Source organism: Onychomys torridus, chromosome 13 (genome assembly GCF_903995425.1).
Source record: "Onychomys torridus chromosome 13, mOncTor1.1, whole genome shotgun sequence".
Taxonomy (NCBI): domain Eukaryota; kingdom Metazoa; phylum Chordata; class Mammalia; order Rodentia; family Cricetidae; genus Onychomys; species Onychomys torridus.
The window spans coordinates 61,976,424-62,120,602 of NC_050455.1; the positions used below are offsets into that span (position 1 = coordinate 61,976,424).

Here is a 144,179-nt window from a genome sequence, read left to right on the forward strand (position 1 = left end):
CCCACTCTGCAGGAACTGCTCTGCCTCACCCATGAGTGTATCTCAAGGAGGTTCCACACCTTCCTGCTCAATACTAATTCTAAAAGTTCATTATCTTCATTTATTAACCTTTTAAGACAATATCTCACTTTGTAGCTAAGATTGGCTTTGAATTCAACATCCTCCTGCCTCAGCCTCCTGAGTACTAGGAATACAGCAGGTCTAGGCCGCCAGGTCTGGCAATGTTTATACATTTTTACTCAGGAAATGTTTACATATGACCAGAAAGAAAGAATACTCCACCAAACAGATACACTTGCTTTTGCTGGAATATTTGAAAGCAAATCCTTTCACAGTTTTTTGTTGTTGTTGTTGTTTTGTTTTTTGGGTTTTTGTTGTTGTTATTTTGTATGTGGAGCTGAGGATCGAACCCAGGGCCTTGAGCTTGCTAGTCAAGCGCTCTACCACTGAGCTAAATCCCCAACCCCCCTCTCACAGTTTTTATAAACAAAAATGTCCTTAATTTAATAGTAAATCCAAGCAGCATGATCTACAACTCCCAAACTTCATTTCAAATTCCATCAGACCCTCACAACCAGGGCTGCTGCAACTCCATCCTGCCTCTCCACAGGGGGCCAGAGAGGCTGACTTTTCTGTCCCTTCTCTCTGCTTCTCTGGGGCTTATGGGATGGGATAGGAGACCAGGAGACACAGGCTGCAGGTAGCACTTTCCCAGAAGCCCCTGTGCAGATTCTCATTCCCTCTCTACAGGTCTTGCCTAACTAGGCTGCCCACCCTCCAAGGCTGATGGAAAAAGGTACTATCTTGGGGCCTGCAGAAATGGCTCAGCAGTCAAGAGCACAGGTTGCTCTTCCAGATGACCCAGGTGTGATACCCAGAACTTACATGATGACTAACAACCATCTGTAACTCCAGTTCCAAGGGATCTGATGACTGTCCTTTTCTGACCTCTGTGGCCACTGCACACATGTGGTGCAGAGATATTTATGCAGGGAAAACCCCCATGCACGTAAAACCAAAATAAGTCTCTAAAAGAGAAAGAGAGACAGAGACAGAGAGAGATGGTATCTGGTGAGACACAGATAGACTGCATACCAAACATGGTCTGGCCCTCTTTCCCTATGAGAACTTTTTTCCTTGCAAAGAAAAGCTGGGGAGAGGGGGAAGTGGGAAGAGTGTACAGAGCTTCCACATACTGGGGAAATGCAGACTTCTTTTTCCTGCTTAGGTCTCACTTGGGAATTTGAGAGTCACTGGCACTTCTTACCCTAGAGCTATGCTGTCCAAAGTGAAAACCAAAAAATCGGTCTGAAACCTACTGAATCTTCCTAGGATGTTTCATACTGATTGCATAGGACTAGTGATACATTGTCTGCTGCATATAGTGATGCATTGTCTGATACATTGCAGCAGACAAATGGATTACTAGAATTGATCTTACCTATCTTTAATGTGTGTGCATATGTACAAATACACATTCACATGTTTGTGGTGTGCATCCATGTGTGTGTGGAAGCCAGAGATCAACATCCAACATCAAGTGTGTCTTCCTCAATGTTCACCCCCTTTTTTTTTTTTTTGGACACAGGGCTTTTCACTGACCCTGAAGCTTGACAATTTGGCTAGACTGGCTGAGCAGCAAGTCCCAGGGTCCTACTATCGGCCCCTCTCAAGCACTGGGATTGCAAGCTCATATAGCCATTCCCATTAACAGATTTTTTTTTTTTTTAACATGAGTAGGTGTTAAGGATCAAACTCAGGTAATCAGGTAATTATGCTTGTGTTTATCCCCTGAACCATCTTCCTACCCTCTTCTCTTTAATTTCAGTGTGACTATTAGAAAATTTTAAATGACACCTGAGGTTTGCATCATGTTCCTGTTGAACAGGGTGAGCCTTGCTCAACTAAAACCACCAGTCAAAGCGCTACATTTTAGTAGCATGTTATAAAATTACCACCACCACTGAAAACAAAACAAAACAAAAATTGACTCTAGAGCCAAGGAAGGCTTGGATGATGAGTGTCTGTTAGACCTTTTCATATTACACACAGTAAGACTGAGACCAAGAAACAAGTGACCAAGAGGTAATAGTCACCTGTGTTGTTTCGGCACTTAAGCCATATCAAAATGTTTCTGGGGGACACAGAAAAGATAGATTCCAAATCTCCAGAAAATCCTTCATGTATCTATGCCTAAAGAGCTACACAATGGCTGGGAAGGCTGGCGCAAGTCTTGGGGTATTTTCCCACTGCCTGAAGAGATGGCTGGTCATGAGCCAGCAGGCAGTTCAAGGTCCTGTAGAGGTCTGGATCTCAGGTCAACTAACTGGCAGCCTGAGCCCTTAATCTGGCCCCTAGACCTGTTTGGATTGGCTTTCCATGTTGGACAAATTATCTGAATCATTTGCCAACATTTAAACATTGGGAAACAGCAGTGAAAATACAGATTTCCGGTTTGCCTTGAAATCGGAGATCTAGGGCACGAGATTCGTTTCCCTCCTGGCAGTGGCCTGCCGGACTCCTTGGCTGCTGTCTGCTCTGTCTGCCGTCTTCCGGCTGAGGCATCCTCTCTCTTCCCCACAGGCCATCTGCTGGTCCGCTCCTCCCAGTACCCCCTGGAGCAGGGGACAACTGTAACCAACCAGCTCTCTTACAACACTGTTGGAAAGAAATCACTTTTAATATCTGCCAGTCTGTACCAAAAAAGCTACAAAACTGAGTCGATAGAATTTTCATGGTCTAGGGGTATAGCTTAGGTAGTAGAATGGTTGCTTAGCAAGCAGCCCTGAGCTGGGACCCCAGCACTGTATACACTGGATACATGTGATGCCGTACACTATAACCCAGCACTCAGGAGGAGCTAAAGTTCAATATCATCCCCAGCTATATACCAAGTTGGAGGCCAGCCTGATACATACAAAAGACTGTCTCAAAACAAAAGGCTCAGATGCCGCGGGAGAGCACACAGTCCTTAAACTGCTTGCCTCTCAAAAGCCGGGGGAAGGAAGGAGGAAGGGAGGGAGGGAGGGAGGGAGGGAGGGAGGGAGGGAGGTAACAAACAAACTAAGGAAGGAGGGAGGGAGGGAGGGAGGGAGGGAGGGAGGGGAGGGAGGTAACAAACAAACTAAGGAATGAATGAAGGAATGAACGAAGGAATGAACAAAGAGAGGAAGGAGGTGGCACACGCTTGTAATTCCAGTGCTAGGGAGGTGGACACAGGCAGATCCCTGGGGCTCAATGGCCATCTACTCTAGCCTATTTGGTAAGTAAGGGACCCTGTTTGAAAGAAAAAAAAAATAATAATGGTGGATGGATGGTACTGGAGGCTGCCTCTGATCTCTCTCTCTCTCTCTCTCTCTCTCTCTCTCTCTCACTCACACACACACACACACACACACTCACATTCTCACACACATACACACATTCTCACACACACTCACACATACATACATGCTTACACACATACACACTTACACTTACACACACACTCACATTCTCACACACTCATACACATATGCTTACACACACATACACACTTATGCACACATTCTCTCTCACACACACACTCACATTCTCACACACACTCACACATACACACATGCTTACACACACATACACACTTACACACACATTCTCTCCCACACACACTTACACACACACACACAGCCTCACTTTCTAGGAGTGAAAAAGAAAGGGGTATTTTTTTACTCCTGCTGTTCCACCGTTGGCTCGCTGAAAGCTCCTGATCTAAATGCTTTCCTCTGCATCCCATTACCCAAAAGAAGATGTTCTAATTTCCCACGAGGAAACTGAGGCAGTGATAATAAGCCACGTGCACTGATTACAAGGAGCTTCTTGGAGCATGGTACCCCAAGGCTCCTGAGCTTTGGATATTCTTTGGGCTTTCTCACATGCCAGGGCCGGGTCTTCAGGTTTTGTCTAGCCAAGGCTATGGGTGCTTCTGCATCAAGGACAATTAACACACCCCTCAGACACAAAGCCAGCACATCCAGTCACCCCCAAAAGGCACAGTTTGAGTTAAACAAAAAACAGGAAACAGCCCAAACTTCTGCTACGTTCCCACTAATTGGCCATTTCTGCTGTCATCCCAGGCTCCTCTCTCCCGGGTTGTGTAAATCTTGCCACAGCCAGGTGCGTCCACAGGATGCCTGTCTATGGGGTCTCTGCAAGACCCAGGTCCCTGGGCTCGCTCACTGAAGGGCCTACCCAGGCGAGCACCGCAGTCCTGGCCTGGCCTGGCGTGGCTGACTAACCGCTTTCCATTAGCAATCCGTTGTGAGGTGTAAAGGTGTGCTGACACTGGGCACCCAGGGACCTCAGAGTGCCACGGGCCTGATGCCCCCAGAGAGTGATGCTTGAGCCAGATTCTGGGAGCACAAGGGCCTAGCTTGCTAGCTCTGCAAGAATGGGTTTTGTTGCTGTTGTTGTTTTGGGGTTTTTGTTTGTTTGTTTTTGGTTTTTTTTTTTTGAGCTGAGGATCGAACCCAGGGCCTTGCGCTTGCTAGGCAAGCGCTCTACCACTGAGCTAAATCCCCAGTCCCATGAAAGGGGTTCTTGCAGACCTAAAAAACGACATTTCTGAGAGTGATCTCCGCAGAGGTCCCGCAGCACCCTTGTTTTCTGCAGAACCGGACAGACGCGCCTCCGGCAGACCTCCACCCCTGGACGTGGGCTGCAGTGAGCATGGGCGATGAGTGGCGGGACCCGCCGCCCCTGGGCCAGGACCTGTCTGGGTAGCAAAGGGTGAAGGAGACGCCATCAACTGACGCTCCTGCGCCCTTCGCGGGACAATGGCGACATCCAGTGGTGGCCGCAGGAACGCGCTGAGCTCCGAGTGAGCGCTCAGCCTCGCCCTTCTGAGCAAACCCTTCCTGGGGTCCCTCCCACTGTCCAGGGGCTCTTAGGTGGCCCAGAATACCAAGACCTGGAGGAATTGATAAGCAGCCATGCACTGATTTCAAGGATCCTGAAGTGTGATACCCTAGTGTCGTACACGTTCGAGGCCGTGGGATACCTGTCCCTTGATAACCTGATTCTCTGCATGAGCATGGCTCCTGCTGGCCCTTTTTCCTGGGTAGCTGTGTGTGCAGAAGCCTCTTCCAGACAATTGTGGCAACCTTTCCTGGTCTCTCGGCACAAGGTTTGCCTCATACCTGCAATCTGCCTGCCTGTTCCAAAGCTGGAGTCCCCGAGTCCAAACTACACCCCTCCTGTAAGTGCATGATTAGGCTTCCTCTTTTAAAACACCAGGCGACACTCCAAACACGTTCTGGCTTTGCATTAAGGTCACCTAATGAAGGTGTCAGCTGGGGTTTAGTGCACCTTTCTAGACACTAAGCTCATTGCTGAGAAGTTTACATACACTCTTCTATAAGAAGTTAATTGCCCAAGATCCAACACAGCCGTGAACTGACCAGTGTCTGGAGGATGACTACACCCTCTAACCAGGTGAACTGAGCAGTGTCTAGCAGGTGACAGGAGCCTCTAACCAGGTGAACTGAGCAGTGTCTAGCAGGTGACAAGACCCTCTAACCAGGTGAACCGACCAGTGTCTGGAGGATGACAACAGCCTCTAACCAGATCAAGCACACCTTCAGTTACTGGTCAGTTACTGATCTTGGGGAAATTACATGCTATAGCAGTGGTGGCGTCATTGTTGGCATGCCCCACCGCTGAAGCCTGTCACCCCCACCCACCCCATCCCATCCCATCCATCTCCATGTCCCCTGATCGTTTGTCTCTCTACTCCCTGTTCTGAGCAGTCCTTTTGATTGGTCTTCAGTTGTAACAAGGACAATCCTGCCCTAACTTTGCCCTGGGTGTTTAAAAAACATGCTCTGGGGCTGGAGAGAGGACTTGGCCCTTAAAGGCTAGGCTCACAACCAAAGATATTAAAAAAACAAAAAAACAAAAAAACAAAAAACAAAAAAAACATGCTCTGAACCCATGTCACAAGTCCAGCCTTGACCTTCTCAGCCTGAGGCCCTGCATCCCACCAGTAGTGTTCTTAAATCTGGCCATCTTCGGGTCCTCTTGTTCAGCCAGTGACTCCCTCAGCAAAGTCACCCAAAGGCCCTAGCACAGGGACTGATTCAGACTGGCCAGAGTGGTGTGAGGAATGAGGGAACAAAGGGACAATGATTGAACTAATTATCTGTGGTGCCATCACAAAGTACCCCAACCTAGACAGCCTAAATAATGGAATTTATGCTCTCACTGCGTAGAGGCTTGAGGTCCCGAATCAAGGTGTGGACACCGAGGAGGGGGTGCCTTCCTTGCCTCCGATGTTGGGGTCAGTCCCTGCCAATCCTGGGCCTGTAATTGCCCCCCATCTCTGCCTCATCGTTAACACTGTCTTCTTGAGTGTCTGTCTGTCCTTCTCTTTTCCTGTAAGGACACTCATCATACTGACCTCATCTTCCCACAATTTCATCTGCAAAGTCTCTATTCATGAACAGTGTCACGTTCACAGGTACCGGGGGATAAGACACTGACATGTTCCTTGTGGAGACAGAGCTGAACTCAGAACAATAACAAAGGGCAAATGGTTTGTGAGCAGGGCTCAGATGGTCACGGGAAAGGGCGTCAGGTTTACGAGCTCGGACACTTCAGTCACTGCGGAGATGGGCTTTCTTTTCCCATGATTCCTCCTTTTTATTGGTCCATCGGTGATGCTTTGTGGTCACAGTAATGACTGTGTTTACTCCAGGCTTAAGTGTCTGTGTTTCTCGCTCTCATATTAGGTGTAAAATGGAATATTAACTTGGAATATGGCCTCTCCCTCTTGGGCAGTGGTGAGGCCATTAATGTCAGAACAAGGCAAGCTGACCTTGCCTTGCTGCGGGAGCTCATCCTCCTCTGCCTGTTCTTCAAGGCTCATCAAAGTCAGGCCCCAGCTCCTGCTTCTGGCTACTCCTTCATTCTCAAACTCCTGGTGCCTCAGGAATCCCCGAACTGCTAATCAAGCTTGATGCCCATATCTTTTGTCTTTGTTTGGTGGTTTCTAAAGCTGTATTAAATTCCAGATACTCCTTGTTAACATTGAAAAGAAAAACTAATCTTACTTTGTGAATGCATGGAGAAATCTTATCCATTTCATCCAGTCTTTTGATAGAAAATACAACAAAGACACAGTTGTTAGTAAATGATGCTCATTGCTGTGGAGACTTTCATTTTCTCATTCACAGAAATATCTGAAATTATGGAATAAGAAAGGATAACGGAGGGGTGAAAATAATCAAAGCATATACATTATATGTATAAAATTGGAAAAAAAGGGGGGAGAGAATTTGAAATTGCCGACAACCTAGAAGAAATAACTTTCCTTTTGTCATATTTGTATTCTAAAGCAATATGAAGACATTTGAAACTATAATGATGATAAAATAAGGTGATCGCAAAGTGTTTCTGGGAGCCTGGGGTATCAGGAAATGCTTCTTAGAGGGTGTATTTCAGTTTAGACTTGGAAGACACAGAGCTTGTGCAGCAAAAGATAGGGCATTCCCAGCTGTGGACCAGACAAGCATGGTTTCCAGGGTCAGCTGGAGACTGAGCGGAGGAGAATGATCCAGGAAAGAAGTGACCAGCAAAGAAGGAGAAAAATCACTAGGACAAAGTGTTATAGTCAAAGGTGTGTGCTGTGGATATCGCTCTGTGTAAATAAAGTTCTGATTGGCCAGTGGCCAGGCAAGAAGTATAGGCGGGACAAGAGAGAAGAGAATTCTGGGAAGTAGAAGACTGGAGAGAGACTCCACCAGCCGCCGCCATGAAAAGCAACATGTAAAGACACTGGTAAGCCACGAGCCATGTGGCAAAGTATAGATTAACAAAAATGGGTTAATTTAAGATAAAAAAGGTAGATAACAAACAGCCTGCCACGGCCATATAGTTTATAAGCAATATAAGTTTCTGTGTGCTTTCTTGGTTGGGTCTGAGCAACCATGGGACTGGCGGGTAAGAGAGATTTGTCCTGACTGTGGGCCGGGCAGGAAATCTCTAACTACAGGTGTGTATATCTGAATGGGTCTGTCTCTGTCAGAAAGCGTTCCTCTTAGTTGTCTGTCAGTAGAGTCTGGAGAGATCCCGATTGTCTGTCCAGAGACCATCAGAGGTGTAGGGCATTCCTGGCTGTGGATCTAGTGTGAGCATGTCAGGGGAGCTGGGGCAAGGTCAGCGGGACTTATTTTGACATTAAGTTAGTCTCACCAATATCCCAGAGGGAGGCCATTGCTCTGTGGGTCTGCCCTCCACCAATGCTATGTGTTGGTCACTGTGGTGCTCTAGAATCTTGAAATCATAGAGACTGATATCTGTCGTTTCATTCATCTTTCCAAATTGCATTAGCTGTTCTGGTTTGTCTTCATAAATACATTTTAGCATGCTCTTATCTACATATTCAAGACTGTTGAGATGGTGGTAGAAATTGTATTAAGTTGGTAAACTTTAATAGATCGTATAGAGAGGTGACATCTTTACTTACTATTAGTGCTCCAACGTTGATCCTGGGTGCTCGTCCATTGATGTAGATGAATTTCTAAACAGTCTTATTAAATAAGAAACACAGAACCAAATACAGAGGTAAAGCCAAAGAGATCAGAGCAAGAGCCACCTAGCTTTAGCTTACCACCAGCAGTAGCTGAGAGAAAGAGAGAAAGAGAGAAAGAGAGAGAGAGAGAGAGAGAGAGAGAGAGAGAGAGAGCTTCTAATGTCTGACTTGTGTTTTTATTGCTTTCTCATTGGCTCTAAGCCCAGCCACATGACTCCCTCGTCACTGCCTGTCTATACAGACCTCCAGGTCTCTATGGTTGGTACTGGGATTAAAGGCATGTATCATTACCCTTGAACACACAGAGACTCTGCCTGCCATGTGATTGGATTAAGGGCGTGTGCTACCACCACCTGACTCCTGTTTATGGCTATTTGACCTCTGATCGCCAGGCAAACTTTATTTATTAACATACACATAAAATCACATTTCAGCACAAATAAAACATCATCACACATTTATGAGATCTTTGATTTCTCAGCACTGTGTAGCTTTCACATTTCTCAGCATGAAAGTCTTGTTGCTTTGATACCCACGCACCTGAAGTGATTATAAGTGATATTATACTTTTAGTTCATGTCCGTATGTTCATTGCCAATACCAAAACAATTTTAGCAAACAGAGAGTTTGTATGCAGTGACTTTTGCTGGACTCCTTCACTCTAGGAGTTTTAGAAAACACATCCCTTGGGCCGCAAGATGGCTCAGTCAGTAAAGGCCCTTGCTGACTAGTCTGATGACCTCAGTTTGATCCTGAGAACACACTGTAGAAGGTGAGAAAGGATGCTTGAAAGTTGTCCTAATCTCCACATATCTACTGAGGCACCTTTGCACGCACACACACACAACATTAAAACAATCTTCAAAAACTTAAAAGAAGCCGGGCGGTGGTGGCACAAGCCTTTAATCCCAGCACTCGGGAGGCAGAGCCAGGCGGATCTTTGTGAGTTCGAGGCCAGCCTGGTCTCCAAAGCGAGTTCCAGGAAAGGCGCAAAGCTACACAGAGAAACCCTGTCTTGAAAAACCAAAAAAAAACAAAAAAACAAAACAACAACAACAACAACAACAACAAAAAACTTAAAAGAATTCTCCAGCGAAACCACCCAGTATGTGTGGATTTAGAGGAAGATTTAAGAACTGCAAACTTGACTTTCTTTCTTTTTTTTTTCTTTCCCTTTCTTTCTTTTTTTTCTTTCTGTTTTTTGTTTGTTTTGTTTTTTGAGATAGGGTTTCTCTGTGTAGCCCTGGCATCCTGGAACTAACTCTCTCTGTAGACCAAGTTGGCCTTGACCTCAGAGATCTGCCCAACTCAGCCTCGTGAGTGTCAGGGACTAAAGGCGTGCGCCTGCATGCCCAGCCTGCTTTTCTTAATAGCTCTATACCTGTTTACATTTCTTTCTTTCATATTGGATGAGCTGTAGTGCCATCCCTCACCCCAAGAAAGCAGTCTGTTTCTCAGATTTACACAGGTGTTTGCAGTGTACCATCGTCATTTTTGTAGTGTGAGTCTGTAGGGGCATTTCATTTCACTCCCCAAATTAGTAATGTATAAGTTTTCCTCATTATCCATCTTGTCAGACAGTGGATTGTGGTTCGCTGAGAACCACTGTTTTCTTTCGCGTCAACTTTACTGACGCCTGTTTATTTACTTCTTTCTGATGGCTTTTGGTTTATTTTGCTATTCCAAGTGCTGGAAGTGGGAGCACAGTGTGTTGGCTTGAAACTTCCAGTTTTTAACTTAGTACTATGGATTTCCCTTCCGGCACCTGGATGGTTAGAATGAATATGAATATGAATCTGAAAGGATCCCGGGAGCTCATATTGAATGTGTGGTCTCCAGCCTGTGCTGCTGCTTGGGCAGTTGTGGGAACTTAGGAGGTGGGACCTAGCTAGTCAATAGGTCATTGAGAGCAGACAGGTCCTTAAGTATAGGTCCCTGACACCTTCCCGTCATACCCCACTTCCTGTCCATCATGAGCTAAACAGCTGCCCTGTTGTACATTCACTGCTGTGATTGTCTAACTCAGAACAGCCTTAGAAAGGTGGAGATGGCTGACTATGAATAAACTTTGTGGGAGCCCACAAAGGTTTCCTAGTGAGATCTGAGCTTGCTTTACACAGCAGCGCTGCATTAGGGGATGGCTGGACCACGTACATGGTCACCAGGTGTCTGGGATGGTCTGCACTTGGCTGTGCTAGGGGGAGGTCTTTTGCTCCACTCCTTGGCATTCCTTTAAAAAGTTCTTTAATAGAGACAAAAGGGGCTGGAGGATTAGGATCCAGGTCCTCCTGAGCTATCCTGTTTTCTAACTGTCTCTCTCTGTATATACTTCTATCTACTTCTAGCTTCTCCTTTCTCAAGAGTACCCCGGGAGTCACTCTCCCACAAAACTCCAAAACCATGAACCAGAGGTCATCTCCTTCAAGTTGGGGGCAGGGGAGGGTTGTCATCTGGAGAGAAAGCTAATGCAGCCATGCTGTGCTGGCTAGATTTATGTCAACTGGGCACAAGCCATAGTTATCTGAGAGGAGGGGACCTTGGTTGAGAAAATGCCTCCATAAGATCAGGCTGATGGGAGAGGGCTCAGCCCATGGTGGCTGGTGCCATCCCTGGGCTGGTGGTCCTGGGTTCTATAAGAAAGCAGGCTGAGCAAGCCATGGGGAGCAAGCCAATAAGCAGCACTCCTCCATGGCCTTTGCATCAGTTCCTGCTTCTAGGTTCCTGCCTTGACTTCCTTTGATGATGAACAGTGATGTGGAAGTGGAAGCCAGATAAACCCCTTCCTCCCCAACTTGCTTTTTGGTCATGGTGTTTCATCACAGCAATAGAAACCGTAACCAGTTTAGCCAGAGATTTAGCTCAGGTTTTGTTTCCTATCTCAAGTTGCTTTAAGTGTGTGGACAGCCTCCTGTGTCTGTTCCTGCTGCTTCGGTTACAGTGTGTTCACAGAATACTTTACATGGTCTCAATTCTTCAAAATGTGTCCACTTTGTCGATCATAGTACATATTGTGTTACCACTGGAAAAGCATGTGCATCTTTAATATATATATATACATATATATATATACATATATATGTATATATGTATATATATATGTATATATATATTAGCATTTCAAGAGTATTTTAATAGTCTTTTGAATTGTGTATAGATTTAAAAAGCAGAATCAAATATGTATGCAGCTTTGAATACTGATAAATTTGTTCTATAAAAAATTCATTTTTAAATTGTGAAATGAGATCAAGCTATGTAGCACAGCCTAGCATCAAATTCATGATCCTTCTGCCTCAGTCACCTAAATGCTGGGACTGCAAGCATACATCACTGTGCCCAGCTTAGATCCTGCTACTTTTTATTACTGTTGACATTTTTAGGTTAACATGTCTTAGGGTTCTATTGCTGTGCAGGGACACCATGACCATGGCAACTCTTGTAAAAGAAAAACACTTAATTGTGGTGGCTCACTTACAGTTGATAGGTTGTCCATTATCGTCATGGTGCGACATGGTGACATGTAGGCAGACATGGTGCTGGAGAAGTAGTCAAGGGTCCTACATCTTGATTTCCAGGCAACAGGAGGTAGTCTATCTCCCTGGGCGTGGCTTGAGCATATATGAGACCTCAAAACAACCTCCACAGTGGCACTTCCTCCAACAAGACCACACCTTCTCCAAAAAGGCCACAAAAATAGTGCCACTCTCTTTGAGGACCATTTTCTTTCAAACCACCACAGCATACAAAGGAATGATTCCAACATGGCACCTTCATGCATATATCATCTTGGTTCTCACTCGATCTCCTCTGGCCTTCGGGCTCCCTTCCTTCTTTCAGCTAATCCCTCTCCTACTCTCCTATTATATGTACCCCATTACCCTATTTCTCACCCCCTTAAGATCTTCCCTTCCCCCTCCCTTTCTAGTTTCATGACTTACAAATGTACACATATAAAAGCACATTTATATCATTTTAAGTATAGTTCCTGCATATGAGAAAATGTGTTTTTGTCTAAGCTACTCAACATACTAATTTCCAGTTGCACCCATTTCCTTGTGAACCTCGTAATATAGTTTTTCTTTTTGGCTGCACACAATTCCAGTGTGTATGTGTGGCATATTTTCTTCATTCATCTGTTGATGGCCATTAGCAGTGGTTCCACTTCCTGACTACTGTAAACAATATAAGCATGATGTGCTCGTATATCTGGAATGTTGAACTACATACACTCCTGCAGGTACATTCCCAGTACTGTGACTGAGTCATATGGCCGTTCTAGCTTTAGGTTGAGAGAACTGATTTCTGTAGAGGCTACACAAGTTTACACTCCCACCAGCAGTGAATTAGGGTTCTTCTAATTCCCCACAACTCTGCCAGCATTTGTTACCACTGGCTGTTTTTGATAGTACCCACTCTGGAAACTGAAGGCACTTTTACTTTTCCCTGATGGCTAAAGGGTATTAAACACCTTCCTGAGTAATTGTTAGTGATTTGTATTTCTTCTTTTGAAACAGTCTATTAACTAGTTTATTTATTTGGAGGGGGTTGGTGTTTAATTTATATCTTGATTATCAATTCCCTGTTTCATGTTGGCAAATACTTTATTTTTCTCATTCTGTAGGCTATCTCTTCATTTTGGTGATTGTTTTGTCCAAAAACTTCATTTCACATATCCTATTTGTCAATTCTTAGTACTATTCTCTGTGCTACCAAAGTCCTGATCAGAAAATCCTTGCTCTGCCTACCTCTTGAAGTATTTTATAAGATTTCCTCCAGCCATTTCAATTTTTGTTTTGTTTTGTTTTTCAAGACAGGGTTTCTCTGTGTAACTTTGGCACCTTTCCTGGAACTCACTTGGGCTGGCCTTGAACTCAGAGATCTGCCTGGCTCTGCCTCCCAGTGCTGGGATTAAAGGCGTGCGCCACCGCCGCTACCACCACCGCCGCCACCACCACCGCCGCCACCACCACCACCACCCGGCTAAAGTTTTCAATCTTGTATTAAGGTCTATGATCCATTTTGAATTCATTTTCAAGGTGAAAGGTGTGGCTTTAGTTCCATTTTCCTAAATATGGAAATGCAAATTTCCTAGCATAATTTATCTTTTCAACAATGTATATTTTTGACAGTTTTGCCCCAAACTATGTATCTCTGGGTCTTCTATCCTACTCTACTGATCTACATGCCTGTTTCTCGCTGGTATGTGTTGTCACTATGGCTCAGTAATATAATTTGAGATTGGCTATTACGATAGCTCTGGCATTGTCTTTTCTGCTAAGGACTGCTTTCACAATTTGGGCCCTTTTGTGCTTTTATATGAATTTTAGGATGGTTTCTTGCAGCTCTGTGAAGAACGTAATTTTGAAGAGGACTGAAATAAACCTGTAAATTGCTTTGGGTAATACGTCCACTTTCTTTCACTTTTAATTAAAATATAGTTATCTCTTCACCTCTCTTCCCTTTGACCTCTCCCATGGCCCCCTGCTTCCTTAAATTCAGTCTCCTAGTCTTTAATGTAACATATGTGTATATGTAACATTCATAGTCATGTATATATACATATGTAATACATATATACATACACTCTGCTCAGTCTGTTTAATATTACTGTGTGTATGTTTTCAAGGCTGACCACTTGGTACTGGATATCCAATTAGGGTGCTCATCCTGAGAAAGACTTAATTCTCTCTTCCTCAGGAGTTGTTCATTGCCTATAGCTCTCATCTAGGGTTGGCGCCCCATGAGATTGGCCCCAGTCACACCAGCATATCAACTGGTGTTGACATTGTTCCCATCTTGTTTTGGCAACCATGGTGTGGAGATTTCATGGGTGGGAACTTCCTGTCCTATCTTGAAAACAACTGCTGCAGCGGACTTTCTCTCTGGCTCTTAAAATCTTTGTGCTCCCTTCCTCCATGTTTGCTACGTCTTGGGTGTAGGGATTGTGTTGTAGATGTATCAATTGAGGTTGCGTACCTGGCAGTTGTTCTCTGAATTTGACCAGTTGAGGCTTTCTGTAATGGTCTCCTGCAAAAGAGGCTTCTTTGATAGAACTGAGAGCTGCATTTAGCTGTAGGTGTTAACTATTCCGCACACAGTTGGGACTATACTGCTTTAGGAAAGTGATGGCAACATTCATGACCTCAGGAGCTGCAGGTGGTTGGCTAGGTTCACAGTACTAGGCATGACTTCCCTCCTCCTGAGGTCTCAAGTCCAATTAGACAGCTGTTTGGTTATTGTCAAGATGGAAGTGCCACTCCTCACCTGAGATGGTACTTGCCATTTGCATACTTACTCTTATCCATAAGCATAAGAAACCTTCCATTTTTTAGTATCTTAAATTTTTTCCTTCAGTGTCGTGAAGTTTTTGTTATAGAGGTCTTTCACGTTGCTGGTATGTTTATTCCTCACTTATTTGGGATTTTTGGAGCTATTGTGAATATTACCAACCTCCTACCCCAAGATTCTTTCAGTGAATTCACTACCAGTATGTAGAAAAGCTACTATGTTTTTTCTCTTGGTTTTGGATCCTACTACTATGCAAGTGTTTATAAGGTCTAGCTCTTTTACAAACAGGATCATGTAATCTGCAAATAAGTGTTATTTGATTTCTTCCTTCCCTATTTGTCCTCTTTCATATTTTAATGCTCTAAAACGTCAAGCTCTATATTGTATGAGTGGGTGTAGCAGCATATGCCTTTAATCCCAGCAGTCAGAAGGCAGAGAGGCAAGCGGATCTCTGTGAGTTCCAGGCCAGCCTGGGCTACATGTTTGGTTCCAGGACAGCCACTGTGTCAAATCAGTCAATCAAAGAAACAATGGAGTGTGTTGTTCTGGATTTTAGGGAAATGTTGTTGCTTCTTACTTGGCATAAGGCTGGCTACAAAACTATCAAATATACAGCATTTGTTTGGCTGAGCTGTTTCTTTTTGGAGTAAATCCTAGTTTCTTCAGGACTTTTAAATTTTTGTGTGTATTGAGTGGTTTTCCTGCATATATGTGTACAGTGTACATGCCTGGTTCCTGTGAAGTTCAGCAGAGGACATCAAATCCTCTAGAACTGGAGTTAGAGATGACTGTGAACCACCATGTGGGTGCTAGGAACCCAACTTATGTTCCCTCCAAAATCAACAAGTGCTCTTAAATGCTCAGCCATTTCTCCATCCCTATCCCTGCTTTTGTCATAAAGGAATACTGAATTTTGCCAATGGACTTTTCTTTACTGACTGAGATGGTCATGTGATTTCTGCCCTTAGGTTAGTTTTGAGCCAACAATGCATCCTTTTAGGGTTTGGGTATGTGTGTGTGGACACTCAGGGTCACATAAATGTGTAAATGCACATGTGGGATAAGGACAAAGGTCAACCTAAGGTGTTCCTTTGGTGTAATAAACCTTTTTTGAGAAAAGGTCTTACTGGCCTGGAATTTGTCAAGTAGGTAGGCTGGCTGCCAGCGAGCCCCAGGAACCTACCTGTGTACCACCATTTTTCATGTGGGTTCTGGAAACCAAGGTCAGTTCTTCAGGCTTGCAAAGCAAGCATTGTACTGACTGAGCTATCTCCCTAGCCCATAACATGCTCTTGAATTCAAACTTTAAAAATGTTATTGAGAACTTTTGCATCAATGTTCATCATAAAAAGAAATCAATCTATCATTTTAGTCTTGTTATCCTTATCTGGTCCTGGTATCAAGTTGATGCTAGCTTTTAAGAACTTGAGAATGTATTTTTCTTAACCTGAGCATGTGGCATATGCCTGCAATCCTGGAACTTGAGGCAGATACAAGAGGACTGCTCCAAGTTCAAGGTTAGCCTGGTCAATATAGGGGGACACAGGACAGTTTAGGCCACATAGTAAAACCTCCTCTCGAAAACAGGAAGAAAAAAAAAAAAAAAGCAAACAACAGAAAGAAAAAAAAATCCCCAAAGCTTGGCACAGTAACTGTCCATGGAAAGGGAGTACAGTTGACTTGTCTGCTATGGGATGTCTTTCTGTATGCTGTGAATATGTGTTGCTCCAATTGGTTAATAAAGCTGCATTTGCCTAGGGCAGGGCAGAATGGAGCCATGTGGGAAATCCAAGAGGGATAGAGAGAGGAGAAAGGCAGGGTCAGGAGAGACGCTGCGAGCTGCCACCAGGAGAGAAGCAAGATGTGAGAGCAGGTAATGCCACAGCCACGTGGCAGTACATAGATTAACAGAAATGGGTTAATTTAAGATGAAAGAGCTAGCTAGCAAGAAGCCTGAGCCATAGGCCGTAAAGTTGGTAATTAACATACCTCTGAGTGATTATTTTATAAGCAGCGACCATAGAAACTTCTGTCTACACTTGTCATACTTGTCAGCCATGCATCTAGTATGCTATGATCACATGATCAAACATGTTGATCAAAAATCAACACTATTACATCAGACTTTTGTTTCTGCTATGAATATTCAAAATTCTAACAGTTACTTTTATAGTCAATTTTTTTCTAAGTAATTCTACTATATCACTAGAGGTTAGCCCTTTTACCCAACTATGTCAATGACTTGAATTTTCTCCATTCTCAGGAAAGTGTATTTATTGCTATTGCATGTTACGGTGGCTAGTTTTTTGTCGATGTGACACAAAGTTAAGAGTCATCAGTGAAGAGGGAACCATAGTTGGGAAAATGACCCCATCAGACTGGTCTGTAGGCAAATATATAGTCACTTTCTTGATTATTGATTGATGTGGGAGGGCAGCCCACTGAGGGTGGTGTCAGGGCAGATTGTCAAGAAAACAAGCTAAGTCAAAGCCATGGGAAGCAAGCCAGTAAGAGTGTTCATTCAAGGCCTCTGCTTTTGTTCCAGCCCTGACTTCCCTTCATTAAGGGCAGGGAGCTGTAAGGTGGAATAAACCCTTTCCTCTTCAAGTTGCTTTTGGTCATAGTCTTTTTCACAGCAGCAGAAAGCTAACACAAGTGTGACTTATCTCCCAAGTATCAATCAGACCCCCTGTCAGCTGCAGGTGGTGCTGTTCTCTGGGGTCTCAGCACCACCTGCAGGTCCACTGTTTGGTGCCCTCTGTCTAGGATTCCTATCTCCTTAATGGATTGCCTCCAGCCCTCATGTGAAATGCTACGTGTGCCTATAATTCTGGTGTTCAAGAGGCTGACACAGGAAGATGGCGAGTTTAAAAGTCAGCCAAAATTATGCAGTGAGATCTCATCTCAAAAGAAAAAGAGCAAATGGCAGAAAGATAAAAATATACAACTTCCCTTTCTCCTGAAATGTGTTCCACCAAGTTTTTTTTTCTTTTTCTTTTCTTTTTAATTCTCAGTAAGATTGACTGCCAATCTACTTCCCTCAAGTTCTTGCCTAAAATATTGCAAACTTCAGGTTAGCAAACAAGAATGAACAAGTCTCTTGGCCTGATGAGCATCTCTAACTCTATCATCAAGATGAGAAAGCTGATGTGGTCATACTAGGCATTGCTGTAGAAACACTTACCTGCTATCCAGCCTTCTCCAGCCCCGTCTCCACTCCATGGCTCCCCCCCCTCAGCACACACTACTCTCTGGTCACTATCACCCCACCCCTTTAGAGAGAGACACGACGGAGACCGAGAGTTATTGCTGGAATGTCATTATTTCCCATCTCAAAGGCATAAGGAAAGAAAATGTCTCAAGTGTGAATATGCTTAGAGTAATCAGGAACTCTTTCGAGATCCAAGACATCCATGAGCTTAAGAAAAAGAAGGAGCACATAATGATTTAGTTGGCTTTCTCTTTTAATCAAAAACATACTTTGTTACAGAGTTCTCAAGAAAGTTTCAACTATTTTTTTTTTTTTAATTTTTATTTTTTAGCCACAGACTTCAACCAGGCAAAAGTATATAGAAAGAAGTAACTGGTGCTTCAGCTGACCAGGTTTTCCTAAAAGCACAAGCTATGAGTGACCCCAAATGAGGAGACAGAGTTGGCGGTACCCCCACCAATCTGCCCCAACACCCCGTCACTTCTTCCACACTGGACTCTGCAGCACACCAGTTTTCATCACTATAGGCATAGTCAATCATGCTTTTCTGTTAAGTCACATGTCTGATGCACTGAACAAAAAACCCTCCATCTGGAGGAAGTTTGCCAACTCCATATTAGCCTTTTAACCAATCCGAGCCCAGGAGTCCTTCTACCGATGACAAGCAACCTTAGCAGGAGCAACTGGTTTCATCCCTTCCCCACCAGCTCCCATGAGCTGGCCTCTACCAGGACTCCCCAACCCCCACCCCTAACCCACCCCTAGAAAGGTTCCCAGGTCCTTAAAAATAACAAACTCATCCAAGCAGGCCGGAAGAGAACTCTCTGAAAGGAATGATCCAGCCAAAAGTTGTTTAATCAAAATGGATATAAAAGAGGCAAAAATAAAGTGAATAATCATTCACTGATACTGTTTTTCATAGCATCAATTAAAATATTGATATAATTCTGAAGAACTTCCTGTTTGGAGTGTAGAAGAGTTAAGCAACTAAAGACCCTAACAAAGGACCTCTAACATTACTAGGCATTAACAACAGGATTTGAATCCATTTTAGGTGAAGAACTGCCAGCACTTAGGAAGACAGTGTCACACACATACCAACTTGAAAGTCAGAATGCCCTGACTCAGAAGAGCCTTTAGACAGGCTTTGAACATAGATGATGGCAAATGGAATAAAGGCTCCTCCCACCCCAGGTGTGTAGGTTTCGCATTGTACTTGCTGCAGCCCTAGGTGGTACTAGGCCTTTGGTTAAAAGTAAGTCGTAAGGATGTATGTAACTACTTGTCCACGGAAGAACAAATACTCAAAGAGCAAGCCTAGTCTCACTGAGTAACAAAGAAATAAGCAAGAACCCCCTCGGACGGCAGACCAAGGGGAAAGGGTAAATGCCACACTGCTGCAAGGTGGACAAGGGCACTTAGAAGCCAGAGCTGGCACAACAGTCCAACCCCTCATTTCACGTGAGGCAGCTGAGGCCCAGGGAGGGAAACACTCGCCAAGGACACACAAATCATGAACTCAAAGTACTACTGTCTGAATCCAGAGCCACATGTTTTTTGGTTGAACAGGAACATGAACTCTGGACATACTGAAAAAACATCTTAAACAAACTGTGTGAACACAGAGAAATGATTGTCTTCACCAAAATTCTCCTCAGTCCTTCCCACATTAAAAAAGGAATAAAAAGCTTCATTCATTCATTTTAAGTTTGATGCTAAAATCCCTGAAAACATTAGTCATTACATTAGCTACTCCTTGGGGCATGATATCAGACCCTCAATTCTCATAAAGGCACCTATAGGTCAGAAGTATCTAGAGAGGAAGGCGGCCAGAGAGCAGGGTTACCAGGAGACAAAACAAGCAAGGATGTCTTCTAAAGAGGGTGTGGGTGGTTTGCCGGGGCCGCTAGCAAACAGTACAGCTCTTACGAGTGGACTGAGTGGAAACTACATCTTCCAAAGCACTAGGGGAGAGAAAGGCTACGGGGCTATGACTAAGTCTCTCCACATCAACCATGTCAAACTCATCAAGAATCAGAGACCACCAGAAGCAATCAAATCAATGCGCAATAGCAATGCACCAAAGTCCTTTGCAACCCCAACAGGAAAGTGTCCTGGGTGAACACTAATAATTTCCCTCATCTGGTTCCCTCAGCTAAGCAGTTAGGAAAGATGAATTAGAAAAAAAGTGAGAACATTAAGGAGAGGCACACTAACAAACCACTCAAGAGATGGTAGCTGTCAGAAAGGAAGATTAGGAGAATTCAGAACAAAACATCCAAACAACAGCAGTCTTGGGCATTCAGCAAAGGCTACATAGAGCTGGCTATCTCAGAGACAGCACAGGGAAAGAAGAAGAAGAAATGGTATACCCAGTATATTCTGATTTGTTAAAGAGCTCCCACCAATAAATGGCTAATTTTTCAAAAGTTTTACTGCTTCATAAGGCAAGATGATGAACAATTTCATTCTTCAATAACACCAGGTAACCAACCTCAATGCACCCAAAGTACCAGGTTGGAGGCTCTGCCAAGGATGCTGCTATGGATAAGGCCACTGGCTTTTTACACACTTCTCATGTATCACAAGAGGAGAAATTGCTTGGTTATTAGAAGGGAAAACTGGAAAGGCTTGAGCAGGAGTCTCACAGCCTTTTCTTTATGAACATGCAAAGGAGGATTTCAGGGGCTATTTACAGATCACTATGTGTAGCAAGATGAGTTCGTCTATGGGGGGAGGGGCATTCTTTTTCACACTAGGTGCAACCTGCTAGTCTCCACCAGGCCCGACCTATGAGAGTTGTTCCTTGACAAGGGTTCATCTTCAAATTCACTGCAGTAATCTAACTCACCTCTTTACCACCCTATCATTAAATAAAACGGCAGCGATGAAGGCAGCAACCTATAGAAACTAGAAAAAGAACTCTGGCCAACTCCAAGTAAAACTGTTCCTTCCAAGGGGTCTCAACTCACGAGACAACAAATTAAACTAAGAAACAAACAACAAGAACAAACTAAAGAGTGACAATCAGCCAGTTACTAGCAGGCCAGGAACAAATACTTTTCACCTCCACGGATACCTCACAAGCATTTCAGGAAGATTCCCTTCTCCAGCCTGTAAAACCTCCAAGTTGACTTTGCCTTCAAAGTTGCTAATACAAACCACACCATTCCCCACAAAACTGGATTTTTAACTTTGAAATACAGCATAGCTAATCACGTGTTGCTGGACCTTCCAGGTATGTCCCCCTAAGGCAGCTCATCCGATCTGTGAACCTGCACTGTTTATAGGAACAGTGGGTTAGGACAACACAAGAAGATGGTGTTTGTGGAAAAGCAAGTGCATGGCAGTGGCTTATCATCATCTCTGTACAGCAGGGGCAGTACAGCAGAACAATTAAGGTAGACTCTATCCCACAAAAGAATCTACTTCCAAGCAAATAAAGGCAATACCATTAAGGACTCCCTTCAATCATACACAGAAAGGCACTAGACAAAAGCAGAATAGGTTCAGATGGGTGGGCCTGCTTCCTCTCTCCCTCAGCTTCCAGTGAGATCTAATCTTAGGAGACCCGAGCTATGAATCAGAGACCACCACCCAGAACCACACCCACATTGTAATCAGACTCTAAGAACTGCACAAACTATCTTATCCTAAAATGGACACAAAATTTTTAAGCTTAAGGAAGTTTTTTAAAGTCTTATTCATCAAAGATGGCAATTTCTACGGAACAAAAAAAACCCAAAACAGATTTTATAAAAGGATAGGAGAGTCCAATTACAAGGATCATCAATAACTAGAAGAAAATTCTATGGCTCTTAGTAAGAAAACCAAGACAGATGGCTTGGCTCTGAAGAGATACTTCTTAGCAAATATTTCCCACATACTTTATGAAGATGCTTAAACATGGAAAACTTTCCATAAAGTAGAAAATTAAGTTGTACCACTGCATGGACAATGTTCTAGTCACATAACCTGGAGTTTTAAAAGTCCGTTATACTAAAACTCTTCCCTCTCATCCTACTCCCCAGTCAGAGTAAAATGGATCTAAAGACAAACATTTCTAGAGAAGGTATCTTTTTATAATTCTGCCAACACAACATTTTTTTTAAAAAATTACCTTAAACTTCTACAGATAATAATTAGGTAACAAAAGTATTTATAAGTACTTAAGAGTAGAAATGAACTGGTCAGGAAGCTTTTTAAAAATCAAGGTGTGTAAGTTGGACTGAGCTTTCCACTTCGGTCACAGCAGCCTTCAGTGGTTTCTGGAGCCTAGAATTACTGTACACACACACACACACACACACACACACACACACACACACACACACAAACTGCTATGCACATGTTTCCAGAGCTCAGATGCCTATGCACTGTAAAATTCACAGAAAACTCTCAGAGCAAAGAATAAAAGCATCTCGACGATGATCTTGATTTTATTCACACTATTCATCCCAGGTCTATTTCTTGCTACAGTAAAATAAAAGGTCAAAAAATAACCAACTCTACACATGATACACAATGTACATGGGAAAGTCCTGGTAGAGTGTGAGGGAACCAGAGCTGTACAATCCAACTGGCTGTTGCCTGTCATTTAGTAGAAGGTGTCTTGCCACTGAGATTGGACTCAAAAGTGCAAAAGGAAATCATTTTAAAAACAAAACCTAGAATTCAACTTTGTATATTGAGACTCGGTTTTATTTACGCTACTAACTAGGTAAAAGTATACATGTTGTGTCTGTGGTACAGTCAACGCATTTGCAACTTTTCTATTTCAGTCTCTATACAAAGTCACTGCTGACTGATCGATGATGTCAAACCAAGGGCTTAGAATAACCAAAAGGTATAAAAAAGTTTGCAGTCTTGCCCCAAGATACAAAAACTGAATTTTAAACAATGTCAAAACATACATGATTTAAACAGTATATGAAAAAAAGTCACACATCAAATCAAGTACAAAAATATCCAAACTACCTATTACGAACTGCATTGTTTCCATTATTCTGCACAGTATTTAACATAGAATTTAGCAGTTTCCAAAATAGTCATTATTTTCGTGAAGCACTGCCACCTTGCAGAACAGTGAGGCCTCAGCAGAGCAACACTGCTTTTAGTGTCTTATAAATACAAAACCTTCTCCCTGTGAAGGAAGGGCAAGAAATCCCCTAGGCTCTTTCATAACCCACCGTATGCCTAGAAATATAGAAGAATTCATCTACTGTTTAACAGGGCAAAAGTACACATCCTGATAATGGTCATCCATTAGGGCTAAAACAAATGTAATCTTAAATGGCATTTCTTTGACTGGTAATTGTAAGGAATTGTCACTATGCACACAGATTAGTGTTTTGTCTTGGGGGAAAAAACCCTGAAGTCTGTAAGACAGTATGAATTTAATTCACCTTCACTGCTTAACTTGCAAAAAACATTCTGGATAAAAGGTTTTCAAAACAGAGTGAAGTTGCTTTCGGTAAAACTGACTCACCCACACAGCACTTGAACACAGTGTGTTCAACAATAACATGCTCACTAAGTAACAGGTGAGCTTCCTTTGAGAATTTCTCAGCCTTAAAATCAGCAACACTGAATGTACTCTGCAGAAGAACACACCAGTGTCCTGCATGTCAGCAGCTCGCACATTAAAGGGCTGAGTTCCCAGCACTGGAATGACTCCTTCATACATAACAACCAGTGAAGATTTAGTAAGAATTGGTTCTTCCTGATCTTCAAGCTCTGAGCCATGCCTGAAAAGTTCTAAAATAGAAAAAAAGTTTTAATTCAGTTTCTGTCTGCTAAGAGCAAGGCAGCAAACACATCTTTCAACCCTTTATGAAAAGACAGAGCAGAACAAAAATGCACTAGGTCTTCAGATTATAAACAGGATTATATTTCATAGTCCACCGTCCTGAAAATGGTCAGGGCATCCATCCATGGCGAGAACTCTCAGTCTAAAGGTTGCGGGTCTGCAATGGGCATGGTGTGAAGCACTTCGTCAAGGAGCTGGAGAGCTCGATGGAGGTGAATCTCGATCCAGCATGGTGTTTCCTTGATGCTCTGTCTTGGGTAATCCGGGCCCCAGCCTTTTACAAAGCTCATCCTGAGTATGCACAAGCGACGGAGGTCATCCACACCGATGCCGGCAGCAGCAGACAGACCTAGCAGAAGAAGTGTGGAGGGTGTCAGGAAGCAGGGTCACCTCTTCCCATCCTCCCGACACTCTGCCTTCTTTACGTGTTTTTCTCAGCATACAACTTCTCTGTCAGTGTCAAAAGTCACTGCAGATCTAAACCTTAACAACGGAGACTGAAAACTTGGTTAAGACAATTTACATTCCACATATGTATTTTAACTACCAGAAACCAAGTAAATTCCCACAATCCACCAATATTTCACCCATTTTCCTCTTTAGAAGTAGGGATAGAGGAGGAAGAATCAACTTCTTTTGTCAAAGTCAGGACAAGTCATGGTTCTAAGAACCTCAGTGTCTAAACTGCCACACCAGAGTGAGATAAGACTGATAATCAGTCATGGACCTGGCCCCTCTGCGACCTCTCAGTTGACTTGTGTCTGTCCCTCAGTTTTAAGATAATACACAAGGGGGGAATAGATAAAAATAAGGAATTCAATACTAGTCTGGATTCTTAACAGAGCTATGTCTGTCTGTAACATTAAAACCAGCAAATATTTAGATCCCCAATCTTTTTTAATTGAATTAGTGATTATGTCTTATATAATCTTAAATTGTAAACTCCTGAACATAAGTCACAGCAGACTCTGTATCTAATTTTCCAGTCACAACATACAGTCATATAGTCAGTCCACATTTATCAGCATTACCATGAACCTAACGGGGGGGACTCTGCAATGTGCTGTGGCGAAGCCTGCAGGACCATTGCAGTTTCCTTAGCCAGTGTGACTTGCTTACCACACTGAAGAAGTTAAGAACAGGGGCTGAATGAATCACTAGTTATGCCTTCAGACATGGACAATGGGTGCCACGTGTTTCCATCCTAAAAGTCTATAGTCAGGAGTTTAACTCTGTAGTAAAAAATTCCCCATCAGTGTGAAACCTGGCACAGTTCAACTTTACCCTAAAATTAAAGACTCCACAAGCTAGACAATGCCACCCTCACTTAGGTCTGTGTTCAGCATACCGTTTCTAAATGGAGGTGTCCAGTTCTGAGCCTGCACTAGCTGTTCCCATCAGCACAAAGCCAAGCACTCAGTGATTTAACCCTTTGGCTGGTGAGGCAGTAACTATACTAAGCATCAGCCAAGAGGGTACCAAAGTATGACAACCCTCTTTATCACCTAATGCAAACAGGATCCTATCCCAGGCACAGTGAAACTACTACAGAAGAAAGGTTTGCACAATGTAAATGTTATAACCCAGTAAAAAAATTAATTTCTATTATCACTTAAAGTCAAGATTAAAAGCCATTACACTTTGAACAGAAAAACCAAAACTCTACTCACTGATTGCTGGAGCTATGCCACCTACGGACCCAGGACCAGGGATGTTTCCCGCCACGGCTGCGGCCTGGGCAGCAGCTGCAGCTTGTGCAGTGGCCGCCTGCTGCTGCATCTGCCGGTGACACTGCCGCAGATCAAAAACCTTTATAAAGCAGAGTGTGGTTTAACACGTGAGTCCACCACCAAAGACAGCCCTCCTCAACAGCTAACATGCCCACACCAACAACTCAGTTCCTCTGGCCTCTCACAGGAAGTGAGCTAATGACGAAGCTTTTAAATGTCAGGACTTTTCCAAAGTACTCAGGTTTGATCCTCAGCACCCACATGACAGCTCCAGTCCAGAGGATCTGATACCCCCTTCTAGCCTCCAAGGGCTCCAAATGCTCGTGTGGCACATAGACATACATGAAGGCAAAGTACCCAGACACATAAAATAATTTTTCAAAAGAAGTTTTTAGGGCTGGAGAGATGGCTCAGTGGTTAAGAGCACCGACTGCTCTTCTGGAGGACCCGGGTTCAATTCCCAGCACCCACATGACAGCTAACACCTGTCTGTAACTCCAAGATCTGGCACCCTCACGCAGACATGCATGCAGGCACTGGGATCCTGAGGCCTGTGGAGACAGTGCTCTGCCAAGCGAGCTACTTCTCCAATCCCTACCCTATAAACTAGTTTTAATGAAATCCAAATTACCAACTGCTTTCACAAATCAAGCCTTTGATGTCTATCTAAAGTTAGCTAGGTTTAATCCTTATACCTTATATGAATTTCATAGTTTTGTGTTTTACATTATCTATATACAATTGCTTTTTAAAAACCCACCACTAATCAAATATAAAATATACAATTCTTTGGGGGGGGGGGGTTCTTGAGGGGAGGTCTCACTATGTAGTCCTGACTAGCCTGGAACTTACTATGTAGACCATACTGGCCAGGAATTCAGAGATCTAGCCTCTGCCTCCCAAGTGCTGGACTAAAGGTGTATGTATACCACCATGCCTAGCCCATATGTAATCTTATTATCTAAACACAGGCTTTAAAAAATGTTCAACACTCCCCCCTGCCCACCACGAATCATTAAAATCAACCAAATAATCTTCACATATGGGGACAGTAGAATTATGTTGTTAAATATCACATAAACAACTGAATGCATATGTTAAGGAACCCAAAATGAAAACTGATGACTTGAATCTGAAGATAAATAAGTATGATGCACGAGATACCTCAGCAAACATTTTCCCATAGATCATACAATACTAAAACTGGGAAAAAAAATCTTCAGTCAAGCTATATAACATTAAGGCCTGTGTTGCTTACTGACTTCTCACAGGAAATGGTTGTCTATGCACACAGCAGATCTTTCTTAGTGAATGGTAAAATAAGTGCAACCATTGAAATGGTACCAACTTCCATTCCGAATCATCTAAATTGTTGATAGAAGCAATTCAAAGGAACCAAAGGTTGTAAATACTCTTTTCAGCATAGATTCAAAAACATTTTCTGACCAATCACTCTTATGCTAATGAACAACTTAATTATGCTTTCATTTATTTATGACTATGTTTTCTGTAGTTACTCTTATGCAAGTTTACTACAAACTCATTACATAATACACGTGAGTATAACATCTTCAGCATACTATCTTTCAAATAAAAGCCAAAATTTGAATTTTTTCCTAAGGCTCAATTATAATTCTGCATCAGCTTGAATTAACATCAGCCTGAAAGGAGAAACACATAGTGGTGTAGTATGTACAACACCTGAGTATTAGGACTGCAAAAAGCATTTACTAAGTTACCTAACCTAAAGATAGAGATCATAATATGGAGTTAGAAAATGGTGCAGTGCTTAAGAACACCTGTTATTCTTGCTGAGGACCAAGGTGTGATTCCCAGCCCCCACATGGTAGCTTCCAACCATCTGTAATCCCATTTCCAGGAGACTCGACACCCTCTTCTGACCTCTACAAGTACTAGGCATACGTGCGGCACACGTACATATGCTGGCAAAACACTGATACATATAAAAATAAAGAAATGTAATTTAAAAATATGCAGATGTTGGGGGTAAATTAAACTTAATGGGTTCAAACACTTTTCAACCTAGTTCCACATAAACAGTTTCTAGGGGGTTTTTTTTGTTGTTTATTTTTCTTTGTTTTGTTTTGTTTTTGTTTTTCGAGACAAGGTTTCTCTGTAGCTTTGGAGCCTGTCCTGGAATAGCTCTGTAGCCCAGGCTGGCCTTGAACTCACAGAGATCCACCTGCCTCTGCCTCCCGAGTGCTGGGATTATAGGCGTGCACCACTACCACCTGGCAAAGCTTCTAGTTTTAAAAGCATCTCCTGCTTCTTTGCCCCAATATGTACATGTTCAAAAACAAACCTGATTCAGTATCAGAAATACTACTAAAACTGCCAAGGGGATTCCACTTCATACCCACTAGTGCTGATGAAAAAGATAAATTGGAACCTTCACACACTCTAGTGGGAATCTATTTTTGTAAAATGGCTTTTTGTAGAATGGTCCAGCAGACTGTCCTAGTTAGGGTTACTGTTGCTGTGATGAAAGACCATGACCAAAGCAACTTGAAAGGAAAGGGTTTATTCTACTCAGAGTTCCATATAATAGTTCATTATCAAAAACAGTGAGTACAGGAACTCAAGCAGGGCAGGATCTGGAGACAGGAGCTGATACAGAGGCCATGGAAGGGTGCCACTTACTGGCTTGCTCCTCATGGCTTGCTCAGCCTGCTTTCTTAGAGAACCCAGCCCAGGGATGGTACCACCCATAATGCCCCCCAACTCCCATCAATCACTAATTAAGAAAATGTCCTACAGGCTTGCCTGAAACCAGATCTTATGGAGGCATTTTCTCAGCTGAGACTCCTTCAATTGAAAAGCTGACTCTAGCTTGTATCATGCTGACATAAAACTAGCCAGCACAAAGATCTTCCAAAAGTAAAAGTTACTTTAAAATTTGGCAGTTCTTAGATGTAAGACCTATCCTAGAGACAGCACATGCCTTGGTCGAGGAACAGATAAATCAAGCAGAAACTGGACTAGAAGCTCTCCCAGTGTTAGAAGATGCCTGGCAGGCAACTAGAGAACTGTCATCAACACTGTTACTCTGAGCACAGTAGCAAGTCTGTCTGGAAGTAACCAACCACTTTATCATTATGTTTGAGACAAGCTCCACAGGGGAAACTCATGTCGCGTACTATAAACCTGACCAAAACCTAGAAGCTTGGTCAGAGGCCCTAGTGTGGAAACTACTGCTGTTTTGCTAAATGGACATAATATGTTCATCAAATTACCTTCTAAATACCTCCATTTATGCTCTCACATTAGTGTTGCCATCAACTTCATTCAGAAAAATTTTGCAGCAATCAGTGGTAACCACAGACACAAAACTGATCAAAGTGCCGAGAACTAAGTGACTACTGGACACTATTCATAAGTAGGAAATCTGTATTACCTTCTCCAGTGTTCAGGGAACAATGCAAGAGCTAGGAAAAGAGGGGGAAAGTGATGTGGAATGCTAACTTTTGAGCACTGACATGGCTGATACACTCTCCAACTCAGGAGCTATGACCACCTGCACAAGATCTACACATGATTAGGCCCATCAATACCCTGTCATGGAGGAGAGAGAGGGACTCATGGGGCCTCAGTTTTATACAGTTAGTGCTTGTTGAGATATTTTCTTCAATGGTGTGGCCACCTATGCTTCTGTAAATCAATATTAATGAAACAGTAAATCATATATAAAAAGATGAAAATAGACCACCTATATGTATGACAATGTCACAGTTAAATATATTACTATGTATAATTAATATATCCTAAAAGGCTCTTCTTTCTAGAATTTTTTTTAAAAGGCGTGTGCCACCACCACCTGGCTTTTTAATTTTTTTTTTAAGATTTATTTTTTTATTATGTATACAGAAGAAGGCGCCAGATCTCATTACAGATGGTTGTGAACCACCATGTGGGTACTGGGAATTGAACTCAGGACCTCTGGAAGAGCAGTCGGTGCTCTTAACCTCTGAGCCATCCCTCCAGCCCTCTAGAATATTTTTTAAATGGTTTGATTAACTGTGTAATTCTGTGAATATACTAAAAATTACTGAACTGAATACTTAAAATGGATGATTTGTATGACATATGGATTACATTTATCCCAATAAAGCTGCTGAAAACCACAATTCCCTGGACTAAAACACAAAATAAAACAGACCTTACTTCTGGAGGTAAAAGTGAGGTGACCAGACAGACTGCTCCATGCTAAGAGTACGCACTGCTGTTACAGAACACCCCCATGGCACATCACAACCACCTGGAACTCTAGTTCCATGTTTATCTCATGCCCTCTTCTGACCTCTGCAGACACCAGGCACACATGCAGTGCATGCATATATATACACACACACATACATACATGCAGGCACTCATACACACATATAAAATGAAATAAAAAATAAAAACCATCCTCCTCTTTATAAAGTAAAAGAACAAGGCCACATAAAGAAAAAAAAAGGGAAAAAATTCACTTGCGTCATTTAAATTTTAAAAGCCAGGTGCAGTAGAGCATACCTGTATCCCAGTTACCACAATGTAGAAGCAGGAAGGTCAGGAGTTCAAGGCCACCATGGGACCCATGAAACGCTATCTCAAAAAACCAAGAACACTAATAAATGTGTTTACCTTGTTTTAATTCAACAGAGAAGTGTATTTTCCAGTGTGTGGGTACTTCTTCCAGCGCTCACATTATTTGCATACAATTCTGTCTACAAACATCACCCCTGGTGAGAATCTACCTGGACAACAGGAACTTGAATATATCCATTTTCACTGCTGCCAAACGATCAGCAAAGTCAGTGTAAGATTTACTCATACCTGCCTAATACAATTATTCTGAAGAGCATGTAAGAGTTGTTAAAAAAATTCGTGCCAGGCATGGTGGCATACACCTTTAATCCTAGCACTCAGGAGGCAGAAGCAGGTGGATCTCTCTAGTTTGAGGCCAGACTGGTCTATAGAGAGAGTTCCAGGACAGCCAGAGCTACATAGTGAGACACGGTCTCAAAATGTAATAATAATAATAATAATAATAATAATAATAATAATAACAATAACAACAACAACAACAATAACAATAATAATAATAAATGAGTTTAAATCTTAAGACAGCTAATAGGAAAAAGTAGGTGGTTGTTTTAATGTCAAATATGTCAAAAACTTCTGTCCCACAAGTTATTATCTATAGTCCATTGCAAAAATATGTGATTTCCATAAAAATCTGTTCACTATAGTGAAATATTAAAATGACTTAACAAAATGTAAACACAATTGTTGAATGAATGATTCAGACTAGCCCAAAGAACCAAACTATCAACCAATAACCTAGTAAGGCAGGCAGGCAGGCAGGACCTCACAGCAGACAGCTGAGACTGAAGATAAAACCATGACTGCCAAGACTAAAGAGGGTGAGAGACAGGGTCCAACTGTCTGCAGTCTGCAAAGGACAGGAGCCAGACTCTCAGGGCTACAACCAGGTATCTGCCAACGGAGTGAGTACTGACAACACTCAGTTCAGTGCGCCCCTAGAAGGCAAACATTGCCCACAGAAGAAGTATCAAAGAAATGAAGTCAAAGGGACTCAATCCTATGCATACATACCTGGAGACAGGAACCCAATTAGTTATCCCAAAGACAAAGTCTCCCTACCTCCTATTTATAAAATTTGGTTCTAAACTGTGGATTCCAGTGGCAGGCAAAATTGCCCCATAGGGAAAAGTAATGACAGGAAATATAGTGGTTGAATGTAACTGGCCCCTATAGGCTCATAGGGAGTGGCACTATTAGGAGGTGTGCCTTTGTTAGAGGAAGTGTGTCACTGTGGGGTTTTAAGGTCTCCTATGATCAAGCGATACTTCATATCAACAGAGACCCCTTCTGCTGCCTGCAGATCAAGATGCAGAACTCTCAGCTCCTTCTCCAGCACCACGTCTGCCTGCATGCCACCATGTTTCCCACCATGATGACAATGGACGGAACCTCTGAACTGTAAGCCGCCCAACTAAATGTTTTCCTTTGTAAGTGTTGCCATGGTCATGGTGTCACAGCACTAGAAACCCAAACCAAGACCAAAAAAAAAAAAAAAAAAAAAAACCCTAAAAACAATAGTGATTCTTTCCAAACCAATTTGCCACCCAAACAAGGAAGCACAAAGTCATATAAATCCAATGCCACTAACAGATCAGACAGACCCTGGTGTGATCCCAGCATCCCATTAAACTAGACGTAGTGACTTATACTTGTAATCCCAGGACTCAGGCCAGGGCAGAGCAGAGGGAATAAGACCAACTGTTCAAAACCAACCTTGGCTACTTAACAAGTCTAAAGCCAGCCTGAGCTACATGAAACCCTGCCTCAAAACAAAAATGAAGAGTAATACAAATGTCAAAATATGAAAATTGCTTGTAGAAAAGTTATAAAATACAAATAAATTTCTAATAGAGTATTTCTAACTACACAATGATGCAACTGTTGCAAAATGATCCCATGCCAAAGACTGGTAAAGCATCACAGTTGCCAAGTACCCAGGAGTCATCATTTTCTCTGTACTTGGTGTGTTTATAAGCTTCCCAAAGAGAGCCAGGTGGTGGTTCCCACATGTCAAGGCCAGGCAGGGCTACACAGTGAAACACTGTCTCCAAATCACCCCTGACACTAGGCACTCTTTGAGCTGTGAGTGAAATGGTATGAAATGGAAAGAAGCACTTCAGAAGGAAGCAGTGAGATTCACACTCGGTTCTACCCTGTATGACCGCTGATAAGAAAGGTGCTCAGGGGACTGAAAATCTAAAATTGAAAATATATTTAAGCTCATTGATCCTATTTCTGTCTTCCCAAAAGAGTCTATATTAAAAATAAAATTGAAATGTGTTGACTATGTCATAATCAGTAACAGTTATCCCCAGCTTCTTGACATCTTAATTTGCAATTTTATGAAGGGTTGAGGACACAGCTCAGTGATAGAGCAAGTGCCTAGCACTGAGAGAAAAGATTCCATCCCTTGAAAAACTATTAACTTTAGAATTGTCTTCCATAAACCCCTAAACATCTGCTAAAATAAAGTTCTAGAGCTTGATTTTTTTTATCAATTTCATGTTGAAGAATCCAAATTTGGAGGTTTCATTCAATGTTTTCAGGAATCTATGTATCATTCTAATCAACGTCACAGATCTGAAAACATTAGAACATAAAAGCAACCACAAAACTAGACAGCTGCTTACAATAATAAACACCTCTCTAGAATGTGTTTTATACTCAAACATATGTATATTTTGTTGTAGTGGGGCTTTTGTTTGTTGAGACAGGGTATCATTATGCAGCCAAGGCTGGTCTAAAATTCGCCATGTATACAGCCCAGCATGGCCTTGAACTCACAATCCTCCTGCCTCCTCCTACTGAATGCTCCCATTGCAATACTGTCTCAACACCTCTGAACAAACATACCAACATAAGACAGGTTTCCACTCCTCTCCCCTCCATTTCCAGACTTTAAGCAACAAAGAGGGTTTTAAGTCTAAAACACCCAACTATATGTACAACTGACCTTTATATATGCACTTGGGTAGATCTTATGAACAGCGTCGCCAGGTGCTCGCCCAGCTTCTCGGTCCAGGTAGTAACTCTGCACAAAGACTGCATGGTCACTAAGGCACCTGACCCAAACATCACCTTCACCTTTACATTCCAACTGCACACCTTTGCCTATGTGCAACCTTAGGAAGAAAAGACAGAATTACATTTCATCTTAGTTACAGTAAGTTTTAGTTCAGGTACATAGCAAGAACAAAAAATCTAATACAGTATCTACAAGATAGCCATTGTTGGCATCTTTTATATTTCCTTTTTGTATATAACAAATCTATATGTATTAATCTCTATATAAACAGATACAGTACTTACTATATCAGAAGCACTCAACACAAATTTCATTTAATGATCACAACTCAATGAGGTAAATGCTTTTAAAAAGATTTTATCGTTATTTGTGTGTGTGTGTGTGTGTGTGTGTGTGTGTTAGGGAGAGGTATCCATGGAGCTCAGAAGTCAGCATCCGATCCCTCCGAGCTAGTTACAGGCAGTTCTGGGTGCTGGGAACTGGACTCCAATCCTCTAGAAGAATAAATGCTTTTTTAACTGAGCCATCTCTCCAGCCTCATATCATTTCCCTTTTTTTATAAGGAAACCAAGGCTTATATGCTACACTGCCCAAATCAAGAGCCACTAACAACACCACACAGCTATTTAAAATGCACTTAGAATCCAGCTATTCAACCACATGGACAATATTTTAAATGTTCAAAAGTCACTTGTGGCTAATAGTTACTGAATGGGCTAGCACAGACAGAAATCATAAAAATACAGCAAACTTGCTGGGGTTTTTTTGTTTTTTTACAATTTTATATTTAGTAAATACCTACAATTAAAATGGGATGCTTAAAGGTTCTGAATATTTCAGATGACCTTTGCTGCTTTATATTTAAGACTCATAACATAGAAAGTAATAACCCTGAAGAAAAGATAATGTACTATTCAAACATACCTTGCTCTCTCAATAGCTTCTGTCCTGTGGACATTGGAGAGTTGACCCAAGCAAAAGCGATCCCCTCCAGAAGGATCCACGTATCCATCCACAGTTACAATAGGGCAGCTTGAGGGAACCTTAAATGTCTCTCCTACCTGAACATCCATTTCAAAGTAAGCAATGGAACACCAATACTCAGGAGCTATAGGAAATAAATGAAAAGAACACTCATCCATGTAGCAAAGGTATCAGGGAGGGAGGGAATTTCACCCATGAAACAAACCTAGACAAAGATGAAGGGATGAGGAGTTACTGAAACACATTAAAAGAACTGGACTAAAATAACGTAATACACTCGAAACACTCGAAAAATAGTGATTTCCTATCTATTTGCAGCCAGTACTTAAACCTTGACACTCCAAGGACCAAATCAACTGAGAAATTAAAGAACACAAGAAATCAGACTCTAGCCGGGCAGTGGTGGCGCACGCCTTTAATCCCAGCACTTGGGAGGCAGAGGCAGGCGGATCTCTATGTAAGTCTGAGGCCAGCCTGGACTACTGAGTGAGTTTCAGGACAGCAGGGGTACACAGTGAAACCCTGTCTCAGAAAGAAAGAAAAAAAAAAAAGGAACGAAAGAAAGAACTCTAAACAGTTCTACCATGATAGTTCATTTGATTGCACATCTGTTGTTTTCTGAATTTTCATTTTTAAAATTACACTTACCCTAAGACATAGTCTGTGATATGTTTTTACAGATTCCTAATTAGCAAACAGTACCTAAGTCAGTCAACATATTCCTGCTTATACTTAACAATTAATTATGCAGTTGTTTTACACAGAAATTCTTAACTGTCTCTCAAAAATCAAAGGTCATTTGCCTAGTGTACATACATCCCATATACAGCAAGGCATATTTTTAGAAGTCATTTTAGTGACATTTGAATAACAATTATTTGAAATGACTAGCAGGGGAGGGGGTGGGGAGGAGAGAATACTTGACGTGGACTGCAAAGACATTAAATTATTTCTGATTCTGTTTGCATTATTAAAGCTCACATATATGTAATTTGCTGGTTTCCCTCCATAATTTATTGAACAGATTATACAGAACATGGAGGGAATTCTTTGGTACTATATGCAAAGCAGCAAACAAAACCACTGATAGTCCCTCGCAGAGGTAACCTCAGGCAGGTATGGGACAGGCAAACGAGCAAACGAACGAACATGGAACACAGGTCATGAGCAACACTGCCCAGACCATTAGAATAAGAGGAGGAGAAGGAAGATGGAGTGGGGCTGGGGTAGAGGAGAACATTATGGAACAGAAGGCGACTGGAAGACCGCTTCAGCCCAGAAAGCTGAGGACCATTCTGTCTGAAAACTCAAGACCTGAGTGAAAGCCCTATATTGGCCCCCGAGGAAGAACTTCTGAGAGATTAGGAAGGGAGTAAGAGTTTTGTCTGCAGATTTATCTCCATCACACTATGTTATAAATTCTATAAAATCTGAATCAAAACTTTCAACAATCTGGAATGATACTTAGAATGATAAAAAACAACAACAACAACAAAATAAAACAGCCCACATTTCAAGTTCCCCCAGGAAAAATGAAGTACTGGCACTTGAAACTTAAAAGGGAAACAAAACACTTTACAGGACTGAGATGGTTAATACTGTCAACAGGATCTACAATCACCCAAGAGACAAAGCTCTGGGAATGCCTGTGACAGTCTCTAGTCTGGGCTAACCAAGATAGGAAGGCCCACCCTCAGTGTGAATGGCTGCCATCTGCACACAGGGAAGAGGGCGGAGCACAGGTTCTGCTTCCTGACTGCAGATGCAATGTGAGCCACTCCTAAGCCTCCGGCCACAGTGACACCCTAACTGTGACAAACACTATCCCAGGGGTGAAAGCAAACCTTCCTTTCTTCTATCACACATTTTCTCACAGCAACAAGTGTACCAAGAAACAGGGCCACTGCTGTGATAATACACTGGTCTGTGTGGTTCTTAACCTCTGCAACTAAGAGGAATGTAGAAGTTTGGAACTTTGATCTAAAAAAGCCCTAGAATGCTCTAAGTAGAGCTTACAGGGTCATTCTTGGAAAAGCAGAATGCTAAGAGAAATGTAGACCATGAAGGCCAGGGCCTCTATCTGAAACTGGGTTGAGGCCTTTACTATTATAGCCTGTGTGGACTCTGGCTGGATTCTGCCTGTGTTCTGTAAACTTTAGTGAGACCAAACTTAAAAGTAATGGGTTACTGTGCTAGGTGGATGGAGTCTCACAAGAGAAGACTCAGTCTGTGTCATGGTTACTGCTCACAGCTTACCCAGGAAAGAGTGGAGCAGGAAATGTGAAATCAGGCAACAACCACATGACCTTCAATTCACAGACAGTGGCAGCAGGAGTTAGGAGAGATCAGTCGCCCACTTCTCTGCACTGCTGAGCTAGATTCTCACTGGGAGCCAAAAGGAACTCTTTCTTCCTCAAGGTGCTTTTCTCAGGGATTTTGTCAGGGCAATGACAGAAGCAGCTAATACACACAGGAACCTAACTGCTTGGCAAAAATCATCAAGCAACAGAGCACTTGCCAATGAGGAGTTAATAAGGCATATAAAACCATGCCCATGGCACCAGGATTCAAGACGCTAATATAGGAAGAATGTAAATAAGGCCAGCCTGGACTACACAGTGAGTTCCAGGCCAGCCTAGGGTATACAGAGATTGTGTCTTTAAAAAAAAGGGGGGGGGGGGTGGGGGAGGGGAGTTGTAGAATACTTTGTAACATCAATCCAATAAATTCACTGCAAATTGTTTAGAACATAAAAATATACCTAAATGATTGCATAAACACCAGTTTTGAAATATTTGTGAATTTTCTTTTGGTTTCTCAGAGATCTGCTTGCTGCCTCTGCCTCTTTATGCTGGAATTAAAGGCTTGTGCCACCACCATCCAGCTGTTAAATTATTTTCTATAGTAAAAATCTTTTTTTTCTAGATTTATTTGCATTTCATGAGTATGTCTGCATGTATGTATGTTTATCACGTGTGCAGAGGCCAAAGCAGAGCGCCAGACTCCCTAGCATTACAGTTATAGATGGTCGAGCACTGCTACATAAGTCCTAGGAGCCAGACCAGATTGTTTGGAAGAGCAAGCAGCCACTGCCCTCAAGTGCTGGCCATCACCCAGCCCCCATAAATAAAAATCTTTAGTGAAGATATCACATCATGTTATGAACAGCAAATAAGCAGGAGGTGTACTGACTGAAACTAAAATTGAAACAATTTAAAAATTACCTAATTTTCTGACAGTAATCAAAACTAATACCACTTACAAGATCTTTGAGTAGATAGTATAAAAATGAAAACTTGGTTACAAAATGAATATAATGCTGGGGGTAGTGCTTCCAAGTACAATGTACTTCCCAGTTTCTAGTGAAGGCTAAATCTTTATTATAAGCAAGTCAACTCAAAGAAGAAACAGTTTGGAGCCTTCACGTTTAAGAAAAATATACTTTTATCATTATCAAATGCAATGTCTGCCAATGCACTAATCCTTTCAGTACTTCCCTGCCAGCAAGTTCCCGTCTGCCTAATGATCTAGACACTGGAGCGCAGCGGTGCTTGTGGGAGCGCAGCTCTTCCGCAGGTGACACTCACTGGCCTGCTGACAGTCACAAGAGTTCTAAACGCTAAGAACGAAGAAGCTGTATTGGGTTACATCACAGACCAGCAATAGAAAATCAAGACCTCTGAAGGCGGAAGGGAGGGAGGGAGTCTTTATTTGTGAAGACACAGGCCAAAGGGAACTGACGTGAAAGAGAACCTGACAGTGTTGGGCTACAATCTACTACAAGAAAAGCTTTTTTTCATTCTCAATAGTCAGAGGAAAGGCTTTATTTTAAAAATATGTAAAGCTAATGGAAAATATTCCTTAAGCTTTTCTGCATAGTCTTTGCTATTTTACCTCAAGGACCAAATAACACATAAACGACAACTCTGCAGCCTCTTGGAACCAGCACGAACCTAGAGCTGGGAGAGCACTTCTGTAATGCCAGCCCAGCTGAAAGGCACCAAGGCTGGGCACAGACCTGGTATCTAAAGAGTTTCTGCTCCTAAGTTAGTGAAACCAACTCCATGAAGTCCATGGGCTACTTATTACATTAGCCAAAAACAAGACTAAAAAAAGAAAGAAAGAAAAAAGGATATATTAATTACCTGATTTGGAGGCTTGATTTTATTTTACAATGTAAGAGCTTAGCTTGCGCCGGGTGGTGGTGGCGCACGCCTTTAATCCCAGCACTAGGAGGCAGAGCCAGGAGGATCTCTGTGAGTTCGAGGTCAGCCTCGTCTACAGAGCGAGATCTAGGACAGGCACCAAAACTACATGGAGAAACCCTGTCTCAAAACAACCAACCAAACAAAACCAAACAAAACAAAACAGAGCTTAGCTTGCAAAGGGAGCATGTACTGTAAAGCACAGGTTTTAGAAATATTGTTCAGTTGTAATAGAAAATGTGTCTCTCCAAAGTACTGTCTTTAATTTATGAAATAAAAAAAGTGTAACTCTGTGAGGAAGAAATAGAGCAACTGACCTTTTTAATATGCAGGTTGGACAGTGGTAGCACATACCTCTGATCCTAGCACTCCACAGTCAGAGGCAGGTGAATCTCTGTGAGTTTGAGGCCAGCCTGATCTAAATAGTTACGTTCCTGGACAGCCAGAGCTAGAGGGGAGAATAATATTTAACTGATTTCTTTTCTATTTGTTCAATAAAGAAAGCAGATGTGTATGTGGTTACTTTGAGTATGGCTACCATTAGGTATCAAGGACACAGCCATTGGTATGCTTAAACTACGTTTAGGAGGGGAGAGTAAGGTGCATGATTCTACAACTCAAAATGGTCTCAAATGTTTCTTGCCTCCTGATAACTACTATCTTTATCTCTTTGTCTTGGGGTTTCTTCTATTGTGCTTCACACAACTAAAAACAACCTGAGGAAAAAAGGGTTTATTTCATGCTACAAGTGTCAAGTCACAATCCATCACTGAGGGAAGGCAAGGCAGAACTTAAGTCAGGAACTGAAGCAGAGCCCATAGAGGAACACTGCTAACTGGCTTGCTCCTCTTATAGTACCCAGGACCACCAAACCAAGGATGGTACTGTCCATAGTGAGCTGGGCCCTCACATATCAATCATCAAACAAGACCTGAGTTCTAACCTACTGATGCCAATACAAGTAAAATTGCAGAACTAATCCTTTCCTGCAACCAGCTGGACAAAAAACTCTTTTAGGATGCACTGATAATTAAGCCACTTCTGTATTCTATTAAAGACAGGTAGCAATATCAATACAGGCTGCTATAGATACATGCTCATGTAATCAATACTATTCTCTAAACAGCAGGGGCAACTCAGCCTCATCATCCATTCTATTGAGAAAAGTATGAAGCAAATCCATCAAGAGGCCAAGGGCAACCGCTGACCTAAATCAAGTCCAGATGACAGTTAGCCGCCATGTTTATTCCCACTACATACTCTGTTCAGTAGCCCAGGCTGGGCTCAAACTCAAAGATCTGCCTGCCTCTGCCTCCCAAGTGCTGGGATTAAAGGTGTGTGCCACCACTGCCCAGCTAAGAAGCCTTTCTTCAGAACATGGCCCTCATCCTTATTACTGCAGACCACCTCTACTAAGCCACACAAAACACTAAAGGAACTTAAACCAGCACTGACTCTCAAGAATGCTGACTCAGTCAGCAAAAGTTCTTATTCTTGTAACTCTGCTTTTCCCCCTTACAATATATTTATCTAAACATAAATTAAGATCTTGGTACAATGCTTCCAAATATGAAATGTATTGCAGCAAAACATTAAGAATTATATCTACACTACTGAGCATCTTAAGACTGGTGCTGCACTCTGGTGTCAATAAAGTCTTTTTGTCTCTTGATCTAGGAATTATGTTACTCTCTAAACTAAAATACGAGACTAGCTGTACACAAAGTTCGTCTATCCAATTTCTTTTAAGCAGGTAGAGAAAAGCTTAAAATCAGCATAAGTAACAAAACCCCACTCAGACAACTCTCTAGAACTCTAAGTTATACTTCCACTTATAGTTAAGGGTGACTATAGCTATATTTTTAAACTCTTTATTGAAAAACAAACAGAGCTGTCCTATGTCCACAAACGGTGGTTCCAGAAGAGCCATCAGACACCAAAATCTGTAGATGCTCAAATCTTTTATGGAAAATGATGTCATGTTTGCAAATAACATACAAAAAAGCATGTGTAAATCATATGAGAATAAATACTACAAGGTCTTACATAAAGGACTTGACTATCTCTAGATCTGGATAAGTGTACCTGAAGTGAAGAAAATCAGTTATAAAGTCAGAATTAGAAAATCTCACATTCCTATTGTTTATGTTACGGGGTCCTCTGACATCTCAAGTTTTCAGAGATTTTCTGTCTTCCTGCTTCTATAATTTAACCCAGTATTTTCTAAATTTCAGTTAGGCAGATCTGCACCTTTCTTATAAAAGTTATTTACAATTATTTTTGTTCTTAGCATCTATTTAAAATTCTTCTCTGACCTTTTAATTAAATTTAGCTCTCTCTAGTGCGCTCGCGCTCGCTCTCTCTCTCGCTCGCTCTCTCTCTCTCTCTCTCTCTCTCACTCACACACACACACACACACACACACTCAGAGAACAACTTGTGGAAGTCAGTCTCTTCTAACATATGAGTCCTGGAGATCTAACTCAGTCTCATCAGACTTGGCAGCAAGCACTTTCGCCCACTAAGCCCCCTCACTCACCTTCCTTGGCTTTTTAAAGGTGACAGGTTTGAAAGCTTAGTTTCATTCTGCTGCATGTGTGTGGTCAATGCTAAAAACTGGCAATTCTGTACTTGTTGCTAGTTTTAAGACAGTTTTTACTTTTCTTTCAGTTAAAAATGAATTAAATACAGTCTATGTGTGACTATCAGCTACTCTGAAACTGCTGACTAAGTTATAATGAATACTGCATTGTCTAAGTCAGTTACCCTGAAATATAATCCACAAGCATACATGTACCAATTATCATAATAAAAATCTATATACAAGGAATCAATATTGAAATATACTTACCAGGATGATTGGAAATAGGAGGCTGGAATGCAAGCTCATTGTGAACTGGCCCTAAAGAAAATATAATAAAAATCCCATTTTACTTATTAAAAGTTTTCCAGCACCAAAACTTTTAATAAACTTCAAATATAAATATCATAAGCCTTAAGACTCGTTTAGATCAAGTTTATGCCATGTCCAAGAATTTAAAAGCTTATTTCCTGAAACTAATAGCTAACTTTTAAGTGTTATGTGACAAATGCTATTTATCAATTTACAAAGTTATACATGCAATACTTAATACAAATTATAAATTAATTATTCACGTAACATATTAGTATAACTTATAATGCAATGTATAATGACTTAAATTGCCAATCTTTTCTAAAAATAAGTGCTTATATTTATTAAATGAGGGACATTTATATAATGGACCAATAACTATCATAATTGAAAGCTTATGTGTTAACACACTGTGCTAAACCCCTCACAAAATTACCACATTCACTTCTTATAATGTCGTTATGAGCAGATAAAATTACAACCCTTGAGGCTTAGTAAGTTTAAATAAGTGACCAGTGATCATAGAGCAAACCCAATACCCTACACACTGGTCCACGTAGCCATTAGAAATCCCATTCTCTGGACACTTGGAAAGATAGTCATGTAACGGTACATAACACTATGCATACAGCATGGCCCTCCCCCACATATACCTATCACACACACACACACACACACACACCCATTTATATGACTGGAAGGAAATACTACTAGGGGTGAGTATGTCTGGGCTACTCAAGATTTTAAGTAGTTTTATTATTTATGTCTTTTGTACTTTTCCAGTATCTTTGGTACTATTAATCTTAAAATGAGAGGAAAAGGAATTTTGTATTCATGGAAAATATGTATTTCTGATTGTTTTTCTTCATCCCTATACTCATGATTTTAAAATCAAATGAACAATGTTCCTATTCTATCTGAAACTGGACTGTCTGTAGGGTACCCTTCCCAATCACACCTTTATGGAGTATTAACAGATTCAACTCCTAAGTATTTATAGTATCTATTGCGCTGATTCTATGGTGAGGGTAACCTTGAGATCATAGTACTCAAGGGCTTCAGTCGACTGTGGGTGGATAACACACAAAACCTAAAAACACATATAAAGCAAACAAAGGGATGGAAATCAATGTGGTGTTGATGAACCATCAGCAACAGAGAAATGAATGTACTTAGTGAACATCAGTGCAGAACACAGGTGTGATAACTATTGAAAGGAACTGTTTACAAAAAAGTACTCAAAAAGTAAGAAGCACTAATTATTTAATGAAATTAAGTTGTAAGATGAAGAAAAGATACGAACCATTTCTTATGAGAACAGAAATCAAAGTCCTAGCTAGCAAAGAAAAGGCCTGCTCACAATGAAAACGAGCGCTTACAGTAATGTCCAGGATGGGGCGGCACAGGCGGGTGGTGCTGGAGATGGCCGTTTTGGTGGTGAGGCAGGTTAGGTGTGTATGGTGCGGTCCTACTTGCAGTCCAGGTGGTAGTGCTGTCTAAAAATTAAGGCCCATATGCGTTAATTTGCTTGTGTAAAGGCTGCCTGTTTTTCTCAACTACTCAAGACTTGAAAAGCATGTACATACTATGATGGTAAGTAGCTGGCTGACCAGTAAATCCATTCTGCTGCTGTCCTGGCTGAGGCCCTGAAGCTATCTGCAACAGTCCTTCACTATGGCTGCCTGCCAGAATACTGGCCGGCTGACCTAGAGAAACAAGAAGACATTAACATGGCACACGCACAGATGCAATTTTAGGCTTTTATACAAAAATGATGGTCTAATTATGTCTGGTAATCCACAAGTATAAAGGTGGGCCAAAAATGGAACTCACCCATTTATTTGCCTATCAAATAAAAAAGCTAAAAGCATTTATAAAAGTAATTATCCAAAATGCCCTTTTCTTAAGAAATGTTTTCCTGGAGCTGGAGAGGTAGCTCAGTGGTTAAGAGCACTGCTGCTCTTCCAGAGGACCCGGGTTTGATTGCCAGCACCCCCGTGGCGGCTCACAACCATCTGTACTCCGGTTTCAGGGAATCTGATGCCCTCACACAGACAGGCATGCATACATACATACATACATACATACATACAGGTAAACACCAACGCACATGAAATGAAATTGAAAAAAAAAAATGTTTCCTAACATTAGTGGCTGATTTCTTCACAGACCTCTTCAAATGCTAAGACACACTCTACAGGTCTAGGCTTCACAACAGCTTTAGAAGTACCAGTTCGACCCCCAGGCACTTTACCCAGACCACTGTGGACTTTCCTGGTTTGGATCTCCAAAGCCAGGCAAGAAACTGTTGACAACAGAACGTTAATTACCATGGCACTGGTGCTGGTGACACAGGACAATGGCGGTTAACAACAACAAACACAGGAGGCAAGTGTTTTCAATGGAATAAGATGGCGAGAAAGTTCATGTAAAACAACAACCTTCCCTGCCAACCAAACCAGCATTTAGTAAAACAAGAAACTGTTTATCAATTTTGAAACTTTGTCCTTTTTAAAAAAATCAAAATCATGTCAAGAATATCACTATATGCCTAGATTTGCATTAAATCAGTTCAGTTGTTCCCTCTGTAATATATGCCTCCCCCCAAAAAAGTTTCATTTGGCTCCTATCCTGCTCAAAATATATTCCATTATGTTTTATTATCTGCCATTTGTAGGTTTTACTTTGTAAATGGTAAAAGGCTATTTCTTACAGCAAGCATTAGGTCATGTTTATCCCATTTGCTGTAATTTGTCAATGACACTGTTTCTCTTTTCTCATAAATGGAGTACAATCAGATGAAGAAACTGAAACTCACCACAATCTAACAAGAGAAGGAATTTGCCAGGCATAGTGGTATGGCTACAATCCGAGCAGTGAGAAGCCTAAGCAAGAGAAACTCAAGGCCGGCTGGGCTATAAGACTCTTGTCTCAACAAAAACAAAAACAAAGAACATTTCTCCTCTCTACATAGCACAATTCTTTAAAACTAGGACCTGCAAAACCACTACACTCATCACACTGAGAATTACCACCACAGACTCAAGTGTCTAAGATGTTAACAATGTAAAACCAGTTCATGTAAAATAGCCTTCCCATTCCTCTATTTTAATCTAATTTGTTTTCTTTCCTTTAACTCTATCATTATATCTTTTTAGAAATAAGGAAAAATTTCACCGCAAGTTCTAAAATCTACAGTATTTATATTTCAATTATAAAAATATACTTTAAAAGTATTAAGACAGAATTGGATATATTTCATTCACATCTTTTTCTGGCCTTCAAGCACACTCTTCCTACAGGGAGGGGATGAAAAAGTCAAAATGAAGTCACTTAGGAAATCATTGAACAAAGCTTACTCTCCAGAGAATTTAAAACCAAAATGCATGCCTGGGCCCAGCAGTAATCTACACCTAAGTGGAGTATCTATTTTATTTTCCAACTCCATTATTTCTGTCAACCGTACTCCAAAGGAGCAAATAAAAAGACGGGAAGCCAGAGATGCAAGCTAGGTGTCATGCTGCACACATGTAATCACAACATTTCAGAGGCTCAAACAAGGAAATCAGGTCCAAAGCCAGCCTGGCCTATGGAGTGAAATCTTGTCTCAATCCCCACCCCCAAAAGCTATATACATACACATCTATGTCAAATGTGCACAAATTATCTGTGCTAAGATTATGAGCACTGAAAAAGACTCCTTTCAAGTGGTAAAATGGACTAATGAGAAATTCTGAAAACAATTACAGGGGCCAGGCACATATTTCAGTGGTAAAGTGCTTGCCTATCATGGGTAACATACTGGCTTGGATACCCAGCACCAGAGGAAGGGTCAGGGGTGGAAGCAAAAAAATTTCAGACATAAATCTCCTATTTATCCCAAATTTCAATGTTGAGTCTAAACTGATACTAACAGATACTAACTACATTGTTAGGTAGTAAATATCAATCTATGTCAGTCAACAATCTCTTGACAATATAGGTTTAAAAACAATGCTCTTAGTAATCAAATGAATTAATAATATTCACATGCTTTGTAACATTTAAATTTAAAAATAAGAATAATAATTAGGGGCTAGGAAGATGTCTCAACTTGCCCTGCAAACATGCAGAGCTCAATTCTATCCCCTGAACCCACATAAAGCTTGACAGACACAACAGTGTGAACCTGTAACTCCTCCCATGAGATGGAGGTAGAGACAAGAGTCCCAAGCCCACCAGCCAGCCAGCCCGGCCTACGCAGCTGCAAACAATCAGACTGACCAACAAGCTGGACAAAAAGGACCAACAGCGGCTGTCCTGACTTCTACATTATACCACAGCACACACCCTGTCTCTCTCTTTCTCTCTCTCTCTCTCTCTCTCTCTCTCTCTCTCTCTCTCTCTCTCTCTCACACACACACACACACACACACACACACACTCATTTTTGTTTTGTTTTAATTAAACAAAGAAATTACTCTACTTTGCAAAGCAGGAAGCTGTCAACTTTTGAACAATGCAATACAAACAACACCCGATCACACTGTCTTTATTAGGCTCCCAGAACAGCTGAGCCTGGGCTGGGGATGCAGCTCAGTGGTCCAGGGTTCACCTGGCACAGGAGAGGTCCTAGTTTCCATTGATATGATCCAGAAACAGAGATAGGAAAAGAGGGAAGAACACAGAACAGAACACTGACTGAGAACATCCTATGACATGGTAGAAAAGTCTCTACCACAAGAATCCTTTTCAAAGATGTGTTAGCTTTATATTGAAACTGGTTAAAATACTTGATGCCTACCTGGGGCAATAATATTTAAAGTTATTAATATTTTAAATAAATATTAAAAGTCTGTTTAAAAGCCCCTTTTCCTAGTAGTCACAATAGGAAATTAAGAAGACTACTATAAAAGAAAGGTTTCACAAAGCAGTGGTGGCACACACCTTAAATCCCAGCAGCACTCGGGAGGCAGAGCCAGGCGGATCTCTGTGAGTTCAAAGCCAGCCTGGTCTAGAGTGAGATTCAGGCACCAAAACTACATGGAGAAACCCTGTCTTGAAAAACCAAAAATAAAAAAGGGAAGGTTTTGATTGCACAGACTTTTATAAACATCTTGGTTCAAGGCTGTGTGCTGGGCCAGTGAGATGGCTTACTCAATAGGGAAAGTGTCCTGAGTTTGATACCTAGAACCCATGTAAAGATGGAAGGAGAGAAAAGACTCCACAAAGTTGTCCTCTGACCTCAATAAACATACCGTGCCCACATGTGCACACACACATATACGCACATATATAATTACACAATTACACACTCACACATATGATAATTTAAAAAATTACTTGTTAACTACTTAAATATTTCTTTAAAATCTATCTGAAAAATACAGGAATCTTCTTACTTATGCATGTAACAGTAAATAACATACTTCAATTTAAGATTATAATCAGAGTCATAACATTTGACTGCCTATCAACATTAGAAACTTTAAAGAAATTACAAACACCATTTTCTCCAGAATGAACTCAAACACCAATTTAACATATTTACCTATGGGCTGAGTGGTATGGCTCACAAGTGAGAGTTCACCTAGTATGCATCTGGCCCCAATACCATACCCAGCACCAGAAAGACCACAACAGCTTAAATTTTTACTTATTTGAGGTTTCTCCAAGTGACTACACATAAATATTCAATGGTTAGGAAAACTTACGACTACATCAGACTGCATAACTCACTTGTGGAAGCCACAGGAATGTTGGGGAAGTTGGTGGTACTGGTAGCATTAGACTCAGATGGAGCTAACAGAGCTGGGGCACTGTATGTCTCCGTTGACGCACGATTACTTGGTGGATGTTGGATGGTCTGAATTGAATGTCCTTCAGTGGGCAAGGATGGCTGCCCTTCAAAGTCATGAACATATTCATCCTTCACTAACATACTTGGTGGAGCTATGCATTAAAAAAAAAAAAAAAAAAAAACACATTTATATATTTTATACTCTTCCATTTCCACAAAAACTATATACAAATAATATGACAGCATCTAAAATCAACAATAATTTAAATTCAGAAATTTTTCATATAGAAAAGCATACATTTTATTAGCTATAGCTACTTGAGAGCTTTTTTAATCAATTCAACTCACTGAAATTTGAAGAGAGATTCTTCAGTTTCTGACAAACCCAGAAATACGTAATCATCTGCACAGGTAAAAACCAAATGCCTAGCAAAATGTTCACTCAGTTGTGAAGACCACTTACTCCTCAAGGCAAACTGAGAACGAACACTTAGCTCTGCCTTTCTGAACTTCACAATGTGGAGATAGAAGGGGGATCTGAAAGGTACTCAGTGCCAAGACCTGGAATTATTAACTTATTATTTGAAACTGCTGTCCTGAAATGTCCCTTTAAAAAGTCAAATTGAGCTGGGCGGTGGTGGCGCACGCCTGTAATCCCAGCACTGGGGAGGCAGAGGCAGGTGGATCTCTGTGAGTTCAAGACCAGCCTGGTCTACAAAGAGTGTTCCAGGGGCTGGAGAGATGGCTCAGGGGTTAAGAGCACTGACTGCTCTTCCAGAGGTCCTGAGTTCAATTCCCAGCACCCACATGGTGGCTCACAACCATCTGTAATGAGATCTGATGCCCTCTTCTGTGTACATAATAAATAAATAAATCTTTAAAAAACAAACAAACAAAACAAAGAGAGTTCCAGTACAGCCTCCAAAGCTACAGAGAAACCCTGTCTCGGGAAAAAAAAAAAAAAAAAAAAGTCAAATTGAACCCAAATGTAGGGTGTCTGTCTGTAATTCAGCGTGCAGGAGGCAGGCCAGGAAGATCACAAGTCTTCAAACTAAAATTTTCCTTTTGGAATCCCAATCTACATAAAAATGTTGGATGAGAACACTCAACAATTGAAATCTTTCACAGTATAAGGAACAAATCTAGAGTCTAGGTCATGTAAAGTAGTATCTTTAATAAACTTAAGGTCAATTTGATCTGCTCTATTTTTTTAAATGAAACTGAACTATATTCCTGCCAGTTCTCTGTTTAGAACTGTTTAGAACTTTCTCATGTAGTCTTGACCCCCTGTTTTGGGTTCTGCTTTTTTTTTTTGGGGGGGGGGTTCCTTGAGACAGGGTTTCTCTGTGTAGCTTTGCGCCTTTCCTGGAACTCACTCTGTAGCCCAGGCTGGCCTCAAACTCACAGAGATCCGCCTGGCTCTGCCTCTCGAGTGCTGGGATTAAAATCACCACCCGGCCTGCTTTCTATTTTTAATAAAACCATCCTTTACTTTTATGAATTAATACTTTTAGGTAACTACTCTAAAGGCCACAAAGACATTCTCTTCAATTGAAAACTTAGTGTGTCACTTTCCTTACCCCGTTTCTTTTTTTTTTTTTTTTTTTTTAACTAAATTGTGATTTCTAACAGTAGAAATTGTCGTTAACTGATTCTCCTATTTACAGTGGCTGCCCCTAAGCAACAACTGTCCTAATCAGAGACTGCAACTCTCCTGCTACCAGCAGCATTTGGCTGCAAGGGCCACAGGGGATTCTGTTCTCACAGGCACCGTCTCTTTCAAAACTACTAAGGGAAACTTTATCTAGACCTCTATCCCTCTAAAGAACTCACAATTCAAAGGTCCAAGTGGAATTCTGCTCTCTCAGAGAGGCTGAATAGCAAGTAACTAACCTTCTCTCTTTGCTGGTGTCTTCCAAAAAACCCAGTGTCCTTCTCTCAGCCCCCACTTAAAAAACCCTTGCTACACCTGATTCCTCCTTACCACTTCCTGTCAGCTACTTGCTGACTGAGCCTCCTGCTCACAGGTTAATTTTATTTAATCAAACACATCTTTGAACTATTAACAAAATCAGTAAGGAAAAATGCGACACACTTTAAAATAATATTGCACAAGAAATATTATTCCATATTTGTTCAAGCTTCTGTATACAGCCTCTTTTTTTACTTTTGAAACATGAAAATGTCGATATTTGTGAAACTCGTATGTTCCAGTAGGGAGTGGAGAGATGCCTCAGTAGTTAAGAGAGCAGCTTGCTTTACCTAGTTTGGGTCAAGCACCCCATGTCAAAAGGCTCATAACCTTCTATTACTCCATTTCCAGGGGACCCAATACACTTTTGCCCTCAAGTGCACAAACCCACACAGAGACAAAAATATATACACAATAAAAAAATAATAAATTAATTTCTATGGGAACCAATACAACAATAAAAAGATGCTTAACACATTATCATGCTTGCAAGATATAACGGGTGTAACTGTGGCACAAATGTTTTGAGATCAACTAACCATTTTTAATTGGATTTAAGGTCCACTCCATGAAATGGAAGCCATATCTGACATTGTTAAAGTGGCCAAAAACCTGAGACTATAGCTCATAGGTTCTAGAGGAAAAGTACAACCACTATTCTGCTAAAAGAACAAAGTAACAAAATACTCCTAATGGCACACTGCTCTACTCATAGATCAGTGCATCACTCAGCCCTTCCCAGAGAAGCTTCCCTTGCAGTAGGTGCGACTTAACAGAGACTCACAACTGGACAATGTGAGACTCTGGAGCACCCAAATGAGATGTTGCCATCAAACCCTCCCCCCAATGCTTGAGGAACTCAAGTGGAGGCTGAAAGATTTTCAGAGCAAGAGGGGGTAGATAACTCCAAGGAAAGTGTCTTCCAGACACAGCAGGACAACATACATAAGAACTTAGACAAGACCTGCACAAGTTCAAACCAAACCAAACCAAACCCCCAGCATAGAGTGCAGCAGACACAAAATTCTCCAGCGGAGCATCACTGAGTATATCAACCACACTCCGGGCAGGCCCCATGCCCACAAGCATATGGCCAACACAAAACTGATCCCATATTTTTTTGTGTGTTTTTTGTTTTGGTATCCTTTGCCTTAATGGTTGTTTATTTAGACCTGTTTTTGTTTTATTGGGGGGGGGGGGGGGGACAGAACATGCACAAATATGAGGTAGTAAGGTGGGTAGGATGAAGGAGTTACAGAAGGAATATGAACAAAATATACTGTATGTAAAGAAGAATTTTAAATAAAAAAGTTGATCCTAAATACTCTCTAATGTTGGACAAATTATAATAACAAAATAAAAACCTGTTCATAGCATAAGCTGGGTATGGATAGCTAAGCTTTCTTGGTTTTTTTTTTTTTTTTTAATTACACTTAACAAAATTCTAGATTTTTCTTCATAAAGATCTTGGCATATCTATTTAATTCTTTATTGAATTTAATAGACCTTTTAACTAATAGCATCTCTATGGAACTTAATGGACACTTAGGGTTCTGTTGTTGAAGTGAATGAGATCTTTTCACCTACTGGCATTATTAATACAAAGGAGACAGCTGTAACATTGACAGCTGCACAGGAGACTGTGACATCCAGAAGAATCAACTGCTGTCTGCTTTAAATAGTTAGCCTCCTAAAGTTTCTTCCCTTCATGTCGATTAAACTTTGCTCAATAGAAGTTTGGAATTTGAATTTTTCAGCTTCCCAAGGCCCCACCTGCTTTGCAATGGGCCTTTTTCTCTGTTTGTCTGATGCATGTGTGTTCCTCACCCCCAGGAAACACCTTTCTACGCCTGCTGAGTCTGTCTGCTGATGTCTATGGGTGAAGAGACTTTTCCACTGCCATCTGTTGCACTTGATTTTTCCTGCCCTTTAATTCTTTAACTGGCAGAGAAAAAGGACCTAATCAAGACACCCAGACTGTCCTTTTGGGACCTCGTCTTGGGATTTCTTCTGAGGATACCAACCCCTCCAGGAAGAGGATTGCAAAGTTCCCAGTACTTAGTCCAGTCCCTCCATCAGACAGGACGTCTCTATCCCCTTCACTGGGGTGGGTGTGTGTGTGTGTGTGTGTGTGTGTGTGTGTGTGTGTGTGTGTGTGCGCGCGCGCGCGCGTTACTGAGGACATCTTCACAGGCAAACACTGAGTTCTCATGCTCAACACTCTTGGAGACAACAGTGCAGTCAGACTAACATGAGACAATGCACCTCAAATCACACACCTCAGGAGTCTCCTGTGATCACCAAGCTAAAGACACCAAGTCAGTCTATGAGCACAGTCACCCAGTCTGATGTGGTCAACCAACAACTCTCCTCAATTGCCCACAGGCTTGACCAAGCAACAGTGCAATCCTTGTGGTAAGATACAAGCAAGTAGAGCCATTGTCTTCAATGGCTGGTTTAGCTGAACTTAAGAGCCTACTTCCCAAGGGCTCCTCATCCAAAGTATCAGAACTATGACAGGAGGATTAATTAACCTGTCTCAGATGCTGCCTGTCAAATATGACCATCTAAGGGTCATCACAGGACCTGCAACATCAACACTAGATGCTGCAGAGACACATTTCCAAAAGCATAAAGATCCATATCCAAGACCTACTGAGTACATTAGAACAGCATGAGGTTATGCACTACGATAGTCGTTATTTTCTATTCCCAGCTATGCAGAGGCTACGGAGGCTGAATAGGAAGCTCCGTGTCCTCACTGGGTGACAGGAAACCATTTTCCCCAATATGATACTAACCCAGGGCTTTTTCAGCGGCTTCTTATAAGCCACTTGAGTAGGAACCACAGGGCTTTCCATGAGTTGGCCAGTGCCATTCCAGAGGTGAGCAGGAGCTCCAACAGTCTTCAAGAGGCACTGGATAAACCCAATCAAAGGCTGGCAAAGGGTCCTCAGCAGAGGTTGCCATGCTGTTTATAACCACAGCTGATCATTTCTGAAACAGTCCTGCTCCAGTCAAGGACACTCAGTTCAAGGGAGAAATACCCCAAGCCTGTCATGCAAGTCTAAGGACTGCACCCAAAGGTGACACCACATGAGGGAAAGGGCAGGTCTTGTCTATGGAACCCCAAAGGGTATGATAGTGTTAGAAATCTAAGAGAAAGCCAGTTATGCTTTGGATCTTTTCATCAGCTGTGTTGGGTTGTCACCCCACATTATTATATAGTCATTTTATCCTTTAACTAATATGACAAAGAAAACAAACATACGTTAGGCATGTGAGAGAAGACTGCTCAATGGTACATGATGGGTTGGAAAAACCACACTATGGAAAGAACTTGCATCAAGAACAGAACTAATGCCGGGCGGTGGTGGCGCACACCTTTAATCCCAGTACTCGGGAGGCAGAGGCAGGCGGATCTCTGTGAGTTCCAGGCCAGCCTGGTCTACAGAGTGAGTTCCAGGAAAGGCGCAAAGCTACAGAGAACCCTGCCTAGAAAAACAAAAACAAAAAAAAAAAAAAAAAAATACAAACAAACAAAGAACCGAACTGAAGTAAACTAATGCGGAGGATTTAGTTCGAGAAGCCTGATCACTTTCTATCATAGAGTCTGACAAGATGGCTTCTCCCAAGAGCATGCCGAAAGATGCAGATGATGGCACAACTCCTGGAGGAATGGCGATTACAGAATATGAGCCAAGAGCTATAAATCAGATGCGGAAGTTTGCTTTCCGACATGTGGCCACAGTTCTAGACGACGCAAAAATGTATTCAGTCCACGTAAGAAAGGCAGTACTGATGCAGATGTGAGCTGGCAACACAGTGTCGTGCCGACCGATCTTTTCACTTCTCTTCCTGTGCAAGATTAGGTTTTGCAAAACAAAGAAATGATGACTGTGACAAATTATAATCCAGCCATGATGCATGAAACACATACATACTTGGTCCTCAATCCACTGCACTGAAATTAAACAGCATGCTAGATGCATTCAAGCTGCATTTTAGAAGATGGTATATTAAGTATAGTTTCTATGCTTTTCAATTAAAATGCTCAGTTTTCTTTAATAGAACTAGTAATGGCTTTCTATCAACTTTTATGCATAAGAAATAAAATTGTCATCAATTTCAAAACAGAAGGAAGTTAGGGAGGCAGGGAGGGAGGAGGGGGTATGGAACTGCTAACAGCGTACAGATTTCTTTTTCAGTTTAACTTTAAATATATATTTCTCAGGTAAAACTGAAGACTTCGTAAGGATAGAAGTCTAGAACAGTTTTTGGCAAGATAAGAAAATTAATTCACAAAACATTATTGTATACTACGGCAAGCACGATTTGGGAGCTCATAAGATGGCTTACCACCAAGGCTAGAAACCTGAGCCTGGTCCCAAAAGCTCACAGAGTGGAGAAAGAAGAGAACTGACTCCAAGTTACTACACACACACACACACACACACACACACACACACACACACACACATACACACACATACACACACACACACACACACACATACACACACCATACACACACACACATACACACACACGCACACACACATACACACACACACACACACACACACCATACACACACACACACACACACACACACACACACACACACTTTTTAAAAAAACCAACACAACCCACCAATGTGGTGGTATTGTGTTCTCCAAAGATTCATGCTACATACACACCAAGGCCCAAAGAGTGTCCATAGCTTGAGATCGCTATATGAAAGTATATTCAAGAAGGGAATCATGCATGTACTTTTTACATAAAGAATAAAGCAGCTCTGGAATTAAAGACCAGAAACTAACACAAGTGATTACAAAGGCAAGGGGATAGAGGCAATGGGAACACTTAATTCAAGTGATCTGGACTTAAAATGGGTCTTCCTTTCTCAAATGATCCAATTAACTAAAAAATCCCTCACAGGTGTGCCTAGCTACTTGGGTTTTTGGTTAATTCCAAATATAATCAAGTTGAAAATCAAGAAGAACCAGCAAAGCCTACCCCTTGTCAACCTGACACACAGTCACATCGCCTTATGTATGCTTGAGTTCCAAATAAAAACAATAACCAGGTAATAATTACATGATATACTATCCCACTTACAATCAAACATATCATATATTTTAGAAAAGATGACAAATGGTTTTTTTGAAGGATATTCTTGTAGTATGTCAAATATGATTAAGCACTGATAATATCTCAATTGAGGAAAATATAATTATACTCTACTACAGGATACATTACAGGAAAAAGAAATAAGAGGAAAGAAAGCATAACTCAACATTTTTAACAAAATATGACAGAAACGCTCAATTATAAACCTTATTTCTACAACTGGTCATGTGACCTTAGCTGGTATGTATAACTACCTTCCTCTACTACCCATTCTGTATTTCCTCCACCCTCAGCAAGCACCTCAGCAGGTCTTAGCTCTTTTCCTAGGGAAGTAACCCATATCTTCATTCCTGAAGGGTCTGTGCCCTTTGTCAGCGGCCTGGATTAGGTTGTTGTGGTTTCCCATTGACTTTAATCACAGGACATGGCAGCACCATGAGACACCCTGAAGGATCTCCTGCACCCCAGACATAATCTTGCTTACCTCCATTGTGAAGAAGCAATCCAATTCCTCTTTGGTAATTTGGATCAATCACCCCTCCTAACATCATTACTCCTATCTTAGACTGTTGGCTTAAGGGAATCAGAAGCCCAAAGTGGCCAGGGGACAGTCTGAGCTTATAGTTCGGTGGAATGTTTGTTTTATCTCCTGGCAGGAACATTCTCTACTCTAGAACCAAAACGTCTGAGCCAGCTTAAGGTCCCAGGACAGGAAGCAAAACTTTTCCTAGTGATTCACTAGGGGTAATAATGGAACTATTCCCTTTGCTACCCCTTAAGTCTTGGACCCATGAATCCTGGCTATGGGAAAAACTATACCATATATTTGATGCTGATTCAAAGCATATTGCTAACTTCTTGGAGAACCCTAACCCAGCTATCCAGACTAGTGCTATCTAACTAGCACACTGTAACAGTGTCTTCAAAAGGCTGATCCATGCTTTCTATCAGGCTAGCTGCTTCAGTATGTTGGAAAACAAGGTAAGATAAATGGATTCCATGACCACGGGCCCACTGTCACACACTTTTCTGGCTGTGAAATGAGTTCCTTGGTCAGAAGCAATACTGTGTGGAATAACATAATGGTAGATAGGGCATTCTGTAAATCCATGGAAGGTAATGTTGGCAGAAGCATTACATGCTGGAAACATGAACCCATAACCAGAATAAGTATCCATTCCAGTAAATGTGAGAGCCCACAGAGGTTTCCTAGTGAGAACTTACTCAAGGTCAGAGAATCTGAGCTTGCTTTACCCAGCAGGGCTGCGTAATGGGATGATTTGGTCATGGGCGTGGTTACCAGGTGTTTGGTCTTTTGCCTCTCCTTGGAATATTATAAAAAGCCCTTTTGAATAAATTCCTGGGCTGTTGGGTATTGATCCAGGCCCTCCTGAAGCTATCATCCTGTGTTTCTGTCTTTCTTCTCGGTGTCTAGGTCTCTCTTTCTACCTAATATTTTCTTATCCCTCTCTCCTCCTAAGAACCCTTCAAAAGGTAGGAGCTGGACTCCAACAAGTAAAGAAAAAGTACTGCCCTTTCCATGAAGCAAATGGTCCAAATGTAGTCAACCTGCCACCATGCTACTGGCTGGTCACCCCAGGGAGTGGTGCCATAGCTGAGGTTCTGCAGCAGCTATAGCCAGGGCAGCCTTGGTGAATGAAAGTCCATGTTGTCTCAGCCACACATAACCTCCATCTGTGCCACTTTGGCCACTTTGTTCATAGGATCAATGGGCAATGGCAGGAAGGACTGGGGAAAGAAGCTGGCTAGCCACAGAACAGGAGTTCAGATTACTGAACTCTTCTGCTGAAGTCACCTTTTGATGAGCAATTACATGGGACACAGGTATCCAAGTATCTTCAAATCCACTGCCCATTCGAAGAGATTGGTTCATATCTCCCCAAATGTCTTTCTCACCCATTTTCTAACCATGCTGTTTCAAACTCCCTAACTATGCCATCCATCAAACCATTGACTGCAACCGATGAATCAGTAAACAACTGCGTATATTTCTCCTTCAAAACAAAACTACAACCATGTGTACTGTCTGAAGTTCTGCCCACTGTGAGGATTTTCTTTCACTGGCATCTTTTGGGGTTGTCCTGAGTTGGTGCCTGCATAACATACCAAACTATCAGGAAACCACACCCTAGTCTTCTCTTTCTCAGTTAACCATTCATAAGGCATGCCCCATGAGCCTACAGGGAGACACTTGAGAACTGAAAACATTTTAACAGGAGTAGAAACACCATAGGCATTTGGGCAACTTCCTCATTTAACTTCTTTGTACCCTCAGGACCTTCTCACTTCAATTTGATAATAGACTGCTACTGTGCACATCCTATTTTAGGACTTGGTGGATCAGGTAACACCCAGTTCATGATGGGCAGCTCTTGTCACATAGTAATACTGTGGCCCATTGTCAAATATTTAGTTTCCACTAAGGCAAAGAGCTATCTCTCAAAGAGAATAGTTGTCTGAAGATAATGGTAAAAACCTTGCTCTAAAATCCTAAGGGTCTTCTTCTCTGTGATTCACCTAGCTGGGCCTGCCAAAGCTTCCAAACAGCATCACCATCTGCCATTGACACCTCAAGTACCATCAGGTCTGCTGGATCATGTGATCCAAGTGGTAGAGCAGCATGCACGGTAGCCTGGGCCTGTTGAAGAGCCTCTCCTATTTTAGGCCTTACTCAAAGCTAGCAGCTTTCCAAGTCTTTTGATATATTGGCAGAAGTAACACACTCAAGGGAGGAATGTGCTGTCTCCAGAATCCAAATGGATCTACCAAACATTTTGCTTCTTTCTTGGTGGTAGAAGGGGTCAGGTGCAATAACTTACCCTTTATCTTAAAAGGAGTATCTCTACATGCCCCACACCACTGAACTCCTAGAAATTTCACTGAGGTAGAAGGTCCTTAAATTATGACTGTATTTATTTCCCATCCTCTGATGTGTATATATGTTACCAACGAGTTCAAAGTTACCTCCTGCTCACTTGGTCCAATCACCATAATGTCATCAATGTAGCAGACTAGTGTGATATTTTGTAGAAGACACAGATGATCAAGATCCCTTCAAAGTTATGACACAGGGCTGGAGGACTAATATATCCTTGAGGTAAAACTGTCAAGGTATACTGTTGGCCTTACCAAGTAAAAGCAAATTGCTTCTAGTGGTCCTTAAGGACAGGTACCATGAAAAAGCCATTTGCTAGATTCAATAATGGCATACCATATACCAGGAGATGTGTTAATCTGTTCAAGTAAGAACACCACATCTGGTAAAGCAGCTGCAATCATAGTCACTACTTGGTTAAGTTTTCAATAGTCAACTTTCACTCTCTACAATCCATTTGTCTTCTGCACAGACCAAATTGGAGAGTTAAATGGAAATGTAGCATGAGCTAACACCCTTGCATCTTTCACCAATCTTAGGAAGACCTTGGTTTATTTTCTTTTGCCACGATATCTTGATATAGTAGAAGTTGGTTAATTTTATCCATAAGCTCTTTTTTTTGGTCTCAATTTATGCAGAAATGCTAGAAGCAATCAGCTAGGGTCATTATTTTTCTTATTATTCTACAAATTGTTAAAAGTTTTATACATAGAATCACTAAATTCCCTATTCCATATAGCAAACCTTTTAAATATTTAAATATTTCTAACCATGGGCTTTGAGAGTTCTCAATACTACCAGGGGCGACTTCAGTAATTCTAAGTGTTGGCAAATTGCCAAGCTTGTTCCAGATACTTAACTCATCCTTACAATTTAGTTTCCCTAGACCCACAAACTGTTATAAGTGAAAGTTCTCTAGAAGAACAGAACTAACAGAATAACTGGAAAAAAGGGGGAAAATGTGTGTTTGTGTATATATACACATACATACATACATACATACATACATACATATGACTTTATGAGAGTAGCTTACAGGATATGGTCAAGCTAGTCCAACAATGGCCATCTTCCAAAGGAAAATCCAAGCATCTAGTAGGTGCTCAGTCCATGAGGATCAATGATTTAGCTGGTCTTCAATATACATGACTGGGATCCTGAAGAAGTTGGCTCTAGTACCAGTGAAGGAATAAACTTGCCAGCAAGAGTGAGGGCAAGCAGAGCAAGCTTGCTTCTTCCACATTTTTTTATAAATCTGTGGCCCAGATTTAAGCTGAGTCTTCCAACCTCAAGTGATCTGGATTTAAGGTGGATCTTCCCACCCCAAATGAGTCAGTTAACTAAAAGTCCCACAGGTGTACCCAGCTGCTTGGGTTTTTAGTTAATTATAAATGTAGAAAACCTGACAACTAAAAATAGCCATCACAAGTACCAAATTGTAAAATATTTCTCTTTCTAGGTTCATATTCAACAAATTCATTTACTGAAAAAAAATATGTATTGAGTATCCATGTTCTACATATTGTTTTAACAAATGAGATAGATATATCAATAAAAACAAATACGACTAACTTCATGGAGCCTCAGTTTTTGGGGTTTTTTTTATAACTCTTTTCTGTTGTTTAATGTATCATAGCAAACCAACATTACTCTTAACTCCTAGCTGAGCTAATTCCTGGATCTCTAGGTACATGTCTCCTAATCTGGAGAAGTGAAGATAATTCACCTACCATGGAAAAGCATTACGTGAACAATGGCACAATACTCATTGTGGTAGTTGAAATAGGAATGGCCCCCACAGGCTCATATCTTTGAACACTTGGTCATTAGGGAGTGGCACTACTTGAGAGGGATTAGGAGGTGTGGCCTTGTCGGGAGTAGATGTGGCTTGGTTGGATGAGGCATGTCACTGGGGGTGGGCTTTGGAGTTTCAAAAGCTCAAGATAGGCCTAGTGTCCCTCTTTCTTCCTGTTGTTTTTGGATCTGGATGTAGGAATCTAAGCTACCATGAATGCCTGCATGGTGCCATGTCCCTTACCATGAGGATAATGCACTAAACCTCTGAAACTATAAGCCAGCCCCAATTAAATGCTTTCTTTTGTAAGAGTTGCTTGGTCGTGGTTTCTCCTCAAAGCAATAGAACACTGACTAAGACACTCATAAATCACTTAGCTTAGCACCTTACACAAAATGAGCATTCAATAACTGTTAGCTATTCTAAAGCATATTTTTAGAGCAGTCATAAGATGACAAAGTTTTGTATGAGAGGTAAAGAATGAATTCTCCAGAGGTGACAAAGCATAAGCTTAAGTCACTGGGCATTCTGCCACAGGTAAGCCACTCACCCAATAGCATGCCACTCTCCTGCTTTTTCTTCCCTCCAAAAGACTCTCAACTCTGAATGGAAGAAATATGCCACGTTTTTCTTAATATCCCTAAACCTTAGCACAGTGCCAGGCAATAACAAACTCACTAAATATTTGTAGAATGACTACATGGGACAATGTGGTCAGTTTCATGAAAGAGATGAGCTACGCTAGAAATAACCACCACAAGATCCCATGTGACAAGTAAAGGAAGTATTTCATTTTTCTCAACTTTTCATTACCTGGCCTATTATTATTCTTTTGCCCAGTTCAAAAATGAAATGTGAAAAATGTTTTCCAAGCAAGTCAGGCAAGACTGTCTACAAAACTACCACTAGGGGGATCCACAAAGCTGACTATGGCCTTAGTGTCCCTGAAGAAAGAATGCCAACCCATACAATCCCTATGTGAAATCTCACAACCACCCCATATTGGGATTCTGAAATTATCACTACAATTTCCTAAACCCTAATTTCCACGGAGTAAACCCAAAAACTATGGATGGAGAACAGTGACAACCTGAAGTATGTCTGTTTACAAGATATCCTGTGTTGGCAGAGGCAGTGCGTTCAGCAACCCTAAGCGACCATTCCCAGACCACCATAGCTCCCACTACCACCAACCACAGTTCTCAGAAACCTGTAAGCCAGAATAACAGTACACCTCTATTACCAGGCACATGGAAGAAAAATAGAAACTTAAAGCCAACAACCTTTTCCAAAATTTTAAAGTCATGTGGTATTTCTGACCCATCTCTAGGATTCTAAAGAATGAAATGCCATACTACTACCTGACTGCAGAACAAGAGCTCACTGTTTTAAGATGATGATGACCGTGTCAGAGAATCTCCAAAAAAGGTTTTTTTTTCAGAGATTTTAGTTTGTTAATAGGTTCTAAGTTATTAGAGCTAAAGATTTAAAGAATTCAATTTTCACATATACCAAAACCCTAAATTAAAACCAAGTGGATTTTCACACCTCAAAACATTTTAACCTTTAGTTTCACTGAAATACATTTTCAAAATATTAATATGTATAATTTTAAAATAGCATCACTATTATCATTCATGAATGTAAATTAGGGTGAAATGAAGGAAAACTGGAATAGATATTTTTGTGAGACATGGTATACACAATTCAAAATTATCACACACTATAGTTACTGATACCATTTACACTGGTTATTTGATTTTCTTACAAACAGCTGTTTGTCAATTATAAACCTGTTAAAACTGAACATTAATTAGATTTGTGTTCTGGTGCATTCATCTATCACACGCTTAGAGAATTTCAGCTCATGAGTGGCAGTCCAAACTCAGAGAACCAAAACCAATCTAAATCTAGTATTAGGGGCCTCCAGAGATGGTTCAGCAGTTAAGAGCACTTGCTGCTCTTTTAGATGACCCAAGTTCAATTCCCAGCAACTATAGAAGTAGCTCACAACTATCTGTAACTCTAATTTCAGGGGATTTGGAGTCCCTTCTGGCCTCCACAGGCACAAGACACACACATAGTAGACAGACAAAACACTGCATAAAATAAATAAGGTTAATAAGCCCAAATTTAAATGTTAATATATACCTCCCTACAAAATCTACATGTTCAGAGAAGCAATTTTTCCTTGTTAATGTTATTAGCTCCTATACAAATCACTTGTTTGTGAACAAAATATAAATACATGATACAAAAAAAAAAAAGAAAAAGTTGCAAGAAACCAGTTACTTACCATTACTCTGCAGTGTTAATCCTGAGAGATCTGTTTTTTAAGGGAAAGAAAATAAAATATAAATCATTACCATAAACATATCTTCCATTACATAAACAACATCAATTTAAGCCAGAGATTACAAAACTTTATGAGCCATTTCAATCTAAAAGTAGCATAAAAATCCTAGCTATATAGATTATTTAAATTTATAATGCTTCCCATCTTATTTTCAACAACAATGTACAAAGTACACTTTTGAAAGTATCAATTTTAAATACTCAGTTCTAGAAATCAACAAATCTGTTCCCAAATTTGTTCAGCTTTAAGTATTTACATTTCATTTACATTATCTGAATCTTGAAACAGGCATGGTGGTGCACACCTCTAATTCCACTACACAAGATGGTGAAGGTAGAAAATCAAGAGTCATCTTTGGCTACATAGACAGCTCTCGGCCAGCCTAGGATATGAGATCTTGTCTAAAATAAAATTTTAATTCTGATTCTTTAACTGTATTTGAAGTCTTAACTAGTCCTCAAATACAAGCTTCAAATTAGGAAAATGAAAATATTATCAGGGTCTCCCCTTTATACATCTATGAAGGTTCTGTAATGACACTCAACTTACCAATTCCAGGTGAAACAACTCGTTCATAGTGATATGGATTCACACAGACACTATCACATTTTAAGTCAAATGCATACTGACAGTATTTAACATGCTTTAGTTCATTCTTGTGTAGATCAGGCCACCTCCACAGACGGGCATAGATCACATGAGGAAATCCTTTCCGACCAGCCACCTGGGAAAAGAAACAATTATTTAGTAAGTATCAGTTTTTTATTACACATTACACAACGGACTTAATGTATGTTCTCATTCAATCTTCAAACTCTACAAAGTCGGCATCTGTGACACTGCAAAACATACACAGTTTTGCTCATATTCCCTTTCATACAACTAAAATCTTAGACTTCTAAAAATGGCATCTTTCTTCTGAGGTATGAGCTGACTGAAGGTTACAGCTCCCGAGGATCATCAGAATGGGGCTGATCACAGGAAAGACTGGGCAGAAGGGGAACTTTAGTCCCAGCATCTGTGGAAAGTTAAGGAGCTACTATGTAGAGTTGATCATGACTTAAAATTGTATCTAGGTAATGAAACCCGGAGAGGAAAAAGAAAGAAACAAAGAATAGGGTTTGGAAACTTTGCGATGGCTGAGCATGTGGAGGTCCCTGGAGATTGGTGTATCTGAAGAGGGCATGGAGGTTTACCTTGCCTATGCAGCTGTCAATCTGTGGCCTTTGCAATACCCTTCATAATGGTAAACAAGGTTGCCTCACTTATGGGAGATGCTTGAGTGAACTAACTAACCGTGGGTGGGACTGTGGGAACCCTTTGTAGAGGACAGAAAGCAGCTCAGGTAAGACAGCCAGACGATTATGATTGGCATCTCCAAGTACATTGGGTCAGAACTGAACTGAATTAGAGGATGCTCAGATGCGTTACCTGCAGACCTGCTTATTTACCAAGATAAAAGAAACCTTCACACCTTTTAAAGTCACAGAGATATGTCTTGAGCATATAGTAAGAAAAACTGGTTTGAGAGTCCACTTCCTCCCACACCTCTACTGCCAAAGTCAGATTATAACCATCCTTTCCTGAGAATCCAGAGCTCAGAAGATCTACAGCAGAGGAGTACACACCTGTAATCTCAGTGCTCAGGAGGCTGAAGTGGGAAAAAATAATCTCAAGTTCCAGACAATAAATAACCTAGCCAGGACCACACAGCAGAGCGAGAATTTGAACCAGAGTGCAATTTCAAGGTTTGCACTAGGTTTTTAAAATGCAAAAAGTATGAATTTGTCATAAACTATGCATAAAATTTAGAAATAAAATTTTAAATAACTAACAATATCACATTTCTACACTTCAAAAAATGATATTGTTTAACATGAAAAAAAAATGTGACCAGTGAATGTTTCAATACCAATGGAAAATATAACATACCGAAATTATAGGAGTCCAGCCTATCAGTTTGGCCACTTACAATACTAAAAAAGGTTGGCAGATAGGGGAGTGTAAACTATAATGATGAATAAATACCAAAGTGCTAAAAGCAGTTCTCAAGATATAGGGCTTCTCATTTATTTTTCAAATTTTCTTCAGTGAACTATTTTTGAATAAGAACATAAGAAAAACTTAAGATCCATCTTTTGTGTATTCTTCCGCATACTCTCATCACACACACTGGCAGCAGATGCACAGTATGTCATCAGACAGCGATGGAGCTGGAGAGACAACCCAGCATTAAGAATACCTGGTGCTCTATTATCAGGAGCAGAGTTGGATCTCAGCATCTGGGAATGCTCTCTTCTGGCCTCTCCAAGTATCTGTACATACACATGTGCATATACACACACAAATAATGAAAAGAAATCTTTAGGGGTTGGGGATTTAGCTCAGTGGTACACATTAAATTGGCAGTAACTATGGAGAGAAAATTTAGAAATATCTATCACTCTACCACCACAGAAAACATACAAAACTCGAAGGCTAACCTGAAGCCGTCCATCCAGTGTTCTCTGTATGGTGACACATTTGCTGGGATGAGCTCCATTTGTAGTTATAGCTGTTATTAAAGAATCCAATTCATCTTTTTTCTCTTTCAGCTTCTTTACCAAACTTTCAATTGCTCTTTTTGCAAACGTTTCACTTTCTCCACCTTGTCTATGACACATCAAACTATGCACAATGCTCAGACAGGCGTCATTACTTGTTGGTGTGTTTGTTATAGACATATTGTCCATTTGTTCAAGTGTTTTCTTTTAAATCAAACTCTCCAACTTCTGGGAGTAATTCTGATCTTGTGAAGGCAGTGAAAACCAATGGCCAATGTTGCAAGCAGAGCTGTCGGACATCTGGTGAACAGGGCAATCTAAGAAAGAGAGAGAGAATGCATTTCACAAGGTAGATGCAATTATTTGGGCAAAGAAAAATTGTTCCACTTAAATCAAAGGACTCAATGCTCATAGTTATAAAATGTTTAAAGTCTGAAACAGCATAACTATAAACTATAGCTAGTTTTGATATTCCAAAATCATTTTAAAAAACCAGGCCTTCTTACTAATGAAGAGACACACTAACTCAAGTCTTACCAAACGTACCGTTATCCCGAACCTTTACTTAGTTATTTCTGCACCCTTTCTATTTTCTATGCCACTGTTGCAATTTTGAGTCTTCTTGGAATTCAAACTAATCATTGGTAGTTAACATTCACTTCCTCTAAATTAGTGGTTCTCAATCTTCCTACTGCTGAGACCCTTTAATAACAGTTTCTCATGTGGTGGTGACCCCAATAATATTATCTTCATTGCTACTTCATAATTGTAACTGTGCTACTGTTATGAATTGTAACATAAATATCTGATACGCAGGATATGTGATATGTGACCCTGTAGTGGGTAGCCATCCCAGCATTGGCCTGGAAGTTCCAATCCCCATTGAGGCTTCAGGAATGGTCACGCCCACAAGGCAGGGTGGAGGAGGAAGCGGAAGACCGAGGATCGAGAGGAGGTCTCTCTTGCTTCTGGGACCCTGGATGCTGGAGGTAGACCGAGCAGAGTTCTCCAGAGAACACCGCCGGACTGCGCTATACCTTTGCCAGACCCTGCAACCTACCCCTTCATTTGTAAGTTACCCCACAAAATAAACCTCCCTTTTAACTACATGGAGTGGTCTTAATAATTACACCAATATGACCCCATAAAGAGTCATTCAACCTCCATGGGGGTCATGACCCACAAGTTGAGAACCACTCTCTGGAGTTATTTCTTAAATGTCTCTTTCAACTTCTTATATCCCCACATAAAGAAGCAAATTTTCATGTCTGTCAATAGGCATCACTTATTCTCATACACACACACACACATAAAAAGTTGGGGAAAGGTTTGTTTTTGAAACAAGGTTTCACTCTATAACCCAGACTGGCCTGGAACCCACAGCAATACCCCTACATCAGCCTCCCAAGTGCTGAGATTATACCCAGCTAATAAATAGTCACTGAAGAGACACTTTCCAGATAAAGAGTATTTGCACATGGTTGGATGGAATCAGAGATCAGACTAGGATTCCAGTTATACTAAGAAGTTGGGCAAAGAGTTACTTTAACTCTGAATCTGGAAACAAAAGGAGAATTCAAAGGAGAAAAAGCAGTATGAAGTATGCTGCACATAGTACTTGGTATGAAGTACTTACTGTCTGAATCCTAAAACATTTGTTTTTAAAGGATAATATTTCAAAACACATTATACATCTGTTTACATTTTCTCCTAATAAAACGTACCATAGAGAGGCTGGAGAGATGGCTCAGTGGTTATGAGCACTGACTGTTCTTCCAAATGACCCGGGTTCAATTCCCAGCACCCACATGGCAGCTCACAACTGTCTGTAACTCTGAGATCTGACACACCCTCACATAAACATACACACAGGCAAAACACCAATGTACATAAAATAAAAATACATAAATTACTTTAAAAAAAAACATGCCATAGAAATATAAGGCAATGACAGAGGTATGCCACTCACACTTCAAAGGCATACAGAAGGTTAGGTAAAAGGACAGCTCACACCATTTGAATTGGAAAACTATCATTAGCTTCCAGAAGTGGCACTTGCTATTTAGACTGTGAACTTAAAAATGAAAAATGGCCATGTACTCAGTGTGCAAAGTCTTACTTTTAAATAAGGTGATTTATTCATGGAGAAAAGGAAGAAGGGGGAAGTAAAAGAAATCACTGTATGGTCAAAAAAGAAAAGGAAAACAAAGTGGTAAACATACATCTTGGCCAGGCATAGCAGTGAACACTTGTAATCCCAGCTACTTGGGAGACTGAGATAGGAAGACCATAACTTCAGTGCCAGACTGGACAATTCAGTGAGAGATTATCTACCCAAGCACATGTACAAACACCCCTTTCTTAAGGCTGAGTAATAAAGTGCCTGCTTAGCATGCTGAAGACCAAGAGTCAATCTTCAGACTGGAGGAAGAAAAAACCCTGCAACTGATCTGATCTCTCTCACTGCCACAAGTTTAATTCCTATATTACATGCACCTGTTGTGGTGATTTGATAAATATGCCCCCCATAGGCTCAAATATTTGAATGCTTTATCACCAAGTGAGTGGATTAAGAGCTGTAACCTCAATGGAGGAAATGTGTCACTGGGGGTGGGCTTTGAGGTTTCAAAAGCCCACACCATATGCAGAGTCTCTGCCTGCCTGCAGAACAGGACGGAGATCTCAGCTACTGCTCTAGCTCTATGAGTAATAGCACACCATGCGTCCATCATGATGATTACTGTGAGATGGTCTTTCTGTATGCTATGAATATGTGCTGTTACCACTGGGTAATAAAGAAGCTGCTATGGCCTATGGGAAGGCAGAACAGAGCCAGGTAGAGAATCCAAGCAGAGAGACAGGGAGAAGGTGGCAGTCAGTGATGCTGAGCACTGCTGCGGAGCAAGATGTAATGGAACACAGGTATGCCAGGAAGCCATGTGACAAAACACAGATTAATAGAAATGGGTTAATTTAAGACAAAAGAGCTAGCTAGCAAGAAGCCTGAGCCATAGACCAGCAGTTTGCAATTAATATAAGCCTCTGTGTGTTTACTTGAGACCAAGCGGCTACGGGACACAGGAAAACCTGTCTACATTTAGCACCCACACGGTGTACATACACCCACATAAAGTCTAAAAAAGCTTAATAAAAGGAGGGAGGATTCTAGACCCACAAAAACATGAGTCAACCACAGTTCCTTGGTAGCCACATTATATTTCAGATAGGCTCTGTTGCTGGCAGCTAACAGATGTGCCACTGCTAAGAGACGTGCTTCCTGGTTCAAGCCAGCCACCAAAGCTGCAAAGCTTAACAGTTTAAAAGTTTCCTGGTCAGAAAAGGATTAAGATACACAATAAAGACAGATTCAGAAGGGAAACAAAACCTCTAAACAGACACAATCTGTTTAAAAAAAAAAAAAAAAGATATATAGGCTTGAGAGAGAAGAGAAAGGATATATAGTCAGTCTCATTCATATATATGTGTGTGTGTGTGTGTGTGTGTGTGTGTGTGTGTATATATATATATATATATAGAGAGAGAGAGAGAAATAAGACACATAAAGATGGAAAATACACAAAGAGTCTGGATACTGAATACTATTGTGTTGTCTTTGGGATTTTTAATTGCAGAGAGGTTAAAGGCTACTAAGTTAGTTAAACCAACATATATATATATTAAAGGTATCTTGACTTTAAATTTGGTTCTAAGGATATGTTGCTTTGGAAAAGAGGTTCTGCTTTTGTTTCCACAGAAAATGAGAACCTGTGGTTTGCTTCCAGACTAATATGGTTTGATCAAAAAAAGACCCCCTGAAAAATCTCCAATGGGAACAGATGATCCAGATGATCCAACATTTCAGAGCGCCTCTGTTGCTGTTTCCTCTGAGTTCTGCATCCATAAAGGCTTCAAGGCTGCTGGCTGAGATGATCCAGCCTCACAGACTACTCCAGTCAGGACTTGACCATGGTCCTAGATTTTCTCAGGGTCTACATAGGATTGGCAGCACCCCCAATCAGCAGGAAGTAGCCTAGAAAACTACACCTACAGTCCCCAAAAATGGATTATGGATGTTTGTCTTTGTTTAGGGGGTTTGGTTACAAACTGTTATTAGTCTTAGTCAATCTCTTTCTAAGGAAAAAAAGGGGGTATAATACAGAAATGATAGGATAAAATGTAGATTGAATCTACTTAATAAAAAACACAGCTATTATTAGTCTTACATAGTTTACACTGGTATGGATTTTGGTTTATTGATACAAATTTAAGGCCAATTTTGTTATACTGCATGTATATTTCTACTCTTGTCTAAGGAATTATATTTATGCAACTCATTTAAAATTGTAATGTATCATTAAGTTTTCTAGATATACAAAGATATATTTCAATTAGGTAGGTAATCTTCAAAAACTTCAAAGACCCACAGAATATGGCACTTAAAATGTTTTAAGAACTTAAGACTTTTCCGGACAATGAGACATGTCTACTCCTGGCAGTAGCAATTACTTCAAAGAGCATGATGAGCATCAAAGAAACATGTTATGGAGCTTGCTTACAATGTGAAAAGGGCTAGCCATTTGGGCAAGAAGCTGCTCTTGCCTGAACTGCTTGACAATATGTTGTGTAACCTGGACATTCAGGTCCCATAGGAAAGTGACCCCTGAACTTTGCCAAAACAGGTGAGATGGTCCCTCAGGTTCCTGCTTCACAGAAGAAACTGCCAGACATTCTGCAGGACACAAGAGAAAAGTGACTGATGAACTTTGCCAAAATACGCAAAACGGTCCTCCAAATTTCCTGCTTCACTGAAAAATATGCCAGAGACTCTAGACCTGTCAGCTGAAGATGGATACCCCAATGTTACAGAGAAACTTTGGGTGACTGCCCAGGCAGTCAGTTGTCTCTGTCATTTCTAGAATTTTGGAAGTTGCTTGCAATGCATTACTCAGGTAATATTATATCCTTCTGGGGTCTTTGCTGGAGTTGAAAACTAGATAGTTATAGTTTTCCTAGTTATGATAAAAGATAAATTAGATATGAAACTTTAGACTCACAAAGATAGGATAGAGTATTTAACTGTACAAATAGATATTGTAACTGTAATTTCTTGCTTGATAACTGCTTTATATAATTTTACTATATTAAAATGAAAACTGTCCTTTTTGAGAAGACAGAATGGGAGAAGTGCTGTAGAATGGTCTTTCTGTATGCTGTGAATATGTATTGCTACCACTGGTTAATAAAGAAGCTGCTATGGCCTATGGGAAGGCAGAACAGAGCCAGGTAGAGAATCCAAGCAGAGAGACAGGGAGAAGACGGCAGTCAGAGATGCTGAGCACTGCTGAGGAGCAAGATGTAATGGAACACAGGTATGCCATGAAGCCATGTGACAAAACACAGATTAATAGAAATGGGTTAATTTAAGACAAAAGAGCTAGCTAGCAAGAAGCCTGAGCCATAGACCAAACAATTTGCAATTATTAAGACTTTGATCATTTGACAAGCTGTTGCATGCCAGGTGGGACCCAGTAAGTCAAACCCAATCAAATCTTTTCCTTATCAGAGTCCAGGAGAGGAAAGAGGGATTATATAAGCATGGGAGGGCAAGATCATGATGGGAAATCTACAGACAACTGAATGAAGTTTGTGGGAACTCATGAACTTTAGTCCAACAGCTGTGAAGCATGTATGGGACGGGACTAGGCCCTCTGCATTCCACAGGCAGTTGTGTAGCTTGGTCTGTTTGAGGGGCCCCTGGCAGTGGAATCAGGATCTATCCCTGGTGCATTAGCTGGCTTTCGGGATCCCATTACCTATGGTTGGACACCTTGCTCACTCTTGATGCAGGGGTCTTGCATCAAGGGCTTGGTCATGCCTCAACTGAGTGTACCAGGCTTTGCTGTCCTCCCATGGGAGGGAGGACTTACCCTTTTGGAGGAGGGGATAGGAGGTGTGCCAGGAGAGGGGAAGGCGGGGGAGGGGGATGAGAAGAGGATCTGAGGTTGATATGTAAAATGAATTTTTAAAATGTTTTTAGGAGGCGGGCGGTGGTGGCGCACACCTTTAATCCCAGCACTCGGGAGGCAGAGCCAGGCAGATCTCTGTGAGTTCAAGGCCAGCCTGGACTAAGAGTGAGTTCCAGGAAAGGCGCAAAGCTACACAGAGAAACCCTGTCTCAACCCCCCCCCCCCAAAGTTTTTAAATTAAAAAAATTTAAAAAAAAAAGATTTGCCATGGTCATGGTGTCTCTTCACAGCAACAGACTGAGACACCTGTGGACTGAGACTGATCCTCACCATTATATACCCATTCCTAAAACAGGTTAAGTCCCACATATTGCCCAACATGTGCAAGTCTGTGTTTCATATGCTTAACTCACAGTATTTCTTTGGCCAAAACATTCACCACCATCTTAACCACTCAATAATTAAGCCCTAGGTTTCCTTTCAAATTATAGCTTAAATATTTTAATTGCCCCCCAGAGTTTTCCCTACTAAGTTGTCACCTTGCCTCTCAATTCCAGAGAATTACTTCCCTAATGTTTGTGGTTTTTACTGTGTTACTTGGCTTCCCTCCCTCAAATTTAAGGCACACCTTTATTATACTTTCCACATCAAATTACAGCAATTTCACTGTATTTGTCTCTCAGTTCTAAGAGTTCATTAGCAAGAACAACACAAATTTAGAAGGTCAAGAAAAAAGCCACAGGCCAGGCGGTGGTGGCACACACCTTTAATCCCAGCACTCGGGAGGCAGAGGCAGATGGATCTCTGTGAGTTCGAGGCCAGCCTGGTCTCCAAAGCGAGTTCCAGGAAAGGTGCAAAGTTACACAAAGAAACCCTGTCTCGAAAAACCAAAACAAAACAAAACAAAAAAAAAGAAAGAAAGAAAGAAAGAAAAAAGCCACAGTCTCACCTTAGAAATTCCCAACATCATGCAGTTCCTGACTAGGGTGATTTGAATAAGAATGACCCAGTAGACTCTTATGTTTGAATACTTGGTCCCCAACAGGTAGAACTGTTTGGTAAGGACCAGGAGGTGTGACCTTGTTGGAGGAGGTGTGTCACTGGGGGTGGGCCATCAGGTTTCCACTTAATGCTCTCTAGTTCTCCCCACAACTCCCCCTCCCTGCCCCTGCCTTGTGGTTGTTGTCTCAACATGTAAGTTTTCAGTTACTGCTTGAGTGCTTGCCTGTCTGCACACTCCTCACCATGATGGTTTGGACTCACCCTCTGAACTGTAAGCAAGCTCCCAATTAAGTGCTTTCATTTCTAAGCTGCCTTGGTCATGGTGCTTCGGCACAGCAGTAAAAAAGTAACTAAGACACCAACATCTACCAAGCATCTGTAGACTGGCTATACAATCTTTATTCTGTGCAACTGTCTTAGGACAAATTTACGCTTGCAAATAAGCTTATTTGTATTCCACAATTAGTGTAAATTTTTACCGATGGATGTATAATTTAAGTATTTGCATCTATTTCTCTACGGTGTCAATATTGAAGGTCATTCTTTATTAAACTTAAGCTGTTTGGAACCTGACAGTACTGCAAAGGCTGTTTTAATTGTAAGTTTCTTTGAATACAAAAATAACTTATGTTTTCTTAAAAACAGCCTTCTCATATCTTGGATTTTGTTGTATTCCTTGGATCATAAGGATCTTAAATATAACTTAGAAGTTTCTTACAAGAAAATAAAATCAACAGGGATATATAAATGTATTCCTACATTATATGGCTTTGGATTATAGAAATGTTATTACAAAGGTGGGCAAATACAGACATAAATAAAGCTGTATGTCCAATTAAAGTTCCAGCAACATAAATGGTCTCTTTAAATGGTCCCATCTATAAAATGGGCACAGTATCTGCCCTGCCCGACCTACAGACAATCTGAGTAATAAAAGGCAACAATGTATATAAAAGCAAAGTAGGAGTCAATTATAATTGAGTAAAGCAGCACATCTACACTTACAAAGCTCTAGATACAAACTAGTACACATGTATCAGAAAGTACTAAGACCCAAATCCCATTTCTGTAACAACCTAGGGCACCTCACTGATATCTTGAAATTAAAAATGCAATGTATACAGTTTAAGAAATTCAATTATGTCCTAACTTTAGATAAAGGAGGAAAAGACTCACATAGTAAAATCTATGTTTTGATTGTATGGCATACCAATCAGAAAGTGTAAATAAAGAAGTTAAGGGCCCAGAATGTAGCTCAGCAGAATATACTTTTAGCATGGGTTAAATTCTGGAAACCAATTTTTTTTAAGGAGTTAAGATGCTTGTACTTTATGTAGTCTCATAAACACGACAGTTACATATCCAGACTGTTTGTTTGTTTGTTTGTTTGTTTGACTGGTTTTTGTTTTTTGAGACAGGGTTTCTCTGTGTAGCTTTGGAGCCTGTCCTGGAACTCACTCTGTAGCCCAGGCTGCCTCGAACAGAGATCCACCTGCCTCTGCCTCCCGAGTGCTGGGATTAAGGGCAGGCGCCACCACCACCCAGCCCATATCCAGACTTTTTAAGACAAACATTATGTTGGTAATGCTGGTAACACTGTTTTTTCTCAAATGATGAAGAGAGAAAGCTCTGAAGAAAAAGCTTCAATTACAAGAAATTTAATTGCTAGAATTGGACTATACACTAATTATGTGAACTTTTAGGACACTTTCAATTCTTGTGAGATGCGAAGATAACTCTTCACTGCCTCTTTCAGAATGCTATCTCTTAGAGCCCACCTCCAAGGACCTCTCACAAAAATCTCTACAACACCAACTTGGTAAGAGCTACTGATTCTGGCTGGCCGCAGTAGTGCACACCAGTGGCCCCAGCCAAGGCAGAAAAGCACCTGACCACAGTTTCTTAAACTGTAAGTTATGATCCCATCTGCGGGGCCTGCAATTAAATGCGGAGGTTACACACACAAGTAAGACATTTCTGAACTCACAAAAACAAGTACTACCCCAAGGTATTTCTAGTGGTGCTTCCCCACACTCAGTGTGTGACTTCACTGCAGCCAGATTGCAGACGAACTGGTTGCCAACTGCCTGCGGTGTTCTTACTGCAGTCCCAGCTCTTACCACATGGGTGAATTACACACGACAAAACCTAAGATTTTCCTACCAGCATGCTTCAGCATGTATCAAGTTAGTGTGACTTTGCCTTATGTTACATTAGAACGTTAGATTTTAAAAACTGTCATTTGAGTGGTTGACCTGAGTTTCATTTTCTCTTACTTGCTTAATGGAATTTGGGTTTGGGATTAGGACTGAAGTTCCAACAATTCTGAAAATGGCCCTAAACATACTTCTTCCACCTTGTACTGTGTATGCATGTGAAGCAGTATTCTCAGCACTGATGTTCACAAAATCAAAATACTGACCGATTCTGGAAAATACTGAAGATGTTCTATGTCTGGCAGCATCAAATATTCAGCAAAGATTTAATTCTTTATGTAAAAAAATCAACAAACGCATTCATCCCATCAGTATGCATTTACTTTGACCTTCAATAAATGATAAAAATTTATGTATAGCAAAGACTTTTTAAATAAATTATACTTTATCAGTAATGTTTGACTTACATACCTATTTTATATGTTTGTATTTATCCAAGTCAAATAAAAATGTCATGAATATGAAAAGTTTAAAAAGCCTGACCTGGGCAACACAGCAAGATTTCAACTCAGAAAAAACTTTTTTTTTTTTTTAAAGGCTATTTTTTGTTTTTGTTTTAGTGGGCTTTGTTGTTGTTGTTGTTGGTCTTTGAGACAAATTTCTCTTAGCTGTCCTGGAACTCACTCTGTAGACCAGGCTGGCCTCAAACTCAGAGACTTGCCTGCCTCTGCCTCCTGAGTGCTGGATCTAGGGTTTGAGGTGGTGGTGAAACATGTACCTATGTTGTATGAAGTATTGGTTCATCCCCTAGAGCACGTGTGTGTACACAACACATCTAGAAACCCCAGCATATTACCAAACAAATAAGAACTAAAAAGAGGTATGAAGTGATGGAGCAACAAAGGTTCCTATCTTGATATAATGCCGAAGTCAAGTTAGAATGGGCTGTGTTACATTTATAACCAACTCCCCAAATACCTACAGTTTACAGATTCATTTTGTTTAAGCTCTTCATTCCTCACAGGTTATGTGGTGGTACTACCTACTGACCAAACATTTCAGAGACTGACAGCAGCACTATCTTTCCATGTAAGAGGCTGGAGAAGAGAAATGACAACTCACACGTTACCTTTTAAAACTCATTACTTAAAGCCAGGCGGATCTTTGTGAGTTCGAGGCCAGCCTAGTTGGTCTACAGAGCGAGAGCCAGGAAAGGCACAAAGCTACACAGAGAAACCCTGTCTCGAAAAACCAAAAAAAAAAAAAAAAAAAAAAGTTATTACTTATCTTTGCCTTTGATTGGCCAAAGTCACATGGCCAAACCAGTGATTCCCAACAGGGAATTAGTCTCGTAAGGGATGTCTGGCAATGTCTAGAGAAATGTTTGGTCTCTGGTCATAACACCCCGAACGCACCTGATGTCTGATATCAGAAGACAAGCAGGGTCAGGCCTGGTTAGTATTAGTTGGGAGTAATTTTTGATGGTCACAGATGAAAGGAGAAGGTGAAACGCAGAGTACTACTGATTGTCTAATAGTAAAGGGTAGGCCATTGCTAAACATCCTTCAAAAGGATAAAACAAAACCACCCAGTCCAAAATGACAAGTTTCTGGGCTAAGGAAGCAAGGCTATCATAAATTTCAAGAAGAGGGAGTTCTACAAGGAAAAAGGAGTTAACTCTGTCCCATGCCAGGATCCATCAGACTACTTGGTACAGTAGTGCTGTCTGCCCACATCATGGGGGGAACAGAAAAAAGCAGAGAATAAGAGTCAAACGTTTTGTCTAGAGCAGACTTATATTAGGAAAGACGGAACAGCAGCAGCAGACCGTAGAAAAGGACTTCGAGAGCTGAGTATGTAATTCCAGGCAAGCATCAGCACCAGGTTCGGGGAGAGGTGAGAAGGGACAGAGAGAACATACATCAAGCATAGAATTTTCTAGAAGCTGTGTGTTTGGTAAGTGATTCTAGAAGTATGGAAGTATTTTTTTTTTAAAAAAGATCAAGGTTTGCTTTTTTGGAGAGGGGGTGGTGCTGGCTTAGTGAAATGTAACTAGGAAGAAATTCTAAACACAAGCTTCACAAGCACATGAAACAATTGTTCAGGCTTAACTCCCTGTAACAAGTTACAGCCTAGATGTTACACTGATGGCTGAGATTCCTCTGAGGGTAGCTAGAGAATGTCCAAAAGCATAAAATATTAAGAATACAACAAAAAGTATTTATACAGTAACTTCTAGGGTGAGCTATGTGAGACAATACAGCCTCAGGAGTTTAAGGTAGAAGCAGTACAAGTTCACAACTAACCTGGGCTACACAGAGAGAACCTGATTAAATATCCTGTTTAAAAGCATCAATAAATACTATAGGTGGCATCTACTTCATGTACCAGCATACACTTCTTCTTTTGCAACGATAACCTGATCTTCCGGGAGAAAAAATCTTATTTAGGCAGGTGAAACTATTCCCAGCCAGAGTATACAGAACCAAACCCTGGCCATACTGTCACCCAGGGATGGAAAGAGTCCAAGCTAGTGACATAACTTCTGAAGGATAATGGTGAGGGATATTAGAAAAGAAAACAAACCCTTCTGAAGGCTAGGAATAAGCTTCATCAACTGAATGTCTGCCTAGACTGTCTGCCTCGCCAGATACCTGGCTTGATCCCCAGGACCACATAAGCCAGGTATTGTAGCATATGCCTAAAATCCTAACAGTGGAGAGCTGGAGACAGGCTACAAACCTGAAATCCATGAGACCCTCTCTAAAAGGCGGGAGGGGGGTGCCCAGTCCCTTTTATGCTGGACCTAATGCTGAGAATAGTTAACCTGGGAATTTAACAGAAAAGAACAGGAAGTCAAATCTAAAAGGCAATGTTGACAATACTGATTGAGATCCTAAATTCAGCCAATGAAGTCCCTTCTTATCTATAATTGACTGTTACATGTTCTTGAATATATAAGAACTGAACAAAATTTACATTAGTAACCATCTCAGAAATATCAAGATAAGTCAAAACATATAAATAATTTATCCCATTGGTTACCTAGTAAAAATGCAGAACTAGTTACTTTAAAACTGCACCTGTCAAACTGTTTTCTAATGCCCCATGTTTATATTTGACTATTTTCTGACACTAATTCTTAATATGGGTTATATCAATATTTATTGTATTACAAATTAAAACAAGTAAAATTTTAAGTAAATTTTAATTAGTTTTCAACAGGCCTACTAATGTTAACCTAAATAACTTTTATAAAAAAAATCTTTTCTAGAACACAAAGTCAGTAATAAGAGTGACACTATTTTACATCCATGCAAATTTCTTTACTCTCTAGATTAACAGAAAACAGCTGGATTTTCCTGCCTTCCTTAGTACTCAATCTGCTGTAGATTTTAAAGAAAATGTGACACAAATATGTATAATTGGAAAAAATACTTTAATAAGCCTTCTCAAATAATGGATATTCATCTTTTATTCAATGCCAAAATGCAACAAATGGAGATTGCTTAAGGTTATTATGTGGAATCTGAATTTTGAGATTCTAGGTTTGTTGTATAAAAACCCACCACTGTGTTGGTGCTGGGGAGGTAGCTCAGTGAACAAGCATAAGGACCTGAGTTTGAACCCCAAACTCATACCAAAAAAAAAAAAAAAAAAAAAAACCAAAAAAAAGGGGGGGGGCAAGAAAGCCATGCTTCTGATACCAATGTTGGGAAGTAAAAACAGACAGATCTCTGGAGCCAAGTAAGAAAACAAACTCAAAACAAAACAAAACAAAACAAAACAAACAAAAAAACCAAAGTGGACCACTCCTAATAAGCAACAGCCAAGACAATCATCTGCTTCCCCATGAGCCTACATACAACGCACAGAAGTACCTGCTCATGCCCACAAGCACACACAATACACAGGAGCACCTCCACATCCACACATCAATCCATCTACATCTTACTCTAGGAAGATTTTATAACATTAAGAATTGGTCATCTAGGAAAATACTGGCTCAGTGAGTTATTCAGATTTTCCAAATGCTGAACCATTTCCTTACAGAATATTTAATTATTTGTTTGTTTGTTTGTCTGTTGTTTTGACTCATGGTCAAACCATAATCCAGCCTGTCATAGAACTCACTATGTAACCACAGTGGCCTCAAACCCACCATGATCTTCTTGCCTCAGTCTCCCACATGCTAGGATTACAGGCACAACAACAATGTTCAGGTAGAAGAATACATGTCTTTTTAAAAAACACATTCATTCATTCATTCCTCAAAAATCACCAACAACCTCACTAGAACAAAGTAGTAGGAAACTGGTAAACTCATGCTGACAGACCCAGGTTTTCTAAAACGCTAATTTCCATTTGAAAGAGTCCACTTTATTGCTGACAACTAAGTTACTTCCCTTAAAGTGGTGGGCTCTTTTCATCCACTTTCACCAAACACCTGGGGCTAAATGACAAGGGTGTAGCTACAGGCACTCTGTGAAATAAAAATAAAAATGATTCATTTCAAAGGCAGCATCCAGCTCAGTCAAAGAAAGTGGTTTTCCTAGACATGAGTAGTATACTTGAACATGTAAAAATAAAATGCTCCATACACACTTCCTATTTAATCACACAAAATAAAGACTACTTAAAAGCTAAAACTGTTTACTTCTTAACCAAGGGCATTCCTAAGTGAAACTGCAATTTTCTTTCAAATGCTGAACATATATCTGGATGTGAAGAACACAAAGAAATTGTCTTAATTAATGCATGCCAAGGAGCCACCAGTCTACTCAGTACTGTTTCTGCACCACAGTGCAGCCGGGCACCGGGAAAGACCAAATAATGCCTCCACCCTATTATGAAAATTATTTTGAGCTTGTGACCTCTTTAATAAAAGGATCGTGGGGTTTCCCAGAAGTCCACAGAGCATTATTTTGGGAACCACTGTTTCAAAAGATTGGAAAGGAAGCTGAGTTTTAATCCCTGGCAACTGGGAAGAGGACTGCATGGGGATGCCACAGGAGCTCAAGGGAGCTCCAGCAGGTGAAGGCCTACCTTTCAAAGTCAAAGTTGGAAGTACTGTCAGTTCTCCAAAGCACTGGTCTAACTGACAGATTAGCAAAACTATAGTGAAGCAAATTACAACACCATAAATACACCTAACTGAAAAGTCTAGTGACAAAGTGGGTTTTTTTTTTCATAATTATCAGCATAATTTCAATACCTACACACATAAAAATTACTCTTTCAACTGTTTATCCTTTTTGTTTTGAAAAAGGATTTCATGATGCAGCCTTGGCTGGCATGAAACTCAGAGAGATCCTCCTGCCTCTGCTTCTCAAATGCTGAGATTAAAGACTGTACCGCCATGCCAGTCTTCAACTGATCTGAACAGGGTCTGTAACATTAGATGCATTTAGTGTCCTAACAATTTCTGGCTTCAGTCAGCTCATTAAACACTAGTTCTGTTAACCTGTCACCACCAAATGATTCAACTGATACAATTACTTTCCACCATATTAACTTCTCTAGAATTAACTAGTCAGCCAGTTACCACTAATGAACAGCCTTAATTCAGTTCCAAATTTATGAATATATTTTGAAGCCAGGTGTGGGGCACAAGTGTGTAATCCCAGTACTCAACAGGCTGAGGATGACCTGAAATTCAAGCCTAGGTGGTAAGACCTTGTCTGAAAACATACACATGCTCACACACACACAAGCACAAGCACACATATACACACACATTTAACCTGAGAAAGCTCTAACTGCATATATTCATCCATATGTATGGAAATCATACCTTACTAGGAGAGCAATTACTTATCAGTAGTCCTGTTTAATCAGAAGAGCTCCATTCAAAACAAGTAAATTAGAATTTGATAGGTTCTAAATAAAACACGCCAAAGTATTGATGAGCAAAAGGTATAAACAATCAGAAATAAGAATAAGCAGCGTGCATGCGCGTGTTGGAGTTAGGAAAAAAATCCATTTTTATAAATAATTCTTCCAAAGATAAGAGATGCAGCTATCTTTACAGACCAGCACTCTGGAGCAACATGAGGCAGAGTAACTAAGTAGAGGGCTGCAGAAGTAGCTGGGGGCACAGCACTCGTCTACCCCAGTGGGAGGCCCTAAATTCAATCACCAGCAGCAAGGAAAAAACATAAGAAGAGAACACGTGCCCAAATGATCTCTCTACAGAACTGCCAACTACTTGGGCTAGTTGAGCGACTTTCTCACAATGCAGAAATTAACCCCCAACTGTACAGGCTTAATCAATGCAACTTTCCTCTACAGGCCCAGTGAAGTGAAAACCATACAACTTCCAAACACTTCTAACCCTAAAAATGACTAAATTCTAGGACTGAAGACATGGCTAAACAGTGTTAAGAGCACATATTGTTTCTTCTAGAGATATTGGAGTTTGGTTCTCAGCACCCACTTTGGGAATGTGGCTTCCTTAGTCACCTATACAGAGGCACACACACAGGTGTAGTTAAAAATGAGGGGCTAGAGGGCTGGAGAGATGGCTCAGTGGTTAAGAGCACTGGCTGTTCTTCCAAAGGTCCTGAGTTCAATTCCCAGCAATCACATGATGGCTCACAACCATCCGTAATGAGATCTGGTGCCCTTTTCTGGACTGCAAGCATGCATGTAGGCAGAATGCTGTATCCATAATAAATAAATAAATCTTTTTTTAAAAAAAATGAGGGGCTGGAGCTGTGGCTCCGTGGCTAAGAGCACTGGCTGTTCTTCCAGAGGACCCGGGTTCAGTTCCCAGCACCCACGTGGTTGCCTCCACAGACACCAGGTATGTCAGACAAGTAGGTCAAACACCCACAGACATAAAATGTTTTCTAATTAGTAAAAATAAATCTTTAAAAATGAAATCCAATTTCACTGGTGTTTAGTTGCTAATTTAAAGAACAATTTCATGATCATAAAAAAAAAAAATGCAGCTTCCTAAAACTTGTTACTAAACAATACAAATAAGTTGAAAAATAAGGAAAAGGGGGGTGGTGGTGGAACAAAAAGGTTTGGAAAAAGAGGAAGGTGGAGATTTAAAAGCAAAACAAACATGGCAATACCTTCAAAAGGTCACTAAGGTAAATCTGCAACGGTTAACTTCTGCATGATGTATTACTGCATTAAAAAGAAGGTAAAGCAGAACTGAGCATGGGCTCACAGGCCTGTAATCACATTACTCAGTAGGCAGAGGCAACAGGATCACCCCAAGTTCAAGGCCAGCCACATCTACATAGTGAGACCCTGTCCCCAAAACAAACAAAAAGAGAGAGGACTATAAAATCAACAATGAAACAAACAGGTTAAAAGGACCCTTAGGCTCAACTACTGTAGTTTTTCTAAGCCGGCTACACACACAGCCCATCGCAATGCAGTCAAAATGTGGGCATCACTGTAAAGCTCTCCAAGAAATTTCAATGTTCAAGTAAGATTGAAAATCACTGCCCCTAAACCTTGGAATTAAAAAAAAAAAAAAAAATCAGTAAAGAGAGCTGGGAGGGCATAGCTCAGTGGCAGGACACTTGCCCAATATTCATGAGGCCTAAGCTCTATCCCTAGCAACAGTGGAGGCCTAGAGCAATTAAAAAAAAAAAAAAAAAAGCAACAAGTTTTCCAAACTGGGGGAAAAAAATCCTATTTAAGGTATGAATAATAAAATGTAGTCCTTGCATTGAAAGAGACTAAGAGACTTAGAATCAACTTCAAATTAGTTAATGCAAGTAAATACAATCATCTCTAGAAACTGTCTAACCTTATAAACTTTATCCATTATGAGGTTCAATTATAATCAAGCATCTGATCACCTACCATTTTAGTTTTACATAAATAAGCACCACCTAGTCCTTAACCATCCTAGTCCTCATTCACTTTCACATTCAAATAAATCTTCCTGGATGCCAATCACCATGGAACAGTGTCAAGGTGACACCATCTGAAATATCTTGTTTCTGAGAAACTGGTATTCAGCCAAAACTTCCATTACCAAAATTACACATTCTAAAATACAGGGGGGAAAAAAATCCAACAATTTTAAATGTGACTCATTAGCATAAGCTGAGGACATTAAGATGCCCACAGTATCATAACAAAGTAGCTCAAATGCACGCTATCTACACTTATCTATCCGTTATCTGAATGTCTCACCTTAAGCAAGTGAATGTTCTTCAACTGATGGGGAAAAAACAAAACAAAACAAACCTCTAAATAATTTGAGGAAACTATACTGAATGTGACATTCCAGTCTAACGCCTTTAACTTTAGCACCGAAAACAATGGACCATTTGGTCAGGTCAGTTTTACACAGGGTCACCTGGGTCACTCTTACTCATGGCGTTAAGGAAATACAGGAGGGTGGGGGTGTCCAACCACACACTGAAGCACTGAAAAGACTATTAAAGATGTTTAAAGAGACATTCACTCTGGATGAATGAAAAAGGAAAACAAAACCTAGGCATCATCCTGGGTGGGAACAAAAGAGAACTGAAATAGGGAAGATTTCACCACCAGAAAAGAAGGTTCTCACCAAAAGAGGTAAAAATTTAAACAAGCCCAAATATGCATTTAAAATTTAACCAACTCTCAAGGGTGTGATTGGTCTGCATACATTAGTTTAATACTTCTTAATTCTGTGTGTGTGTGTGTGTGTGTGTGTGTGTGTGTGTGTGTGTGTGTGTAAGTGAAGGGGAATCCAGAGACCAAAAAAAAAAAAAAAAAAAAAAATCACAAACAGAAATACTTCAACTAACATATAGCTTAAATGAAACAGTGGCTTTAGGAAAAGTGAGATCTGTAACCCAGTATAAGCAGAACTATTTCAAGAGCAAAGCCATCAGGAAAGTTCAGGTCCATATAAAACGTATTTCAAATTACTCTCATGGACTTGCTTAGCATAAATTTTCATTAATTCTGTAAACACAATTCTTTTATTCTTCCCCTCAACTTAAGATTTACAATGGAAGCAGTTAATCAAAAAGTATGAACTACTTTTTTTAAAAAAAGATATGTGTGTGTGTGTGTCTGTGTGTGTGTAAGTAATACCTCTTTAAGGCAAACTCACTCAAAAGCCTAGAAAGCAAAGAAAAAAAAGTCACTTGTATAACTGCAATGTTATGTCAATTCTCTTCAGAAAGGTTTTAATTCCAGCAATTTAAGCCTACATAATTCATCACATCAAGATCTGAAGCTACTTCGAGTCATGGGCATTAGTCTGCCTCTGTGCATATTGGTAACCAGTTTACTGAAGAAAACAAACTCACGAGCATGTGAGCACCTTGTTCCAATCTTGTATTCCAGCACTTAAGAGACTGAGAAAGTATAGTTAGGAGTCCCAAGAAGAGAGGAGTACGAAGCCACGGAGACTCTCGACAGTATTATGGACGAAGCAGTGGGGAGAAGTTGTATTTTTTTTAAATATTATACCAACCATTTACACTTCGAAATAGCATGTACTAATCCTATCAGATCTTCCCAACAGAGACAAGAGTCTACAACAACAGTAGGGAACAGTTACTTTAAACATCCCATGCTCCGTTTCAACTGCACGTTACTTTAGGTCCTAACTACAAGGTAAATTCATGAAATCTATAATAAAAATTATTCAAATGCAGTGCCTAAAATCTAATTACTTTGTGGAATTTATAAATTTCTGTACTATCAATTAAGATTCTACACGGTTTTCGGGTTTTCGCCTTTCAGCATAAAGTCCTGAATCTAATTCTTAAAACGTTCAAATAATCAAGCTGCTACTGCGAGGAAAAGGATGCTAAATCTGGCAAAAGTCAAAGATGGTTAAAAAATTAACCGAGATTACAAGCCTGCAGAACATGAATTCAGGATGCTTTAAATAACTCGCTCTTTTATCTTGTTACTTTATTTCTAAGTAAGTGACAATCCCACCTTAAATCAAAATCTGATGGCACTAAAAAAGTAATTTCAAAATGAATTACCTGAAAAAAATAAACTTTAAAATTTTTAAAGTTTAGTCCGGCTTTCGTGGGGGCAGTGGGGCGGAGCTATCAATCAACGGGGCTTTTTAAAGCCTCCCAACTCGCAAAGGAACCTTTCAAGTTAACTAAACACGCCCATGTCTTTGAAAATCTGGCTTGAGAAATCATAACAGCAGTTTGGGGTGCTGAAGCCAACGCCCTCCACCCTCCACCAATTTCACGCTCTGTGCATGTAGCCCTAACAATAAAATAAACTACGCCTTTTATTAGGAGACACGTTTTATTAGGGGAGGGAGTTGGTGCAGTTAGGCGCTAAGAATGTTTCCCGCATGCCGCCATCACCCACAATACCCAAAAAGTAAACAAATCAAAGCTACAAACGTAAACTGAAAGGACACAACCAGGAAGAGAAAGTGGGGACAAAGAAAACAAACACTTGCTGGGGAAAAGGCACGAGACGGACGGACCCGGGGCACCCGGGACACAACGCACTCCCGGCGGCCCGACGCGACGGCCCGGGCCGCGGCCAAACTCCTCCCGAACAACAAAGAGCGGCGGCGCGAACGGCGCTCGAGTTGCCGGGAACCGCGCGCCTAACTGCGAGCGGACTTGGGGCCCGGGACCCACGGGCGAGCACGCGGGGCTGGGGCGCGCGGGGGCGACCCACCCGAGCCTCGCCGGGCCCGCGCTCGCGCCGGCCGCCGCGGGAGCCCGCCCCGGGGCGGGGAAGAAGCGCGGGCGCCGAGGCCCGGGCAGGGGAGGACCGCGCTTTACCTGGGCTCCGCGCCGCGCCGTCGCTTCCCGGGTCCCGCCCGCGGCGTCCGGCCCAGGCGGCCCCTCTCCCCGCCGCGCCGCTCCGCTCCGCGCCGCGGACCGCGCGGGCCGGGCCGCTGGAGCTCCGGAGCCGCCCCGCCACGGGGGGCCTCGCTCGCGGGCGCCGGCTCCCGTCACGCGCTCCCGCCCCGGGGACGGCCGCGGAGCCGAGCGCGACGCGGGAAGGGCCTCCCGAGGACGCCGGGCGGGCGCAAACACGGGCTCCGCCACCCGAGCCGCTCCGTTACCGCAGCGGCGACGACGACCAGGGCCGTGTTGTTGCTGCCAACTTGTCGGAAGGACACTGAGCATGCGCGCGCGGAGACCACATCCGGGTAATTTCAGGGTTTGGCCCTTTTCCCCCCCGCAGCGCTCCTTTCTCCCGGCTGCCCCCGCCTCCCGCCCAGATCAGGGAGGGTGCCAGTGCGCAGGCGCCCGCGGGCAGCAGCCGTCTGCGCGCAGCCCTAGTCCCAGCAGGGCCGGCCCAGGCTGAGTGCGCCCCGCGGCGTCGGTGGGGGAGATGCTGTTGCGCGGGGACTGCTTAAAAGAGGATCCGTGCAGCGTGGGACAGCTCGGGATGAGCGAGGGGCAGGGCTGCCGGGTGGGGTTGGGTTTTCGGAGACCTTGGTGGACACAGCTGCACTAACTGCAGGTGTTGGTAGAAGTTCACTTTGGAGGTGGGGATAGGGGGGACGCGTCTGTCCCTTTCATCCCACCCGCCCGGAATCGACAAAAGGTTAAACTTGGAGGCGCTCAGGACAGTCCAGGAATCACACATGCCGGGGCCGGGGTTGCCAAATGTGAGCAGCTGGAAAAGAGTCGGAATTTCGAGTTGGAGGCGACCTTCAAGACCTACTGTCCACCTGCTGAGTAGGTTGTGCAAGCTGGGACATACAGCTAGCTCCGTTTCAGAATTTCACACTTTACAAAACAAAGTCAAAATTCTCTCCCATCACCTAAGTGGCCGGATATCTAAAACCTTCAGGGCAGCCTAAAGGGACAGTTCTAAATTTGGTTGTCTGTGTGCAAATTCCATCCCAGCATCACACCACAAAACTCAAACGGGTGGCCATTTGGTGGCAAAAGGCCCGTCTCTTGGTTTTGAGTTTGTAATTATTTTCTTTTCTAATTTTATGAACTCTGTACTCAGTGATTAGAACACAGGCCTACCATATGCACCCTGGCTTTGATTCATAACACATGCATGTAACCCTAGCACTTGGGAGGAGAGGCAGAGGGATCGCCAACCTGGTAGGTCTACATAGTGAATTTCAGTCCAGGAGCTAAAGAGTGAGACCCTATCTAAAATAATTAATTTAGACGTCCCAGAAAATATAAATTACACGGTGTCTTTTTGTTTCATTTTTTCACCAACCTGGAAATGCTTCCATCAAGATTCTGTCAAGACAAGCTATTAGACGGTTCTAAGTCAGTTCTTAAGTCCAGTGGGTGAAACCACACACACCCTGCGGTTCACACTGTATGCCCCTTCCCTTTCTGCCAAGGTCTGAAACATTCCAGTTTGGTCTAAACCTCTTCACCAAGAAAGCCCCTGAGGCTATCATCTGAAACTGGTCTTCTCTTACACCTGAGGTGTAAGAAGGCTTTTCAGGACTATTCAGAGAATTCATTTCCAAATCCTGCATTATCACGTGTACTGTTTTCTAAAGTTCCTCATCTTCACAAGGCAGTTGAGGGCAGCACTTCCTTTCAAAACTGCCCTCACACCTTACAAAAGAGAAGTCAAAATTTTCTCCCACTATGAAGGTGACCCGATATGTAAAACCCCCAGGGCAAGCCAAAGTGACTTGGGATTTGAATCCAAAGGGATTCAAAACTTGATGTCTGTGATGAGAAAATATATTACTTAAATGAATCGATCAGTTGGGAATTTAGCTCAGTGGTAGAGCGCTTGCCTAGCAATCGCAAGGCCCTGGGTTCGATCCTCAGCTCAAAAATAAATAAATAAATAAATAAATAAATAAATAAATAATGAATCGATATTAAATTCCTTGCAAAACGAATACTTTGTTGTCATCAAAATGGAAGGATGCAATACAAATTGGACTTGGTAGGTTATAAAAAGAAGAGGAAGAGATGAAGTTGGGAGAGGGGTATGAGGGTTGAGGGAGTTCAGGAGCTACTGTAGGGAAGGCTGTGGGTGCATAAGATCTATATACAGTATATACATGTATGAAACTCCCAAAGAATACAATTGAAAGATGGAAGGAAGATCTGCCAGCTGGCAGATCATTAAAACTGATTGGTTGTAGATCAATCCGTGAGTCCTTGGGAATATGCTTCTGAAAGAAGTATGTTAAGGACTATCATTGCTACCATCAAACTTTTGTATCAGGTATCTATGGCTGTCTAATATGTTACCACAAGTTTAGAAGGCTGAAGCAGTACACACTTACTTCTGCTCTTGAGCCCAGGCACAGCTCAGCTAGGTCCTCTACAAAGCAAGGCTCCCTACACCCCAGCCTCTTGGTTCCTTGACCTTTGCCCTAACCCAACCACGCATTCTGTGGTGTTATTTATGGGAATCTTATCAAACGCTACACCTTCATCAACTGATCACTGCTGCCTGTTTCCTAATCACTCACTCTATGGACCACTCCAAGCACTTAAGGATTCTTCAGCTCTTGCCTCTGCCTTCTCAAACCCTTGCCTAGCATCAGGACCCAACCATCTGAATACAACTGTAGAAGAACACTGTACTTATTTTCATCTTATCATTGTGAATCTCAGGTTCCTACCTCCCCTCTTCATTCTTTCAAGATTTCATACTCTGTCTTCCAGCCTATACATCTTCCTCTTCAAGGAATAACCTTGCTTTCTCTTTCATTGAGGACATTGAAACAGTGTGATACAAACCACATCTACCTTTATCTCCATACCAGCACTGTCTCTACCTTGCTCCTCATTACACAATTAGATTTTCATGGGCCCAGCTTTTCCTGGGGAGAAGTGACATACATATCTACTCACTCCAAAAGGGAACCCAGGCATGACCAAAGTAACTATTGCACACAATCCGACACGGTGAACAGATGAATCTGTATCGGTTACTAAAGTATGAATGAGAGGTTACTTACAGGAGCAGGGATGACTCAGACAGCTAAGGCTTCTGGAAAAGTCCACCCCCAACACCGGTGATGACTCACAAAAGCTACAACCCCTGAACTCTCTGCAGGGCTTTCAGGCAGCTCAGCAACTCCCCCAAATTTCCTCTCTGCAGCTCAACTGGTCAGAGTGTCCTCCTGTACTTTCACTCACCTTCTTCCATAGAGCTGGGAAGGGGCCTTCTCGACTGTTCCAATCAGGGAAACTTCAAAGGGATTGTGGGAAGCGCTAGGAAGGAATAGCAGGATGCAGGTGATTTGAAGAGGGGCTCTGGAGAAAGGGGGGCAGGGCGGTAATTAAGGAGGAAGGAAGAAGAGCAAAATAGCAATAAGGGGGTCTGAAAAAGCCACAAGGAATCATTACTTTTTATCTAAACATAAATATGCATGGAAGCTTATGTGTGTGCATATACGATTTAGTGAGGCTGCCCCATTTGAGTTGACAGTGCTCCCCCCACCACCAAGAATCTTAAACTAACAAAAAACTCTTAATGCCAGGCATATGAAACTTTCTTTCAAGTTGTTGGTCCAAGAGACTCCCAAAACAATATAGGCTACTGCTGTTGCCCTTGGTTACTTCCCAGAGGTTGAAGGTAAGTCCTCATTGCAGAAGTGTGGGGGCCCACAGAGGCTCCCTAGTAAGGCCTTACTGGAGGTCGGAGGATCCAAGCTTGCTTTACCCAGCAGGGCTGCATGATAGGATGATTTGGCCACAGGCGTGGCTACCAGATATTTTGAAAGATCTACACTTGGCTGTACGTTGTTCTTTGATCTTGAAAGGGGGAGGTCTTTTGCCTCTCCCCTTGGTAGTGTATAAGAAGCCTGTTAGAATAAAGCTCAAGGTGACTGGGTATTGACCCAAGGCCCTCTCGAAGCTATCCTGTGTCTCTGTCTTTCTCCTTGTCTCTATCTATATTTCTATCTTGTACTTCCTCATTCCTACCCCCTCACCAAGAACCCTTCGACAGGTCAGAGCTGGTCTAAACAGAAGACATCACACACTTCAGGCACAAACCCAGAGGATCTGAACTGGATCTGATCTGAAAGCATCTTCCCTGAGGTCTAGCTTTCATTGTGCCAGAAGCTTCTGTGTGAGCTCCCAAGGGTAGGAAGCAACCAGTAGTTCTGCCCAGCTGTGACTCCTATGAACCACAACATCAACCATCATGGCACGATAACCATAAGAGTACAATAGTGGCATTCGTGTCGTGGAGGTAAGTAATAGCTATCTAATTGTTCCTAAGGCCTGATCAGGAGGGAAATCATTACTGGTACTGAAACCCAGCCATTTACCCAGGGCCAGTGAGATCATACATCTTAGAGGAAAACCTCCTACCAACACTTTACCAAACCAGCATAATCCCTACCCACATTCTAAATATTTATTCTTCTACCCAAAGGTAAGTGTAGCTCCCACCCCTCATCAAAAACAAACAAACAAACAAAAACCTTCTCTCTGCAACAGACAAAGACCGTAACAGAAAACCGCAACCAGTCAAAATGCAGAGAACAAGTGATCATAGAATACTAGCCCCATTTGACATATCCACAACAACTCCTGAACCCAGGGCTCAGGGAACATCAGGGAAGATGGGCCAGAAAGTCTGCTGTGAGATTCCGTACCCTAGAAGTGGCAGGGAAGCTTCACCAGTGATACTTCAACCATATGGCTGCCTAAACAAGACCTGGACAAGCACAGCACCAGTAGACATGCTCACATGGAAGGGGAACATCTCACTGGACCCAACCCCTAAAGGAAGAACCACAGGCAACTAGTGAATGTTGAAAACAAGGAAGTAGTCTTCCCCAGGGATGAGTCTCTTAATTGGTTATCCAGTACCAAGTGGTCAGCCCTGAAATCACAACATTCAAGTAACACTAAAGGGACAGACCAAGTTGTTTTTATTTATTTGAGCTTTATATATATATATATATATATATATATATATATATATATATATATATGGGAAAAAATGCCATGAATCAAGAGGGAACAAGAAAGGGCATGTGGGAACGGTTGGAAGGAGAAAAGAGAAGGGGGAAACAATGTAATTATATTTTAATTTAATTTTTTTTCAAAAAGCAAATAAAAAAGTTTCTACTTTCCCAGACATGTGCCCTTTATTTTACCATCCGAGTCTCACAAGCCTCCTCCTCCCTCCCAGAGGAAATGTGTAAGTTCAGAGGAAGCTGCCGTACATACTAGCTGAAGCTAGCTCTCCACTGAAGATGGCGGATCCCAATCCCAGGTCTCCCATCACCTTCACTCAGACCATTCCCTGTCTCCTGTATTATCAGGGTTTCCTTCTCTACTGGTCATTCCAGATGCCTACAAGCAGCCATTATCTTCCCACTCCTACAAAGCCTTCTCTTTACCCCATTTGCACCATCCACTACCACTTCTCTGCTTCATTTGCAACAACTCCTACAAGAGTACCCCACATAGCAATACTATGTTCCTAGTTCTCCCATTTGGCAGTGCCGTACATAGAATATAATACTGTTCCTATAAAGTCCAAAAACAACTGAGACTAACACATTCGGGCTGGGGAGACGCCCGAGAACCCAGCACCTACATAAGAAGCCAGCCATGGTTGTATCACTGGGAAGGGTCAGACAAAAATATCCCTAGGGCTCACTGAGCAGTCAAACCAGCGTAATTGTTGAGCCCCAGTCTCAAGGAGAAACCCTTTCTCCAAAAATGAGGTGGGCAGTCCCTGAGGAAAGTCACCAAGATTGACCTCTGGCCTCCAAATACATGTTCATAAATGTGCACGCTCAGCTACATCACATCCATCTGCAAACACACACACACACACACACACACACACACACACACACACACACACACAGGAGACTGCACCCACGAAGTCATAGATGTGCCTTATTTTTGTTTGTCAGCTGAAGTAGCGGGTCTTCCACCCTCCCTTCAGCTCATCCCACCATGCTTTACTCCTTACGACTTTATCAAAATGACTTTTGGCAAGGTTAATAATGAGCTTCATTTGGCCCAAATCTAATAGTGAAGTCCCATCTTGACATACCTTTCTTAGGACAGCTGACGCAGCTAATCACTGTGTTGGGAGACCTGTTTTGGGTTGTTTGTTTTTGTTTTTCCAACCTATTGGTCTCCCTGGTCCCTCTTTTCCTGTCATTTTGCATATTCTACCTCTTCTCTCAGTCTTTCATGGAGTGGCCCCAGGCTCACTCCTTAAATTTCATCTTTTTTTTTTTTTAATCTATACGTATTTTCTCAGTGATCTCATCCAGTCTCTTGACTTTCAATACCATCGCAGCTGTATGATGTCATCCTATGATGCCAAGTGTCAAATTTCTGTCACCAGCTCGCCCTTTTATCTGAGTTCCAAATGGCAGTTATCTGCCACATCTCAAACTTCACGTCACAGACTGAACACTGTTCTCCCTCACACCATGACCTCATACCTGAAGCAGTCTCTGGTCTGCTCTTTCCCCTTCTCAGCATACTGGCTAGAAACACATCCCTGCCGACCACACATTGTGGCACCCTACCCCCATAATCCCAGCCATCAGGAGGCTCGAGAGCTTAAGTCCAGCCCGAGCTAAATAGTGAGACAGTCATAAAGAGCTACTAGGAGCTGCTTCTGTGAGCTCAGCTCTGTGGTGAAGCACTTGCCTACCATACACAAGGCCATAAGTTTGATGCTCAGTACTAAAATCAATAACAAAACCTCAACTCATTTCTCCATTAATATTTCTCAGCTGGTTCAGAATAAAAATCTACTTCCTTCTAACAGAGTTCCCTGAGATTAGCAAGGCCACCCCCAATCATTGTCTCTATCTCTCACCTTCCATTCATCCAGCAGTATGCTCCAACTTTCCTGGTGGAAGATGCCACACTTGTTCCCTCCGAACAAGTTGTGCCCTCTGCCTGGTACACATTTCCCCCAGAGACTTATGTTTCTAACTCCTTACCTCCTTCCATCAAAAGTCACCTTTCTAAAATCACAGCCCATCCCCCCCCCCAAGCTTGGGGTCAGACCTAAGGCTTTGCAAATGCGAGGTGATCACCCTATCACTGACCTGTATCCCCGACCTTAGCCCTGCTATCCCCCGGCTTTCTCTCTTCCCGTAGCATTTACCTTGTTTTTTGGATGTTGTCTATCATCCCTCCACACTAGAGAAGTTCCATAAGGACAGAGACTTAGCTGTAGTATGTGCTAATGTTTCCAAGTGTCATGTTTGTTTCAGGGACATGCATGCTCCTACCATTACATGAGTATAGAGGTCAAAGACAGTTTAGGTTCTTGGGCTTGGTAACAAGTGTCCCAAGCACTCTCTCCAGCAACTCTACACTTTAATTTTTAAGAGTATGTCAAAATGTGTTCACCATGCATGGTAACAAATACCTGTAATCCTAGACTTGGGGAGGCTGACTCCAGAGTATTGTACTGTTCAAGGCCATTTTGAGCTACAAAGCTAGTACCGGATTACACAGAGAGCCCCTGTTGTTTTGTTTTTAAGTAGTATTTTACCTAGCTACTAGTGGTGATTTGAATGACAAATGTCCCCCAGAGACTTACGTATCTGAAGAAGCAGCCTGTGGTTAGTGGTGCTGTTTTATGACAGTGCTTTAGCTGGTACAGCCTTGCTGGAGGAAGTATATCACAGTGGGCAAGCTTTGAGCATCTGTAGCCTCATCCCAGTTCCAGTTCGCTCTGCTTCCTGTGTGGTTAAAGATGTGATCGCTCAGCTTCCTGCTCTGGCGCTTGTTGCCATGCCTACCCACCATTATGAACACTCTCTCTGGCACTGTAACCCACCCCCCAAAAAACTTCCCTCTGTAAGTGGCTTTAATACACATTGTACTCATTATACAATCAAGATAGGTTTCTTGCTGGGCATGGTGGCGCACACCTTTGATCCCAACACTTGGAAGGCAGAGGCAGGGGGGTCTCTGATGAGTTCTAGGCCAGCCGGGGCCTACAAAAAGAGACCCTGTCTCAAGAAAGAAACAACAACAAAATGATGGGTTTTCATAACCTTAAGAGACTCTGAGACTCCATTTTATAAAGATTTTTTTTTTAAATCATAGAGGAATATTATAGGTGGATCAATGAAAGATTTTCCAGCCTAAAATAATACATTAAAATGCTCAGAAAAAAAAGTGTAATGGAAATTCAAGATCAGAGACCAAAGAGTGATATACAATTCTTTTAAAGAAAAGCTTGTTCATGTATTTTTTTGATGGATGAGAGATGCCTTATGATATGTAGATTTCCCCTGGATCTACTTAAGGAATGATGTAACAATCTTATTTTAAAATGCCAATACTTATAATATGACAGAAATAATAAAGCTTACCATCATTTAAAGTTATGATGAAACACTTTAGATATGACCTTTAAAAGTACAAGAAACACAGTTTCTCAAATTTCTTTTATGAGTCAAGCAGGGAAGTCATTTTGAAGACCACTGTCTGAAAGTACTCACGGGGAGCCCAGCCAGCACTTTGCAGGGCTCTCCTGAGCGGGCCATCTCTATCCCCACTGGCCTCTGACCTGTGTAGACGGAGGCTCCAAAGTGTTCTATTTCTGCGGTCACTTAAGGGGTCCTCCACCTCCTAGGAGCAGCAGCTTCCCAAGAGAGGAACTACAGACCTCCAGGCCCTCTGTGGGGATTGAGGCAGAGCCCCAGTAATGCCACCCTGCAGGGGAGGGAACCAAAGGGAAATCTGCCCTGGAAACAACCTAAACAATTGCCGCTTCAAGCACTTCACTGACATGTTTTAATGTTAGCCCCCCCCCCTTTTTTTTTTAAAGACAGCGTCATTTATGTAGCCCAGGCTGGCACTGAGCTTAAGACCTCCACGTGCCGGGAGGGTGAGCCTGAACTACTGTGCTTTACCTTTAACCCGATGTCTTTAAAAAAAAAACAAAAAAAAAACGAACCCCAGTGAGCTCTTTGGCAATTTAACTGCAATTAGCCTAAATGGCAAGTGTTTTAGTAATCTTTGGCTTCATGTCCAGGAAGTGATTTGACCAAGTCACCCTCAGACATTTGAACACCAAGCTGTTTGTTCTTTTTTAGTTTGAGAGGAGAAAAGAAACTGAGCAATGGGTGGAGTGAAGGTTCCATCTTTACTGTTGCTTTATAAAAGTCTGTAATAGCCTCTGCCCAAGCTGGATCCAGCAGGAACTTCATAAGCAGCTGTGCACAGAATCCCAAGCTGGGTGGGGGTAGGGGGGGAGTGGAAGAGGTAGAGCAGGAAGGAAGGAAGGAATTAGGAGGGGACGGGAAAAACCCACAGTCCATCTTTGTCTGGCAGCAACCCTCAAAATTCCCAAGAGGCCACTGTCAGCACCGACAGGCAGAGAGGTCAGCACAGCATTGAGTTAGGGGCCCCAGGCCCTTCGCTAGTGCACTGAATGTCATACTTGGTGCCTACTGTGTGCTAAATATTGGGAGATTCAGAGATGAATCTCCCAACCAACCTTCTGGAACAGCTCCCAGTCTTGTGTGTGAGTGACCATGGAATGCTGGGATGATTCTGAAGGTGTAAGAGTGGGGGTGCTGAGAGGGGGGTTGGGGGAGAAGTGTAGAAGGCTCCAGAAAAATCCATTCTTCAGCTGAGTTTTGTGAAGTAGTCATTGGCTGGCAGGAAAGGGGGGCGGGCTTTCAAAGCAAAGGGAACAGACTTAGAAACATGAAATTTGTTGGTATGTTTATGTGGCATGGCTTTTAAAGGTCAATATGTAGCGACAGACATACTTGCCCATGTAAAAGCAGACAGAAAACTATTTATAAAAGATTACACAGTGGATTATTTATTATGGTAAATAGATACTAATGTTTATCAAAAAGAAACAATTTGAATAAATTGTGGTACATCCATACAACAGAAAATGTCAGGCTCTATGTCCCAGAGGTGTGATACTCACTGAAGCGGTGGTGATAATGAGGATATTATGCTGGCATTTATGCTTTAAAGGAGGAGAAATGATAAGTTTACCACACTATGGTGTAAGAGCAGAGCTGATGTAAGCTGATGGGTGGGAGGACATTTTCCATTGTTTAATTTCTTTTGAAACTAAATGCGTGTGGTTGAAAACTTACATTTAAACTTGATTCAAACTTGAAATTCAACATGATTGGAACCTAGGCTCTCTGGGACTCATCTCAATCCTGTCCTTTGCCGAGTCTCTAGGACCACACTGATATTCCCCCTGCCGCAGACAGACCAAACTGCAAAGCCCATGAGACTCCACTGTCTCAGGTCCAAATACCAGCCTGAATACAAGAAGTGCCCCCCAGTATTTGTTTGAGCAAAGGGAGGGGAGAGATAGGAGATGCACCTAGGAAAATAGATTTGGAGCAGAACATGAAAAAAGGGCGTGTTCATGAACTAAGCTCCTGGGCCACATTATGTTTGGCTTTTTATAGTTTTATAGAAATATAATTTAGATATTGAAATCTTTTTTCAGCAGACAATTTAATGCATTTCTGTAAATGTATGTGTCATGCAGCTGCCCCCACCACAGTCAAGTTTTAAAACACCGAATCCCTCCAAAAGGTCCCTCATGCCATCCTTACCCTCCGGCCCTTTTGATAAGTTATGGGTTTTTCTAGAAGTTCACATAGGTAGAATCTTATGCTTGCAGCCTTTTATATCTGGATTTTTTTTTTTCACTCAACATGTTTTGAGATCCAAAGAATTACTAGGTGTGTGAATGAACAATCAGGTCCTTTTCACTGTTCTGTGTACTCTATCACATGACTGTACAAATCCAGAGATACTGAAGTCGGTTAATAGGTTAGTGGTCATCAGGTAATGGGGGAGAGGGAGTCGAGAAGCATAGGGTCTCTGGCGGAGATGATAGAAATGTTCTAGAATTAGATAATGCGATGCTTGTACAACAGTGCAGATATACTAAGACACTGAACTGAATACTCTAAAAGGGCTAAAGGGGTGAATTCTCTGTTATCTAAGTCTTCTCTGAACATGACATTTAAAGCAAGCACTGCAAGAGTACTGACTAAGCAAATCATCTTTGGAGGCCAGCTGGCCTGGATCCAAGCTGGAATTGTATTCCAGACTAGCCTCAAGAACTCAGACAAAGGAGTCTGTCGCAATTCCTTCTGAAATCCTTCTCACAGAGCTGTGGTAAAAACCCTGAGAGCTGGAATTCAGGTAAGGCATTGGACTGACGAACAAGGGCCTAGTCAGTGTTGAGTGTTGGCTCCTTGTTCAACTACCCACACCTGCCGAATACTGTGCTGTCGCTTGATTGACATGAAGCAAGCACTGTAATCCATTGGCATGGGATGAGGCTGAACAAGAGTTAAGAGGTAGGCCAGGCCTGGAGGCACAGGCTTTAATCCCAGCTGCTTGGGAAGCTGAGGCAGGAAGACCAAAGATTTGAGGCCGCCACTGGCTACAGAGTAAGTCTAATATAAGCCTATCATAGGTATAGTGAGTAGCATATCATGAAAAATAAAGGCTAGGGCCTGGCCCAGTGGCACTCACTTGTCATCACAGCGCTTGGGAGACAGAGACAGGAGGATTAGTGTGAATTTGAGGCTAGCCCGGTCTACATACTGAGTCTGAACTCAGCTTGGTCTATACAGCAAGTTCTAGGCCAGCCAGGGCTACATAGCCCCACCTCAAAGACAAACCTAACTGGACCAAGGCCTCCTCAGTTCAATCTTCAGTACTGTAAAAAAAAAGGTAAAATAACTTGTCCCCTTATTGACAGACATTCTGACTGATTCTTTTTTCAAAAATACCAATATTGTGAAAGACAAAGACCAAAGAAAAGGCTCCTGTACTTCCAGATCAAGGAGGCTAACAGACATGCCCCCCCTTTTTTTCTCAAAGGATATTATGTAGTAGAGATTAAATAATGCTATTTATTGAACAGATTTTATTTTGTGGCGTGTCTGTGTGTGTGTTGCTCAAGACTGGACTCAAGACTTTAATATATACTGAACACATGCAGTACCAAAGTTCTACATACACCCCCAACCCCAGGCCTATGATCTGAACCCTCTATAGCCCCAGCCTTCTGCAGTGTGTGTGTGTGTGTGTGTGTGTGTGTGTGTGTGTGTGTGTGTGTGTGTATGTGTGCTGAGGGGTGCTACCCTTCACTACTAATAGCTGTAGCCTGAAGCCAGAGCCTTCGAGGAATTGGAAGGGTCTTAAGAAACATTTCTGCACTTTTAGCCTAAGCACACATAGTTTGAGAATCTTAGGAAGGGTGTGAGTCAGTGACTGTGAGGCCCAGCTGGATGAAGACCTTCCTTCCTAGCAAACTCTAGTGACGCTGGTACTGCTAGTCCCTGGACCATGTAGCCAAGAAACAAAAGTCCCATATTGGATTACCCAGATCCTTCAGGGATTCAAACACAAACTTCATTAGGGGGACAGCAGAAGGGAAAGAAACATGAACAGATCTAGAAGGCCATCTACAGTCGTCAATCTATCCACTCAAAAAACTGTCTGGTAAATCGAGCCGGTTGTTTTTCAACCATGCTTTTATTCATAGAACATGCAGAATGTACCTACTGGATGCCACATTTTAGAATTCAGAGCTGGATAGGGTGACCATTAACTGAAACAGTTACCCTTCATCAAGTCCATTTCCCCAGGAGATGCCAAATCAGCCTTAAATCTAAGCAGTGTTAAAGCCAACACGTACACTTGGCATGTAAGTCTCAATGTCACAGGCACAGGAGAGGAGTGCCAGAAATGACAAGTTTATCAAAAGCAGGAAAAAAAAATAAAACAAGAGTTGGCAGTGATACTGTGGCGTCATTTTTGTGATAAAAGTCTCTTCTAATTAATATTTGTGCTGTATATTTTTAGCTTTCCATCTTGAGGGGGTAACTGTACTACCTAAACAATGCCAAATTCTTCTTGTAGTTAACATTTTCATTTTTAATAAACTGTATGGGTGTGTGTGCATGTGAGAACATGTGTGGGAGGCACTAGATACCACTGGAGCTAGAGTTGCAGGTAGTGGGTGCTGGGATTCAAACTTGGGTCCTCTCCAAGAGCAGTACACATCCTTATCTGCTTAACCATCTTTCCAGCCCTATTTTCTTCATAGTTTCCAAACATTATTCTTGGAACATGTACTTGAGGAAAATAATCGGTTTTACATAGGACCCAAATCAGTTACTGTCGTTAAAGGTCCCAGGTTAATGTCACTTGCAGAGGTAGGAATTTGGCTCAGCAGACAGGTGCTGGAGAGGAGGATGTTAAGCACATTTGAGCAGATGGTGCCTTCATCTTCTCATGAAAGATTTGGAAGGATGATGAATGGGTCTAGGACTCAGCCTCCTTCAAAGGGGTGACCCGCAGAACCCTCACCTCCCTGAGGCCTCCTGGACACAACCACCACCACCCTGAGATTTTCCTGTCCCTTTATCTTGGCAAGTGCTGGCCGTTGCCTGTCTGCCTCTACCTCTTCTCCGCCTTTTCCATGACTGACTTTGGTTTCCCTGGTACTCCCAGCAAGTTTCACCCAGCTGCTGCCTGGGAATGACCCCTTTCCTTTCTTGCCTCTGGTTGCTCCTGCTCTCACCATCCAGGCAGCTTTTGGGGCAGGGTACACATCGTCACTAAAGAAGTAAGAAGACACCTCCAGACAGCCTCCTGCAGCAGCCTAAAAGCTGGTTCCCAGCCATCTCCTATCCGCTTCCACAGTATCGTTGATCCTCTTTTTAAAAGATGCCCTTGGGGTCTGCGGGGATGGCTTAGTGGATAAAGCACTTGAGCACAAGGACTGTGTAAAGCCAGACACAGTCCTACACCTCTGTAATCCCAGCACTCCTACAGTGAGATGGGAGGAGGATGGGAGAATCCCCAGGGAAGTCCATGGGCCATTTAGCCTAACGACAAAGTAATAAACAAGAGGTCCTATCTTAAACAGGCTAGAAGGTGAGACTCCTGCAATTGAGCAGCTGTGTCTGCAATCACTGTGACACATGTGCCCTGACTCATGAAAAACGTGCATTCAACACACATACCCCTCCCCCTCCCTTTTTGTTTTTTTAGAAAGAAAGATGCTCGAGGCAAATTCTTCTCTGAGGCCTGGCCCTCCTTGCTCAGCAGCCAGTCAAGTAGCATTGCCTGGGAATTGCGAAGTTCATCTGAACTTGCTTGAACTTGTCCAAAGCTCTACCAGTTAGTTAGAATGTGGTCAAGACTACAGTTAACCGCAGTCCACTAAAGCTCTTTGGGAAAAAAAAACGCTCTCTCCTCACGGCTGTCCTGGGAAGGGAAAATTCAAACAGGATTCTCCAGCCAAGGTCAAGAACCCACTGGAGTCTCTAGCCTATGAGGGTCTGGGGTGAGACAGTGTGCCTCCCTCCCTTCCCTCCCTTCCCTCCCTTCCCTCCCTTCCCCATCTTTCCAAACATCATTTGTCCACAAGGCTCCACCTGCCTCCTCCCAATGACTCCATCTCTGCTGACCTCATCCCAGCAGCCACAAAGCCACCCCTCTGCCCATGACTTTTACTGTCTTGTGTGTTTACATTCTGCTTAATTGGGAGACAGTGGCACAACATCTCTGGGTTACAAATGATCTTTCAAATGGACATGGCATTAAAAAATCCTGGCTCTATATAGCTCTTTGCTCCCAGGCAAGTTTCTAGACCTATCCGGAAGCTCAGATAAATCATCTACACAAGTAATATTGTAACACTGTTTAATCTTTTCTCCCGAGAATTAAATGAAAGCTTAATCCAATCACAATGTACCCAGAGTCCACCATTTGTCAGGCACTGCCCTGGATGGGAACATACTGGTATACAAGGCAAATTCCTTGCCCTTAAAGCACTTACATTTTAGTGGGTGGTACACATGATAAACACATAGCTGACAGGGCATTTAATTAAGCTGCTAATTTGTTTTTTCTTCAAAAGATCACTGTGTATAATGAGACTAGGAGAGGTCAAGTACAGTTTTACAGGAGACCATCAGGAAGTTCTCTGAGGAGCATTTGAGCAGGGACCTGAGTGATGTTAATAAGTTAGCTATGAATCGGGCATGGTGGTGCACGCCTTTATTCCCAGCACTTGGTGGACACAGAGAGGCAGATCTGTGACAGTTCAAGGCTAGTTTGGCCCATATATCAAGTTCCAGGCTAGGCACAGCTATATATTGAGACCTGGTCTAAAAAAATGAAACAAAACCCCAGCAAATAATAGTAATACTAAAACAAGAAGTGAGCGATGTGCAAATATGAGAATAGCCATAAAGATCCTGAAGCAGAAGGAAGCTCAGTGTGTTCACAGGACAGTCATAAGGTCAACCCAGGGCAAGGCAAGAAAGCTGGGAATCTTCAATGAAACCAGCGAGATGGTGTTTGAAGAGGTTTGGAATGCAGCAAGTGTACCAGAAATGACAACTTTGAAAGGGTTTCCATTTTCCTACTGAAGCTTCATGCCCTTGGTTTGTTTGCTTGTTTTGAGAAAATGTCTCCTTTGTTGCTGACATAGGCCTTGAACTCTTGTGATTCTCCTGCCACCGCCCCCCCAAGCAGCTGGGATTACACACACATGCCACCGGGACTGACCGAATGTTCTCTGAGCACATTCACTTATTGAACAAATATGTACTGAGTGCCACCAGGTGCTAGGCACGATGCTACAAGATAAATATGTCGCAGTGAATAACATGGGTGTGAGAGAAGAAGCTGGGGAGCGTGAGGTGACATGATTGGAGACTGCTAAGCCCACCTGTTGAGACTTTCTAAAACTGGCACTTGCCATTCTATAGCATAGCACTACTTCCAAACGTGCCCCAGGGGTCATTGCTTGGACATCAGGAGACCGAAGATTGACAAGCAGGATGTGAAGGTGAATCTTCAGAGTCAGCTTGACTGGATCTAGAATCAGCCAAGAGACACACCTCGGGGCTTCTCTGGGAGGCTGTCTCCCGAGAGGTTAACTGAGTCGGAGGAAACCCCACCTTGAATATGGGTGGCGCCATCCTATGGGCCAGAGTCCCCAATCTGAATAAAAAGGAAGGAGAAAGGGGGTGAACACCAGTGCCTGTCTCTGTGCTTCCGGATTGCGGACACCATGCCAGCGGCCCTCTGGCTCACCTGCGCAGTGAGCTGCTCACACCATCCCTTCTCTCTGGCTGTCCTGAACTATACATACCCTCAGAGTGTGAGTCACACAAACCCTTCCTTCACTTGCTTTTGTCAGATCATTTGCCACAGCACTGGGAAAAGAAAGGAGTACACGGGGTAAATGCAGACCTAAGGGACCCCAGGGGACTCGTTTCAGCATTATTTAGAATGGACCGTGACATAGAAAACACCTGACAGAGAAAATCTGATTATACAACATTGGTCCAAAAGGTTTAGAGAATGCAAACTATCACTTGATAATATAGCTTTGAAATAGACACCAGCGGTGGGTAGAAGAGTGGATGTCATTAGTTTAGTGAAATCTCCTGGGAAACTGGGAAACCAGTAGCTTTACTGGCACAGGGGAGTGTGGCAGTTACACAGAATCTGATGGGCAAACACTTTGGTGCGGGGTTGGGTAGACATTTTTCAAGATGTCGCCTCATTATGTAGCAGAGGCTGGCTTTAAACTCAACCATTCTGCCTCAGTTCCCCCCAAGAGCTAGGATTACAGATGTGTCACCCAACAGTCTTTTTAAATATAGGTAAGGATAACTGATTTCAGTCCGATGGTGAGCTGGAATATTAGAGGCTCGAAAACAAGCAAACAAGCACACAAGAAAGGACACGTGGACCTCCAGGCGGCGGTGGTGGCGCACGCCTTTGATCCCAGCACTCGGGAGGCAGAGCCAGGCAGATCTCTGTGAGTTCGAGGCCAGCCTGGGCTACAGAGCGAGATCCAGGACAGCTAGGGCTGCTCAGAGAAACCCTGTCTCGAAAAAAACAAACAAACAAACAAACATACAAAGAACAGGTGGACCAACAACAAAGCTCAGCCAGTCACATCTGGTCATTTATCTCAATAAATTTCAAGGTATGTATGTCATATAGCCTACATTCACTGACCACACAAATGGAAAAAAGAAAGCTGGCTATGGTAGCTGGCATGCTTGTAATCTCATCACGAGGGAGGCAGAGACAGGCAGATCCCTGGATCGCTGTGACCATCCAGCTTAGCCTAACTGGTGAGTTACTGGCCAGAGGGAGATGCTGTCTCAAAAAAGAAAATGGACAGCCCCTGAGGAATAACACCCACCGTGTCTTCGGCCCTCTCTCCCACATCCACCTGCACACACAAGTGCATTCCTATGAACATGGATGCACATACATATGCACAGATAGGCGTACCACACACGTGACAGACACACAAACAATAATGGAAGGAGCCAGGTGTCGTGGTGCACGCCACTAGTGTCAGCACTCACTCTGAAGGCTTGGCAGGAGGATTACAAGTTTGAAGCCAGCATGGACTACAGAGTGAGTATCAGGCCCGGCTAAGCCGAACAGCCATGACTTACGCCCCAAGTCCACTTAAAGAACCCATCAGGACGTGCTCTTACAAGAAGTGCTAATTGAAATGCTGCTTTGGAAAAACCAAACCAAACCCAAAGGTAATACAACAACAGGAGACTGACTCATTAGGATGTTTGAAAGACGGCTGTAAAGAGGAAGGGACCAGGAACGTGCTCTTGTTGAGTTTACTATAGTAAATATGTTACATAATTACAGATCAGAATTAGACTTAAACCAAAGAGCAAGCCCTCCACAGGGAAAACAGAACAAAACAAATGTAACCTAACTGTATCAAGTTGTTGGACCCAGAAAGGAATATATGAGAGGAATTTAAATAAAACTTTGAATGGTGTGTGTGTGCCAGGGGTGGAGTGATAGAGTACAAATTAGTCATAGACAAAGGTCTGTGTTTGATCCCTAACGCTGAAAAACTAGAATTAAAATTAACAATTGTATTCTACATCCCTGAAACATACTCAAGAACAAATCAAATGAACTGCAACACACACACACACACACACACACACACACACACACACGGAGCACACACTCAAACAAACACACATACACATAAATACATTTAACAGAATACCTCCACCCCTAGAAGTGGGAAGCAGATATTCTGAAGTGTGGTCCCTGGCCCCAGGCATCACATCTGGCCCTGTGGGTGTGTAGTAAAAGTCTATATGAAAGTTCTAAAGGACAGAGCGTCGCTAAGGGGGTAAAACTGTCTTTAAAATATAGTGACTTGGTGGCAGCTGTAGCCTAATGGCAGCTCTGCCCTGGTTGGCAGATTGGTTATATTATCTCTTGTCCTAAGCAGTAAAACTCATACATGCGTTTCTGACCTCTCTCCCCTGTCTCTGGTCTTCTAAATGTCTTTCCTAGCAAGTGAGCCTACATCAGAAGTTTTGAGAAGTGTGAAACATGGGAACCTGCATGTCATTAACAGTGACCAGGGCACCCATATCACAGGACATACTGCCCAGCATTGAGACCAGATACACAGCCCAGAACCACCTCAGGCAGCAGGGTTGGGAGAGAGAAACAATTATTCGTTGAAACAATAGCCTCAGACCTTAAGAGGCAACCCACCTTGCCAGGCTGAGTTGTAGTCCTTAGAGAAACACCGGTAAATTTAAATACCAAGACAGACTGCCTCTTAGGAGTGCCTGGGGCTACAGCCCTTGCCCTAAATCATCAGTGCCCTGGGTATTCATCCAGGCTCCATCCTGCAGTATTGACATGTGAGCAGAGAGCTTTGCTGTTGTGCACACCCCAAACTTAATTCCAGAGAAGGAACAGCTCAGTGGGGATCAAGTGTCTTGCTCCTTGAAATGAACTATTTCTTGCCACGGTGTATGTGTGCACGTGTGGTCTATATGGATGTGTTTGTGTGGGTGTGTCCACATGTGTGTAGGTCTGCATGTGAGACTGGATGTCTTCTTCAGTTGCTCTCCACTTTATCTTTGGGGTCTCTCGCTGAACTTGAGGCTTATCAATTCAATAGGCTGGCTGGCCAATGAGCCCCAAGAATGTACTTGTCTCTGTTTCCCAGTACTGGGATTACAGACATGTGCTAACGCACATAGTTTTGGGGTAATACAGAGCCAAACTTAGGTCCTTGTGTGGCAGGCACTTTACCCACTGAGCCGTCTCCCCCAGTTCATCTTGTCAACTTGACTGGAGTTGGCATGGCTTAGGAGACACACTTCTGGGTTTGTGTGTGAATCCAGTGTTAGGAAGGTTTAACTGAGGAGGAAAGACCCACTCTGAGTGTTGGCAGCGTCACTGAAGGCTGAACGTAAAGGTCCCAGAGTGAATTTAAGGAAGGAAGTGAGCGGAGCCCCGGCTCCAGGGAGGAGCCACAGCCGAGAAATCGAAGCAGCCCGGCGAAACAGTGGATTCTCCGAGGGAGGAAGTCAGCCTTAGAAACACCCTGACGCACCAGTGCACCTTCTTTGGACTGGTCTCCAGAACAATAAGATCATGAATTAAATCCATCCCTATTGTCTTAAGTCCGTGGTGATTTGTGGCCGTGGCTATAGGAAACTGATATGTAGGGACGGCTGTTACTGCTTCCACAGGCCCGAGTTGGGAGCCTTTTTTTTTTTTTTTTTGTGAACTCCAAGCAAATTCCAATTCTCTGATAAGACGTACTCTTCCCCCATCTGCTTCAAGTGTAGAGACTTCATGGAGGGTTGACCCGACCCTAGCAGTCCTTCCCTGAGAATTGATACATGGAAGCCAGAAGAGCGTCGATCCTTTGCGCTGGGGTTCGGGTGAAGATTCAAAGCTGAATCTCTGAGTGGATGGGGAAGGAAGAAGGAAATAGGACAGAGGGAAGGACGTTCTGGGATCGGGTTGCTTCTGTTTCCTGTGGCACACTTGTTCTCCACCTATGGAAAAAAATCAGTCAATCTTGCTGTTGTTCACACTCACTGAGCAGGCTTCCAGCTCCTTGAAATACAAATACTTTTTATCTTTTTCAGCTGTCACCTACAATGCCTGGAGAATGGGTCCCTTTGTTCACCTGTCTTTCTCTGCATTTCTATGACCAACTCTTGACTGTTTCTGTCTTGTCTATGTGAGTTTATCTAAGTCACATGATACCATATACAGATTACAGAGGGATTTCAGTCATTCTGTGTCTCCGCCTTACACTAAACTCCTTTATGAATTAATCAGTTCCTACTTCAAACACATGGAGTCAGTTCCCAGAACTGGCTAAATTTTCTCTGTCTCTGTCTCTGTCTCTCTCTCTCTCATCTATCATCTATCTATCTATCATCTACCTATCTATCTATCTATTTATTTATGTCAAAATTTTGATTCTTAATTTAACAAGTTCATACATGGATACATTGTAAACTGACGTCTCCACCTCTGCCCCCCCCCCACTCCCCTGCTCCCTCAAACATGTCGCCTTCCCCCGCCACTCTCATGGCCTGTTCACTTGTTTTTTAATAACCCAAGGACTCCACTCAGTGCTTCTTGCCTGAGTGTGAACTTATTAGATTCTTCCTTTTTCCCATCCCTGCCCCTCCTCTCTACTTAACGACAAATAATTCTGATAAAAATTGCCTCTGATGCTGAAAACCCTTTAGGACTGCTGTTCTTCAAAGTTCCACCTAGAGAATTACTTCTGCTCTACCTCATGTGGGATTTTTTTTTTTTTTTCTGAGACAGGGTCTCACTATGTAGCCCCAGCTGGCCTGGAAATCACAGAGCTCTGCCTGCCTCTGCCTTCAGAGTGCTGGGATCACAGGCGTGCGCCACCATGTCTGTTTTATAGTCACCTTTAGCTTGAAGAAAGGAACCAAGTGGCTGAGTATTAACAAGAAGGTTCTCCAACACTATTCTAGTTTCTTCAACAATGATTCTCCATCTTTATTTTTTACATTTTATTTATTTATTTTGTTTGGGGCACATGTGTATGTGTGTTAGTTTGTGTGTGGAGATCAAAGGATGGTGTGTGAGAACTGGTCCTCTCCTTTGAGCCATGTGAGTCTGGGAATTAAACTTAGGCTCAGCAGTAGGTAGTTTACCAAAGGAACCATTTCACTCACCCCAGCCATGATTCTTGTTTGCCTTTCAAGTCTAAATTTTCTCAGTTCTAGAACATGCAGTTAAACGCTATCATCAAAAAACATGCACGGACTGTAAATCCTCATTGCCGTGGGGATGGGACTATCACTTTACAAGGTGAGACCGACCATACACTTTGCTTAAAAGATGCCAACAGACCACCATTGGCAAATATTTCCCAGTCTTTCCTAGAATGGAGCTGTTAAACACAGTGAGAAGGTTGTGGACATTGTTGTGGGTGTGGAGCTCATCTGGCATACGTGTGGCCTTGGGTTCAATTTCCAGCTCTCCCCAAATTAAAAAATTAGGGCAGTCAAGGTGGCTCTGTAGGTGAAGGTGCCCAACCTGATGACCTGAGTTCAATCTCCAGGATTCACTTAATGGAAGGTGAGAACTGACTCATGAAAGTTGTTCTCAGAGTTACACACACACACACACACACACACACACACACACACACACACACTTAAAAATATAATTTAAAATTTATTAATTCATATTAAAACACAAAAAATGATAGGGCAGGGGGGGGAGTTCTCATTTACCTCTATTGGTAAAGTGGAGAGGGGTGTTGGCGAACAGCAGGAGACTGAGTATGGTGTTAGCTGTACCATTTGTTACCACTTAATAACCTCAGGCAATTCAGCTAACACCTCCTCATTCTAATGTCTTCCTCTGTATTTCCTCATTGGCTGAGCACTTGGAAGAATTAGGCAAAATGGACACATGCAAGGTTTTTATCATGACTGGACAGAGTGTCAGGAGAAGTTAGGTTTTTATTCCAACCCGAGACTGTGGGATCACAGCTATTCTACTTACCATGATTGATCAAGAGAATTGCCTTGGACCAATTCTTTAATATGTTATGAGCTGAGACTCACACAAGCCCACATACAGAGTAGTATCAAATTTGGAACATAAGTAAGGATGCTACTATATGCAAATGGTTAAAGATTCAGCGTATGAATGCACATAACAATCTAAACAGATGCCACGGATTTCTGCAAAGCATGCCTAAGATGCTCCTCAGCAGATGCTTCCAAACTCTGCCTGAATTACAGCTTTTGAACAAGACAAAAAGCCCAATGGATCTGTACCAGAGATCTCTACCTTCCTCCACCCCCACAACTGTCTTTACTTAGTACTAAACTTAGAGCAGATGGATAATCCAGCAAACAAGACAATGCCTGCATCTGCTAATAAAATTAATCCTGCTGGACCCATTGAGAAGAAAGCGTCAAGTGGTCTGTACATGTTAGCAGAGCTGGGAATAATGCATGCAAGGGTTCCTGCCTTTGAGGAATTCATTATTTATATGGTTTAGATGTGGCACTATTCGGTAACACTTGCTAGGTACTTACTGTGTGCCTGGCACTACTGGGAATGCTTTAGTCTTATCAACATATTTGGTCTTTTTAGTGGCCCTATGAAATAGAAATTATCCAGTTTTCACAGAGGTCCAGTGACTTGGTCCAAGAGCACATGGTTAAGAAGCCAAGTAGAGATTTCAAAGTCCATGCTTCTAAATTGTGATGCTAAGCCACTCTTCTAGAAAGGCACAGGGAAGTATAGCATATCTTTTGACAGTCATACTTACTATATGTTGTGGATTTTTAAAGGTACATTTCATTTTTAATTATATGTATGTGTGTGGCTGTGCACATGTGTACATGTGAGTGCAGGGGCGCCTATGGTGTCCAGAAGAGGGCATGGGATCCCTTGAGCTGGAGTTACAGGCAGTTGTGAGCTACCACGGCCCCCACTATCCTCTCTCATCCCCTGCCTCTCTGTTACCAGAACTTTTCTTCCCCACAAGTTCTCTCACTTTTATGTCTTTTGTGTGTGCATGACCAACCAGGTTTAATTAGGGCAGTCTGCATGAGCATCAATGGGAAGTTATTTACTGGATGGAACATGGGCACCTTATTAGTGGCCAGACTACTGAAGAATGGGAGACCCCTCTCCCCAGCAGCCACTAACTGTCAATAGCCCCCTAGGGACCCAATCTTTTTTTTTTAAGATTTAGTTATTATTATGTATACAGCATGTATGACTGCAGACCAGAAGAGGGCACCAGATCTCGTTGCAGATGGTTGTGAGCCACCATGTGGTTGCTGGGAATTGAACTCAGCACCTTTGGAAGAGCAGCCAATGCTCTTAACTTCTGAGCCATCTCTCCAGCCCAGGACCCAATCTTATGCAGGTCTTGTATGAGTAATAGTAGCTGTGGTGACTTCATGAGTATAAGGAACATATCATATCCAGAAGACATTTTTCTTGTGGTGTGCCCATTTGTCCCTAGCTATTACATTCTTTTTCTCCTTCTTTCCATGTTCCCTAAGCCTCAGGGGCAATGATTTTTATATATATATATATATACTCTCAACCATCACTTATCCTCAGTTTTCCAGATAGTGTTTCTGCATTAATTGCTAGGCCCATTGCAATAAGAACCTTCTCTTACAATGGTTAAGAGCAGTACTAATCTATGAGTATACACATGAGTATTTAGAAGGTAGTTTGACAACATGTCCATTTACAAAACAATAGTTAGTAACAGATTACCCCTTTTCCCCCACCAGGGCCTATGACTTTCCTAGCCACGGGCTTTTGACTAGGTTTTCAAAGCCAGGCATGAGTTCCTTCCTGTGGAGTAGGCCTCAAATTCAAGCATAAAGTAGTGTGTTAGCCCCACACCAGTTATACCACTATGATGCCAATGGGTACATCTTGACTGGCAGCTCATTACTGTAGCGCTCCGAGTCCACAGGTAAGATTGTTGATGACTTTTCTCTACCTGCTACCAGCTGGGTCTCGGATATCAAACTCAGCTCATCAGGCTGGACACACTTCTTTATCCGCTGAGTCATCTCAGCACCCCTTGAATGTCTGAAGACCAGGAAAAGCCAGTGGAACAACTCTAAGGTGTGGGCTTGTCTACTGCTGCTGAGACAAGCAGGGAGGGGAAAGGAGTGGGGTGGGGGCTGTTGCTCAGTGGTAGCACACATTCAGGAGGCTCCAGATTCACTCTCCAGCACCCCAAGGTGGGAAAGAAGGGAGGAGTAGGGATGGACAGTGTGGTCCAAGCAGGCAAATCCAAGGAAGCTTCCGGCTCTACCACAGCCTGGGTCAAGGCTCATGAGAGCGTTACTGAGATTAGGGAGCTTCTTTCTCCCTCAGCATGTCTGGTTGATCGCCTCAGGACATATCAGAAGGCTAGAACCTAAATGTTGAAGAGTCCAGAAAATGATTGTGACTTATTGTCTCCTTCTATGGCTGCTAAGTTCATCGGAATCTGTATTGATTGTAGAAGAGGAAGGCATGAGTTTGATCACTCACGGAAGATCTAGCAGTAAGATCACCTAAGATCCAGTCAAGATTTTTTCTGTCTGGTGAGTGCAGTGTATATCAGTGGAGGAGTCTAAACAGAGAAATAACGTGACCTCAACCATATCTTTCAAGGATTCCATTCTCATCTGTGTTGTGTAAAGTAGCACTGTCCTCTTGAGATTCAAATGGTAATTGTGAATTTTCTGGTAGGTGCAGTAGCATTAAAAAAGCTGGGCTTACTATCCAATAATCCAAACACTGGGGAGGCTGAGGCAGGATAATTGCAAGTTTAAACAAGCCTGGCTTCCATTCTGTCTCAAATACAAGGAAACTATACAAAGACAGGTGAACGTGTGTGTGTGTGTGTGTGTGTGTGTGTGTGTGTGTGTGTGTGTGTGTGTGAATGCATGCACCCATGCGCACTCATGAGGAAGCCAGAGGAGGACATCAAGTGCCTTCCTTCCTCTGTTACTTTGCATCTTATTCCCTTGAGACGAGGTCTCAGTGAATCCCAGAAGCTCACCATTCTCACTGGTCACAGAGTTTCCAGGATCTACTTGTCCCTGCCCCGCAGCACTAGCATTTCAGGCATGCCTGGCTTTTGCATGGGTGCTGGAGAACAGCAATCATCCTTATCCACTGAACCATCTTCCTAAGCCTGAGGTCAATATTAATACCATAACATAACCTAATGTGGCTAAAACATCATTTTAACATATCGTCAATGTAAAATTGAATAATGTTACTTTCATAATGTCTTTGAAATCCAGTGACTATCTTCTACTTCCAGCACATCTTGATATGGACCAGCTATAGCTCAAGTACTCAGTAGCCAACATGTGTGACTTGGGACTTTAACACAGGTGGGAAGCAATATGTCCTTCCCCTACCTCCCCCAGCTGGGGGTTTGTAGGCGCTGTCTCCCCCATACTCCAGGCTGTTGGAACTCTCCGAGGCAGCTTCAGAGCTCCCTGAGGATGATCAGGTACTACCTGGGGCTCCAAGTTGACAGTGCTGGATCTGTACAGAGCCCTTTCTGTCCCAAGCATTTCATTCAGTCATCACGACAACATACTCATTAGACTCCTGCTGCTACCCCACGTTGAGAGACGAAGGACCGCAGCCACAGGAGAGATGATGTAATTTCTCCAAAGCCACACCACAGACTTGTGTCAGCGCCTATGATTTCATCTGTTACACCAGTGACCCTTAAACTTTTTTGCTCACGTGCCGGCTGGAAGCTTTTCTCTGTAAGTCATAGCTGCTGTAAGGTGGCTCTTTTCCTGTATGTTATAAATAAACTTTATTTTCTACATGTTAACTATGTTCAGCAGCCTGCCTAAATTCATTTGTTAATCCTTCCAGGTTATCTGTTTAATCCTTTTGTAATTACCCATGTAATTACATCACCTGCTTACAACGACTTTTTTTTTTTTTTTTTTTTTTGGAGCTGAGGATCGAACCCCGGGCCTTGCACGTGCTAGGCAAGTGCTCTACCACTGAGCTAAATCCCCAACCCCTACAACGACCATTTTATCCCTTTCTTTTTAGTTCTCACGTACTTATTTATTTATGTCTTGCTTTATTATACTAGCTATGACATTTAAGGAACTATACTGTGGTGCCTGCCAAGGACCACGCAGCCACCAAAAGAAGAGATTCGAACCACATGGGGCTCCCGGGAGCTGCTTGTGGCTTGGTTTCCAGTGTTGGCCGCAGGCGGTATTGAGCATGTCTACAGGCCCAGCTTGCAGAAGTGTGTGCCCTGGTGTTTTCTGGAGGCCCTGTCTCAGAGTCCTTTGTGCAGCGTGTATACCAGCCTTTCCTCATCACTTGCGATGGACACCCAACCTGCAGCACTTACCAAACCATCTGCCAGACTGTCTTATCTCCAGAACCCTGGGACGACTTCCACCAGGTCTTGCTGTGCCTGCCCCTCTGTTTGGAAGAGGACCGGTGGGCTCCCAGGGGTCTTCTTGTGGAGCAGCAACATGCCAGCCTCCCGGCCCCATGTGATGGCAGGGAGAGACTTGCCAGATAGATGTGGATGAATCCGGTACTGAAGAGGCCGGTTGTCCCCAGCGCTGTGTCAATACTGTGGGCAGTAGGTGCCAGTGTTGGGAGGAGCAGAGCACATCTGCAGACGGGATGCTCCGCCTCCCCCAAGGAGGGGGTCCCTCCCTGGTGGTCCCAAACCCCACAACAGGAGCGGATAGCACAGTAAGGGAGGAGGTGCACAGGCTGTATAGCCCCAGGTTGACGCGCTGGAGCAGAAACTGCAGTTGGCTCTGGCCCCACTGCACAGCCTGGCCTCAGAGCCTGGACTACAAGACCCTGGCGCGCACCAAACAAAACCATCCACAAAAGCATAGACCAAAACAAACTCCTTCAGGCAGCTGGTTCACTGAGTGAGGGGTCTCCTTGGAGGAGCAGCTGGGGTCCTGCTCTTGTGAAACAGATCTGTGAGAGCATCTCGCCCCTCAGGTTGGACTAAGCTGTCACCCATACCTTCCTTCAGGCACTATCTGATGGTGCCTGCGAGCAGAGGGCCCTGCTTGTCTGTCCCTCTTTCTCAGGAGGTTCCTAGGACTTGGGCTTGGGGAATGGGGTCGTGTGTGACTCTCCAAATGGTGTTTTCAAGGAAAGGTAGGAGAGCTCGCTGCCCAGAGGTGAGGTGGGGATTATCCCAGTCTTTGTCATAATAAAGCTGGGACAAAAAAAAAAAATCTATACTATGGATATATATGGATATATGGATATATAGTGGACATCCTTAAATGTTTCTTAGAGACAACTTTTATTACTAGTGATACTATTTACTGTATTTTTCAGATATTATTTACTAGAATACAGGCATTCCCTAGTTTTAATATGATCAGAATTCCTATGATTATAAATGAGTGTTAAGTTTTATACAAGAAATTTCTCTATCTGGGAGATCTTCTTAGCACTCTTGTCCCATTTTCTGTGGGTGTAAACACCAATGATTTTCCAATGCTAAGAAACTCTGCATTCCTGGAATGAACTTCCCTTATAAAGATGTCCTTTTTAGTATATGTCACTGGATTCAATTAGCAAATTATTTTCTTCAGGATTCTATGGGAGAGATTAACATGTAACTGTCATTTCTTTTAATGCCTTTCCATTTTGGCATCATCTAGATTACACTAGCCTCATAAAATGAGCTGGGACAAGTTCCCCTTTTTACCTTCTAGAAGTTGCTGTGGAAGGATGGTGTTTCTTTAGAATAATTCACTAATGGAGGCCAGAAAAAAAACACAAGATTTTTAGCCATAAATTAGACTTTTAAAAAATAATATTAGGAATTCTTTGAAAAATTCATACTGTGGATTTTCAACTATTTTTAAAAGTAATGTATAAGTTCTGGCAAACTGTGCTTGGGGTTATTCTCTCTCTCCCTCTCTCTCTTTTAATTTTTGAGACAGGGTCTCACTATGTTGGCATAGCTAGCCTTGAACATGGGGTTCCAGACCTTCCCCAAGTAGCTGGGACTGCAGGCAAACAAAACCACATCTGTCTAATGGTTTGGGAGGGGAGGGAGGGGGTTTGTTTGGACCCAGATTTTGTTTGTTTTTGAGACAGTTTGCAGACCTGCTTGGGCTTCTCAAATGCCAGGAGTGCAGAGATGCAGCGCCATGCTCGGCTCCCAACTTCTGCTTTTTTAAAAAGTTGCTTTAGTAATTACACCTAATATTAATACTATTTATGGTTTTTTGTTTTTGTTTTTGTTTTTTGTTTTTTTGAGACAGGGTTTCTCTGTAGCTTTGGAGTCTGTCCTGGACTACCTCTGTAGACCAGGCTGGCCTCGAACTCATAGAGATTGCCTGCCTCTGCCTCCTGAGTTCTGGGATTACAGGTGTGCACCACCACCGCCTGGCAGGTTTGTTTTTTTATCATATTAATGTTTATATCATCTGTACCAATATCTCCTTTCACATTCCTAATATAGGTATTTGATGGAAAATATTTTAAAATAATCTATCCAATCTATGGAAGCATGGATAAATAAAATGAAGTATATTCTTATAATATTTAGCCATAAAAGGACAAATTACTGATGGGATATAAATTGAAAATATGCTGAGTGGAAGAAGCCATTTACAAAGGAGTTCATGCTGTACACGTTTATTCTTACAAAATGTTCAGAATTGGAAAATCTATGGAGCCAGAAAACAGATTCGAGGCTTCCTGTAGCTAGGGGGCTTAGGAAGAGAGCAAAGGAGAGAAGTGGGATGACCAGCTGTGAGAATTATGGGGGTTTTCTGGGGGATAATAAAAACATCCTAAAGCTGGTAGTAGTGATAGTTGCACTGAATTCTAAGCTGTGTGAATTTGAGCTCAATGAAGTTGTCTGTCTTGAAAATGACACTGTGCGTTTAATACCCAGCAGTAAACACCAACTAACGAACCGAAGCAAAAAACCAAAACCAAACCCCAAACCTTATACTGTTGGACAAACTACATCCTCCCTCAGTTTTTTCCAGACAACAAATTGGAAACCTGACTTGTAAAAGAGTTTGTAACCTAATCAGGTAACATTTGAGCCTTGGAATCAGTATGTCCGTTTTCCTTGTCTTTGGTAGCTTGGAGGCTCTTGATCCTGACACCACACGGCAGCACCGGCCAGGCACTGGCTCTCCTACAAGTGTTTCATAACGAAGAATGCCTGGACATGTCAGGACAGTTGGCTGGTTACAGGACTGTTGTCCTCACTAGCACTTGCTCCCAGGCGAGGTGTGTGCGGGGCAAAGGGACTGTGTTCTAGTCTCTGCTAGCTGAATGGAAATGCGGTGGCAAGGCCCTTGGCTTGCTGACCCAGACCTGGACACTTCAAGAAGGTCAGTTCCAGTCCAGACGTGTAAAGAGATACAGTCAGACCAACCTATCATCTCTGGAAGTCACAACAATGTGGAAAACCTGGGCAAGGTGACCTTGTTTCGCTGGGTGGCATTGAACCGCTGTTACTTAGTTCTGCCTGTGCTGTCTGAACAGCCCTGGCGGCTGAGGAGATTTATACTGCTGAAAAACCTGATCCCTCACTCTTCTCTTACACTTTTTTTTTTTTTTTTTTGTGGGTGAATTTAATCTTTGTACCTGCCATGTCTGCTGGGTATATAATTAGCAAGCTGACATCTGAGCGGGGCTTCTCAGCTCGCTTTATTTAGGGGTGGTTTTTTTTTTTTTTTTTTGCTTTTAGGTAAACATAGACACCCCAACTTCCTTATTAACCAGGATAATAAGGACAGCCTTATTCAACCCTCAGAATTTATCAAGAACACAGAAATATCTGAGTCTAGGTGTCAATTAGAGTCACCTTGTCCTTTAGATGTGACTGAAACTGCTTGTCGTGTGGGTTATGTAAAGCTCCGTGCCTCCTAAGCTGGTCACTTCCTGGAGACAGTTCTGTGGTTACCTCTGACTATAACTTCTGTAAGTGTCCTCCGTTAGGGACTGTCCGCTGTCCCCTGCTGCTGCCATCTTCCCCAGGGAAGACTGTCGCAGAATTCAGAACCTGCTCTCAATTAGTGCTGTGCAGAGCGAGGAAGGGACCCTCTAAATATGGACCTAGCAGACCTCAAAGTTTAGGACTAGGCAGGGATTAACTTCTGGGTAACCAACCAGTAAAAACACAACACATCACTCACTGTAACCTGTATCAGTATTGCCAGATCACAGTGACTCTTAATTGTCTCAGAATAAACTGTTTTCTTATTTTCTTTAAAAAAAAGTTGAATGACCAGGCAGTGGTGGTGCACGCCTGTAATCCCAGCACTTGGGAGGCAGAGGCAGGAGGATCTTTGTGAGTTCAAGGCCAGTCTGGTCTACAGAGTGAGATCCAGGACAGCCAGGACAGCCAGGGCTACAGAGAGAAACCCTGTCTCGGAAACAAAACAAACAAAAAACGGTTGAATGAGGCTCTTACACCATTCCCCTATCCTGTGTGAATCTCCAGACTACTGCCCAAGGTTCAGCCCTCTACTCCCCTCCCCCTCCCTTCCTCTTTTGTTCTAATATCCTTATACAGCCAAGGTTGGCATCCAACTTCTCAGGTAGAGGAAATCTTTCTCTAATCTTTCCCCTGACTCTAGGGTTTTGCCTGCATATCTGAGAACACCAAACTAAAGTTTCAGAACGTTATTTATAAGGATTTGCCCATTAACATCATAGCAAGGATTCTGCTCCTCCTCCTCCTGTGTCAGAGATTAAGTCTGTGCATTTTGTGTGTTCTTAACATGAATCAGGAAAAAAAAATCCACTGGATAACAAAATATTAAATATTAACAAAATAACAGGACAAGACAATTGGATCCAGTCAACACTATTTATTGAACGCCTCTGATGTTCTAGGCACGGACTTAGTCATAAAGGGGTACAGAAGCAGACACAGCTCTGCCCTTGTGTGGCTTACAGAGCTGCTGTGAAAGAGAAACATCACATACAGAGGCAAAACGAAGCTGTGAGTGACAAGTGCCAGGAAGATGGTTGCAGGAGCTGAGAAAAAGACACCACCTAGCAGGAGCTGGGCAGGACAGTCCACTAGGCCTGACAGCAGAGCTGTGGCCTGAAGGTTCACTAGGTTGATTTGGGGAATGGCTAATGCTATTTCAGGTGAAGGAAGCAGGCTACTGGAAGGCTCTGTAACATCAGAAAACCTTGGTCAAGGACTGAAAGGTGGCCCACACGGCTGGGGCTGCAAACTTGAGTAGCACTGGGTAGTAAGATTAAGTTAGAGAGATGAGTGAAGCCAGACCACTACGAAGTTTCAAGTCAGGGAGAGATGGCAAAAATTTACATTTGGGAAAGAACTACCACTCTGGCTACAGTACAGATGGTAAACAGGAATATTACAAGGACTTGAGCTGAACTGTCAGCTGCCTAGAGTACTGATGTGGAGACGACTAATTATTCAGAGAAGTGGTTTATCTCTGTGGGTGCTGTGATGCACCTGCTATACTAAATGGATATATACATACAGGTCACAACACCCTTCATGGCAGTGACTCCAAAGCCACCAACAAAAGTGGTAGTCTTTCCTCCCCAAACTTCCTACCCTCTCTGCCAAGGTGGCTTTCTTCACTTAGAAAAGTTATTAGTACATATTAATTGTACAAAACATTGAGTTCCATTGTTACATTTTCATACATTCTTACAATCTGAATCCACTTTTAACCATGTCTTTCCTCCTCTACCCCCTTGTTTTTCTTGGGGTATGCAAACACACTACTCCCCATAGTTTCTCCTTAAACTTAGTTCTTTGCTGTCAAGATAGAATATTCAAAGTCACAACTAGTGCTTCCTTTTTAATATTCCTTATAAAAGAAAAACAAAATAAACACAAACTCCATGTATTTGGGCTTTGGGATGTGGCTCAGTTGGTGGAGTATTTGCTTAGCAGGCACAAAATCCTGTGTTTGATCCCCAGCGCCACGCAAACCTGGGATGGTGGCACATGACTGTTACCACAGCATTCTGGAGGTGGAGGCAGAAGCATCAGAAGTTCAAGGTCATCCTTGGCTACACAACAAGTTCAAGGTTAGTCTGGGCTACATGAGACCCCATCTCAAAGGAAAAGAGGAAAGAGAAATATTCCCATTGATTGCCTTCCTTAGTTCATTAGCCCTCAAATCTGCTAAGGACAGGTCTAGTACATATCACCATAAACATACACCTCTGTAAGATAAAAGTGTCACCACTGTCTATTTGTGATGGACACACTGGAAAAAGGGATTTTTATTTCATTAATAAAGGAAAAAGTAGCAAAGTTTCAAGGTGGTATCACAATATTCAAAGAAATCAAAGTTGAATTATAAGTATTAACTTAAAGGCATAATAAAGATATTTGCATGAGGAGGCAAAAATCATCTTTCCTTTTTATACTACAGATCAAACCCAGTGCCTCAGACACTCTAACCACCAAGCTACACTCTCACCCTAAAATTTATAAAACTTTCTTGGGAAAGAAATATTCAAAACATTATGGTTAGATTCTAAGTGCATGCTTATAATCCCAGCTCTTAAGCAGGAGTTCTGTAAGCTTGAGGCCAGGTTGGGCTACACAGGGAGACTTGTTTAAAGGGGAGAGAGAAGATGGAGAGAGGGAGGGACTTGAGAGAGGTTTTTAAATTGATGAAGTCCTATCTTCATAGAGTAAGAAAACAGGCCACTCCTGTGTGGTGGTTAGGATGTGAATAAACATGAAAATGTATCTTACAAGTCAGATTTATTTCTTTCTGTCTTTTTTTAATTCTGAGATGAAGTCTTACTATGTACCCAGACTCTCCTGGATATCACAAATGGAAAGGAAACAGGTTTGTGCCGCCATGCCCGACAAAGACGTCACTAACACCCAGAGAGAGAACTGAAAAGAAGGACGGACTTGGGGACACAGAGATTTGAAGAGAAGAGCCCCAGTCAACTGTGCTCTACTAACCAAAACAGCCTCAGTGCTCCAAGATCCAACTCTAAACTGAAATAAAATCACTAAATTCATACTCTCAGAGACCATTTAGTGCTGTGGAAAGTGCTAATGGAAACAGTAGTTAAGGACTTGTCTGTTAGTGAGCATTTTATTTTGAAGCCCTATAATCAGTGTTTCTCTACATCACTCATCTACTTGCCCCTTTATGGTTTTCATTATTTTTATTGTGCCAAAAATAATACCTCAGTTTCTTACCGAGGATTTTTTGATAATAAACTTCTAGTTTTTGTTTATCCAATAAAATATCTTTATTTTAAGAAAATAGTGGAGGGAGGCCAGCCTTCATGTAAAAATATGCATGAATAAACTATACACATACACAAACATATGTATAAGAATCTATAAAATATCTCTATATATACCATCAATTTAAGTACATGGGAAAAAAGACTTTCTCCTCCGAGGCTAGTCCAGCACTCATGTCTTTCAGAATCACGCAGGTGGCTTCGCAATGCAGTGTCAGGGTCCACGCTGCCTCCTGACTTCGTCTATGGAAGCAGAGCCTGAAGCTCTCTGTCCACCTCCACACTCAGCTCACAGCACAGCTCCAGGGCCCTACACCTGAAGCAGAGACTCACCCTGGGTGGTAGAATTGTGAATATTTCTTCCCACAGTTATAAACTTCACTTGATGACTCATTTTTTCCAAATAACACCTGATGTGGCATTTCATTCTAACATGCCTGTCCTTTACCATCTACTAGAAGATTTAGCTTACCTATTAATTCAATTTATTACATCACTAACTTTGGCAAAGCATATATTCACATTGGGAATAAAAGGTTTGTGTCTCTGAACAGGCCTAGAATTTCGAGGTAACTGTTAGGCAGGACTAACCCAGACTGTGCAGAACATATGGCATTCGTGACTCCCACTGACTAAACTACGCGGAGCCACTGTCTCCCCTCAATCACTGCAACAAGAAAAACAAATCCATAATATCTAATTCCTAGTAGACTGCCCAGGACCATGTGTTGAAAGAATCCCAAATGTTGAATAAAATGCTAAGATAAAGCCCAGTGCAAATGTGCATTGACTAGTCCAGTGACACCCCCAACACGTTGTCATCGACACTGCATACAGACTGCCTTCATACATGTCAGGAACACAGATTCTATACAAACGCCAAAATGCCAGTTTTAGCCAAGAGGACCCAATCCTAGATACTTTGCCAATAATGGCAGTTAAGCTGGGCAAAGCTAAGTCCAACACTGGGTGGAGTGTTGGCTTCTATCTGTGGCAGAGACACAAGGAGTACCCCTGAAAATTTGATTATTTTGTCACATCTGCACTTTAAGAAGGATGCTGGGTATTTTTATCATTTAAAAATGATTTGTTAAAAATCTTGTTCCCTCTCACTACTGAGTCAGCTCAGCAACCCAGCTCCATCTTTAGGATTATTAGTGCCAAAATACTTTTAAGAAAAAAAAAAATCCAAAACCTAAAGAAAAAAAATTGCTCACCACCACCAACAACAACAAAAGTCTTAGCACAGGTCTGGCAACACAGGCACAATCGTGTCCACGCTTATACATTCAGGAGCACTGGCTTCCTTTCTTGATTGGAATGCCAATCACCATGAAATCTTCTGCTAGAGTCACCTCCTGGAGCCCTAGCACCGACTCAGCTTGCTTTCTCAGTCCCACAATGCCGTCTGTCTCCCCTTCCCTAGTCAAGGCTATTGGTTTGTATCTCTGACTGAAGTGAGTCAGGACCAGCCTCTTCGCACGGCACAGCTTCGCAAATGTCGCTGCCATCTGTGGCGTGCTGTGGCCATGCTCCTTCGCTTTGTCCATCTGAGAATCATCCAGAGTTGCTTCATGGATCAACAGGTCTGCTTCAAAGCACAGCTTCACTCCTCCATCACCCACAACCCCAGAACAGTCACCCAGTATGCAGATTTTTCTTCCAACCATAGGCTTTTTTAAGACGTCTTGGGGAGAAATTGTAACTCCATTATCCAAAACAACAGAAATTCCATTTTTCAGTTTCCCGTAGGCAGGACCTGGGGGTACACCTGATGATGAAACAGATTATATTACTTCAAGGATATGGAATTATGGTTTGTAAAGAGATGACTTTCACAGCATAGCAAACAGAAAATAGCAAAGGTATCTCCCGGGGTCTGGAGAGAGATGGCTCAGCAGTTAAGAGCATTTGCTGCTCTTCCAGAGGACCTGGAGTCAATTCCCAGCACCCACATGGCAGCTCACAAATGTCTGTAACTCTAGTTCCAGGGCCTCTGAGGGTGCCAGACATACATATGGTACACAGACATAATGCAGACAAAACACCCATACTCATAAAATAAAATAAAAAAAATTAAAGGCGTCCAATTATTTTCAAAACTATAAGAAATGCTTTCCTGTTTGTAGACAACTGGTTATTTAAACATTTTAAAAGTTCAGTGTTGACTATTGTTATGAACAATGGCTTTATGCTGGAAACCTTTTCCTAGCACATGTGTGAGCTGACTGTTAAGCTCTGAAGTATCACTTAGGCCTTACTATACTTGAGATACAAGCTTTGATTTTCTGTTCTGCATGAGAATAACAGTTCTTGGGGATCCTTTATTTCCTATGACATCAAAGAGTAGATCTAGAGAAACACATAATCAGTATCTCTAGTCAGAACAAGTGTCTATGAACGGACTTAATAGGAAACTTGTTAGAAAGGACTACTGGGATTCTAAGTTTGAGCTAGGGAGATGGTACAGCAGGATAAGACCCCTGCAGCCAAGCCTAACAACCTCAGGTTGGTACTGAGACCCACACGGCAGAAGGGGAGAATTGACTCCCAAAAGTTGTCCTCTGACTTCCACCTGATACCATGGCAAACACACATGCACATACCAAGCAAAACAACCAAAAATAAGGTCAAGGGGTAGTTCAGGCAATCATACATGATTAATCTTCTTGGTAGATGGTAGCAGTTCCAGATTTTTAAGCTTCAGTGTTATTTAATATAGACTAACTGTGGATAATACTTACAAACAAATACAAATTTCCAACACAGATCATGTTTAAAGTTTCCAAATATAGGATTTAGACAATATTTACATGACAAAAATACCTTCGACCTCTATCCCTTTCCTCATTATCTAGTATATTGTTTTAGTAGAGAAAAATAACTGAACATTAGATGAATCACTACCATTCTTTCAACAGGAATATTCACGCCATGCCAGGTGTAGTGGTGAGACCAGAAAAAGACCTCCATTTCTTGGGTCTCTTCACTTATGCATCATGGCCTCACATTCAAGGACTTTTGTCCATCTTGGTGTGTTTCCTTTCCACTATGATGAACCATGACCTGTAGAACTGGTTAAGGTGCAATGTTCTGAATGCTAAATTAATTCAATCAAGATTGAATGAGTGGGTCAGGTGGAGAAAAAGGAGACTCTGAGGTAGCTGGCTGCTGCTGCTGTATAGTAAAGACCCATGGCACAATCCTTACACTGAAGACGTCATTAAAGAGCCAGGGAGAGGCCTCAGTGGGAAAAGTGCCTGCTGAGCAAGCATGAGGACCTGAGTTCAGATCCCAGCACCCATGTCAAACCAAGGTGTGTTGGTGTGCATCTGTAACCTCAGCACTGGGGAATAGAAAGAGGTGGGTCCTAGGGTCTTGCTGGGCAGCCAATCTAGCCAAACTAATGAGCTCTAGGTTCAGTGAGAGACTCTGTATCAAAAAGGGAGAGAGTAATTGAGGACCCCTGATGTCAACCTCTGACCTCTGCATGCACATGCATGGATGCACACACACCTCACACAAAGATGTCATTGAAAACATACCTGAGGACTATGTACATTTCCAATTCCAATCAATCTTGAGGAAGAGGCTAGAGGATCATGAATTTTAATTTGAGCTACATAGTGAGTTGTAGGCCAGGCTGGGCTACAGAGTGAAACCCTGTATCAAACAAAAATAAAAATAGAAACAGATTTAAAAAACAAAACACAACAACTTCAAAAATAAGACATGAAGATTTGGAGTATAGCTTCCTGACAGAGCGCATGGGCTTGAACCCTAGCATGGCCAAAATAAAACAAAAAAGAAAAGCACAAGGAAATAAAAATAAATCCTGGACTTACCAGCCCAATTCAAACTACCCTGCCAACCAAGTCAGAGCTGGGCCTGGTCATACAGGCTGCATCCCAGCTTCTCAGAATGATCTCACATTCAAAGCCACCTTGGGCAACTTAGTGAGAACCTGGCCCAGGTGAAGAGACAAAAGAGTTGGAGATCTAGCTCCGTGGAAGATAGTGCTTGCTTAGCATGTGTCCTAGATTCAATTCCCAGTGCAGCCGAAAAGGAAAGAAAAAGGAATGTGAACCTAGGAAGCTAACAAGAAAAGATTCCAATATATTAAATATTCGAGTTTTGTTCTGAATAACACCATTGTACCCTAAAGATTTTCCTTAATAAGTCAATTTTGGGCCAAGGAAGTGAGTGCTTACTTTGACCACACAGGAAGTAGGCTCCCCTGACACTCCCAGTGGCTTCCGTTAAAACAGATCAGATAAAGAGAAGGAAAGGCAGACTCACCGAGGTCTTTCAGCTTCTGTGCATTGAGTTTACCTGCACGTTTCTTTTCCATAACTGAAAAGCCAAAGGACGGAATTCTGTGAAAGAGGCGAAACGCCTTTACAACAAACTGCTCATCATCAACCAGACAGTAGGAGTCCTCTTCTGTGTCTAACAAGATAGTTCGCCCCTGTCCTCTGGGAGAGCTGTCTGCTTCATTCACATGGGTAAATTCTCTTAGTTCCTCCACAGGACACTGATCAGCTGTAGGCACTATCTCATGGACCACATAAGGGAAAACCAACTCTGTGTGAGAGAGCTCCATGGTTCTCCAGATGAAATCCCGAAGTCCTACAGGGCCATAGATTTCAATAGGCTGCCTTGTGACCACAGAGCCACTCTGTAGGCTGATTGTACAAAGGAGGCCCGGGAGGCCGAAGAAGTGGTCTCCATGAAGATGTGTGATGAAGATCTTGGTAATTCTCCCTTTTGATCGAGACAGAAAAATATATTAGGAAACTTTTCAGAAATAAAAACCAAGATAAAACTATTCGACTCAGTATCCCCACCCCTCAGCCCCATGCTGGAAGTTAACCCTGTGCATACTACACAGTTGGTCTACCACTGCGCTGCCACCGAAGAACATCCTCAGTTCCACAAACAAAGCAACTTAAAACAACCCAAGAACTTACATATAAAGTAGTAAACTGAAATGAGATGTTCTGTATGTTACCATACACTTATTTATTCCTTTCATCTTGCTGTGTGACTTCAGAAAAAAGAGAGATAGGCTTTATTATGCTATACAGTCTGGTTGGTTGGTTGGCTAGCTGGTTTTGTTTATGTGTGTTTGTGTGGGGGTGCATGTGGTGTTGTGTGTATAGTCTATGCAATGGATATGTGGATATACATGCATGTAGAGTCCAGAGGAGGAGTTTGGGAGTCTTCCTCTACAGCTCTCTACCTTATTATCTTGAGACAGAGTCTCTCAGAAACCAAAAGCTTATCATTTGGGCTTGGCTGGATGACCAATGAGCTCCCAGGATCTGCCTCCCTGACTACCCACTAACCCTAGGGTTATAGGCACACCACAGATACATCCAGCTTTTTACACAGATGAGGGGATTTGAATTCAGGACCTCATGCTAGACAGCAAGCATTCTTATCCTTGAGACATCTACCCAGCCCTACTTGGTAGCTCTCTGAGATAAGCTCTCACTCTATAGGCCATGCTAGCCTGGAACTTGTGGCAATTCTCCTGCCTTAGCCTCCCAAGTGATAGGATTATAGGTGTAAACTACCAAGCCCAGCTTCACAGGATAGTTTAAATAATATTTTTTTCTATGAAAATCTTCAAATTATAGTGTTTTACAGCTTTTCAAGTGTTTTCCTACATATTCTCACATTTCAAATGTGAAAAATAAAAGTACACCAAGATAACCCACTTAACTAAATGGGCCTCAAGTGTCAAAGCATCTTCCAGTCACACTGTCCCCTATCAGTCCCTCTGAGATGAGCAAACGTGTACATAATGCAAAATGGAATGTTCCATGGCTCTAATTGACTGTATCAAGCCTAAACCCCAAAACTGCCTTCTAAGGTCTCCTTGCTGGACAGGGATTCGCTAACAAAGACTGAGCTATGTGTCCCAGTAAGGATGTGGAGGAAGGACAAAAAGGACACAGACTGTGAGGAGGAAGACTAAGAAAACTAGAAGAGGAATGAGTTAAGAATGAGGAAGGTTGTGGGCATCAGATGCCAGCATACAGACTACAGCAGATCCCTGATCAGACTATACAAGGGCACATGGGCCCAACTCTTGTTTCTAGGCTGAACCTACACAACAGCTTTTTCGTGCACACTGGCTTGGGTTTTAACTTGATTTAGCTAATGACAAACTGAATTCACTGCTGGTAAATGGCAGGATGCCACCTCAGCATTTTCTAAGATGCACCACAGGCATTTTGAAAGTAACAATCACAACCAGTACATTTCCAGTACAACAGGCTCAAGGGCCACCTATCTGAAGTATATGATACCATAAAAGAACAGGAGCAGTTTATTGATACCATAAAAGAACAGGAGCAGTTTATCATCACACTGTGATTTGTTCTGACAGCAAACGCTCTCAAAGCAGCTTCCCGGAATGACTACGCCCAGGCTGGCTCAGAGGCTGACTTGGGTTCTTGAGAACCCCCTCCCCTAGGAGGTGCTCTCTCGTTTCACAAGGTCTCTCTCTAGATGTCTTCCACATGCTGCCTTTGCTCTTCTCCAGGTTTGTTTTGTAATTTCTGTAGGGTGCTGGAGACTCAATCTAGGGTGCCACACACACTTGGCAAGCACTCCGTCACAGAGCTATACCCTGGGTCTCTTGTGAGCCTTCATTTTTGCTGGTTATTCTCTTTCAACTTCAAATGAAAGGATATTCCTTAAATTTCCCCATTTTCCCTTTCCAGGCTGTCTCTCAATATAACCCAAGGACTCCAGAAACAAAAGAATGACAGCAGCCATTGAGTCCAGGTCCCACACTGGCCTCAAAACTGCCAACGTCAGACTTTCTAGGCCTCCTCACTATATCTGCTGTAAAACAAAGCCAAAGCTGGATACAAAACAGCCTGGGAAGGAAGGCGAGTGCGGCAAACACAGGGAGAGAACTGCTTCCCACAGTTACCAGTTTCAAGAAGGGCAGGCATTTCATTTTCAGGAAATGTGGTTTCTGAGAGACAAGGAATGGCAACCAGTTACGAAAGGTATGAGGAAGCTATCCGATGAAGAGTAAAAATCACACTCGATTCCTCTCCCCTAAGAAGAAGGAAGTGGTGGGGAAACACTGGCCACAGAGAAGCAGAACACTAGGCATCCTTAGTTGGACATGATAATGCAACTAAATATACTGTCCCACAGTATATGAAATATCTGTTCAGCTAAAACAAAAAGCAGCTAATGTTGAGCAAAGTGTGGTTCCATTTAGGCAAATTACACACACTTTTATATATATCCATGCCATTACCACATCTGTATTCATAGAAAATGTACCTGTGGGGGAGGGGATGGGGGAAAGGTAGGGGTGGGGGCAGAAGGGGGGAGGACAGGGGAACCCATGGCTGATGTGTAAAATTAAAACACAAATATAATAATAATAAAAAAGAAAAAGAAAAAGAAAATGTACCTGTGGTAGGTATGGATATTAACTCAGCAGAGTGTTTGCCTATTACCCATTCACAAAGCCGTGAATTCACTCCCTAGTACTACATAAAACTGGATGTTATGGTGCATTCCTATAATCCCAGCACATGGATGTAGAGGCAGGAGGATTGATAGTCAAAGTCATGGGCTATGTAACAAGTTCAACGCTTCCTGGACTATATGGAACTCTGCCTCCTAGAAAAGAGAGAGAGGTATGTGTGTGTGTGTTGGGGTGGAGTGTGCATCTGTGTGAGGAAGACTTGGGCTTGTCTTTTTTTTTTTTTTTTAAAGATTTATTTATTTATACATACAGTGTTCTGTCTGCATGTGTCCTTGCAGGCCAGAAGAGGGCACCAGATCTTATTACAGTTGTGAGGCACCATGTGGTTGCTGGGATTTGAACTCAGGACCTCTGGAAGAGCAGTCTGTGCTCTGAACCACTGAGCCATCTCTCCAGCCCAAGGGCTTGTCTTATTTATACATTTTAGTTTTGTTTTATTTGAATTTCTTCAATAAAAATATGCATTCAAAAAATTTTCTAATTAAGAAGTTTTGTTCCTTTGAGACAAGGTCTCACGTAGCTCAGGCTTGACTCATATATAGAGAATAACCTTGAACTCCTAATCCTCTGGCTTCTACTACCTAAGTACTAAACTAACAGGAATGTATCACCAGAGCAGCCACAGCAATGTGTTTTTCTTCCTTCCCTTCCTCCCTCTAGCTCTTGTTCTCTCTCTCTCTCTCTCTCTCTCTCTCTCTCTCACTCACACACACACACACACACACACACACATACACACACACTCTTAAAATGGGCCAGGCCTCCTATTCCAACCACAAATTCAAGGCCTTCCTAGACTACTGAGTGAATTCCAGAATAGTCAATGGGGAACTTAGCAAAATCTTATCTCAAAATAAAAACCTAGAAAAAAAAAAAAAGTACTAGGATTTGGCTCAGTGGTAGAGTGCTCAATTGCCAGATTACACTTGCACACAGTCCCATTTTTAAATTTTACCACTGTGTTAAGATCGTGCTTTTGTAATGCTTTTAGAAATCACTTAATCCTCATTCCTTTTGCTTTGTTGATTTGGGTTTCAATGATGGGGACTGGAACATGGTGGTACATATCCTAAGCATGCAATTCTACCACAATTAGTGCCCCCTCCTTCATGCTGCAAGTATTTAAAAACCCCTCCTTTGTTTCCTGTATCTATGACTGACAGCTTCTGGTCCCTGGACACGAGAAGTATGTTTCTTTAAATACCAAGTGCACACCCTCTGGTGAGTTGTAGCAACTATGATTTATCAAGACCTCAAAAGTGGGAGACCCTAAATGTTCATCTGTTCACAATGAACAGGTGCTTATTAGGCATTTACCAGGTGTCACTAAACCTACCTGACTGAACATCAACGTGCAAGCACAAAAACAGACTACTTCAATAGCACAGTTCCAGACACAAATGAGGCTGGTAATAAAAATAGTATAAAATAAAGGAATGACTAGGGTAGGGAGAGGATACTTAACCCAGAAGGTTCAGAAAATCCTGAGGAAAGAGCCTTTGAGATGAGATTTAAATGATGAAAACCTGATAATTGATGAGCTATTAGAAATTATTTTTAAAGATTTAAATGGTGAGATGGAAGCAGCCACGTAGGATACAAATTATTTAATATATATAATTCCTTCAATTATTTTTTTTTTTTTTGGGGGGGGGAGACAAGGTCTCATTGTGTAGCTCAGGCTGTCCTCTAACTCACAATCCTCTCTACCTCCTGAGTTCTGGGATTCCAGGCAAGTGCCACACACCTGGTTTATGACCTTTCTTTTAGGCAGTTTGTATCCCTGTTCTTTGGGACAAGAAGAGCAAATTTAAGCCTGCTGCTCTGCTGAGGTCAAGCCTGAAATACACCTGGGCCCAACACCAGGTCTGCCTGGCTCCAGGCTGCGAGCTTTCAGCACGGGTTCCTCTGCTCCAGGGGCTAGTCTTGGCTTACTACTCCACTCTCCCCAGGCCAGGGATTTCCCTCTCAGCAATTCACAGATAAACTTGTCCGAGATGGCGACCATGACAGCAAGAGCGGCAGTGTCCTCCTCGTCTGCCCATCTCCTGCCCTTTGCATTCTCCCACCACTACCTCCCGGTGGAGACCAGTGTGGCCACCACTCCGTTAGGTCAGGGTCCGTCTGCTACACCTCTTGTCTCTGATGTCCTGCAGGCCCAGGCCTTCGAAATCCTCCTCTCACACTCACAGGCTAAGCGAGAAGCAAGTAAAGGGATATGTGACATTCAGCAGGCACTGCTGGATGCCTGAGATTCTTTCAAGTCTTGTCAGATGGAGCTCTGCTTCAGAAGCGGATGCTTCTTTAGGGCTGTTCTGGAAGAGTCAAGACCTGAAACACGACCGAGGCGGCCAAATCTGAGTAAGTGGGATGCACACTGACCTGCTTTAAGCTGGCTTTTCATAAGCTGAGTCTGTGTTCCCTCCCCACAGTCAAAGAGCCAGCACTCGCCCTCACACCGGAGAACCACAGCTGAGGCACCCCGGGTTGGGGATGGGTACGCGGCTCCTGTCCCAAGGAAAGTCACATCCATAGACATCTTCCACCCTGCAACAGAAATATCACTGGGGTATTAAAAAATCACTGCACCAAAACACATTCCTCTGAGATTTACTGACTCTATCTACATGGAGCTATACCTTTGATCCCTAGTTATTTTCTGGTTAAAAGGATCTGTTTGGTGGTTTAAAACAGTGCCAGTACTCTACCACTGAACTATAGCCCCAGTCCTGGATATGTTTTAACTAGTTAAAACTACAGGTCACCAGACCTTATATACACACACACACACACACACACACACACACACACACACACACCACTACAGTTCTGGGACTCATCAGGTTAAGCCACTTGCCACTACACCTGACAACCTGAGTTTGACTCCTGAATCCACATGGTGGAGGGAACCAGGTCCTTGTTGCCCCCTGACCTCCATGCTCCCTCCAGACACAAATAAGTCAATAAATATACATTGTTAAAAACCTATAGTTGAAGGGCTGGGCATTAGCTCAATGGGTAGAGCTCTTGCCTGGCACGCACAAGGCTCTGGGCTTAGTACCCGGCACTACGAGTAAAACACTGTAGTTGAATTCCAACCCTACGACAATTTAAAAAAGACAAACTACAGAGACAGTAAAAAGATGCACCCATTTGCATCAATTGCCAGTGATACCTGGGAGAGGATTAATAGAGGAAGCACATTTTTAAGAAAACAAAACCATTCTATAAGACACAATCAACTCAGCAATGCCATTATATGGAAATGGTCATGTAACTGGTATAGCACTTACCAAGGACATAGAAAGCTCTGGATTTGACCCCAGTACCACATATACAGACAGAGAAATGTTATTATGTATCGGTACACACAGTGCACAACACAAAAATTCAAATAACATTTGTTAATAATTGTCAAAGCTGGCTCATGAACTGACCAGACTAACGTTAGTACAGAAGAAAATGGGGAGTGAAGGCCTATGAGAAGGCTCCATACTTGTTTGTACTAGTTCATTGTTTTTCTAAGTTCTAATAAACACTGAGCCCCACCTGGGTTTGGTTCTGGCTAAGGTTTTGAACAAGAGATAGTGTTTGACCATGCTCCCCACGTGGTGGCCATGGTGACCAGCCCTTCCTCTGAAGGATCAGAGTGCTGGATAACAGTGTTGATATTTCACAGCAATGCAGATGACGTCCTTCCCTCAAGGGCAGAGTTCATGGTTGGTTGGAGTGCACCTTTGCCTTCTTCCCCAAGTCCCCTGCTCAAACACAGGCCCCGTGCACAGGCCAGAACAGCTGCCATAAGCATACCTCCAGCTGGGACTGTATCTGCTCTTTTCAGTGATCTGCAACCCAGTCAATGCGCAGATTTCTGCCAACTCCTGGCACTATCTCACTGGTTCTAGGCACCGTGCCACCTCTGATCTGTGTCTGTGACGGGAGATGTGCGTCACATGCAATAAATGAGATTTAGCAGAAACTTATGAATAACCAGTTCCACACGAGATAGAAATTTAAATACAAAAAAAAAGGTAAGATATGCTTTTAAAAATCAGAAGAGTGCTGGGGATATAGTTCAATGGGTGAGCCTTTGCCTGGCATGTAAGAGGCTCTGGTTCCATCCCCAACACTGGGTGGGGGGATCAGGAGAGTATGTCTTTGGGGAGTGGGAAAGTCTTCCTTGCAAAGGCAAGAAGCTCTGACGTTAAAAACAATGTTACACCATTTTGTAACTTCTGTGTATCAAAAACTCAGTCAAATAACAGAGAAAGTAAACATCCACAAAACCTCAGGCTGAGAGAAAACACTCAGAAGGAGCAGAAAGATTTTTTTAGAAGTCAGATGACCAGGACTGTGGTGATATTTTGTTTGTGCTCTAACAAAGCTTGCCTGAAGATCAGAGGGTGGAGCTAGCCTTTAGGTAACCATAGAGGTCTGGAGGTCTGTATAGAAGGAGGCAGGAAGTGATATGGCTGGGCGGAGAGAGGAATATAAGGCAGGATGAGGTGGGGAGAGGGGTGGAGACAGGAGCACGGCCCTTTTTGGTTTGAGGAGTCAGAGAGGTAAGAGGTGACTTTGGCTGCTCCTTCTCTGATCTTCCAGCATTTAGCCCCAATATATGACTCCAGGTATTTCTTATTAAGACCAATTAGAATTTGTGCCACACAGGATGCCTGCTGCTAGGTAGGGCCTTCCAAATGTGAGGAGAGAGGCTGCACATGTGAAGTCTCAACAGCATGGCTGCCTAAACAGGGCCTACAAATGATAATACCAGTCCACATGGCCACATGGATGGCAGAAATTTCAAAAGGTGCCACCCCTAGATGAAGAGCTACAATCAATGGATGCTTGGGGAGGAAGAATCCGTTTTCTTCAGCTACCTGACAGGCTATCTGCTGTGTCCTACATGGATCCAGGGATGGGCCTGACTGAGGCAACAAGGGAACAGAGACAAGACAGACATACATAGACATACACAGATAGCTGGAGTCGGGTGGACTGGGCTATCTGACGAACAGGCCCAACACCCCAGAAGCTCAGTGTGTTTACTATACAGAGTTGAACAGAGGATTATTGCACATAGCTGAACAAGGAGGCAGGGTTATTACATACAGCTGGATCAAGGAGGCAGGTTTAGCAAATCTCAGCAGGAGCAGTCTCTGGACGGGAGCAGTCTTCAGCCCTTAAAGGGGGATAGTGCTAAGGTGGACATCAGCACATACCGTCAACACTCACACTTGGACTCCTGAGGAAGGCTTGGCCATCCCACTGAGCCTCACTCTGGGTAGGGAGGGGTAGGTAGGCTTTGCGCTTTTCCCTTGGGTCTAAGGCTAAGGTCCATGACGTGGCCATGTCAACAGCACACATTCACTCAGGGCTTCCTCCACTCCCGTTATCAATCCCAACTGGTCAGCCCTAAATACATGCACACATAAGCAACACTAAATGGATTCAGTAGGTTGTCTATACCTATTTGTCCATATATGTGGAACAGTAGTAATTAAAGAAGAGGTCATGAATTTGTAGGAGGCGGCAGGGGTGAATTGGGAAGGGGAAAAGGGAGAGGTGGAAATATAAATACAGTACTTGTTATGAGATCCTCAAAATTTAAAGAAAGTAAAAATTGTTAAGAGATTAAAGCCTCTTAAAACATTTATGTGGCGCTAGAGAAGTGGTTCCTTGGGTTCCAGCCCGAAGACCTGAGTTCAATCCCTAGAACCCACAAGGCAGAAATCGAGAGTCAACTCTCACAAGCTGTCCTGACTGCCCCACGTGCCCTTTCCAGCTCAGGTTAGTCTATGGAAATGCACTTAATAAAAGATACTGACACACACAAAAGCAAAGAAGATATACACCAAATCATAGAATACGTTCAAAGACTAATGGGCATTAAAACTGCTCAGCAACTTAAAAAAACAAACATGAGGTTTTCTTGCCAAAAGTAGAACCACAACCAGAAAAGGCTAAATACCGCTTTACTAAAGAATTCCAGGGAGATTATTAAAAGGGGGGGAGGGGCAATATGCAGGTTGTAGGAAAATATACGTAGAACACATGGCTTGTACAAGGGGGAAAAAGAGACGGGATTAGGCGAGCAAAAGAGACGGAAGACATCACTGGTCTGAAATATGTGTACTTGTATGGCTCCAGATTTGGATTAAATTAAGGGAAGAGACAGTAGGGGAAATGTAAACACTGATTGGAAATAGATGATAACATGAAATGCTAACTAGATGGATGATGACTTTATGTTTTTTAAAAAAAACAGCTATCTTGTCTTATAGACAAGCATTTATCAGATGCAACAGGACAGTTCAAAAAGGCTTTAAAACAGTGGGAACGAGGGTAATGGGTGAAACAAGCTTGACCATGAATTGGGGATTTTTCTCCATGTATGCTTGAAAATTTCTCCAATAAAAAGTTTAAAAATAGACTCAATAATCAAAACCCTCCTGGTAGGTCAGGTGGCAAACAGCAATTATTTAAGCAATGGTGGTTTTGTTGACATGCATCTAGGTATTAGGAATTAAATGCGAGCAAACCACATTCGGTCCCTGTCTTCTTGGGAAAACAAAACAACCCAGCTGCTCGCTTTCTCGAGACTCTCATCCACGTTCGAGATAGTGCGTAGTAATTTCGGTCTTGACAAGGCTGTCACTTGTCACTTGGGGCCTGGCTGCAGATCACAATCTCTGCTGACCGTGGGGCCTCCCGCAGCGCCTGGGTGACCTCTGGAGACCGGCCGCTCCTCGGTATCCAGGATGGCAGTGTCAGGCCTGGGGTGCAGGAGGGTGATGACGCCGCCCTTCATTTTTTGCGACTGAAGGGGCTGCGTGGGCCTGAGAGTGAGTGGCCAGGCCTGTGGCCACCGCAAGCCCAGGGCACCACGCGGCGCGTCCTCGCTGTCTGGCGCTCCCGGGACCTCGGCGGCCGCCCCGCGAGCCTGCGAGTTCCGAGGAAGCGCGCCCGCCCCCCCTCGGGCGTCCTGCCCCACTCACCCTCTCTGCGAGGCCCGCCGGAGCCGAGGGAGGCGCAGGCCGGCTCCGAGGCCCAGCAGTGCACGAGCGGCGGCGCGCGGCCGGAAGTGCGCCGCCCCGCGGCCCGGCGCTGCCGCTCTAGGCGCGCGGGAGGTGCGCGGGAGGTCCGCGCTCGGTGGCCCCCGCCCGGCCACCGTGGCTGCACCGCCTGCAGAGGGGTCGCGGGTCCCCACTCACTTCCAAGTCTCTCTGGCGGTGTCGGCTGGGACCCCAAAGTGAAAATGTTTACTCTTCCGCATTGGGTTTGATTTTCGGGCCCAGTTTCCCCTGATGTGTGGCACATACACGCGCTTCGATAAGTTTTGAGTCTTTGGTTGGGGAGAATCTTTCAACGGCAACACCAGAAAGTGTAAGCTTGTGCTTCGAGAGGGAAACACTTGGCATCGGAGTGCATTATCAGCATAACCACGTGCCTCCTAAACCTCTGACCGTATTTAAGGATTTGGTTTGGTTTGGTTGTTTGTTTGTTTTGAGACAGGGTCTCACTATGTCACTGTGGCTAGGTTTGAACTTGCTATGTAGACTATGCTAGCCTGGAAGTCACCAAAAACCATCTGGGTCTGCCTCTGTCTCCCAGAGCTGGGATTAAAGGTGTAGGCGTGTTTCAGTTTGCTATTTAGGGACAAACTTTTATCACAGCTGCAGAAATGAAGCTAGAACATTAATATTGGCTTCCACGTTGTCTCGGTTTTTTGTTCTTGTTCTTCTGGCTGGAGATCTACTTAGTGTTTGTAAGTGTCACTGGCACAAAGATAGTAATCTCTTAGATGTATCCGTGCCCAGTTCTTAAATTAGAAGGGACTTCATTGGCTCTTCCTGGAAGGCGTGCGTGAGAGAGGATCACCGGCCGCTTGATCTCCAGCTCACATTCCTGTTAATGTGTGGGATAAGCCCAAATCTATCCCCCAAAGCTGCGAATTCTGGATCTAAAACCTGTTAGGAATGGCTGCTTCTGTACTCTCTCTTGACCCTACATTGTAGACGCACTCTCTGTTCATTTCCTACCTACTCAAGGTGGTTGTTGGTACTCTTGTTTTCTCTCTGTCAAGCTAGTAGCTTCAGCAAAGGGAACCCTGCCTCCTCGCAGGTGATTTACAGGTCTGCTTTATAAATCTCCTCAAAGACAACTCTCCCTGTTTCTTTCCCCTCCTCAATGCTGTGTTTTTAACCTCTAACTTTTCTCTTCCTGAGACTCTAGTCTCCCGTCTTAATTCTGGAGTCTCACTAAATGATGTTTTGAAGAACTTCCATAACTTTTAAGGCTAACATAGGTAAATTTAGACTTCAGGAGTTCTCATTCGAGTTTGTTCAAACCTCAGCTGCTCTATGTGTCTGTCCTTAAACTTTGCACTGGACAGACAGTGGTATCTGATCCAGGTGGAGAATTCTGCATCAATTCTCCAGCTTTACACTAGATGGACCATGTGTCTGATCCATGAGTGTAAAAATCACCTCTGATGCTACAGGAAATGATGTCCCTTGCCCAACAGTGACTATCTGGACGGGCCAGCAATTCCTGGCCCAGGGATGGAACTATCCCAGATTGGCAACTAGATGGACTGGTGTTTGATCCAGGAATCTATGCTTATTTTGTCTCTTTCCCTTTCCTTCTAGAAGCATGCATGGCTTAGCCTCATTATAAATTTTAAAAGTAAAACATTTTGGCCTAAAATGATTTTGAGAAAGGCATGTCCATCTCTGAGGGCACACCATACAGGTACTTTAAATCTGTAGGATGAACTTCCCATTTTGACTTTTTTTGTTTTTTGGGTTTTTTGTTTGTTTGTTTGTTTGTTTGTTTTTCAAGACAGGGTTTCTCTGTGTAGCTTTGCATTTTTCCTGGAACTCACTCTGTAGCCTGGGCTGGCCTTGAACTCACAGAGATCTGCCTGGCTCTGCCTCCTGAGTGCTGGGATTAAAGGCATGCACCACCACTGACTGGCTTCTTTGGTTTTTCTTAATCAGTCTTTATGTATGACTATATATAAGTATTCATTGTTTGCATCTGCTTGTTTTTTGTTTGTTTCTGTTTCCATGGAACAAATTGGATTATAAATGATTTTTCATGTAAAGTAAAATGGCTAAATTAAAGTTGTCAGATGCCTTTTACTGCTCAAACAGAAAACAGAAAATCATCTTTAACTGACTTGTACACAACACATGTTCCATACTTGTGTTAATGCAGATATATATGTTACCTTTACAAGTTGGCGTGTTTTCAGACAAAAGGACCAGACTCCAATGAAGACAAGTAACCAGGTGATCCAGCCTCTCGGTGTAGCAGGAATCTTAAAAGGTCTTATTAATAAAAACAAACCTGGAACCAGTTATTGGGGTGAATGCTGAAAGATCAGAGAAGCAGAACAAGTCACAGCTAACCTCACCTGGATAACTTCTCAGCCGATTCTGTTTCCTCAACCTGGAAGCCTCTGAATCCTCATCCGAATGGATCTCAGCTGAACTGCTGCTAAAAGCTAAACGTTTAACGAGACTTAGTTCCTGGTCCTCACGCCTTATATACCTTTCTGCTTCCTGCCATCACTTCCTGGGATTAAAGGCGTGTGTCACCATGCCTGGCTGTTTCCAGTATGGCTTTGAACTCACAAAGATGCAGACAGATCTCTGCCTCCAGAATGCTAGGATTAAAGGCATGTGTGCCACCATTTTCTGGCCTCTATGTCTGTCTAGCAGCTGTTCTGTTCTCTGACCCCAGGTTAGTTTATTAGGGTGCACAATATATTGGGGGACACAATATTGCCATCTCAAAGTGCTTCTGTTGCAGTTTCCCCAACATTCTGCATCCAGGACAACTTCAAAGTGGCTAGCTGAGATGGTTCAACCACATACACTCCAGCCAGAACTTCAGATAAGTCCTGCACTTTCCCATCACACAGAGACTGTACAACAAGAACTTCAGATAAGTCCTGCACTTTTCCATCACACAGAGACTGTACAAGAAATGATACAGATAGCTCCCCTAGGACCTGACCATTATCTCAATTTTCTCAGGGTCCCCTAAAGATGCTGTTGCCCCCAGACAACAGGAAGCAGTCTGGAGAACATGATGCCCACATTCCCAAGAGTTGCAGTAGGTGGTTTTTGATCATTTAATGGATTATGGGTGTTTGTCATTGTTTATAGGGGTTGGTTACAAGTTGTTGTTGGTCATGGTCATGAAAAAAGTTGAACAAAGGAGATTAGATTCAGATCTCTTTCTGAAGAGGAAAATGGGGGATATAGTATAGAAATGATGGATAAAAGGGTAGATTGTTGAGTCTACTTTTGAACAACTACTAGTCTCAAATATTTTACATTGGTATGGGTTTTTATATATTGATACAAATTTCAGATTATTTTTGTTATGCTGTATATATGTGTCTACTCTTGTTTAAGGTATGGTACCAGTGCAGCTCATTTTAAAATGTAATGTAAATTTCTAGTCCTTGAAAGATATTTAGAATAATAAAGAAAGACAGGTTAGTAGTTAGTCATCTATAACAATCAAACTTATAGTCAGGTTATGTATCTCTTCAAGGTCAAATAGAGATATATTTTAAATAGATAGATGGTCTTTGAACATTTCAGAGACCTGCAGAATATGGCATTTAAAATGTTTTCATAACACAAGACTTTTCATGACAGTGAGATACTTCTGTTTCTGGCAGCACTAATTTACTTCAAAAAAGCATGATGGACTTTGAAGAACCTCCATATGGAGTTTGCTTTCAATGTGACAAAGTTAGCCATTTGGGCAACAAACTGCCCTTGCCTCGACTGCTGACGTAGCTGTCCAAACTGGACAAGCAGGAACCAAAAGAGAACAACTGCCAAACTTTGTCAGACAAGGCAGGACAGTCCTTCAAAATTCCTGCTTCACAGAAAAGTCTGTCAGATATTCTAGGCCTGTAAATTGAAGGTGGATGTTCCAACATTGCAGAGAAACCTTGGGTCACTGTCCAGACAGCCAGATGTCTCTGTCATTTCTATAGTTTTGGGAGTTTTTTGCTCTGCACTTCCTGTTGACTCAGGTAATATTATTTCCTTCTTGGGTCTTTGATGGGGTTGAAGATTAGATAGTTATAGTTACAGTTTTCCTTGTTACCAAATTTGAAAAAGAAACTCACAAAAGAGGTGTAAAGTGTATAATGTTGGGAAACATAAAAGCTTAAGTTGTTTATCCAAGAAAATGTTTTAAGTTCTAAAAAGATATTGTTAGGATGGTAGTACAAGTTATGATAGAAAATGGTTTAGGTATAAAACTTGGTATTAGTCAAGATAAGATAAGTAATAGAGTATTTTCTCTGAATATGCCAAATACAAATGGATTGGACATTGTGAATATAATTCTTACTTGATAACTGTTCTTATAGTATATAGTTTTACTATGTTAGAGTTCAAACCTTTCCTTTTTATTTAGACAAAAAGGGGGAATGTTGTGGGATATTTGTACACTGTGAAGATGTATTGCTGTGATTGGTGTAATAAATAACTGAATGGGCCAATCGCTAGGCAGGAAGGATAGGTGGGACTTCTGGGGATAGAGAAAAAGAGGAGGAGGGATCTAGGCATGTGAATTACACCAGTGAGATGCCAATGAGACACAGGGAGTCGGACATACAGAATGAAAGAAAGGCAAAAAGCCACATAGTAAGCATAGATGAATAAAAACAGGTTAATTTAAGTTATCAGAGTTAGGGGGCAAGCCTAAGCTAAGGACAAACTTTCACAATTAATAATAAGACTCCATGTCATTACTTGTGAGCTGGCAGCCCAAAGAAAAATCCGATTCAATGCCCTCAATCCACTCCTCCTGTTTCTGTTCAGAAAGGGGCAGGCCTCCCATGGGTATAAAAATATTGACGGCTTCACGAATTTGCATGTCACCTGTGCACAGGGGCCATGCTAGGCTTCTCTGTACTGTTCTAATTTTAGTATGTGTACTGCTGGCATGAGCACCCTTAAGACTTTTTTTTTAAAAAATGTATCTTATGGGTGTTTTATCTACATGAATGCCTGTGCACCACTTGCATGCAGCACCCATGGAGGCCAGAAGGGGGCACCAGATCTTCTGCAACTGGAATTGCAGAGAGCTAGGAGCTACCATGTAGGTGTTGGGAACCAAACCCAGGTCCTCTGGAAGGACAGCCAGTGGTCTTAACTGCTGAGCCATCTCTCTAGCCCCTCTTAATAACCTTTTAAGATGTAGCCTGAAAGCCACCAAAATGGAGCCATATCTAATACTAACAGCAATTGCAGGTCTTCCTTGAGCCCACTCAACATTTGAATATGTTTTGGTTCTTTCTGACCAGCTCACTTTCTCTTAACCCTCATCTCATGCTTAAAGCCTGTATTAAAATACTTTGTGTGTGTGTGTATGTATGTATGTATGTATGTATGTATGTATGTATGTATGTATGTATGTATGTATATATATATTTATTTATTTTTGAGACAGGGTTTCTCTATATAGCCCTGGCTGTTCTGGAACTTGCTATGTAGACCAAGCTAGCTGAGAATTCACAAAAATCTACCTATCTCTGTCTTCTGAGTACTGAGATTAAAGGTATGCATCACCATACCTGTACTGTATTAAAGTATCTTGAACAAAATCTCCAATTCTGCTTCATACTGATGAGTTCTTAAGTTCTTTTCCATACTGAAACCATGATTCTCTGTTTGTCCTAAGTCGAGGTTCCTAAAAGATTATGGGAATTCTTCAGGGTTCTGAAGGTAACATCATAGAGCTCAGCTCCCTCATCTGACTTCTGACAATGTCCAGCATCCCCTGTGGGTCTTGGATTCATCTTCCAAGGATGGAGGAGCTAATATCCAAGCTGGGAGGAGGACCCTCACCAGAAACCAACCAAGATGGTTTAGCTGTCGTATAGCTTTAGCCTCTAGAGCTATGTGAAAACAAATTTCTGTTGTTTAATTGCTCATCTCTAGTATTTTACTATGATAGCCTGTCGCGCCCGCCTCGACCAGCAAGGAAGACGTGACACCCGGATCCTTCTCATTACAGTTTAATCAGACCTTTGATTAGTTACATTGTGTCTCTCTCCCTGGGGCAAGCCTCTCCCAGCACCTAAGTAGGGCTGGGCTGCCAACCCCAGGCAGCCACGTGGGCACTGTCCACAGGTTCACGCATATGCCAGCAACACACGAATCCAGCCACAGCCAAATAAGGAGCTGTTTACCATAAAGAGTGTTTGCCATCGGGAAGGCAGAGGGTAGAAGCCAGCACCATCTTTAGGGTGCGGCTACACGCGGCTCTCTACAATAGCCCTCTAAAACTAAGGCTGACTAATAATATAAGTCTGCTTGTTAATAAAATATTTGCTTATTGAATGTTTACATATGATAGTTGTTTTAGGACTTGTTTTCATTAATTCCTAGTCATAATGCAGTAGAGGGTACCTGATCCTTACTCACGTAAAACGTTTTTGGTATTGCCATTAAATTTAAAGTGCCTTTTTAAAGAGCATGTTTCCAGGGACTGGAGAGATGGCTCAGTGGTTAAGAGCACTGACTGCTCTTCCAAAGGTCCTGAGTTCAATTCCCAGGACCCACATGGCAACTAACATCTGTCTGTAACTCCAAGATCTGACACCCTCACACAGACATGCATATGGGTAGAACACCAATGCACATAAAATAAAAGTAAATAAATTACTTTAGAAAAGAGCATGTTTCCAAACTGTTTGAGGTTATTTCACAGTATAGACTGAAGTTGGGACAGTAAAATCTGGGGCACGTGAGGGGTGGGGGGAGACAGGGGGGACAGGGGGCGGGGAATGGCACGTATTAATACAGAAAATCTAATGACCTTACCAATAGTTCCCATCATTTTAGTGTTTCCTATCTGCAGACGCAGTTCCAGAATCATCTGTGCTAGCCTGGGCCTTCCAAGAAACACACAAGATGAAATTAAACATGCAAGGAACGTATTAGGAGACATGTTTGTTCAGAGCAGGAAGGGAGCGAGCAAGGCTGTGAGAGCCTTCAAAACGCAGTGGAAATGTGATGCCGTGTGAAGGAGACAGGGAAGGAAGACAGGTGTGGACAAGGAAGCACGTTAGATGGAAATACGATTTTGTTCTGCAAGACCACTGGGAGACCATGAACTGATGTTGCCCTTTGGAAGAGCCAGCCCTTGACGCTCAGGAAGGGGTCTGCCGTAGGCTGCCTGCTGCCCTAAGCTGCTGGCTGAGAGAGTCCGAAGGCAGCCTTCCTGTCTTCAAGTTGAAAGGGAAGATGATTTCACAGTGTGGCACTTGTGGCTCATAATCCGACACGATGAAAGCATTCTCGTGGCCGCCACACCCCAGTCTCCAGGTCCACAGTGAAAGAATTGAAACTGAGATCCTGTGGGCTGCTGCATTGCTTCCCTGGGAGGAGGGGGCGGTGAGGGGAAATCCACACCTACCAGAGGTCAGGAGGTTGGGGCGAGAGCGCTGTGGGAGAAATGCAGGTGTTTTTGTAAACACGAAAGAAAAAGGCCTCGTATTCATAGCATTCTTACTCAGTTGAGGAGAGACAAATGAGTGTTCTCACTGTATCAGATAGTGGAGAAAATTAGAGAGGGGTGCTGGGGAGGCTGGGCTGCAGTTACTAGAGGGTGAGTCAGAGAAAGCCTTCCTGAAGCCACAGGGGTGAAAGCTGAGGGAGGTGCAGATGCTGTGAACTCTGAGAGGTCCAGGCAGAGGTGCAGTGAGTGTGGAGGCTGCTTTGGAGGTCCAGTGTGTAGCCCCGGGACACCATGTCTGCAGCCCATTCTCAGTCATCCTGAAAATAACCTTTATGCATACAGAGTGACAAAGGAGGAAGAAAGAGAGGACGATGAAGCCAACTGTAAACTCCGTGCTCTGAGTCAAGGCTGGCAAGTCCCTGGCCGCCTTCCTGCACCTGCCCTGTAACGTGGACATAACCATCTTCCTGCCCCTACCCCTGGTCAAAACAAATATAAAAGCCAGAAGAAATGACCTGCATGCATGCATATGGGATTATGGCAATTGAAATTTGGCCTTTGATTAGCAATGGGAAGGTCTCCGAGTGTGGGATCGGTAGAAGACAAAGCGGAGGGGGGCTGGCGTTGCAGCTCGGTGGGGAAGCATTTGCTGAGCCTGTGTCAGGCCCTGGGTTCAGTCGCCAGTACTGCCGGAGATTGGACAGTGAGAACTGAGGCCAGGAAGAAGTTAGTTCAAAATTCCTTTGCTGAGTTGTGTTTGGGGGCGACATCCTGAGAGGAAGAGCATCTAAGAGCCCTCACAACACTGCTTTCAGGATGAGGGAAGTTGAAGTATGTTTGCATCCCGGTGCTAGTGAACTGCAGAGCGGGGGAGGGAGGGAGGGAGGGAGGGAGGGAGGGAGGACTGATGGCCAGCAAGACAGTAGACCCAATGGCACCAAACTCTCGGACAGAGCGGCAATGAGCCCAGAGCCCAAAGAGCGCATGGTCCTGGCGCCTTTGTTTGTTTAGGTGTGTGTGGATGGAAGTTGTCAGTGTCTTCTAGCCAAAGGCCTTTAAATGTATGTATAGCTCAACAAGTCAGGCCATGTCTTATTCTTGTGAAGGAGTATGTATACTGCAGGGAAATATGGGGTGTCTTAATAAGTTAGTACTCTCTGAGCTAAGCTCAGAATGCTTACCTTGCATGCATGAGGGTTTGATCCCCAGACTCCATAGACAAATTTTAAGAGGTGAATAACTAGACCTCTTGCGAGATGTGGATCTGGTTAGGTGAACTTGCAGGAGCACCGAAGTTGAGGTTCACTCAGGATTAGAGGGTGTCAGAAAGGGGAGACATTTCTAGGACAGCTAATCTAAATAAGCTCTCCGCCAAGAATTAGCACTTGACCATCCTGGCCAGGAGAGGGAGGGGGATGATCGTTTTTTTTTTGTGGTCTCAGCAATCAGAGCCTGTGTGTCTAACTAGGTACAGACAAGGTTTACAGAGAGCTCCTGTTTGTATCTGGCTCCATCCTGATCAGCATGGCCTTGCCTGGGGTTGATGTCCTATGTAGTGACAGAACACAAGCCTAGTTGAGTTCCAAGCAGTGGGAAAGATGGCGAGAGAGCTCCAGGGCGCCCTCTTCTGGTCGTTCTCGTCCTCTGTGAGCGGGAAGCCAGGCGTCTCTCTGCACAGCATGAGGGTGCAGAGAGATCTGAGAGAAGGGTATCCCAGGGACATGCCAGACAACAGCCAGGGTTTCTTGAAGTTGGTGATTCTGACCAACTGACAATGACAGGTTCTGTAGTCACGCTTTGCTGCACTGGCCAGAGATTATGTCCGGAGAGTCCGCCTTAAAGGGGACTGAGGTTCCAGGAGACTATGATGGGGGAGGTTTGAATCTTGCCATTGCCGTCTCAGATACTTGACACCACTATGCCTCCGTTTTTGCATCTGTAAGTAGGGAAATATCGACATCCTCTAAGTGTTATGCAGTTTAATGAGTTATTTTGCCAGATACCAAAACAGTGCTGGCTTGGGTAAACATCAGTGGTCGCTACTGATTGCAACACGCACCTCCCCCATCACGTCAGCACGCTTCTCTGAAAGTGCTGGCATGGAGTTCGGGGCTCCTTTACCATTGCAAAGAATCTAAATTAGGAGATACAAAGAGTAGGACATGGGACAGAAGAAAATAAAGGGCAGAGATGAGGAGCAAAGTCGTGTTCTACGTGTGCAGTTAAGTCTGACAAATCCCCGAGGGGTCAAGTATTTGGGAGGAGAGGAGAGGAGGGACTCTCAATAATAGCAAGCTTTAAAGGGACTCTGCACACTCTTTAAAAACAAGGCCACTCAGTTGTGTAGCTTGGTCTACGTGTACGACTCCTAGCAACCGGAGCAGGGGCTGTGCCTAATGCTTTGGCTGGTTTGGGGAACCTATTCCTCACACTGGGCTGCCTTGCCCAGCCTTTATAACACAATGGGAGGAGCTTAGTCCTGCCTGCAGGACTAACTTCATGTGCTATGCTTTGTTGATACCCATGGGAAGCCTTCCCTTTTCTGAAATAGGGGAGGAGTGGATGGGGAAGGGTGGGGGGAGGAAATGGGAGGAGAGGAGGGAGGGGAAACTGTGGTTGGGATGTAAAATAAACAAATTTAATTAGTAAAAAAACGAGGTCACCAACCATTTACGCTTAAGAAAAATTTTACTAAGAAAATATAAGAACACATCTCATTACAAGTAATAATAAACCACAAAAAAGGGAAAAATATTTCCCATAATCATCAAGTTTCTGTACCAGTCTCAGGACACAGCATGATAAACTCTCCATTAGGGAATCGCCATAAGACTAGTCATCCCATTCCTTTACCTTAACACAAAGGTGAGAAAAGCTGAGCGATGACATGCAATGTGTGGTTTCTCCAAGTCAGCAACTGATGCCAGTGACATTACTGAAGGGGATACAACAACATCAAGTGGAAAAATACAGTTTTACCTCCTGCCGATTTTAAAGCTTATTAGGTAAAGTATAATAAAAAACACTGGGTAGAAATTTTATCAAATGCTTAGCGAACATGGCTCTCCAGAAATTCCTTATTCCACACATGTGCCACCTTCGTTGAAGTTGTGTGTGCACATAATACAATAAACGTCACTTAGAGAATGTTCCGGATGCACACTGACAGGAGCAGGTTCACAAAGTGAATGCCCAGAGAGTGTCACTGACACTCATGTGCAGGAAAGTGACAGCAGCTGGTGGCTCTGTGAATATTACCAAATCTAGAGCTGTTAGTGAACTAGCTATTGAGAATCTTTGGTATAACCTATCAAATCCAAAACAAAACAAAACAAAAAACCCCTCAATAGACACACCCAATACTTAACAAATAAGGGGTTTGTAGGGTATTTGAATTATTAAGTAGGAACAAAGGGAAAAAAAATCACATGAACTGGTAAAATGCATTCAAGAGGACTCAAAACTAATCTTGTACAAATAGGTGAAGAACTTCACTCAGATAAAATTGGCTGCAGTGGCTGGCCCTTGGTTGACAGGGGTCTGAGCTGAGCCCCAGCTTGTCTGCTCACCAATGAGCTCTTCAACTTCCCTAGGACTCTGTCCTTGTGTGTAATACAGGGTCGGAAACAGTGCTCCAGTGTAAATGTGCAAGATGCTTTGAACACCTGACACGGAGCAGGCACAGCCACACGGGTTAGTCTGTCATGACTCGCCAACGGCATATGAAATGCATTGGTGACAACCCAATGACCACATGAAAGCAATGCTTTTCTGGAAGTACACAGAAAAGGGAAAACACTGTTTCTAGAATGTCTGTAGACCATTCCGGCATGAGGGGAACTAAGTCACAAGTGTAAGGCTTGACTATGTTACAATGGCCCTGCCCCCAAAACAGAAATAAAAAAAGCCCAGTAAAAGCAAACAAAGGCCCTGAAAATCAAGGAATATAAGCCAGCAGATGTCTGGGAGTCTAAGACTTACAGGATATTAAGTGTAGGAACAATGTCTAAAGTAGTAAAATTGCACATACATTTTTATGGGGCAGAAAAAAATTAGAATTCATTTATTGGAGAAATATTACTTAGGCAAAGATACACTTACTTAGGTGCTAGCCTGGGCCTTCCTGAAAGCACACATGGTAAAATTAAACATGAAAGTAACACAGACCAACTATTTAGGCCATTTCCTTTTTCTCTCTGAGGGACACAATTTTCTTTAAGAAATTGCTTTAAAAACCTAAGCCATACTTTAAGTCCCAGTAGATTAGAGAGTTCCCCAAGGCATAGGTCCTCCTTTGGACCGGTCTTGAAATTTGAAAGAAAAAACATAAACCAGGCACTCTTTCTTCTAGCACATGACTTCAGATGAGGTGGTTTTCTATGGCTGAATTATCTTGAATATTTGATGTATTTAGTGTGTATCGCTAGCTCATCTTTAGAGGTTTGGGGTTTGTGAGGCAGGGTCTCAGGGCACCTAGGCTGGCTTGACCTCTGTTGTTGAGGGTGGCCTTTAACTCCCGATCCTTCTGCTCCTACTTCCCATGTGCTGGGATTAGAGGCTCACAGCACCTCTGGCTAGTCATGTACAAAGTGCAAATCACACTGGTTGGTAACAGACACGTCCAGGTGTGCAGTCAGCAACATGTCTGCACTGGAGTACATCTTGACTGGAAGCAGGCTGCTGCTGTTCCCTGCAGGATTCTGGAAATGGAATCCCAGTAAGGAGCTGAGATGTGGACTAGGGTTGGTTCTGTGTAGGTGAACTCCAGAACACTGACAAGAAAGGCCCCAAACAAAAAGCTACAGGGACATCTGTACTTTCCCCAAAGGCAAGGCTCTTTGTGGCGTCACCATCCCCTGTGGGAGCAATGACGAATGTTCCGCTCTGCACTCCTTAGGACGTCAGTCCGAATCCATCAGTAACTTTGTAAAAATCTCTTTTCCAGAAGCCAGGAATTTAGAGAAAAGTCAAGGACCAGCAAGTCCTCCCACAGAGAATGAAGAACACCACCCCACAAACAGCCATTGAACAGCTGCTGTTCCACAAATACAAACTGGTCTCTAGATTCTCTGAGCTTAATAAAGTAATACAGATTATGTTTTTAGAAAAAAAAATATATCTAAAGCTTCCTTATTAACCTCCAAAAATGCCCTGTATCAACTAAGGAAACTAGATGCAGGCCATTCCATATAA

At 42.5% G+C, this 144,179-nt stretch overlaps 4 protein-coding genes and 1 non-coding gene across 10 annotated transcripts; 1 reads left to right on the forward strand and 4 right to left on the reverse strand.

Moving 5' to 3' along the window:
- Positions 1-22,473: 22,473 nt before the first annotated feature.
- On the reverse strand, positions 22,474-64,016 carry Smad4 (SMAD family member 4). 4 transcript variants are annotated; one of them, XM_036204532.1, is made up of 11 exons: positions 63,731-64,016; positions 61,797-61,971; positions 61,188-61,217; positions 47,035-47,247; positions 42,903-43,022; positions 42,696-42,812; positions 41,275-41,325; positions 34,159-34,342; positions 33,163-33,331; positions 25,542-25,662; positions 22,474-24,220 (listed from the first exon to the last, which is right to left on the reverse strand). In XM_036204532.1, exons 1-11 carry the CDS (start codon positions 63,977-63,979, stop codon positions 24,009-24,011), a joined length of 1,641 nt encoding a protein of 546 aa, XP_036060425.1. In that variant the 5' UTR covers positions 63,980-64,016; the 3' UTR covers positions 22,474-24,008. The 4 variants fall into 4 exon arrangements, with proteins under 4 accessions (XP_036060425.1, XP_036060424.1, XP_036060426.1 ...); XM_036204531.1 differs by having other exon boundaries at positions 25,542-25,680; XM_036204533.1 differs by lacking the exons at positions 42,696-42,812; positions 42,903-43,022 and having other exon boundaries at positions 25,542-25,680.
- LOC118594553 (translation initiation factor IF-2-like) lies at positions 64,003-84,030 on the reverse strand. Its single transcript, XM_036204493.1, has 2 exons — positions 83,654-84,030; positions 64,003-64,107 (listed from the first exon to the last, which is right to left on the reverse strand). Exons 1-2 carry the CDS (start codon positions 84,002-84,004, stop codon positions 64,003-64,005), a joined length of 456 nt encoding a protein of 151 aa, XP_036060386.1. The 5' UTR covers positions 84,005-84,030.
- Positions 84,031-99,447: 15,417 nt separating this feature from the next.
- On the forward strand, positions 99,448-110,583 carry Egfl7 (EGF like domain multiple 7). Its single transcript, XM_036204494.1, is given in 7 exon segments — positions 99,448-99,513; positions 106,301-106,410; positions 109,845-109,959; positions 109,962-110,083; positions 110,085-110,181; positions 110,183-110,461; positions 110,464-110,583. Coding segments are annotated over 7 exon segments (909 nt in total).
- A 5,184-nt stretch (positions 110,584-115,767) lies between these two features.
- Positions 115,768-131,564, reverse strand: Elac1 (elaC ribonuclease Z 1). Of its 3 annotated transcripts, none has more exons than XM_036204854.1 (4): positions 131,480-131,564; positions 126,864-127,028; positions 121,256-121,720; positions 115,768-118,727 (listed from the first exon to the last, which is right to left on the reverse strand). In XM_036204854.1, exons 2-4 carry the CDS (start codon positions 127,018-127,020, stop codon positions 118,246-118,248), a joined length of 1,104 nt encoding a protein of 367 aa, XP_036060747.1. In that variant the 5' UTR covers positions 127,021-127,028; positions 131,480-131,564; the 3' UTR covers positions 115,768-118,245. The 3 variants fall into 3 exon arrangements, with proteins under 3 accessions (XP_036060747.1, XP_036060746.1, XP_036060748.1); XM_036204853.1 differs by lacking the exon at positions 131,480-131,564 and adding an exon at positions 131,024-131,175; XM_036204855.1 differs by lacking the exon at positions 131,480-131,564 and adding an exon at positions 128,031-128,836.
- Positions 131,565-136,367: 4,803 nt separating this feature from the next.
- Positions 136,368-136,474, reverse strand: LOC118595072. The gene has a single exon (XR_004946448.1). It is a non-coding gene; the product is annotated as a U6 spliceosomal RNA (small nuclear RNA).
- Positions 136,475-144,179: the final 7,705 nt, after the last annotated feature.

Excerpts from the sequence above, each read along its gene's own strand:
- Smad4 (XM_036204531.1), bottom strand. The coding sequence starts at position 63,979 with ATGGACAATATGTCTATAACAAACACACCAACAAGTAATGACGCCTGT. Across the intron at positions 47,248-61,187 it reads ATTAACACTGCAGAGTAATG|CTCCACCAAGTATGTTAGTG; the intron begins GTAAGTAACTGG and ends TTTAATGCATAG. Across the intron at positions 34,343-41,274 it reads TCCTATTTCCAATCATCCTG|CTCCTGAGTATTGGTGTTCC; the intron begins GTAAGTATATTT and ends TATTTCCTATAG.
- LOC118594553 (XM_036204493.1), bottom strand. The coding sequence starts at position 84,004 with ATGCTCAGTGTCCTTCCGACAAGTTGGCAGCAACAACACGGCCCTGGT. Across the intron at positions 64,108-83,653 it reads CGGCGCGGCGCGGAGCCCAG|ATTGCCCTGTTCACCAGATG; the intron begins GTAAAGCGCGGT and ends TCTCTTTCTTAG.
- Elac1 (XM_036204853.1), bottom strand. The coding sequence starts at position 131,090 with ATGAGAGTCTCGAGAAAGCGAGCAGCTGGGTTGTTTTGTTTTCCCAAG. Across the intron at positions 127,029-131,023 it reads GAAGACAGGGACCGAATGTG|GGTGGAAGATGTCTATGGAT; the intron begins GTTTGCTCGCAT and ends TTTCTGTTGCAG. Across the intron at positions 121,721-126,863 it reads GAAAAGCCAGCTTAAAGCAG|GGAGAATTACCAAGATCTTC; the intron begins GTCAGTGTGCAT and ends CTCGATCAAAAG.